This window comes from Coloeus monedula (genome assembly GCF_965178545.1).
Source record: "Coloeus monedula genome assembly, chromosome: 20".
Taxonomy (NCBI): Eukaryota; Metazoa; Chordata; class Aves; order Passeriformes; family Corvidae; genus Coloeus; species Coloeus monedula.
In genome coordinates, this window is record NC_138800.1 from 5,744,059 (window position 1) to 5,880,273 (window position 136,215).

General features: G+C 47.1%; 12 protein-coding genes across 15 annotated transcripts; 5 read left to right on the forward strand and 7 right to left on the reverse strand.

Moving 5' to 3' along the window:
* Positions 1–6,405: 6,405 nt before the first annotated feature.
* LOC309580460 (merlin-like) lies at positions 6,406–21,357 on the reverse strand (the record flags this gene model as incomplete). The annotated part of the gene is made up of 17 exons (XM_082294462.1): positions 6,406–6,441; positions 7,411–7,620; positions 8,302–8,452; positions 8,988–9,115; positions 9,776–9,878; positions 10,719–10,936; positions 11,460–11,582; positions 11,989–12,102; positions 12,453–12,527; positions 14,187–14,324; positions 14,738–14,813; positions 15,467–15,549; positions 15,781–15,849; positions 16,514–16,597; positions 19,032–19,154; positions 19,528–19,653; positions 21,268–21,357. The coding sequence occupies 17 exons, from the start codon at positions 21,355–21,357 to the stop codon at positions 6,406–6,408; spliced, it is 1,947 nt and encodes a 648-aa protein (XP_082150588.1).
* Positions 21,358–27,544: 6,187 nt separating this feature from the next.
* MRPS17 (mitochondrial ribosomal protein S17) lies at positions 27,545–30,765 on the forward strand. Of its 2 annotated transcripts, none has more exons than XM_082294590.1 (3): positions 27,545–27,616; positions 28,893–29,039; positions 30,031–30,765. In XM_082294590.1, the coding sequence occupies exons 2-3, from the start codon at positions 28,917–28,919 to the stop codon at positions 30,319–30,321; spliced, it is 414 nt and encodes a 137-aa protein (XP_082150716.1). In that variant the 5' UTR covers positions 27,545–27,616; positions 28,893–28,916; the 3' UTR covers positions 30,322–30,765. The 2 variants fall into 2 exon arrangements, with proteins under 2 accessions (XP_082150716.1, XP_082150717.1); XM_082294591.1 differs by lacking the exon at positions 27,545–27,616 and adding an exon at positions 28,383–28,535.
* Positions 30,766–32,982: 2,217 nt separating this feature from the next.
* NIPSNAP2 (nipsnap homolog 2) lies at positions 32,983–46,371 on the forward strand. The gene is made up of 10 exons (XM_082294589.1): positions 32,983–33,103; positions 36,597–36,736; positions 36,819–36,864; positions 39,550–39,644; positions 41,491–41,561; positions 41,904–42,044; positions 42,446–42,477; positions 43,583–43,677; positions 44,435–44,518; positions 45,224–46,371. The coding sequence occupies exons 1-10, from the start codon at positions 33,018–33,020 to the stop codon at positions 45,286–45,288; spliced, it is 855 nt and encodes a 284-aa protein (XP_082150715.1). The 5' UTR covers positions 32,983–33,017; the 3' UTR covers positions 45,289–46,371.
* Positions 46,372–50,137: 3,766 nt separating this feature from the next.
* Positions 50,138–59,114, reverse strand: PSPH (phosphoserine phosphatase). Its single transcript, XM_082294629.1, has 6 exons — positions 58,911–59,114; positions 54,415–54,573; positions 53,607–53,741; positions 51,954–52,099; positions 51,091–51,239; positions 50,138–50,324 (listed from the first exon to the last, which is right to left on the reverse strand). Exons 2-6 carry the CDS (start codon positions 54,552–54,554, stop codon positions 50,214–50,216), a joined length of 681 nt encoding a protein of 226 aa, XP_082150755.1. The 5' UTR covers positions 54,555–54,573; positions 58,911–59,114; the 3' UTR covers positions 50,138–50,213.
* A 3,912-nt stretch (positions 59,115–63,026) lies between these two features.
* Positions 63,027–69,163, forward strand: CCT6A (chaperonin containing TCP1 subunit 6A). The gene is made up of 14 exons (XM_082294813.1): positions 63,027–63,187; positions 63,468–63,531; positions 64,122–64,256; positions 64,823–64,996; positions 65,135–65,238; positions 65,868–65,978; positions 66,440–66,599; positions 66,849–66,931; positions 67,264–67,360; positions 67,553–67,700; positions 67,966–68,099; positions 68,216–68,318; positions 68,602–68,674; positions 68,823–69,163. Exons 1-14 carry the CDS (start codon positions 63,054–63,056, stop codon positions 68,893–68,895), a joined length of 1,593 nt encoding a protein of 530 aa, XP_082150939.1. The 5' UTR covers positions 63,027–63,053; the 3' UTR covers positions 68,896–69,163.
* A 698-nt stretch (positions 69,164–69,861) lies between these two features.
* Positions 69,862–73,873, forward strand: SUMF2 (sulfatase modifying factor 2; the record flags this gene model as incomplete). The annotated part of the gene is made up of 9 exons (XM_082294630.1): positions 69,862–69,919; positions 70,129–70,285; positions 70,945–71,059; positions 71,526–71,570; positions 71,772–71,922; positions 72,225–72,280; positions 72,662–72,746; positions 73,209–73,368; positions 73,746–73,873. The coding sequence occupies 9 exons, from the start codon at positions 69,862–69,864 to the stop codon at positions 73,849–73,851; spliced, it is 933 nt and encodes a 310-aa protein (XP_082150756.1). The 3' UTR covers positions 73,852–73,873.
* An 824-nt stretch (positions 73,874–74,697) lies between these two features.
* PHKG1 (phosphorylase kinase catalytic subunit gamma 1) lies at positions 74,698–81,685 on the reverse strand. Of its 2 annotated transcripts, none has more exons than XM_082294617.1 (10): positions 81,260–81,685; positions 79,391–79,524; positions 78,933–79,108; positions 78,600–78,654; positions 77,845–77,910; positions 77,507–77,670; positions 76,879–76,969; positions 75,970–76,123; positions 75,757–75,898; positions 74,698–75,005 (listed from the first exon to the last, which is right to left on the reverse strand). In XM_082294617.1, exons 2-10 carry the CDS (start codon positions 79,471–79,473, stop codon positions 74,809–74,811), a joined length of 1,128 nt encoding a protein of 375 aa, XP_082150743.1. In that variant the 5' UTR covers positions 79,474–79,524; positions 81,260–81,685; the 3' UTR covers positions 74,698–74,808. The 2 variants fall into 2 exon arrangements, with proteins under 2 accessions (XP_082150743.1, XP_082150742.1); XM_082294616.1 differs by having other exon boundaries at positions 75,757–75,882; positions 81,260–81,675.
* Positions 81,686–82,635: 950 nt separating this feature from the next.
* CHCHD2 (coiled-coil-helix-coiled-coil-helix domain containing 2) lies at positions 82,636–85,156 on the reverse strand. Its single transcript, XM_082294410.1, has 4 exons — positions 84,983–85,156; positions 84,162–84,408; positions 83,420–83,570; positions 82,636–82,955 (listed from the first exon to the last, which is right to left on the reverse strand). Exons 1-4 carry the CDS (start codon positions 85,030–85,032, stop codon positions 82,945–82,947), a joined length of 459 nt encoding a protein of 152 aa, XP_082150536.1. The 5' UTR covers positions 85,033–85,156; the 3' UTR covers positions 82,636–82,944.
* Positions 85,157–88,361: 3,205 nt separating this feature from the next.
* VKORC1L1 (vitamin K epoxide reductase complex subunit 1 like 1) lies at positions 88,362–101,675 on the forward strand. The gene is made up of 3 exons (XM_082294771.1): positions 88,362–88,567; positions 98,442–98,551; positions 99,215–101,675. The coding sequence occupies exons 1-3, from the start codon at positions 88,374–88,376 to the stop codon at positions 99,439–99,441; spliced, it is 531 nt and encodes a 176-aa protein (XP_082150897.1). The 5' UTR covers positions 88,362–88,373; the 3' UTR covers positions 99,442–101,675.
* A 3,804-nt stretch (positions 101,676–105,479) lies between these two features.
* GUSB (glucuronidase beta) lies at positions 105,480–115,809 on the reverse strand. 2 transcript variants are annotated; one of them, XM_082294770.1, is made up of 12 exons: positions 115,591–115,809; positions 113,800–113,988; positions 113,218–113,399; positions 112,630–112,772; positions 112,300–112,487; positions 111,428–111,580; positions 110,687–110,865; positions 110,163–110,309; positions 109,073–109,157; positions 107,421–107,597; positions 106,787–106,922; positions 105,480–105,654 (listed from the first exon to the last, which is right to left on the reverse strand). In XM_082294770.1, exons 1-12 carry the CDS (start codon positions 115,720–115,722, stop codon positions 105,497–105,499), a joined length of 1,869 nt encoding a protein of 622 aa, XP_082150896.1. In that variant the 5' UTR covers positions 115,723–115,809; the 3' UTR covers positions 105,480–105,496. The 2 variants fall into 2 exon arrangements, with proteins under 2 accessions (XP_082150896.1, XP_082150895.1); XM_082294769.1 differs by having other exon boundaries at positions 105,512–106,922.
* A 1,305-nt stretch (positions 115,810–117,114) lies between these two features.
* Positions 117,115–123,815, reverse strand: LOC309580508 (argininosuccinate lyase; the record flags this gene model as incomplete). The annotated part of the gene is made up of 16 exons (XM_082294525.1): positions 123,408–123,815; positions 121,897–122,091; positions 121,704–121,787; positions 121,342–121,398; positions 120,675–120,772; positions 120,425–120,502; positions 120,102–120,179; positions 119,667–119,719; positions 119,382–119,444; positions 119,101–119,215; positions 118,360–118,444; positions 118,124–118,183; positions 117,905–117,988; positions 117,559–117,639; positions 117,357–117,463; positions 117,115–117,265 (listed from the first exon to the last, which is right to left on the reverse strand). Exons 1-16 carry the CDS (start codon positions 123,420–123,422, stop codon positions 117,115–117,117), a joined length of 1,404 nt encoding a protein of 467 aa, XP_082150651.1. The 5' UTR covers positions 123,423–123,815.
* A 2,019-nt stretch (positions 123,816–125,834) lies between these two features.
* Positions 125,835–133,181, reverse strand: LOC309580716 (argininosuccinate lyase; the record flags this gene model as incomplete). Its single annotated transcript, XM_082294889.1, has 16 exons — positions 125,835–125,985; positions 126,366–126,472; positions 126,822–126,902; positions 127,093–127,176; positions 127,442–127,501; positions 127,679–127,763; positions 128,381–128,495; positions 128,662–128,724; positions 129,056–129,108; positions 129,252–129,329; positions 129,568–129,645; positions 130,291–130,388; positions 130,630–130,686; positions 130,993–131,076; positions 131,673–131,867; positions 133,170–133,181. The coding sequence occupies 16 exons, from the start codon at positions 133,179–133,181 to the stop codon at positions 125,835–125,837; spliced, it is 1,401 nt and encodes a 466-aa protein (XP_082151015.1).
* Positions 133,182–136,215: the final 3,034 nt, after the last annotated feature.

Sequence of the window (136,215 nt, forward strand, 5' to 3'; positions counted from 1 at the left end):
CCCCAGCTCCATTGCCCCACATCACTGGTGACACCACCAGCCAGGACATGGGCAGCTCCATCCCCAGACACAGGACATGAGGACACCGTGCCCCAACCCAAATTTCTGTATCACCCAACTCTTCATTAACAGGCATATTGCTGAAGTGGAAACTGTTTGGGTTTGAACTTAATATCCTGACATATTTTAAATACCACACCTCACAGCTGCCTCTTGTAAGCTCAGAGATATTTGTGGTGAAGGAAATGCAGTGGATCTCACTCATCTGGGCTTCAGGAAGACACTTGAATTAAGGCCAGAGAGTAAATTATGAGCAAAGGCAGAGAAGATGTGACTGGCATATGAAAAGTGAATTTGGTCAAGAGCTGCCTGAAAGGGGCACGGTAATTGCTTCAGCTGCAAGGGGCTGTGTCACACTGAGAGGGGGTTACCCACACAGTTCTTTGGGTTTCTGCCTCAAAAAATATCCTGCTTGACATTTGCATTAATGACCTTGGCACACAAAGCAGGGGAAGGCAGAGGAAATGTGCTGATGAGGCAAAACGAGATGGGATCATCAATCTGGAGCAGGCCAGGAAATCACACAAAAGGATTCTACTGACCTTGAGGGATGGAGAAAGGATCCAAGGCAGCGGTACAGAGTAGGATCCTGCTGGTGGGGACTGGGATAACAGGAACAGCCACTCCAGTCTGGGATCCTGTGAGCTGGGAATGTCTGGGGCAGGGAAAGACCCATGGCACACATCACAAGGCCGATGTTAAACAGCGTGAAAAGGGTTCGGTGCAAAAATCTTGGGTTGAAAAATGAGGGACTGATCCATGTGAAGGCATCAGAGGTTGGAAGGAGGTGCAGGGGGCACTGCTGGTGTGAGGACAGGCTGGAAACTGCCTGGGAATACCAACAAAGGGGAAATCAGCTTTCCACAGGGGAGCTGTGAGGATCTCATGCAGGTTTCTGACCCGAGATAAAAACCAAGCACTGCTCCCACAGACACCAGTCCTACCAGCAAATTCCACAAGCCATCCAGACTGGAGCTGAGATTTCCTTCCCAGTGTGAACTGGCTTGTCTTTACAAGGGTCACAGAGGCCTGTGAGAGCCCTGTTTTCCAAGGTGTCCCTAAAAGCAGCGTTGCTGTGGAATCCAGCACTCTCCAAGGCTGTCCAGCCACCAGCAGCCTGCTCTCATTCCCAGGAAAAGCACCAGATTCACTCGTTCCCCTGGAGGTGGTTTTGGTGGTTGTGGGGTTTTGGTGTGAGCTGCCTCACTCTGAAACCAGCTCAGCTCAAGCCTTCAGTCCGGAACCAGGGAATAACAGCACTTCTGCCCAGTTTCCTCCAGAATATCGTTTTTGGGCACTCCCATCTCTACCAGCCCCTCTTCCTGGGCCCTGAAGGAGCAGAGCTGAGTCTGGTTGTGCATGCCCCATTTCCTAAGCTGACCTCTTGCTGTTTCAGCTCCCCAGGGCTGAATTAATTTTGTCATTCCAACCTTTTACTCTCCACCTTCCCCGTGTGTGCCCATCCCAGCAGGAATGTGCCACTATCCCTGCAGTACTCAAGCACATCAAATCACCTCTGGGATCATCAGGGGTTTCTATTTCTTTATTTCCCTCCTTTCGGTTTCTTCCACATCCTCATCTCTGATTAAGTCCCTCAGAGCTTCCTGGGCCACCTCACTGCTGAGCTGAAAGGTTTTTATAGCACTACTTTAAATTTTCAGGCTCTGTCTATGGACTTCCTCTTTCTCTGGAATTTCTCTTTCAAATTTACTGGGACAAGACTAATTCTGGGGTCTGCTTGGATCCCTTTCCTGTTCAACCACAGGATGTGGCACTGACTCACGTTGTAGGGAGAATTACATAATGGTCCCTCACTTCTGTCCCCCCCAATCTGTGAATCCCAGCACCCACAGCATCCCTCCACTCCCAAATCCCAGCCAAAGCTGTCTCTCTGGACCCTCTCTCCTGCTTTTCTCTTGATTTTTCCTCCTGTGAACTCCCCAGCATGGGAGGCCCCAGCAGGACACGCTGTCAAACCTTTGCTTTGCTTTTAGGACCAAGCCAGGAGTAATGACAACCATCAACCCTTTCCCATCCTTTTAAGAGCCAGTTTTTTTCCCCTGCTGGGTGTAATTCAGCATGACAAAGCCTCCTCCTCTCAGGAGAGGCATCACTCCTGATTCAGAGTGCTTTTTGGTGTGAAAGCTGCTTTTTACCCTGGGCTAAACTCCTCAGTGCAGCCCCAGGGTGGGCTCTCCTGTGTGCCCAGGGCCTCTCCAAAGAGCTGACCCTGCTACCCCCCAAAAACGCCTTGCAGGAAGGTGGGAAAGAGTGCAGACAGTGCAGACAACCAGAAATAACAAAATATAACCAGGTTTTGCATCCGAGCCTGGCTTTTGCCCATCGAGCTGAGTGAAGAAACAGTGACTTTGCAACCAAGGGCTCACGACAGCTGTCCCCACACCAGGACTGTGCCCCCATCACCAGGAGCAGCAGGCTGGGAGCTCAGGTGACAATGACAAATTACAGGTGCCAGCCTAGAGCTCCATGCACACTCCTGAGGTTGTGCCACAAGTGCCAGGGATGCTCTGGGAGGGACACAGCCTCCAGCAAACACCTTGGGCACAAGAGGCAGCAGACCTTGGGGACAAGCAGAGGAAAAACACAGACACGGGGATGTCTGCAAGGAGAAAGAGGAAGGAGTTTGCTCTGTGTGTGATTCTGCAAGATGTGAACTCATCCTGCTGCTGGTAAATGGGCTCCAGAGCAGCAGCACGGGCAGGACAAGATCTGGATGACTCAGGGGTCAGCCACGTGTGTGGTGGTGCCCAAATTCCAGGGTCAGGTCAACCCTGGATCACCCAGGAGAGGTGAAAACAAATGGGGTTTTGAGAGATAGGTCCCAGCAGATGATGTGCTGTCTCCAAGGATTGAAGAGCATTTGCTGCCCCTTCCATGGCTCAGGAGCATCCTGAGGAGCTTCCCATCTACACAGTTCCCCATCCAAGGGTTTCATGAGGGAAGGGAGAGGCCCTTGGGGTTAGAGCAAGTGGTTTTTCAGAGAAAAGGAGAAAACAGGGCTTCGGAGAGTCAACTTCCACTCACTGAAATCTAGGAACAGATTTCCCCTCTCTCTCCTGGTGATCTCCCAGCACACTTTTCCTCACTGCTGCAGGATTCTTTCTCCCATGTTTTCGCTGTTTGAGATCAGAACATCATCTCCTTTCCAGCAGGAAAACAAAGGATGAAATTGTGCGGTGACCCCTGCGGACCGTTCTCAGGCCTCTCTCACCCTCTTTGCACTGCACACCACGATTCTTCCACGCTCTGCAAATTTAACAAATCCGTGCTTGTTTCGAGCAGCATTAATAAAAATATCACATAGCACCAGAGCTGTGGGGTCCCACATGCTCCTGGCAGCCAGGGGTGAAATGCACCCAGGCCATTTCCACAGGCTGACAATGCCAATGAGGTGTCAGAAGCATTAGGGGATTTTTTTGCCATTTGGGGAGCTGGCTCATCCCCACGGGACTGAGCTGCTCATGCAATAATCACTTCCCAGAGCACACTGCTCGCAGATTTTGAATCCCTGTCAAAAATGATGTCAGGTTAAACTCCAGGAAAAGAAAAGGAGCGAGTCCCTGCTAGTGTGGGAACACAGGACTTGGCAGAGATTCCCAAGGAGGGTTTCCCAGCCAGGTCTTCCCGGGCTGTTGCAGAGCAGCATTGCAGCACCATCTGCTGCCTGCTGCTCCCCAGCTCCTCAGCAGGCAGCTGATAAATACCTCACTCCTCAGGGCGACAAATCCTGCAATCACTGATTAGACAATGGATCTGTCTTCTCTTCTGGGGAGGAACCAGGGCTCAGGCTCCTCAGGCTTTCCTCAGCTGAAGGGCAGTCTCAGATGCTGCGGTCAGTACTGCAGGTGAGTGTGAGCAGCAGAAGCACCAACTCACAAAGTTTGATTGCTGCAAATATTTACTCAGGGTTTAAGCAAATTAACACTTCTCTTTGCAGTGGCCTCCCAGCAGGGGCACAGCACATCTGACTCCATGTGTGGCTGTGCATTTCTCGAGCTGATCCCAGCTCCTCTTGCCCCATCTGAAAGGCTCACATGAGATTCCAGCTCCTCTTGCCCCATCTCAATGGTTCACAGCAGATCCCAGATCCTCCTGCTCCATCTAGAAGATTCACAGCAGATCCCAGCTCCTCTTTCCCCACCTCAGTGGTTCACAGCAGATCCCACCTCCTTTTTCCCCATCTAAAAGGCTCACAGGAGATTCCAGCTCCTCCTGCCCCACCTCAAAGGTTCAAACACCCACCCCAGGCTGCAGGATCATGGTGCTGCACAGGAACAATGCACAGCCAGGGATGCTCTGGGAGGGACACAGCCTCCAGCAAACACCTTGAGCACAAGAGGCAGCAGACCTTGGGGACAAGCAGAGGAAAAACACAGACACGGGGATGTCTGCAAGGAGAAAGAGGAAGGAGTTTGCTCTGTGTGTGATTCTGCAAGATGTGAACTCATCCTGCTGCTGGTAAATGGGCTCCAGAGCAGCAGCACGGGCAGGACAAGATCTGGATCTTTACAAGCAGGCTGAGAACAGCTTGTAAAGGCTGTTTTTCTGTATTTGAGCTGGCAGGAGTGTGACCTTGTCCTTTTCTTCACTGGAATTTACAGGACTAAGTCCAAAGACATGAACCAGTGCTGCACATGGAGCAGTTGTCCTCCTCTGGGCCCTACTCCATGGTGCAGCTCAGACACAAGAGCAGAAGGAAGCCCCAGCACGTGTGAAGGATGAGGGCACAATCTCAGTTAGCTGTGGCAAGACACATGCCAAGAAAAAAGAGGGAACAGGAAAAGAAGAACCAGGGGAATCCCAGTATTTCTCCTCACCCTCAAATCCGAGAATGCCACATTCAAAGTTGTGCTGGAGCATTTTCCAGCTAATACAGGAGCTGGTTCACTGTCCCAAGTCCTGGCCAATGCTCCCTTTCCAGCCTTGACCACGACAGCAGCTGCCTCATCATTCTGGCATCTCCAACAGCTTCTCCCTCTCAGACACCAGGCTTCTGCAGACAGCTCAGAAATTGCGTGTAACAGCCAATATTGTGCAAACATCTCGTGCCAGATTGAGCTGGGAGACAATTAACACAGCCCAACCCATCCAGCCAAGTGCTCCCAGGGCTGGGAGCACAGTCAGGGCAGCCCTACAGAGCACTCCTGTCCCTCTCCACAGGCAGCTGCCATCCCACTCTGTGCTCAGCCTGCTGCACATGTGTACAGAGGAGATTTGGGTGTTTGTTCTCCAAACCTGCCTTGTTAATGCTGGAGGAATATTGACACAGCATTCCCTTCAAAGCAAATGGAAATTGAAGCTTTTTATTGAACCTATTTTTTTAAAAATTAGCTTTTAGAACAAGATATTTAACAACATTACCATTCATTTTTACATCACATGTCTCAAGTTCAGCTGGGTTCCTGCTTTAGCTGCAGCTGAATGTTGTCTGCTTCCCCAGAAGTTCTCAGAGTGAAGATTTAGGGAGAAGCAGACACTTAAACACATACAAACCAGGGAAATGCAAGTGGGTTTTACTAATGAGGCAGGCACTTTGCTGCATGCACCTCTCCACCAGAAACAAGTCCCACTTTAGCAGACACCAACAGCATCTTTTGTCTTTGTCTAATGTGGGAGCTGTGTTGCACAGAAGTGGGAAGCCAGTTAATGTATGCAAAGTTTGCTGGAGCAGAAAGTGCTTGATCTAGTCAGGGACTTGAAGAACAGAAGCTTTGCATTCCAAACAAAGGATTCCCCCAGGAATGGGAGGTATTTGAAGATGTCCACTTCTGCATCTGGAATTAAAAAGCTGAGATTTCTCACAGAGAAATGCAAATCAATTAAGTGAACCAAGAAATGTTTGGGGAGGAGAAGGAAAATATTTGGCAGGCAAACACTAAAACGTCAAGCAGCTCTGTGGGAGTCATGTCCCAGGGACTGGACCAAAAACATAATTAGTCTGTTGTGGAGATAAACACCAAGCTTATGTTCTGCTTTCTCATCCCAAACACCTCCTGGGCACTTGCTGCCTCACATCCTTCCTCCAGCAGCAGAGCTGTGAGTGTGTGAAACACCTGGGAGAGGAAGGGTTAGCAAAGTGTGAAGAGTTCCTTCCAAAGTGCACAAGTAGTAAACAACATTTCCTCTGGGTTTGCACTGCTCCCAGACACACCGGGGACCACTTGTGGCATTCCCAGCTGATGTCACCTGCCTGGGAGCTGGATGGCAGCTCTGGATCCACAGTGCCTTGTCTCTCACACCTGGCAGCAGCAAGAGCTGCCCACGTGTCCCCACAGAGGTAAAAAGGCCACCAGTCCCACCAGGCTGGCAAGGAAAAGAGGGGCTTCAAATGTAGATCACATCTGAGTCATGCTGCTGAACCTGCAGGCAAATCAAAGAGGGGGAATTAGTGCTGGCTTAAAGTAACTCCCTTTGCTCTGGGTCTTCCTTTGCCTCCAGCTCTGGAGCCTTTTGCAAGATGCTCTGCAAGAGCTTTTTCTTCTTTCTTTAAACAAATTCTTCGCCTCAGCCCTGAGTTTAGTCTTAAAAGTTGCTTCTGTAACTTGCCTCAGAAAGAGCTGATCCCTCAGCTGTTGCTGCACTCAGCTGTGTCCTTTGGTTCTAAGCACCCAAACCCTGAAGGAGATGTTGGATGTTATATTCTGGAGCTTTTAATTGATCCTAACCCCCCCTCCTGTTTTGTTCAGATAAACCACAGCAAATCCATCAGGCTTTCTTCATTCCCAACACCTTGCTCAATTAGCATTGCCTACAGACAGCTGATTTCCTTCCCACTGTTCCAGACCACATTGCCTCACAGCTCTTCTTGATTTCTCCAGTCCACTGACATTTCAAAGCAGGTTGTTCTTTCCTGACACCCAGCTCGTTGCTCTTCAGGCCTCTTTGACAGGGTGCACATGGAAGAGAACTGAACTGTTGGGAGCCTGGGTATTTATTGGTCTCTTCCTGCCTGCGTTTTAAAACCACAAGACAGGCACAGTGTGTTTTAAGCTCTCTACCTGGGAGCATATTTCTCATTTCCAAGTCTGGCTGGTACAAATAAAATTTAACACAGATCCTCCTACTGTGTACAGACATCTCTGCTTCATTTACCCAGGCTTACAGCTTTGCACTCCAGCTTAGATCAGAAGTGAGAAAAAAACAGGCAGCCTCGAGTTATAAACATTCCCAAATGATGTGCCAGCACCAGGGGCTCCAAAATCCTGCAAAAGCCTTGTCATCTGTGAGGCTGGGACAGAGCAGGACAAACCAGGTCCCTACAGGCAGCCACCATCTCTGAACTCTAAACTTTTAGTCAACATTTAGGAATTCACTCACAAATCTGATTACCTTTATCATCTGTTTTCTGGTTCCTGTGCCCACACTGTTGGCAGCCAAGGAATTTCCTTGGGAAGATGACTTTTCCACTGGCACCGTGTGTTGAATTTTGTTGGTACAGGGCCAGCTGCTTGCAGTGTTTAACAAGTAAGCAGGGAAAGGTCTTGGAAGATTTACATCCAACGAATCCCCAGTTTCGAAGGTTTTCATCCATGATGGGGCCTTTAAAAGAAAAGAGCACATGGAAATGGAATGCCCTCTCTGTAGCAACACTCAGCAAGCCAAAAAGAACATCAGATGAGCAGTCAGAAAATAAAGGCCATCTTTCCTCATCATTTCTCAAGCCTCCCCCTTCTGTCTCTAAAATCCATTGACTCAGAGCCATTTTTGCTGCATGAGCAACAACCTGCAGACAAAGCCAGCCCTACTCTTGCCCTGCTTCGGGAAGAAGTTGAAGAATTTATTTAAAACAAGCAACTCATGACAAAAATCTGGGCCTAGTTCCTCATTTCCTTAAAAAAAAAAAAATACAACAAAGGCTTTTATGACTTTCAGCAGCCACAAAACACATGAATGAGAATGTGATGCAAACTGTAAGAAACCACATTTAAACGTGTCAGTCACAACATTTTCGTTTGCTCCAAGACCTTAAACCCCTGATTGTGATTTCATAATCATAAAATGATTCTTTTTTTGCTTATGGGCCTGCTATTCAGCCCAGGAAAAAGGCCTTAAGATTTTGTTTTGACATGAATTTTCCTCCTCTGCGTTTATGCTTCTAATATTTTATCATCAAGGGTAGTGAAGGTTTGGACTGAAATACAGCAGCTCCCTCTGGCACACCCACACTGTTCCATTTTAGGGTTCATGCTGGAGAAAGGGGCAGGGATTTAGGGTACTTACAGCTCCTAAGGAGCGATCCAAGGAGCCCAGGACTTCATTCCAGTGACAGTAAAGCCCAGCCTGTTTTTCCTCCAGTTTCAGAGCATGAATTTCAGACTTCAGTTCTTTCAGTCGATCTTCGAATTTCCTGCTCTTTTCTAAGTAGTCCAGCCTGGGTCCACGCATCAGAGACAAAAAGCTTAGAGTGGCACAATTTAACTCCAGAACAGGTGTTTGTGGAAGGAGGAGAGCTGTTTTTCGTTTCATTTTATGTTTTATAGGTAGAATGAATTCTGCCAGTGCCAGCCTGGCTCCCCTGACCCAGTGACAAGGGGGTTCACATCTTTCTTTCTCATTCCTAACTTTTTACCAAGCATTTCCTTCCAGACTAAGGGATGCCCGATGGATTGGCTCCCAGCAATTCCACACTTTAGCACTAGAGGGAAACTTCTGTCCTCTCACACGCTGTTGGTTCAGCAAAGTGCTTTGTCCCTCCCCAAGACAGAAGGTTCTGGATTTATCACGGCTTGATGCCACCAAAAAAACCTTTCCTCTGTGTGAACAGCCAGTCTGACACAGAATCACCCACACCAGCTCAGTAAAAGGCCTCCAGCCACATGCATATCCCAAGTTAATAAAAGATGAACTGTGATTCCCAAAGATTTCAATTCCTCTCTCCTTCATTTGCACCCCAAGCATACTGATACCTCTCTCTCTCTATCTCAAAGGAGAGTCTCTTGAGGTCAATGTCCTTCAAATCCAGCTTTATGGATCCTTTGTCAAAGTTGGCATCTCTGCTGTCACCTGGAGAGTACTGGGGGTACTTGGCCATGTGCTGGAAGAGGCAACACAGCACTGTCAGTCAGATCTGAGGGACTGATCCGGGGTTTATCTCCCCAGCTCTGCAAGAATGCCATGCTGAGCCATTTTCTGAGACACACAGATGCTCCTGCAGCCCTTCCCTGCACCCAGCTGGAATCCACAACCCACAGATCCAAGAGCAGAGATTTATCCTGGCTGCAGTGTTTCTATTTCAGCAGAGAATAGAAATCCATCCTCAGCAGGGCTGGAGCAGAGGAGGGAGTTGGGGCACAGAACTTTAGCAGTGCTTTCGTGCTGGGGACAACTTCACTCCTTTGCCTGAAGGCACTCATGGATGTGCCAGGATGACAGAGCTGGCTCAGCACAACCAGCTCCACAAAAAAACTGCCTGGCTGCAATGCCACCACGAGTTAGTCAAGACCAAAGTTAAAACAAGAACTGGTGATGGACTTAGGGAGCAGAGGCTGTCTTGCCTCCATGCCTCTCTTATCATCCTGAGCAAACACAACTCCCATCCTCACTACACTGTTTTTACACACCAGTTTGTCCCACAGGTCTTTGTCCCCAGCTGGATGCAGCCGTGCCACTACTCAGCTTGCTGGGGGCTACAGAAATGTCATCAACACCTGACTATCCCTGAAGATGGAGTGGTTCCCAGTGGAGCAGAACTTACAGGATAATTAAGCCTGGTTATGTCTAAGAGCTTCTGCTTTGCTTTGCGTTCGGCCTCTCGGGCTTCGTGCAGGTCTTGTTTCAGGTGCTCTGCTTCCTTGGCTCTGGAAAATAAACATCCTGAGGGGAATGGCTGATGGTTTCCAACCAGCACATGGATTTCAGAGCTCACTAACTTCCAGAGAACAAGTTCACTACTGTGCTGTCTTTACACCAAGACACTCGTGGAAGGATGCTCTCATGGAGAGCTCACGGGACACAGCAGGGCAGAGACACTCCTGCACAAAGTGGCTGAATTAATGTGATTTTCCTACTCCTAACTTCCATGGGCTCAGTTACAACCTGCTGATACAGATTGTCTCCAGACCATCAGAGATCCTCCCTGAGGTGGGGAGAGGCTGCTCTTTATGTTGGCAAGTTTTTGGCAGTATCATAAAACAAGGAGAAGGATTTTTAAATAACAGGGTTAAAAATCCTCTGTCAACACCGGCCTGCTCTGCATCTTCAGGGAACATGCAAACACACCGAGTGGTTTATATTTCACATGAATTTACCTGGTTTTACACTGCTGGAAGATCTGAAAGGGAAAAAAGAGGCCATTCACTTGGTACTAACGAATGAAAACAGCCTCATATCTCACAGGGGATAAAGACTGGTAAATACAGTTAGGTAGCCAGTGCTCATTTGATAACACTAAATAGAAAATGCCTCTGCATTCTGGATCTTTCTTGCTAAACATCTCCACAGCTTTGCATCCAATCCTCTGTAAACCTGACCTGCAATACAACAACAGCTTCCAGGTGGAACAAACAAAGCACAAGGAGGCTTCGTCACTCTGAAGTGTCACTTCAGGAGCAGTTCCCCCTGCTGGGCTCGGCTCTGAGGAAAGCAGCACCCTCTGCAGCCCAGCTGGGAGCACGCAGTGCCAGGGAAGCAAACCCCACCTCCTGTCAGACTCCTTCACCAGCTTCACCGCGATCAGCTCCGCCTCCCGCATCTTCTGCTCCATCAGCCGCTTCTCCTCCTTGCTTTTCAGAGCTGTGATCTCCAGCCTCTGGCGCTCCTGCTCAGCTTCTGCAGCGTTCTGGGCCAGCAGTTTGGCCTCTTCTTCTGCAATCTGAGCCTTCTCAGCCAGCAGCTCTGCTGCTTCCTGGGATCGGAGCTGAAGAGAAAGAATTTTTCTTAGTTCCTTGTTTAGAGCCAGCAAAATCCCCCCTGCAGGCAGGCAAGCAGGCAGAAGACATCTTTTACCAAGAGATCAAGTGATAAAATACTGTTTCTTAAATAAAAACCAGACACAATTTCAGGGTCTAATGCTCCTCCTCTGCTCCAGAATTTCCTGTGTCTCACCTCTATAAAGCAAGGAGAAAAATTTTAGAGCTGGACAAAGTTGAAGCCAGCCCCTTTCTCCCCATTTCAGCTCCAAGGTTGCTTCCTTTCCCCCACTCTTTGCCTGAAGAGAGCCCTGTGAGCCAAATCCAGGGAGAGAATGGTTCACAGATTATGGCAGATCAGGGTTTTCCCGGGTATTCCTGGGAAAATGGGAAATGCCTTTTCCACCAGTGATTGGAAACTCTCCAGCCTTGCCTGAGCTACAATGTCTGGTTGTCTCCTGGTGTCAAAAAAGCATCCTACTTCCAAACCAAGAAAGCCCATCAAGCACAAGAATATTCAGCCTAACTCACCAGGGCCTCGTTGGCCTGCCTGGCTTCATCTTCCAGCTGGAAGAGGCGCCTTTCCAGCTCTTCTTTGGCTCTCTCAGCTTCTTCTCGGAGCTGCTTCTCCCTGGCCAGCCTCTGGTTCTCCATCTGGAAGTAGGATGAGCAAGAGTTTGTGGGGTTGCAGCAGAATCTCACCTGGGCCTGAGTGAAATGCATCAAATGAAGAAGGGGCTGCTCTCCAGCTGGGATGGTCACCACAGATGCTGGAGCTGCCTGAACTTTGCAGCACAGAGCTCCTCAGGCAGGCACTCCTGGTTATTTCAGACTGCTGGGAGAGCCCTTGGATTGATCTGTTGTGTGGCCCAAATCTTTGGGATCACCTCTCCACACAAACACCTCTGATATCCTCAGATGCCTCAGAGCTGTTCCCACATCCAATCCTGCTGCACTTCCTCACCTCCCACACACATATTGATGGAATACAGGGGCAGCAAGAGCACCAACTGGAATAATAATCAGTGTTTTCAACAACACAGGAGCAGGAAGAATCTACCTTTTTCCTAGCTTTTTCTTCCCTGGCTTGTGCTTTCATTTGCTGGATCTCTATGGAGTCCACTTTTCTCCTCCTCATAAATAGGTCGTGGTTTCCAATGCACAGCTGGAAAATCTGGAGAGGAAAGGCAAAGCAGATGTGATTTTGATGGACTTGTGCCCCTGCCAGAGGGACAAAGAGGCCCACACCGGCCTCAGAGGACAACTCTGACTTCAGCACAAGTACTGGCAGCTGCTTCCCTTCCAAGCAAATCAGCACCCAGGGCAGGCACACAACAGTTTAGGTAAGTTTGTAACAGGATGAGAGATTCCTTCTGTCCCTCATCTCCCTCTGATCCCATTTTCCTGAATTACACAGGCAACACATCTAGGCTGAGATGTCAAGATCATGATTTTGTTTACAAACAATATTTCTCAGTCAGTATCACCAGGTTCAGCTTCACAGAAGGAAAGCAGGGCACTTACCAGTTTATTCACTTTGAGCTGAGAGGAAAAGAACTTGAAGACTTCTGCTTTTTTGTCAAGGGGTTTAATAGTTAACTACACAGGCAAAAGAAAAAAAAAAAAGAAAGGAAGCACAGTGAGGAGGAAAATAAGTTGAAACTATTAAAACCAATACAAACTTTAGCCCATCTCCACGTCTCTCTGGGGAAGCAGTGATTCATGCCACAAATAGGGGGACAGTGATATAAAACTGTTTTTCTCCATAGAATCAGCCTGTGTGGGAGGATAAACCCCCAGGTCCACCCCAGTGCCAGTCTGGGTGGTTTTCCTGATGCCACCTGTGCACTGCACACTGTCCCCAGAGCTCTGGAACAAGCACTGGTTATCAGGAGAACAGGACACATCAGCAATCCCAAGGAGCAGGCATAGCCCTAAAGTCAGGGAAATGTCAAACACCTCTCAGGACAGCAACCATTGCAGGGATAAATAAATGGATCAAGGGCCTAAGGACTTGTTCTTCAGAGCAGCAGGTAAAAGTCCTGGAGACTTCCTCACTTTTTCCTTTTTCAGTCCACTTCCCAAGCTGTTCCCAGAGGCCAGGAAGGGTCTTCCTGCTCCACTCCCCACTTTGTGCTCTGTTTGGCTGCAGAACAAAATATGGCCCCTTTTTTTTTTTTTTTTTAAATAATTTAAGACCCTGTTTTCTGTGCCTCAGGGGTTCCTTGGTACTCAATTCCTCTAATCCCTTTGCAAGGTAATTCCTATATGATTCCAGGGCATCTGGATCACCAGGATCATGATGTCCTATAGCTTCTTTCACCCTATACGTAATGCCTGGCTGCCTTTTGAGGAGCCAGGCTGTGCTGTGGCACTGAATAAAGTGAAGTTTAAACACAGGGCTGCCCAATTTCCCCACAACAGGGAGTTAAAGCAGTTTATTCCCAGATCTCAGGGGAAGTTTGATGTTATCAGGTACCAAAAATGTTTTGGAGGCAGCAAATCCTGTAGGTTTGCTTGATTGAATGGGCATGAATCTAAAATCTCACCTTCATGTTTTCCAAAAAGCCCACAGAAAATGGAACAGGCTGTGCTGCCCTTTGGCTGAAAAATCCCAGGGATTCCAGTACCAATGGAGTTTTCCTGGGTTTGTTTTTCCTGCTTAGAGCCTTCCATGCAGCCTGTGATTTGCACTGAGAGTAAGTTTTCCCTGCTCCTTCACTTTCCAGAAGCAAAAGCTGGGCTTCCCAGTGAAATTGCAGCGGTGGGGTGGTGCTGAGGAGTGAAATCATGTCCCAGCAAACTGGCAGAGCTGAGGCAGAAAACCATTAATATCTCCCTGTATGTGTCCTCTTGCCACTGGGCTCCAAGCCTCAGCTACAAGGACGGCTCCTGCATGTGCAAACAGCATTAAGGTTTTATGGATTGTGGAATTCCTGCTGGGATAACTGAGGAAGCCAGGCACGGTGGCATTCATAATATCTGTCTTTTTCAGAGATCAACACACTTATTTTGCAAAGGCCAAGCAGCAGGGAAGGAGCCAGAATGGAGTCAGAGCTCAGAGCAGCCTCGGGGAACCGAGGTTTCGAGCTCATCTGCAAGGCAGGGCTGTTATTTTTAGTTTTGTAACAAAGCTCCCCAGGATTTCCCCCTTCTCCCCCAAAATTATTTCAACAGAGGAAGCTTTCAGCCTGTTCCAAGAATCCCAGTCCACACCCATGCCCATGTAAAAAGAATAATACATCAAAGCCAGCATACCTCTTTCTCACTACAGGAAATGTTTCTGATAGAGCTCCACTCAAAGGACTTATTTGGAGAGAACCTGTTATTAATGCTGTAGATATGAATACCTTTGGCATCAACTCCAAGCAGGAGATCTGTGTGGTTTTTATTTTGCTAAAATACAAGAGAGATCAGTAAATGGCATTTTTTTGGTGACATTAAACAACCACAGACAAGAAGCCCATATTTTAATATATTGATATTTATCTGTATTTTAGGAAATTGGTGTTTATATAAAATATTATGAATGCTGTCGCTGTTACTAATAAATTCAGTCCTCTAGGTTGTTTATAGCACCTCAAACTATTTCTCCTTCCTATTCCAAGGAAGCTGTCAAGTTGTAAAAATATTAATCTTAATTGTTTGATTCACCTGCTCATTTAGAAGGCAAGAGAACCAAGTCAGAACAAAACCAGCAGCAGGGAAAAGCAGGAGTCAGGAGTCCCAGTTCCAAACTCCCTGGAGGATTTTAAAAGGACAGCACCATCATCTGCAGCAACTGCAAACTGCTAAAATAAGGCACTTACAGCAATTGGGAAATAATTGACACCATACATTTCCAAGTCTTGGGCAATTTTCAGGTAGTTCATCTCAGCTTCATCCCTGGAGAATAAAGCCATGATTATGAAACTCCTTTCCAGCCTTTCTCTCCTGGCTGACTCTCCATTTCCCACTTAGAAAAGAACGGGTAATCTGGTCCTTTGTACAAACTTACTTTAATTTTGTCATCTTGCTCTCAATAATAGAAAAAAGGATAATAAAAACAGCATCTGGACAGAATAAAGGCAGTAAAGTCGCACCTATTTGAAAAGATGACTCATGGATAGTGTAATCTTCTTTAAAATGCATGAAAAGTCTCATCCTTGTGTTAGTTTTGCCACTCCATGTCTTGGAAACCCAACCTCCCATTGTTTTCCATGAATATATCTCCTTCAGGAAACAGAGTTCATTGAGAAATGAGTCTTGAACAGAGCTTTTGGCCAAGGCCAAAGAAGGGCGAGAATCTCTCCGCCCACTTTTCTCCTCCCTTCAAAGGTAAATCAGTACATCTTTAAGAAAATATTCAATAAAAATAATGCTAAGAAGCCTCTAGAACAGAGAGAAATGGAACCCAAATATTAGGAAAAGCTGCCTCTGGGTGCTAACAGATCCTATTTATTGCTTAATTGCATTTCCAGATAGGCTGAATCACACCGAAGACAACAAATCCCATAAAGAAACGTCTGGGATTTCTAAGAAATGCAAAGGTTTCCTACCTGGCAATCCCCCTGTGCTCAGCATACCAAGCAGTGATCTTCTCTTCCCACATCTCTGCTGTCAGCTGGTACTGCCTGAGAACCTGCAGGGGAAAGGAAGGAGGTTGAGTCCCTTTGAAGATCCAAATCCAAGTGCTGCCTCTCCCAAGCAAAGCAAATGCTCAGAGGTGCAGTTCACATCTTGGTCATTTTGCAGAGTTTTTAGTGCTCTGGTTAATCCCCAGCAATATCTGCACTGCAAAGGGGAGATTCAAAGATTCTGCACTGCAAAGAGCAGATTCAGAGATTTGGATTTGTATAAAATTAAGACTCACCCTTTTGGGTAACAGCTCGTCATGGGCTAGAAAGCCTGGCTCATGGAAATTTGGGTCATAGTCACCATACTGTCCCAAAAAAGAAAAGTTATATCAGTTTGTTAGAGGCAGAATGCTGAGGGAGTTGTTCCTTGCACATTTTGATGTGAAAACTTGAGGCAGATTTTATTTTGGTTTTGTTTTGGAAGGAACTTCCAGCCCTTGTGCCATGCAGGTGGCTCCAACACAGCCACTGAGCCACTTAGACTTCAATCCTAACCTGGAAACTGAAGGAATCTCCCAGGAATTCACCCTCTGGACTAGAGGAATGTGAGCTGCTGAGAAGTTGTGTTCACCTCCTGCCATTGTGTAAGTTGGGCTCTTGGTGGCAAGAAGGGAACAGAGCTCTAAGAGACACTAAAAAACTTCATGTCCTCCCATTCTGAGCTCTGTTTTGAGCACCTCCTGCATCCATGATCATTTTTTAAGACAACAGGAAATCATTCTAGCCTGGACAAAGATTATACTAAAATGTTAGGCCCAAATAAATGCCCTAAATTGCAGAAGCACAGTATAGAAAAAAATCCTTGTAGTAGCATTTGAGGCTTCTTTTTCTAGCTGTGCCTTTACATCCCAGGATGATCAACTTCTTTAACAGCAAATTTTAACCCTGCTGTGTTTACACACCACCAGGTAGATGTGTTGGTTAAACCAGAAAAAAGTCAATGAAAAAAGAGATTTTCTATGCACAAACCTTGGCCTGAACAGCATAAGAAGCCAGTAAAACTGTAGCTTCTGGTGAGCAATAGATCTCCTCATCCAGGATTTGTTTCTTAACCTAAACCAACAGAAAAAGGGAGCAAGTGAAAGAAGCTCAAAGTCAGGATTTCTGTCAGGCTTGAAATGAAAGCAGACATGCCCAGACTATAACTTGGCACCAAATATCACCTTTATGAGTTAATAACAGCAACAAGAAATTGGCATTCAGGAACACAGGAAGCCTTTAGTTAGCATTGCATTTAATGAGACCAAAAATGCCAGTCAGCTCTCTCCACACAGTTACATAAGGAGCCCTACGAAAGAATAGCTTATAAAACATCAGTTTTATTGTCTGCGCTTCATTTCTTTTAACAATCCTCCTTTTTTTCTGCCTGCTGTGTATCACATCAGACATCAAATTTTAGGTTGGAAGGGAGCTCTGGAGGTCAGGCTCAACCAGAGCACACTCAGGGTTGTGCAGCTGCTTGGTGCTGCCATATTAAAAACCCTAAGAGGTGTTCTCCAGCTTTCCAAAACGAGAGAATAAAGGAGAGCCCCAAAAGAGAAGCTGAATAATAAAGCACTTAATTTCTTCAGTTGCAATGGTCTAAGCACAATCACACAATGGGAAAGAGTCTTTCAACATTCGTCTCATTTTAATAACCTGTGGTGCTACCAAGACCAGAGGTGTAATGGTTTGGAATGTGTTGTATGATTTTAAATCAGTTGTGCAATTTCTGTTTGAAAACCTAAAGAGGGAAGGGGAAATCAATCTTCCCAAATCCTCCTCTCAGGTGGATTTAGCCCAGGAACAAACACAAGACAACAAAATTTTGCATAGCTCACAGTCTCAAACATTTCCAAAGAGAAAAAATGACTTGAGCAAGCACAAGTTCTGTTTACAAACACACCTCTGTAGGTGCTGGGAACTGAAATGAACCACCAAGAAAGTTTTTTCTTTTAAATTTAGTCCCTGGTGAGCACAATCTCTGAACCTGAGTTACAGCGCAGGGAACATTCTTTCTAGGCTGTTAAAATGGAAAGAATGAAAAGATTTTTCTTCCAATTTGGAAAGCTCCAGCTTTCATTCTCCAAGGTGTAAATCATGCTCCAGAATTCAGAACCATGTGGATAAATCCCCTGTAAGTGTTTGGGCTGTTTTGGGGTTTTTTTCCTAATCAGTTTTTACAAGGACTTTTTGTTAAACTTCATGAAGAAGCAATAAATGACCTCATCTTTCAGCAGACAATATTTAGCTTTAGTCATTGACATTTATTCAGGCATTTTGGAAAAAGCTGTTATGCCACATTAATTTGCAAAGTTCTGAAGAGTCAGGAGAGCTGAAATCTTCAGGCATCCAGATGTCTGTACATGTTTTTCCTATTAGCATCCAGGTGTGAGCTGAAGTTCTTAACAGTCAGGAAACTTTGCAAGTTCCAATTTGTTTCAGCCTTGTTTTCCTACGTTGGAATGAGAAGTATTTGCTAATTGCCTGTCTGCTAGTTAAGGCAGGTTCAAGCAGAAAAGAAAAAGAAGTGGAAGAATCAGGATTAAAAGAGTAGGAAAAGAGTTCTGCTGCTCTCATTCCTTTCCAAAATTAGCTGAAGAAATAAACTGCCAAAGTAGTTAAAGGTTCTGGATGAAGTTCTGGTGGGTTTCTTAACCATTTCCCCATTATTTCATTAGCACACCCTCCTCAGGGCACAGGGGAATTTACTGGGTTCATTTGCAGCTGCAGACTGAATTTCTCTCATACACCCCAGCTACCTGCACAGACACATCCTGCTGGAATAAAGCAACACTCCAGAGGCTGAAACTTTCAGAGGGACTCCACAACAACTCAGCAGAGAAGCTGGATGTCCCAGACATTGGAAGTGACCATCCCAAACTCAGTGCTTGTATCCTTTGCTGCAGCTATGGGGCTTTTCCTGGTTGATCCATCTTTTTTTTTTTTTGATAAGGCTCTAAGAATTTGCTCCTTCATCCACTTTTTGATGGAGTTCAAATGGTGTTTGCTGCTCTGCTCCTTTTAAACCTTGCCAGGTGAACATACCTGGATTTCAGAATGCCTGTCAAATTCCAGGATCTTTTACCCCTACAATCCAAAATGAAGGTTTAGGGAGTCCTTGTTTTCTAGAGGTTTTGCCCTCCAGCACAGTATCTCCCCAAAAGCCTCACAGTTCTTCCAACAGTTCCAGCTTTGCATGAAATTTTTATTTTTTTTAACGCACATTAAGGAGCAAAACAAGTCTGGAATATCCAGATTTGGAATCATCAGCCAAACTGCTGGGTGTTGTCACAAAAACCTGCAGAAGATGGAACATTCCAGCTTACCTGGACACAAACCCACAGCAGGCAGGAGAAATGTTTGTATTTCATAAAAGTAATATCTGTAAAGTTCTTGATACAGCTGAAGCAAGCAAAATTATCCTGAGCTGCCAACAAGATCAAAGACAATGCAAAAGGACTGGGGGAAATACAGAAGGAATTCATGGTTAAAAACTGTTCCTGACCTGAAGGAAGAATAAATGCTGGGTAATTTCCTGTAAAAGTTCCTCTTCTACCTTCTCTGGATAGAATTTAGCCAAAAAATGAAAGCTAATGGGATCTTCTTTGGGGATTTCTTGATCTAAAACCTGTTTAGAGATAAAATCAGCAGCAAAAAGGATACATGAGTGTCTCAAGATAATATTCCCGAGGAAAAGCAGAAAGCAGCAAATAATCCCCTTAAAGCAGCCTTCCCATATTTTAGAGGGAAGGATAATTCTGAGCTTTAATCTATAAGCAATTAGTGGTGATTAGTGAGGGATGTTCCAGGTCAAATGGGATAGAAGCAATCAGAGCAAAGAATCCAATTTTAGCCTTAAAAAAAAAGCTATCATGTAAAATTCTGAGTTGTCATGGAACACACCCCTTTAGCTCCTGTGCTCCAGAAAGTCAATACTTACAGAAATAAATAATTGCCACACAATAGAAGTAAATAATTGCCACACATTTTGTTCCCTGTACCTTTTTGTCCATCTTTAACCAGGTGCACATTCCTTTAATCGTGTACTGCAAGCCAAAGAACCAAGTCTCCCTTAAACCAAGGGCTCGGCACACCAGGTCAAACAAATCCTTTCCCTTCCACTTCATCTAAAAGGGAGAAAAATCAAGAAAAACATGGCTATCCTAAATGAATTTGCTCCATTTTAGCCCTTTCTCCTATGAAATCTTATTTCACTTTTAGGTTTTTAATGAAATAGTCTAAGAGTTGCTGTGTTCCACCTCCTCTCCTTCTCCAGACACATCCAGAGAGCAGCTGGAGTCATTTAATCACCAAGCAATTGAGGAGCACTGGGAATGAGGATTGTACTATTGATTTCCTGGGATGTGGCTTTATAATAAGTCTTTATTAATATTTGTCCAAAATTTTGACTCAATAGTTTATACAAATTGGAGAGACTGAGAGGAAAGCCTTGGGAAATCAAATCAGGACACGGGGTAGGAATGCTGAACAATGAGAGCAGATCCACCTTTCACACCCCTCAGGTATTTCTGTGGCACCAGGCCAAGCCTTTATCCTACTCTGATTTAAATGAGTCTTCTTAAATGTTTTCATTTCAACTCAGCAGCCAGAGAGAGCAAACTTTGATTAAAGGTCCCAAATTCACACACATCTGATGCTTTTTTTCACCAAAGAGGCTGCTCATCTCTTTCTTCTATTTGACCACATTTTAGAACGATGATTTTATCTAATTGCTAAAAACTAAAAACTGAATGGCAAAAAAACCAAAAATAAAGTGAACTTTTAGGCGGTATTTGAGTGGAAAGCTGGAAATCATCCCAGCAAAAGAGCAGTGTCTGGGGAGAAAGGAGAAGTAACAAAGGAAGGAACACATGATTTGTTAACAAGGACTCTGACCTCCAAATTGAATTTTCCAAATCCTTTATTTTCACAACTCTGCCTGCAAGCACTCCAGAGCAGTAAGTCACACAAGACTAATCTATTCTGTTTCTGCAGGACCTAATAAATGACATTAAATGTCTCACTAAAATTGCCAGTCCCATTGGAACTGAGTTTTCTAACTCCTCAGAATAACTGTGTCTTGCTGTGCTTTTGCTGGAGGATTAGGAATTAATTAATCAGGGACAGTTCTGTCCCTTCAATTGTGCAGCCCAATTTATTTAGCAATTGATCATTTATTTTTCTCCAGCCATGATTTCCCTAATCATTTTATCAGATAGTCATAATTAATGGAAGAACTGTCAGCTTTTTCATCAATCCTTTTTTTCTCTTCTGCCCAGAGATCCTAACACACATTGCAGTTAAAGAACTAGAGTTTATAAATGGCAAATTTAAACAGAATGTCCCAGATCAACAAAAGTACCAGTTTATAAATTATTTTAAAAGCAACATTTTAGCACCAGCTCTGACCAGTTTATCCAATCTGGAAGTGTCTTAAAGAGTTGTGGCAGTTCCAAAAAAAAGAATTTCATGGAGAAGTAGGAATACTTACAAACAATTGGAATGCTTATGAAGAAAGCAGGTTTAGTGTTAATTTAGCTGTGCCAGCCAAATGGATTTCATACAGACAGCTTTAAACTCTGAACAGAGCTAAGAATGCACCTGAGATGAAATAATTCATTCTTTATAAAAATAACAGATCAGTTTGAAGACTCTCCATGAGCTGACAACCTGATTTTTCCTAATTTCTTGCTAATACAAAGGTCAGTTCCCAAGTCCCCAGCATTTGCTGACACTCTCACCTCACAGCTGAACTCCATCTCAGCATCCACTGTTATAATTTTAACTTTAAAAGTCTTTGGTTGTTTCTTCTTCAGGCCTCGGATGGACATATTTTTCAGTTGATGAGGGCAGCCACACCTGAAATCACACATTGAGGGATGGAAATTCGGCAGCATTGTCTTGGTTAGATTCCAAAGTAGGATGAGTCCAAACATGCAGAATAAAGTCACCTTTAGAGATGCATTTTTTGTGTCTAAGACAATAAGGATGTTGAAAGAAAAACCTTGAAAATGAGCTTGCTTCTTAAAATAAGTTGCTCAGAAAATGTTATTGCTGTCTTTTCTCAGGTTTTGGCTATCACAAACAAAATTCTCTTTCTCAAGGGTCTCTGCAGCATCTCCACACAGTAGAACAGCAGAAAGTGCAGCTAAATTTTATGATGTCAAATCCAACACAATCCTTTTCCACCAGTTATGGCTCCTTCAGCAACTGAACTATTGGATTTCTTTATAACATGAGATCTTAACTCCCTGAAATTATACAAAAGCCAAGGAATATATGCAGTGAAATTAAGCTGAATTTACCACATTCTCTTGTGCTACTCATTCACGATGACAAAAGTTATTTAGAACAGAAATTTTCCCAGTGAAGTTTTTGTGAAATGAGTTTAATTCCTTCAGAAATCTTCTCTTCTAAATGTAATCACCTGCACACCATCCACAAAATTGAGGAGATGCTGCTTCCACAAGGGCTTTGTGGAAAGCAAATATTGAAAGCTGGAGTTAAATGATGGTGTGAATCTGCTCCAGGCAGTTCTCAGGCATTTCTTTCTGAGCACAGGAAATCAGCCTGTAAAGGTTTTTGCTTCTTTTTACTTTATAAAATTAACAGGTCAAACTTGTATAATGCAGTGAGTAACTGTGAACTATACAGGGCAAGAACTGAGGCATTCCTGGTTTCCTACAACCTAAGACTATTTACAGTGTGGCAGAATTCCAATCTGTCCTTGAGGAATTCCAAAGTAAAGCTCGAGTTTAAACTGAAAATTTCCATTTGCCTGCACCTTCCAGGATTTTATAAAGTATCTTGCTCCCATTTTTTGCTTCTGCTGAGCTCTAAATTGGCTTGGGAATGTATTGATTTTCCACTTACTTTGTTTGTGCCCCTCACCCACAGATTTTGAGCAGTTAAATAGGAGGTGAAATAGATAGGGAAGTTTTTCTTTTCAGATTATAGGGAAGCTGAGGCAGGGAAGAGATAAAATAGTTACCAAATCATAGGGACATCAGAGGCACAGTTGAGAGCAAGTTATTGAGGCAACTCAGAGTAGGGAAAACAAGCTCAGGAGGAAATTCATCCTTCTGATACCACTGGGACCAGTTGGGGAGGCCTCTCCCTCCAGTTGGCTCTGGTGGATCTTCTGCTGAAGTGTTTTTTGGGTTTGGGGCACCACTTCTGGAGCTGGGAAGGCAACTGGAGAGAGTCAAAAGGAGAGGTCCAAGGGCTAGAAAATCATCTGTGGTAAGATGAAAGCACTGGTTAGGACAGAGAAAGGCCGAGTGGTGAGACATTGTAATGGCTGCTCTTCATGACAAGGAATAGTGGGCTTAATTAAGCTGCAGGCAGGATGCAGACTGAGGGAAATTCAAGAATAATCAGGATGTTCTGGCGCTGGAAAAGCACAGGGTGGCATTTCTCTTTCTGAACTTCCCCACAAAACAATGTAACTGCATATCCTCGAGACTGGAGGGGCCTAAACCCTCAAAGGACTCCTCCCAAGCTGGTCCCTTCTGCCAGTGCCCACCACCAGCCCAGGAGAGGCCACACCACCAAAAACCAGTGAAATCCAAGGAACAGCATACCCAGAGCCCAAATCTCATCACCCCCAGCGCGCCCCTCTCTCCTCAGGGATTATTTTTTAAAGGAGTGAAAACCAGATCTGTCACAAACTTTCCTCTCAAATTTAGGCAGCTCAGTGCACCCAACTGAGCAGAGCTCAGGTCCTTTCTGCTTAGCACAGCAAAGTGTTTTCAATTAATGAAAAAGGGAATATTGAAAACCCCCAAAATGACCACAGCAATACTGACAGGGAGAGCATCATGTGCGGGCATCCAAACCAGCAGTGATTACCCCAGACATTTTTTGATCTCTAGTCTGCAAGCTGCAAAATTAAATTTTAACCTGTTGCATTCCAAAGCTCTTCTCCACCTGGCTTTCTTCCCAACTGTAAATAATTGTACCATTAGACACACCATTTATAGCCTGAGAACTACAGGCTTCTATACAATCCTGGAAATAGTTTTATTCGTTTCTAGAAGAAACATCAATGGCTGAAAACTAAGGAGAAAAAAAACTTCATCATTCATTTTTAATATGTAACCTGAAACAGCCAATTGAGTTAAACAGGAACTTGGAGTTAGGGCCAGTACAGAACATTCTCAGAGTTTCATATGGAAAATTCTGAACAGATAAAATTGAGCAGCTAGAGAAAAATGTACTAATTATCTCAAAATATGAGAAAAATACCAGAGCTTTTCATTTGGACTTTGAAGTTATTTCTTTTTTCTTATATAACCAGGTTGAAATGACAATATAATTTGTTCAACATTTCCAATAGCATATTTTTTTTGTTCTTTCCAGAACTTTTATTCCATGGAAAAGCACATTCTGACTCACAGTGAAAAGACATTTTTGAATATCAAATTTTCCCCAGAAAAGTAAACTGCATTTTAATCAATAGCACTGGTAAAGAAATTGGAAAGGGTTTTCACACTGAATAGCTGAAATGAATGTCAGATCCCGACAACAGAAGCAAAAGCACTTAGCAGACGAGATTTTAGAAAAAGAACTCTTTCAAATAAGAGAAATCTTGCTGAAAAAAAAAAAAAAAACAATCTGGGTTTGCCATCTCTTGTATAAATGCAAAAGCAATCCCTGCTAACAACAGCGTTTAACTGGGAATCAAGTGCTCCAAGGCAGAGTTCCTGACACCCAGCTCCAGTGATTTATTCCTGCAGGGATCCAGAAGCAGCAGAATGTGAACCCTACCAAAGAACTCATGAATGCAAAAGAGGGCACGGTGATCAAAGATTCCTGCCCAGCCAGAACCTGGGAACAGAGAGTTCAGGAGCTGGGAACAAGCACAGGGAGATGATAAAAGCTTGGTGTGGTGAGGGGAACAGAAAGGCAGCGATGGGGAATAAAATGTGAAGGAACAAAACAGCCCCAACTATCTGTTCACACCCAGGATGAAAGGAGGGACATCCAGCAGCTCTGGATTAGAGTGTTCTCCCTCGTGGACAATGAGAAACCAGGAGCAAAGCGTGGGGGTGCAGTAGAAACCGGGAACGGGGAAGAGCAGGAAGAACTGGCCAGGTGACTCTGGCAGCAGCGATGCTTATCTGTGTCACAGCAGAGGGTGGGCAGCGTGTTACAGCACAGCTCTGCCCTTTGATCCACGTGGGGAGTAAGCCACACATCAGATCCCACTCACAGCATCCACCGGCAACCAGAGAGAAAAATGTGAAAGCGGCATCACCGCACGCACACAAAGCTCAGTAAATCCACCAGAATTCAGCACCTTGTAGACAAATATCTCCAGGAACGAGCTGCCCAAGAGCGAGGGTGCAATTTATTCCCAGCTTAGCATTTCCAAGGTGGATGGATGGGGTTTTGCAGGGTATAAAAACTTCCCTTCACGCGGCACTGGCTCTCAGTGACACCTGGGTGGGAGCTGTCACCATCCATCACACTTGGGGCAGCCACACTGGGGTGAAAAATCATCTGTTTTCACACTCACACAGAAACCAGCAGCACTTCTTAAGCTGAGAACTCAGGTGCAGACAGGCAAAGAACTAACAGCACTTGAGACCCCTCTCTAACACCCCCAAAATGAATCTGTCCCATAGCAGCAAAGTCTTGACAGGAGCTGGAAATAGAAAACCTTTGGGAGAGCAGTGAGGATTCAAGAGACAAGGCTTGGGAATTACTTTTAAGAGCCACCAACAGAAGATGCTTGGAGCATCCACTGCAAAAGCACATTAACATAGACACTACCACAATATGAAAGACTGTCATCGCTGAAATATTTACTGCAACTCGGAGTGGCAAATTCCCCTGACTCATTATGTTTCTCCCAGTTCCTGAATTTCCATACTCCAGCTCAGGAATTAATGCAAGCAATTTGAATGCAGACGACACAGGCGAGCGTCGTGGGCTTTGTACAGTTGTTGACTCACACTCCTGTCTGTGCTCCCTGCCCGAGGAACAATTTAAGCAAAGAATTCACTGTTTTAAAATGGGTCAGCAAGATAAAGGATTTTCTCTACCCCTCACTCTAAAAAGAAGTTATCTAAAGTCACCAGTTGGAATCAAGACTTACCTCACAGATCCTTTTTTTGAATGACGATAAGAAGAAAAATAAAAAATCCCTTTTCATCCAAAAACTCCGTATTTTCCCCACAGACATCAATATCCAGCCCTCACAAGTTCTGCTACTGAGAATAAAATCCAAGAACAACTTTTCTACTTGATCCCCTTCCCTTTGTTTCCATGAACTGCAGCATGTTAGCGCCCTCTGAAAAATCAAAGGATTGCTTTCCCAGGTGATAGGAACGGCTCTTAACCATTTCCTGCCTGCACCAGGGCTCCTCCCAACTTCTCTGCTCTGTAACTCACGTAACCAGGCACTAAAATAAGAATTTTGGCTTGGATATTCGTAAGGATTGATAATAAACTTCCAAATAACTCCTTGGATGTGTATCTGATCAAACTATTTCAACAGTGTCTCCTGTTCTCCACATATCAGCCACCTGAAGAAGGGAAACTGCCCAGAGTTGTGCTGTTAATTAAATATGATTCCCTACCTGTCCTCTTCCTGTGGTGAGAGATGATGAGACACTGACACCAAAGAGAGAACAAGCCTCAAAAATGGGTAGCAGCCAAAATACCAGCAGAAAGTGGTAAGTGAGCACATTTAAATTTAAAAAAAAAAAAAAAAAAAAAAAAAAAAAAGGATGGCCTCAGTCTCAAGTCACGGGGAAAAACCAGGAGCACCTTACCTCAAAGCCAAATAATTTTGCCAATATTCAGTTTGTAAGTGGTCTGGGAGTTTTTTGCTAAACCTCCATTTTATGGACAGATTTACAGAAACTGAGTATCTGCCAGGTTATGGAGAGCAAGGACAACAGGCCAGCTCTCACTCCATATCTACTCTAACTATTCCAGATTTACATGGAAAACCTTCAAGAGTTGTCTCACGTCCATCACTTAACAGCAGGGGGAAGAGCACAACACTTGTTGCTGTGCAGAAACCTCAGCGCCACACGAAGAGGCTGCACTGAGAGTCACCTCCAAAATTCCACGTAATTCAGCACTTACACCCTGCATTTGTTCAGAAGAGGAGGCTCAGAGAGGAACCTCATCACTCCCCACAATCACCTGAAAGCAGGCTGTGGTGAGAGGACAAGAGGAAGTCTTTTCTGCTGTGCCTGTAGGGAGAGGACAAGAAAAAAATAGCCTTAAACTGAGATGGGAGATTCAGATTAGATACTAGAAAAAAATGTTTTCACTGTTTGGGTGGTCAGGCACAGGAGTAAGTTGGCCAGGGAGATGGTGGGGTTACCACCCCGGAGGTGTTCAAGAGTGTCTGGGTCTGGTGCTGGGTGATGTGGCTGAGGGGTCGCAGTGGCAGTGCCGGGTACACAGCTGGACTTAACATTCCAAGAATCACAGAATATCCTAAGTGGAAAGAGACCCCCTCAGGATTATAGAGTCCAACTCCTGACAGCACACACAACACCCCAAGAATCCCGCCATGTGCCTGAGTTCTTGAGCTCTGCCAGGTTTGCTGCTATGACCACTGCACTGAGGAGCCTGTTCCAGCACTTAACCACTCTGAGTGAAAAAAATTTTCCTGATTTCCTTATATCCAATATAAACCTCCCCTGGGCTCAGCTCCAGCCATTTCCTCGAGCCTTGTCACACACGACACAGAAGAGATCGGTACCTGGCCCTCCTCTTTCCCTCATGAGGATGTTGCAGACCCTCAAGTCTCCTCCAGGCTGAACAAATCAAGTTACTTCAGCCACTCATCTTAAGATTTCCCCTACAAGCCCTTCGCCATCCTTAAAAGATCTTTAAGGAGATCTTAGAGCGTTCTTCCCACTTTAAAGATGCTTAATGCGCACCACCCACACCCATTTTACCCGCGCCGCCTCTGAGGGGGCGGCCGCCGCCTGCGCCTTTAAATACCCCGGGAAGCCCCGCCCCTGGCCCCGCCCCTTCCCGCGCGCGGCGCTTCCGTGCTCGGCGCCGCCTGTTCCGGGCCCGTCCCTTTAAGGCCCCCGAGGCGCGGTGGCGGCAGCGGCGGTGAGAGGGACTGGGGTTCCTTGGGGCTGGGGGCTTGGCCGTGAGGGTTTCCTCCGTGCTGGGGCTGCGCTCTGGGTGCTGCATGAAGCGCCCGGCTGAACCCCGCCGCCTGCGCGGCCCTGCTGGTGCGGAGGCTCCGGGACAGGGCCTGACGTGGAGCGCTGTGGGGAGCCGCGGTGGGGGGGGGGGGGGACGGGCTGAGTGCTCCCTCTCTGCTTTAATTTCCTTTTTTATCCGTGTCTGCCAGTAGCCGCTGGTGCTCGGTGGGTGTTGCCCGTGCTGCACACGCCTGTCTGTGTGGGGTGTTTAGCCCTGGGGTACAGGAGGTTTCTGCACACTGACCTCTTCCAGCCCTGAGCGCCCACAGCTGAGTCAGGGGTGGGAAAAGCAGCCCCTGAGTATTTGCTGAAGCGTTTCATCCTATGGCTGTGTCCCTGTATCCCTAAACTCTTCTTTTGATGTGTTGCAACATCAAAGCAAGTCTAACAATTTGGGTAGATGGAGAATTCACAGGTGTTGGTAGTGCTTAACAACATATCAGAGTGGGAGAGAAAGTGGTCGTTAATCTCTTATCAGTCTTAATATTGATTCAAGTTTTCTATTGATTTTACCCCTGACTCTTGCAAGAGTGGTGCAGAAAGCTGTCCCTAATTAAACCAAACAAGGTGATGGAATATAATTACTTGCAGGGAAGGACTCAAAAGCAAATAGATGTACTGTAGATCAGACAGCTCTTTGATGTGTCATTTATGGCTTGAGAAGCTCATTACCTTTTTTTAGGTTTCATCAGCTCAGCTGATAATGAGAGGCACAGAAGCAAATGACTGAACAAAAGCTGCAGGCTGCTCCCTTGTTTGGGAGCACTCTGGTCATACACGGACCTGATGAACAGGTTTCCAGCCAAAACAGCTGCTGGAGCGTGAGTTAAATGAGTAATTTCCATAGCTACACTTTTCTCTATTGTGTTTGTGGCAGTTGGGGTGATTCAAAGGAGTTTTGTGGGATAAATCTCATCCTCGTGCTGTTGTGTCCAGTTTTACTGCTGTCCTGAGGTAACTTTTACTGATAGCAAGGACACGGTGACATCCCTTCTATATTGTCAAACAAGGCTGAGGTAGTGCAGTAAATGGAGTGTTGAACTGTTCTTCCCCATTTTTCCAACAAAATGACCTAATGCAGCTCTTAGTCTAAAATAAGGAAAACTTTGGTATTGATCAGAAAGCCCTTATATTTTTTTGCTCTGTTACAATAACACATCTGCTTTTTTTGCTGCCAGGCACTGCATGACCATAACTAAACAATGTCTGTCCCACGTGGAGCTGTCCATGCAAAATGGATAGTAGGGAAAGTAATTGGGACCAAAATGCAGAAAACTGCCAAAGTGAGAGTGACAAGGCTTGTGCTGGATCCTTACTTGCTAAAGGTAACACCAGTTAACAACTTGTCTTGCATGGTGGGTTTTGTATTGTGTGGAGAAATGTTCTCCTCATTCGACTCTTAGAAGTTTTGATGAGTCCTTACAAGTCAAACTCCTTAAGGAACTTAAGGTTTTAGCTGTGGGGATGACTGCAAAGGATGAAAAGCAGTGAGTGGTGAGGACTTACAAATTACCTACTAAATGTATTTCTTTGAAGTGCCTTGTTAATGCACTTCATTTGATCTTTTTGAGAAGGTAAGCTTTTGTTGTTTCACACTTAGATTTAACTTTTCACGTTGATGTGGCGCATGCTTTGGAGCCTTGACAGTGTATAAGTCACTTGTATGATTTTATAGCTGGTTTTTTCTGTATGCATAATTGTAACATTACTGTGATCTTGGATTTATTCCTTGTCAATGCACTTCAAACGGGAAGGTTAAAAATTGTATTTTCTCCATTTTAAATAGGGAAACAGTGGTACATGGAGGTAGAATAAGTTGCCTTTGGTGACCAGAAGGTTAAGGATAGAGTCAGGATGTGGAGCCCCTTTCAATATTTTATCCAGTAGAAGAATCTTTATTTATTTCTTAACCTAATATATTTCTTAAAGGATTCTGAATTCTGCTGTTCCAACAAGAAAAAAAAAATACTGACTTTTTCTATGAAAGAGAATTATTTCAGCAAGAAAACCCTCACATAAAAAACTTCAAAATACAGATTTCAGAGCTTTTTCTTCCCCATCTCCTTTCCTGTGGGCTCAGTTGGCAAAACTATCCTGACGAGATTGGGAAGGGCGGTGCTGTGCTTTCTGTGGAGAACCTGTAGAGTGCACAGTTGCATTTCTCTTCATGATCCCAACTGAATCTCACTTTAAAAGATACATAAGACTTGACTTAGCGAAATTTATTTATTTATTTGATACTAACTATATATTTACCCATTGAAATATAATGCCAAGGTTTCTCTTTTTTTTTTTTTCTTTTTGTTCCTTTTACAGTTCTTTAACAAAAGAAAAACCTATTTTGCCCATGACCCACTGCAGCAGTGTGTTGTTGGAGACATTGTTCTTCTGAAAGCTCTGCCCGAGCGAAGGAGCAAACACGTGAAACACGAACTGGCTGAAATTGTGTTCAAGGTTGGCAATGTCATAGATCCAATCACAGGAAAGCCCTGTGCAGGAACCAGATTCCTGGAAAACCTGTCAGATTCGGAAAATCTGACAGAGGCAGATACTACCTATCTAAGTGAGAAACTTCAGGAACTTAAAGTTTGTTCAACAGACAAATAGTGGGGGAAATACTTTAAGCAGAGGGCTTCCAGCTTTTGTCTCTCTCTGCCAGGGATGTTTGAGGCCCTGCTGTGACATGTTAAATGTTTCAGTGAAATCTGTAGTCAAAATAAATAGTAAATGTAGTTGCTTATGCAAAGAGATGTTGCAGAGTGATGGGCACCTGGAGCTTTGAATGAAAACACAGAGAAAAATGCAAGTTTAGTGTTGCCACTTCATTTTGTTGCCTGTAGTTTTGGCCCAGTGACAGTTCCCAAAGCCAGCTGCCCTCCTGGAATGACTCCTCTGTGTTAAGACAAGACTACAACTGTGTGATGTTTAATTTTGGTGGGAGGGTCATTACATTATTTGGTTGTTCTGTATTTCAGGCAGTCCTTTGTGGTTTGTAGGGTTACTGGAGATGATGCTATTAAAGCTTTTGAAAGGAAGTGTAGAATTTTAAAAGCAGCTGCATGCTTGTGTCCTTATTTCCTCTTGCAGGAACCTCCTGACTTCCAAACTCTCTAACAAAACACAGCCCTTTGCCTTTATAGTGACAGAAAGGTGAGAATCAAAGCTTTGGGCAGCTTAGTGTGGTTGGCTTTGTAACCTGTCCAAAGGCAGGATTTAATTCTGGGAGAGCTCAGTCTCTTTGAGCTGCCAGCAGCACAGGGGAGCTGATGAGCGTACAGAGCCAAAAAGTAAAAGCAAAGGTGATTAGATTTAGTCTCATCAGAAAAGCTAATTAAAATAACACGTTTTGGGGAGATGGAGGTGCTGCTTTGCTGCATGCTTTAATGTGGAGCTAAAGTTCAGAGCAGCTAATGATGAAAGATGACTTTATCCTGGTACAGCTCTGGGGATCTCATGTCCTCTCTTCCAGGACATAAAGCAAGCTGAGAGCCTGCAGCTGTTGCAGCAGCCTCATGTTCCTGACTTTAGATCTAAAAGGGCATCTGCCTCAAAATTTAGCAGTGTGGGAGGGGGGAGTAGGATATGAGAGCTGTGAGAAATCCTTTCCAAAGTGTCTGTTGGGCTTTAAGATCAGAAGCAAAACAAGGTGTATCAGACCTAAAATACCTTCCTTTAAGCAACTTGAGCCGTCTTGCACTGGTAGCTTCCAGTTGTGTTCTCTGCTGTTGTCAGAGTATTAAAGATCATTTGCCCTTTAACTTCCTGCACAAAATCAGTTCTGGCTCCCTAAAAAGCCTGACTGAACTCAGCAAATTATTTGGGCCAGCAGGAATGAGAAACTTAAAATTCCTTCAGTGCTTCAAAGCAAAAAACGCTGCACTTTGAATGCCAGTGCTCACGTGGGATGTCAAGAAGCCTTCACTGTGTATAAAATAATGTGGGCATGGGCTCTGAGTTTGAGGAAGCGCCTTAAGTATGTGGCTGTAGGGTTTTTCTTGTTTGTGGCAGGGGTTTAGGTTTATATAAATTCCTCAGATCAAAGCAAAGGGAAGGAAAAACCTGAGCTCAGACTCCTCCCCAGGTGAATGTAAAACATGAAACTTCATCCAAGCAAAGATTGGGAGAATTTGGGTATGGGGTAGAATTTGGCCCTGGGCTGTAGGAAATGCACTGAAGTTGTATCCAAGCAGAACTTGACCCTCAATATATGGGATATGAGTGGTCTAATAACTAGATAAATGTAAGAAATAGAAAAGGTTTCCTGCTTGCTTAATAGGTTGCGTCTACATCTAATTAGGAAAGTAAGTATTTTCTTGTATTTCTTGTGATTTCCTTTGAGTAGCAGTGAAAATGCCATATTTTTTTTCCTCTAAGATTGAGTCATCACAGAAGGTTATCATTTTTCCAGTGTAGGCTCTGGGAGGGTTGCTGAAGAATTTGCCATGCTGTCAGATCGAAATGTGACTAAAAACAAATTACACATCAGAGTGTGCTATTTAATAGAGTGATGGCAATTGAGATTGTACTTTTGTGATGTTAAAGCACATCATATGTGTTATCTTCGGGATTAGTCTCAGAGAGTGCTGATAGAAAAATCCTAAAATGGGAAGGGAAAGTTTATAGGGCCAAGATAGAATCATTATAGGTGTTATGTGAAATGATAAGGATTAGTCATTGACTGCTTTCTGTGTTTATTGGCTTGTTGCTTTTAGAACTACCCTTTAATTATTACCCTAATTATCACTTTATCCTTAATTTGAAGTTATTTAAGGATTCAATGCCAGCACACACCTCCTCCTCAGCCAAAATACCTCTGAGTATAGCGGAGCAGTGTGAGGAAAACCCTTCAGCTGGCAGCGAGTGAAAAATGTACTCAGAGAACAACAAACCAGGGCTGGGGGTCCCCTAAATCCAACTGTGTCCCCCAGAACCAGGGCTGGGATCCCCCTAAATCTGACCAGAGGCCTCCAAACTGGGGCTGGAATCCCTCAAAACCGGGGCTTGGGGATCCCCCTAAATCCAAGTGTGTCCCTCCCCAAAACTATGGCTGGGGTCCCCCCAAATGCAGCTGGGTCCCCAAAACCGGGGCTGGGGCCCCCCTTTGTCTGAGTAGCGGTCCCCAAAGCGGTCTGGGTCCCCCTAAACCTGCCTTGGTCCCCCAAAGCCGGGGCCGGGAGTCTCCCCTCAGCTGAGGGGCCCTGAAGGGGTCCCGGGGCCGCCCCAGCCGCGCATGCGCAGGCGGCGCTGCCCGCCAGGGGGCGTGGCCGCAGCCCCCGGCCCAGGAGGGAGGCGGCGGGAGCAAGATGGCGGCGCGAGTGCTGCTGCGGCGGAGCCTGGCGGGAGCGCCCGCCGTGCCGCGCCTGCCGCCCGGCGCCGGGCTGGCCCTCAGGTGAGCCCTGAGGGGGCGAGGCGGGCGGGACGGGGCCGCCGGGGGAGGCTGCACGCGGAGCCGGCGCCGCCCGAGCCACCCGGCGCCCCGCCGCGCAGAGCGTCCCCTTCTCAGGCTGGAAATGGCGCCCCGCTGGCGGGGCAGCGGCCGGGCCTGGGGCGGGGAGTGCGAGGCGGCGGGGTGTCCCTCAAGGTCACGGGCCGCTAGGCCGGCCCCTTCCTTCCCGAGTCCGAGTCCGCCCCTGGGTGGGAGGATGGCCGCGCTGCTGACCTGCCAGGACGAACCGGCCGCCGGGCTCGGGGGGCAGCGACACCTCATCCCCGCACGCACCCCCCGCCCCTGCATGGGCACCCCCGCATGTAACAGGACACCCCACAGCCACGGCTTTCGGGGTGCCCAGCCGCCCTGCTCACATGTATTCCTGGGATTTAAATACCTGGATGCTCCGCACCGCGCTATCCCTCCAGGATCAGGGCGTGCAACAGCTCACTATCCCAACTCCTCCAGGCAACAGGGTGCACAGCCCAAAAATCCATGTTTCCTCAGGGTCGGGGTGCGTGACTGCACACCCCGGCATCTTCCTGCCTTCACCATGCACAGCCACACATAGAAACCCCTTGGGAGTCAGGGCTGGTGTATCTGTGCTTCCCATGGGAGCTGGGATGTGCACGCACCCCTGTCCTGGTGCCAGGGCACAGAGAGAGGCACATCCATCAAGTTTTGGGGTGCAGAGATTTGCATCTCTGTGTGAAGGGCTGCCCGAGGTGCAGACACACACACGCAGCTCCTGGGGTACCTTCCAGCTGAAGGAAGCTGGCACAGGGTGCTGGAAACACAGGAATTCCCAAGCTGGGATGGATTTACACGGTTTTTCCTCCCTTTCTTTGAAACGGGGAAAGCTGCTGCTTCAAGCCTCAGAATAGGCAAGGCTAAAAGCATCCCTGCAAGCAGCTGTTCAAGGAGTATGTTGAGAGGTGCATGTTTTGGGGTTATTTTAGTTTCAAATAAACTTTGTTCGGACCACAGATCAAACACTGTCAAACGATAGACAAGTTGTTTTTCTTTCTCTTCCAGGCAGACATGGGTTATTAAAAAATCTAAATACTTCACCTGGTGTCTCCTACCCAGTTTATATTTTGTGCTAAAGTAGGAGCTAAGTGAAAAGAAGTATTTTCCCTGACATTTTTAATCTAATCTAAGCAAGCTATTCAGTGTTAGCCTTTTGCATTCACAGCCCAACCTTTGTAGCAAGAAAGCAAAGCTCACAGTTAATATTTGCAGGATGAGAACTTGCTACCAAAGACAAGTTGATGCTCACAGCTGTTTAAAGACATGAATTGGCTCCCTGCTCCTCCAGAGCTAATTTTGGGTACACACTGCCCACAAAATTGAACCAATGATCAGTTCAGGGCTTCTTGGTTTGTGGGAGTCTGGGATGACAGTGGTATTTTAGGATATGGATTAAAAAACAGGCCCTTGCATCTCAGTTTGGGTGCAGTGAACATCTGCTTTAATAAACTTAGCCTGTTACCTTTATTGTAAGTGAGGTGAATATTTAGTTGTGATTTGTTAGTCAGTGCTCATGAGGAGCTTTCCAGCTGCTGGGGAAAAGATTTTCCATAGCTGTGTAAAGTATTACTCCTGTCATTGTTTTGAAAATTAGCCATACCTCACTTTTAGGTGCAGTTTAACATTCAAGTCATGAGATTCTCCTAATAGCAAAGAAATTTGCTTTTCAGAGTTGTCCCTGTAGCTCCAGCTTATTCCCGCTGCTGCTGAAGTTCACAAAAATGATGATTAGGAAATTAATCATGATTATTTCTCTCTTTCATCTTCAAAGTTTGCTGCAAACAATGATCCTCGAAGAGTAGTTTTCTAAATACTGCTTTGCTAACTTTGTTTAAGTCTGAGTATTGCAGGGCTGGGGTTGAGTTCTGCCTCCTGGAGCCCAGTGAGGGTTTAATGTGGGGAGCTTTTTAAAACAAAACTTGGATTTCTGAGGTGGGGTTTAGCCCTGTGCTCTGAGCTCAGAGAAAACTCCACTCCAGGCCATTCCAGCAGCAGCCTTATCATGGAATGCCCTTCAAATGCCTGCACTCAGGAATAGCTGCTTGGCTTCCAGCACAGCCACATGTTTGTGTGTGTGCTCAGGGCCAGGCAGGGCACCATTTTCAATAAACTCACCAGTATTTACAAATTATTTCTTCATGCTTAAGGTCATCTCAGCTGCAGTTGTTGTTTCTCTGCTGTGAAGTACTTTCCTGCTCCTCCATCCTGCTCCCATGGGCAGAACCAGGTCATTATGTTCTTTTCAGACTAAAAGGTGGATTGTTGTAAAAAACTACTTTTGTGTGATACAGGTGTGTCCAGTGGGATATTTTTCTCAAATGACATTGAGATTTTCTTTCCCTGTTTTGTTTTTTTTTTTTTCCTGAAAGAAAGCTTTAGGCTGGAGATCCAGCTGTCTTCTGCATCTCCAAGTCAGTAATTAAGGGTGAAAAGTTGACATCTGAGGCAGGAAAAGGCTGAAATTTCCAGCTTACAAGTAAATATATGTGGTATAAATACCACATTTGATACTTTAGTATTTCACTAGAAGCTTGTGACAGAACTAATTTTCTTCACAGTGGCTACTATGGGGCTGTCAAAAAAAGGCAAATTGAAGGAAGTGATCTTAGGAGAAAGAAGCAAAAACATTTGAGCTTGTCAGACATTGTAGAGGATCAGTTAAATGTATCAGATTCCCTGTCCTGGTCATCTGGAAAAGAAGAATAATTCTTTTAATACATCACTTAAAAAAAAAAATCACAGTTATCACTTGGTTTGTGTGCTCTGATGTAAAGGGAGGTGGTATTATTTGGAAAGTGTACTTGGAGAAGCTGAATAAAGATGAGATAAGAAAAGACAGTGAAATTCATGTGTTTCGAGGCAAGGGAAACGTGGATGTTGTACAAAGAGCCTGGATCTGTGTCCCTACATGATGCAGTTGCCAGAATCTGGAATTGAAATATTTCTTGGCTGGTTGTTTCCTACTACTCATCTTTTTTCCCAAATTAGTCTTTCATGCTGTTTTTCCTCTTGAAAGACATTTCATTTTTCTGCACAGGAACACAGGGCAGTTCCTTTCCCTTTTACGCTGTATGCAGTTTTCCTTCTGCACGGTTTTCTTTCCTCTTTTCAGTCCTGACTGTTTACATGAGGGCAGACCCAGCCCTGGGCAAAGACAATGGGCTAAAAAGAGGATAAATAGGCAGCAAAAGTATCCATTGCACAGGGAATAACCATGGATAATGTGTGGTTAACTGTATCTAGTGAAATGATAAATCTCCCTGGGGAATGAGCCCCCTTTGCCTTGCTGGGAAAAGACTCAGTGGGAAGTTTTAGCAATATGTAACTGAATGTTGTGATACTATAATTTGCGTTAAACTCATGGCTGCCTTCCCTGCCTGGTGGGAATTCCAGAGGCTCAGTGCCCTGTCCTTGTTCCCTGCAGGGGGCTGGGCTCCTCGGCCCACAGAGCCCGTGAGGAGAGCTGGTTAAAATCCCTCTTCGTGCGCAAAGTCGATCCCAGGAAAGACGCCCACTCCAACCTCCTGGCCAAAAGAGAGACCAGCAGTCTGTACAAACTCCAGTGTGAGTGATGGCTTTGTGCTCAGCAGCACCGTTCCTCCCCTCTGTCCCTGCCTGTCTCACGTCCCTGTTGTTGTTGTTGCAGTTCACAATGTCAAACCTGAATGTCTAGAGGCCTACAACAAGCTCTGGTAAGTGTGTGAGTTCTCTTTTCACCTTTTAGGCATGTTGAGTTGATCTGTAAATTGGCAAATATCATAATTGTGTAGAGGGGAGGTGACAAAATTCTGCTTTTTTAGGATTTGGTATTAAATAGATGCTAATGAAAGAGCAAAAAATCCTTTACTCAGTTCACCCCACTCTCCTCTTGGAGGTGTCATTTTCTAAGCTGCAGTTGAGGAGGATTCCTGTTGTGAGAGCTTTGGGATATTTATTGGAACAGCTTTCCCCCTTCCCTTAGTGGTCTTAAAGTTGCTGATGCATGCAGGGAAAGGTGGAATGTTGGCATTCCCTCTGCAGCTGCCAGGTTGAGGATGGGTTTTGTCTGTGCACTGAAAGGAAAGAGAGATCACTGGTAAATAAAACTACACCAGTGTTAAACTCAAGTAGAACTTTGAGATGTTACAAACCCAGGGGATGATTTCCTCTCAGCTTTTTTATGTCCCTTTCACAACTCCTGTTGCTGAGCTGCTCCTAAGGAGTTACACAAACCCTTGGATGCGGTCTCTGCTTTGGGGTGATTCCCTCCAACGAGAGCAGCACTGTGACAGCTTTCTCAAAAAGTTCCAGCTTTAGAACATGTAGGAATTAATCCCATTTGAAATGGACTGCTTTAAGGGTGAAAGTGCAGAAATGCTACTCCTTTTCTGCCTGCACAATCCCCCCTCTGGAGCCCTGAAAGAACTGTGCGGTTAAATTTGGGGATGGAGTGAGCCTCGCACCCAGCAATGCTTTTCTCACTGACAGTGCCCAACTTGCCAGTGAAATAAAACATTCTCAGGATAACGACAACCAGCTTTGAAGTGTGAGCACAGCAGCTGGGCTGGAGGGAGGGGAAGAAGTCCCAGCTCCCAGTTCATGTCCTCAGCTGTTACTGGGTGGCTGCACAGCTCATCTGTCACCTTTGTGCCTTCTTGTGTTGGGCTGGATAACCCAGTTTTCCCTGCTGTACAAGCATAAAAAGCCACTAGAATAACATTCAATCAAGGTATTTTTAGCTTTTTTGTTGTTTAAAAAATAGATACACAGTAAAGGACAATTAGCATTCAGTCAGCTTGCTGTTTAAAAGCTGAATATAAACATGTCCAATTACTCAAGGCAGGGAACCACTTCTGTGCAGTATTTCATGAGCTGCCTAAACACTGAGTGAGAGCAGAGATTTCTATTTTCAAGGAAAGAGACAAACAGCAAAGAAAGAAACTGCTGACGGCAGTCGGATGAAATATGTGTGGTTGGATTGATTCTTTCCAAAGCAAATTGAAGTATTTCAGGGAAGGAGACAACTTGAGTAAAGTAATAAACAAAATTAAGCCTCTGAACATTCCTCCTGCCTCTTCCTAAATAAAAAACAAAAAAAAAGAACAGGTTAATTCTATATCAAATCAGAATGAGGATTAGTCATTAGTTATTAATAAATAATGTAATGAAGACAATTACAAGGGTATTTCAGAAATTACTGTGGTTAAGGAGCCCTTCTGAAGAATTAGGGACAGGTGTTTTTAAAAAGGTGTTCTGTGGGCATTTTTTCTCTTAATTTGCAACAATATATGGTAGAATTATGCAATAATTTACCATTCCTCTTCAAAGCTGCCTTTCCAGGACCTCATTCTGCTCTGCAGAAATGAACTGATGGTGAAACATCCTTGAGAATGTCCTTGGAGAGTCATTTATCATATTATTTACACTGGCTAGTGAGAAAACGTCGAGGTACAAATTGGTAATGAGATTTGCTCAAGGTTGTGTGGAAAGTCAGTGGCAGAATTGAGAGGAAAACTCATCTCTAATGACTCCCAACCCCAGCCCAGCCTACTTTTTATTTTTATTACTTGATACTGTGCAGAGACTCATTGCCTGTGAGCCAAACTGAGGAAGAAGGATAATTATTCAGGGAAAAATAGAAAAGGCAGAGTTCAACCAGACTAATTGACTTATTCATCAAGGCACAGTGCAGGGAAAGCTGTCTTGGCCAAGTCAGCAATCAGCAAAACCTAATTTCCTCCTGCTAATGTGGGCCACTTGTAAAGTTGGAAAGAGTGTTAGAAATCCTGGGAACAGTCAGCCAGAAATCGTGTGTTGGAGGTATTTTTAAGGCAGTTTCACTGTTGGTTAGTGGGTAAGTTGCCTCAAAGTAAGAGTGCTTTTTGAAATTAAAAAGCAATACTCTGAGGTACAGCCATTATTTCATTTATCACATTATTTTTATTCATTCAGCTCAGCAAGTGTAACTGGTTTAGAAGACTCTGCTTTCTTATTTCTGTGCATTCTCCCCCCCTTGAGGGGAGCTTTTCCTCAAGCAAAGAAAAGCTTTTCCTCAAGCAAATCACCCCTTTAAGCTGAATTTTCTGTGAGATATCATGATATTTGTTTTCCTGATGTGCTGGATAACCTTTTAGATAGACATAATTATTTAGATAAACCTAATTTACTTCATCCAAAGAATCCTTTGTTCAAGATTCTAAGAAAATGGTAACACTCACCTTAATTCTCCACGAGGGTGTAGCCACCTTCCTCCTGCGTAGCAGAATTTGATATTTCAGCTTTCTCCTGTGCAAAATAAACCTTGTGAATGTTCCTAGCATGATGCTGTGTTATTCATATATCGACTGTGGCCTCCCTGAAGGCAATGCAACCCAGTGTCTGTGTTCCTTGTTTTCAAGTCAAGAGGTGCTGCCAAAGATTCATGAAGAAAAACACTACCCTTGTGCTCTGGTGGGGACTTGGAACACGTGGTACGGAGAGCAAGATCAGGCTGGTAGGAGATAGAAGTACAACCCAATGTAAACCCATGTGCTTGGCAGGTTTCTTCTTTTAAATCATCTCTGTTGACACTCAAAGCCTTTTGGCAGTGTGTCCACTGAGGGGGTGTGTGCATCACTTCTCAGCTGTTTGTCTTGCTTTTGTTGTGCTGGGTTGGACAGCAAAGTGTTCATTCCTTCAATTTTGTCTCATTTTTAATATATTTTCATGTTTTCCAGGTGGTGATGGTTGTTAAAATTAACAGGTTTTGGGGAAATGCTTGTAAAATATAGTCCTGTGGACACAGTTCCTGAATATTTTAGGGTAACTCTTGCAAAGCCAGAGTTTATCCCTCCTTGGGCAGTATAAAAGCTTTGCTCAGGCTTTCAGACTGTAATTGCTGCATGGTAATGAAATGCAAATCATTCCAACCCATCTGCATTGTAAACTTAACATTAAACTTTACGGGGGGAAAGTAAAAATATTTCTGTTCATGTTCATACGAGGATACTGCCTAACTATGAAAACAAACTGGAACTAGGCATGACTGAAGAGCTGCTACAGAGGTAACTCCAAAGAGTCCAGTGTAGAGAGAAAACCTGGAAAACACCCTGGGAATTGGAAGGAATGGGAAGCCACAGATCCAAATCCATAGAGGTTCTGTTACAGTTGTGCCAGGATCGGTGCTGTTGCTTCCTACTTAAAAAATAAACTCCTGCACACATTAATTCTCCTTGCACTGCCAGCATATTGCAATATTGACACTGAACAAATGCAGAGAATTAACAGCAGATAAACCAAACAGTGTCTGAGAGCCAACCCTGCAAGCTGAAGGGGAATTGGGGAACGAGGACAATTGAAATGGGAATTCCTTAGGCAAGTCTCAGTGGCTGCTTTTGTAACAGATGAACACAGGCTGGATCTGTCACTGCATCCCCAGCCTGCCTTGGAAATGTTCTTGCAGCACTGGAATAAAGCAGATTATGGGGTTTGACTTGTTCAGTGCTGGGTTAATATCAGATGGATCCATCAAATCTGCCCTGCGGCTGAGGCAGCAGAAGCAGGAGGATAAATCTGCTCTCATGGGGAAGTGCCTCCCATCAGCCTTGTTTGCTCTCTTGGAAAAGGCACAGAGCTGCTTAAGAGGGGAGAAAATAGTTTTTTATGATTCTGTGAGGTGAAATTATTGCCTTGTTACGCTAAATGCTTGTAAATACATCTTTCTGTGATTTATTAAAGGGGTTGGTTCTGATTTTTTACAGAGGGAATGCTTTGAAAAAAATTTAGATACAAACATAAATACATGTCCTGAAGTTGTTTTTGTGGGGGAAATCCTGGCTAATGTTCAGTTATCTTCTGCTTTTATTAATGTTGAGCTCACAAATAACATTTGCATCGTTTTTCATGTCCTACAGAAAGTGTCTTGCTTTTGTGCTGGAGTAATTTACTGAACTGAAAATCTGCCCCTCCACTGCTCTTAGATGAAATTGGTATAAAGCACGTTTTTGGAACTAAGTCATCCTCTTCAACTGAACCTTAATTTCAATAACAGTCATGTCAAGTCATCACATCTTACTAGCATGGCAACAAAAAGTCCTTTCAGAAATTTCCCTGTTACCCTCAGAGTAAATTGCAGAATTTTCCAAGAGAACCCCTTTCAAAAAGCAGATGATGCCATTATCCTTAAATTATCCCAATGTGTAGTGCTTTCATGAATGAAAATCTTGTTTTCAAACCTGCTGCCTGGTTTCTGTTTTTGTATAATTCTGTAATGTGAAGAGCATTTTATAGCGTGATTTTTCCAGAAGATTTACCGCTGGTCTGGGACATCCCTCGAAAAAGTTTAATTTTCTCTGTTTCAGTTCATTTGTGGAGATATGAGGGAGGTTACCCAGCTCTCAATGAGGTCATGAGCAAACTTCGTCAAAATAAGGTAAAAAACACTGATTTTCTTACTCAGGAGAGAGCAAAGAACAGGCAGAGCAAAAAAAAAAAAAAATGCAGATTTAGATATTAAAGTGTCTCATCCCTTCCTGTACAAGCCCAGAAACCTCTTTGAGAAAGGATTTATTGTCACATTCAGGTTTAATTCCTGAACATGTCACGTGTAAATCCTTGGAATTCTCAGATTCACCAAGGAGAATCCAGATTCCTTTAAGGATTTCACTGTCCCACAAGCCTGATAGCATTAAAAAACCAGAAATCCAAGCCACCATATGGTGTCCTGCTGTTTGTTGTTGAAGAATTTGACCCAATTCCCACATTATTTTTTTAGGAATTCATAGAATTCCGTAAGGAAAGGGGTAACATGCTCCTCTCCCGTAAGAACCAGCTGCTGCTGGAGTTCAGCTTCTGGAATGAACCTGTTCCCAGAGATGGCCCTAATATTTATGAACTGAGATCTTATCAACTCAGAGTAAGTTTAAATTTTATTTCTTCTATTATTTTTGAAGCTCTGTGCTGTCCTAAAACCTTCCAAGGGTGTTTATGGCCAACTGAGCTTGTGTGAAAAATCTGCTTCTTATCAAAGCTGATCTCTGAGTCAGTGCTGCTCTCAAAGTGTGGGGTCTGAAGTGAAGGCAGGCTCCAGCAAGATCCTGATGTCTGCAGGGCTGAAACCCTGTGGTTGCTTTGAGGGATGCTTCAGAGATGACTAAGAGGTGGTAAACAGAACAATTAGAGATTATTTTTATATTCTTACCACCCAAAAGGAAGGCACTGTGTTAATGCAGAGTGGTTTCCATACAGAATCGGTGTGAAAATTGTATTTTGGGGTTTTTTTAACTGCAGTTTTAACATTGTGTGTTGTTTTTGCAGCCTGGAACAATGATTGAGTGGGGCAATTACTGGTAAGTGTTGCCTTCAGCCCTCGTGTGCTCCAGGTTGAGAGGTGCAGGTGTAGAAAAAGCACCAAAGCCACCAAATCCCCCAGTTAAGGGGCTGCTGCTGCACTTGCACCACTGGTCAGACAGTCCTGTGACCCTTTGAGGAAAGAAAAAGGAATTTTGTGCACAAACAACGCTCTGGTTTGGCTTTGCTTCCCAGAACCGTTTTAGTTTGCTGCAAAAACCATGGATTTTCAGCAGAAAGCTGCTTGGAAAGGGTGGCAGTTCCTCTGGGAGACTTGGGTCATCTTTCACAAGACCACTTTTAGCTTAAATCTTGGCTCTTCAAGCTTTTAAAGTCAAATTGCTGCTTGAAAAGCTGCTGAGCAGCACATTTGTTATTTTAATATATAGGTTAGAAGTATTTGAGACAGTTTTCTATTGATTATATGCTTCTGATTTTGTCTGATTTTTAACCTTATTTCAATTTACACTCACTGTGCTTGCAATTCTGCTGGTTGATAGTTAAACAATTTGGAGTATTTTCAATTATTTAGACAAAGGTGAGGACTTAGATTTTCAGATTTGTCATTGATACAATTTTTTCAATTACAATCATTTGAACAAATCGAATTTAGAATTTTTTTATGAAATAGGCACATCTCTACTGGTAAGAAGTCTGTTTTATAAGATCCAACAAGAGAAATATTTATCTTATTTATGCAAAGATCCACATGAATAAAAAGTCAGAATCTGTAGAAAATTAATGTGGCAAAGCTGATATGACTAAAACTTGAGGATTTAGTTATAAAGCCTGCTATGAAAAGGCCACTTGACACTGTTCCAGCAATTATCTTGATCCTGAATCTGGTTGAAAAATGATTCATGCCAAGTTTAGTGTAAACATAGCCTCCAATTTTAATGCATGCCTAACAAGTCAAGAGGTAAATCTTAATTACTTAGTGCTGAAAACAAAGGTGCTGCAGATTTTTTTCTTACCTTTAATTGCTGAAGTGTGCAGCAAATGCAATTTAACATTCCAGCCTCCCTTCCACTCTGGTTCCCTTCCAGTTTTCCCTGATTTCCTCCCCAGACCTGCAGGTTCTGATGTCTCTTTGCTCCTCTGCAGGGCTCGTGCAATTCGCTTCCGACAGGACAGTAATGAAGCAGTTGGGGGATTTTTCTCCCAGATTGGACAGCTCTACATGGTCCATCACCTTTGGGGTAAATTCCTGTTCTTTTCTGCTTTTTTCCTGCTTTTTTCTTTCACTGCTTCAGCCCAGGAGGAAACATTTTTACACAAGGCAAAGGGAATGTCTTACAAATTGGGTTTTAATATTTTTTTTTCTTTTCCTAATTTGTTGATTTTTTAATTTGTTGATTTTTTAAAAATTTTTGTGTAGGCAAATTTATTCTTCACCAAACAAGAAATAAACATTTCATGTTTTCTTCTGTTTCTGCCACAGTTTCTCCTGTCCCCTTCTGTTTGCTCTCAGTCCCACAGCCCTGACCCTGCCGTCCCAATTCATGCTGAAATCAGGTTTTTACAGTTCCATTTCAAGCCTCACATTTACCACAGCTGCAGAAAGGAAAGTCAGAAAAGTCAGGCATTTATTTCCATTCCTGCCTGGAGGTGTTCTGGCTTTCTGTGTGCATTCATGTTTATAAACACCTTAGGATTGTTTCAGCTTGAAAAATGTTAATTTGCTAGAAATCACTCCGTTTTTTCTAAATATCCCAACAATTCAGAATATTATGTACAGCTGTACCCCTGCTCTTATTATCTTACCTGTGTCCAGGAATTCTGTCTCTTCCCCAGCTCCTTCTGTTTGTCCTGCTCTGGGAGCTTTTCCTCCTGGCAGAGAACTCCTGCCTTTCTTCTTCCCGCTGTTCCCAGCCTCCTGATTCCTCCTTGGTATGCTTTTAAGGGATCTGTTCCTGTTCAGAAGGAAAAGGAGTCACTTTGTGCTTGTTTTCCCAGCTTACAAAGACCTGCAAACCAGGGAAGATATAAGGAATGCAGCGTGGCATAAACCGGGCTGGGATGAACTGGTCTATTACACAGGTAACCCATTAACTCCTCTGGAATGCTGGGGGCAGACTTTGGGCTGTGCCATCCTCTCTGCTCCTCAGCACATCCCACTGGGAGAAAAAGTTCTTTATCTCAGGGGGAATCGTGTTTGTGTGTCAGTTTTTAATTCTATGAGGGCACAGAGGGACGTTGCACTGAGCTGTAAAGTGAATTTTGCAGCTGGTTGTAGTTGGAGAAGTTGCCCAAGTGCTAAGAAATTGCTGCATTAATATTAGATTTTTATACCAGCGCTTCTGTGGAAGAACAGATTTATGTAAATGCTTGTCCAAAGATTTAGGGAGCCAAGAGTGAAATTTACCTTTATATTAAATGATTATTTCAAATATTTCATTAAATACAGGAGCCTTGTTCAATGCATTGCTGGGAAAAGGGAATTTAGACTTTGGAACTAAAAGCCAGGAGATGTTTGAGATCAAAGAAAACTGTCATAACAAAACTCCCAGAAGTGTGCCAAGAATGTCAGCTTTGGGTTCCACGGGGCACATTTCAAAGGAAGTTACACCAGAAAAATTTAGGATCACTTCCATTTTGGTTAAAAGAATGGAAATATTTGTCTTTAAACGAGCAGAGAGATGATATTAAAGTCATTTATTCCCAAAACTACCATGCTACAGGGATGATTACTGAACGTGCTGAACTCTGTCAGTGAAATAAAACCCTCTCTCCATTTTTTTTCAGTGCCCCTTATTCAGGAGATGGAGTCCAGAATCATGATACCCTTGAAGATTTCTCCACTTCAGTAAAGTCACTGATTTTCTTGTGCCTACATAGATAAAGTGACAAGTATTTGTCTTAATTTATGGTATACACTGTATATCATAGTCTGAAATATAAAAGTACTGTATTGAGCTTATAAAAGAGACCTCTTTTCTTCAGAACCCATGACCTTCTGCTCTGAGGGGGGGGAAAAAAACAATACAAGACTGTGATTAAAAGGTTGGTGAATTGAAAACAACTCCAGATCTGTGGGACAGCTCCCCAGGTAATGTGTGGCTTACAGGATTTCAAATCTCCTGCCACACAGGCACTGCCCAGAGCTCAGTAACAGCATTGCTGTGAGGCATTTAAGACTGCAGCTTTGAAAAACAAACAAAAAAATGGGAGTGAAATGAGAAGCTCTGGAGAAAGGAGAATTTCATTTCAAATTACGAATCGAGAAGCTCTGGGGTTGCTGTGAAATAACCCCTGGCTGGTGGAGCAGGCCTGAAATCAGCAAGTCTCTGTCTCCAGTCATTAATTGGGGATAATCCTGTGTGGCAGGAGATGGGTTATGGCCAGAAAGGGGCATTTGTAGGATTTCTGAGCACACATTTGCTTGGTACCTCCCCCTGGAATTAATCCCACGCAGGGTGACCCACTCTTTCCCCACAGACACTGCCAAGACGTGGTTGGCTGAACACCCTGCAGGGAATCGATTCACTCCAAAGCATTTCCCTCCCCAAACAGCTCTGAAATCTGGGAAAAGGGGTTGAATTTAATAAGCAGTGCTGATTCAGACTTGGAGGAGGGGGTGGCACTCCCTGTGGCTGGGTTGGTGTGTGAAGCTGGCGCATGTGGGGTCAGTGGGATTGGCATTTCCGTGTACCATGGTGTCCAGTTCTGTTTTGGTTTCACTTCTAGACTAGAATGTATCCACACTTTTTGGTGTCTGCAACGATGTGAACATCCTGTAAGTGACAGTAATATTCTCTCTCTCTCTCTCTCTCGTGGCTCCAAGAATCAGTGTAACATACTGAATGTACAAATCAGTTCTGAATGTCCAGTTTGTACATTTCAAGAAGTTTTCAGGAAGAACATATCAGTCAATAAAATCCTTTTAATTTTCACTTTTTGCTGGCACCTCCTATGTATTGCACCACCTGTGTTTTCTCTCCTCTTGCAATGTTTAGTATGGAAAATTTAGAATATTTCAGCAGTATCTCTGGTTCAGGGACAGCATTTCCCATGTTCTGCTCTCCTTCTCCAAAGGGAATTTACAATCTTTCCATTGCATCCCATTTTGCTGAGTGTTCCAGAGTTCCTGAGTGCTGTGGTGATAAATAACAAAACACTTCTCATTTTTCTCCACAAATTATGCTGCATTTTTCAGGTGTGGTTTCTGCTTTCATGAAATACACCGCACTCCTGCCTCCCCTCGAATTTCCTCTTGAACAAAGTCAATATTTGATCTGGTTCTTGTCTGGGTTTATATTTTCCTCCTGTTGTCAAGTGATGATGGGATTTTACTGAGTCAAATTCTGTGCTGTATCAGCTTAAAGTTGCTCAGTGAGCCAAGGAAATCATTTGAGCTGATCATTCTCACAAATGAGCCCTGAGCAGTGAGATCACCTGGGGCTGCCATTTTTCCAGACTTTTGGGGCTACTTTTCAGCTCCAGAAGGAAAAAAAAGATGCCAATATCAGCTTCCAGTCCATGTTACCTCTTCTAGCATCCTCCCAGATTTCTTTTCCCTGGAGAATTGTCCTTGTAACTCACACCCAGCAATCTCAGCCAGAGACAAACACCAAAAAGCATTTTTGGAGCAGCAGGATTTTGTGTGTTCTGATGCAATCCATGGGTTTTACCTTCACCAGGAATTACATTCTGCCTGGCACGGCTCTTGCTGTTCGAGGGCCACAAAGTTTTGGGGGAGACATCACAGAGTTGCAGGTCCCTCACCCACTCCCAGGCTCTGAACTCCCCCTGGAGCTGCCCTGATGTGTTCTGGATGTGCCTCCCCTCATTTTGAGCTTCCTGCTTGTACTCTGGCTGCCTTCAGGGTTAATTCCTGGTATTTTACCTGCAGATTAAATAGTTCCTGTTATTTTCCTTACAGATAGCAATGTAAACTCAAATGGAAATGGGTAATGCCAAGCTTTCCTTGCTTCCCTTTGCCTGAGCTTGGTTTTGCCTGGTTCTGTGAACACTGTTGGGATTTTCCCTCTTAATTCCATGGCTGAGTCTAAGTTTTCCTTGGACAAGCAATCCCTCAGCATTTCTTACAGCAGAACTGCTGGAGTTCAGAACTGAAGGGTTGAAAAGTGGGGGACAAGGCCTGGAAGGGTCTCTGGCAACTCTCAACTCTTGTCCCACTGCAACAACACAATTAAAACTCGGGTTTAGTTGTCCTGGAGAAGGCTGCAAACTGTCCCTTGTGCAAATCTATAGTTTAAAGCAATTCTGCCTCATTGAATAATCACATTAAGAGGCTTTATATGAAGGCAGGTGGTCAGGAGACCCACCTGGAGACCAGCTCCTCTCTGTGTGACCTGTGCTGCTCCCCAGACTTTGCCCTGCTGGGCTGGGATGTGTCCAGGCAAATCTGTAACACTGAAACTTTCCTCACCCTGCTTTATTCCCTGCTGGGTTTTTTCCACTATTTCACAGACAAAACAGCTGAGCCTCTCACTGAGCTCAGCAATCCTCCTGCTACCTCTTGGGCTAGAGGTCAGCCTTAGTATTTGCCCAGTGGAAGGGGAGGGGGGGATTTTTTTCTAAGCCAGTCTGACCTAAAGAGCTGTTGTGAAATCCCTGGCACGGCCCCACAGTTTCCATAGTGCCCCGACTGGCAGAAGCTCCTGCTGTGAATGTTAACATCCCTTCCAGAGCTCCTGGCTGGGGCACTGGGGGAATTTCAGAGCCCTGAGCCGTGTCCCAGTGCCTGGAGCTCCAGCTGATCAGCTCCATGTCAGATTTATTTCCTTTGTGGCCTTTGAATTCCATAAAAAACAGCAAACAAACTCCTTCACTTCCTAACTGGGGGATTGCACAGAGATATGGTGGGAGCAGAAGGACTTCAGACTTGCCCTGCTCATGCAGCCTTGCCTGAACAAAAGCAGGATTGTCCAGGAGCTGCCCTGGGAGCTGGCTGGGACTTTTCTCAGGAAGAATTTCAAAGAGCCCATCTTTAACACTCCCAGAAGTTCTGGGGAGTGCTGCCAGCCATTGTCTGCCTTGGCTTTTGTGGGGTTTGCCAAACTCTGACAGATCCTCTGTGGCTCTTGCATGTCTGCCTTGCTCCAAAAAGCATCACAAGTTTGGTTCTGGATTTGTTTTCTGGTTCTGGATTTGTTTTCTTTTAACCCTTCTACTTCTCTACTATTAAATGCTGTTGTAACTGCAAGCCAAAACCTTTTGAGAGCATCACTGAGAGCTGCACCCCTCACTCTGGGCTGTGTTAACTCCTCTTTCCCCCATATCCTCCCCAATGATGTCACAGAATGAACAAATCCAGTATTTGCTTTAATTGTTGGTGATGCTTTAACAATTGGGCAGCAGCTGTCTCATGACACCTTGATGTAATCATAATAAATTAAGCAAATTCAGTGCTAATTGTGAAAAGCAGTGATTATTATGAGACAATGTGACATTTGGGAAGGTGAGGGCATCACTTGTTTCTGTTCCACCCAGAAATATGTGGTGGGGTTAAAGAGAATTGCCAGACTTCAGTTTCTGGAAAAATACTGGGACTCTTTGTAAGCACTTAGAAGATAAAAACCTCTGCAGAGATTTTTTTTCCAGCACAAATCATGTCACGTTTACCCATCTTTCTCCTGTGTGTTGTGGGGATGGAAGGAAGTGGAAGGTGGGGTGTATTTTAACACTGGTAAAGATTTTCACATCCTCACAGGTGAGATTCTCACAAGTCAGGAAAATAAAAGTCCCACAATGTGAAAAACACACTCAGGAGAGTTGTCAGCATTTACCAGGTGTTTCTCTTGGATCAGACACTAAAGAGACTCCATAAGAAACCAGGATCCATCAGCAGGAGCTCAGAGGAATTCTCAGAACAGGTCAGGCTTAACTCTAGCAGAGTTTAAGGGTGGTTAATCCACGTTGGAGGCAGAGGAAGGGACTGAAGTTTCCCAGAATTTCCTTGACAGGTTGATGAATTCACTCCCTTCCATTTACAGCTGATGGGGGTGGGTTGGTAAATAAATAAAACAGTTCCACAAACAGTGGGACCACTTCACAAAATCACCAGTTTGGAGTTTGGTTGGAATGTTTTAATGAAGGATAGGAACCACTCTGTCCCTCACCTGAAGATGTTTCTTGGACAGGGATGAACGTTGGATCTGTCTCAGATTTCCATGCAACTCCTGTCCCAGACAGGTTGAGCAACTGAGGCAGCTCAGGTTCTCTGTAGCCATAATTTAATGAAATCAGAGATATTTAGTGATGTTTTCCACCTGTTCACTGATTAACCTGCTCCTGAGATTCTGTGCAGTGAAAGGTACTTGCCAAACTGTTCAGCTTTTAGCCTGAATTATTTGTTATTATTATTATTATTATTATTATTTAGGTAAAGTTTTTGTTTGTGGCCCTGTTCTTTTTTTGCCACACAAAATAAGTAAAGGCATTACAGATGAAACAACAGATGTGCAATATTGACCAGGAGATAATCCATTAAGGTATTCCTAATTTATTATTTTCTATGTCTGGACTTCACTTGGAAGTAAATAATCAATTTCCTTCTGCCACCATGGCAAAGCTGTATAAAAAATCTTAACCATTTTCATTACAACATATTTGAGTAGAACGGCGCCATTTGCCACACAAGCCAGAGTGGAAGGTGCCCAACTGCCAGAATCATCAAAAACTCCAGCCCACAAGTTTGCAAACAAATAAATGTTTAATGGCATTGAATAATGGATTTACAGGTGTTAAATAGATTATTTTACACGAGGATTTATCGCTCTTCCAGTTCCTTTAGCAATTCGTCGAAGTGGGTGATGTACCACTTTGCTTTCTCCTTTACTTGCTTTCTGACTACATTGCCTCCAAATCCAATGAAGCAATCCTGGAGAAACACAAGGAATGGCCACATTGATTAGTGCAGGCCCATGGAGCTTCTCAGTAATTAAAGTTTGCTTTTAAGATTGGATTTTAAAATCACGGCATTCCTCCCTGCCCTGTTTTCCTTTGCACGTTCACTTTTCAGATTTATTAACCATTAATTCTGCAGCACTTTGGTTACTGGAGTTTTTCTCAGTTCCTTATAGCTTCCAGATTGTTCAGAGGTGAGATTTTACTGAGAATCTGATGCAAATGTGATGCAATACCATCCAAGAGCAAGTAAACATTGGATCATGCACGAGCATCCCACAATTACCCCTCTGCTGTTTATCTTACCTCTGTTTACCTCATCTGAGAGATACCAAAAGCAAACATTAACCCTGTCCTCAATCATTAACCAGAGCAATCATCATTTCTACATCTCACAAAACCCCCTGCAGTGAAAGTGCAGGGTTTAAAATTTCCACTGCCAGCTTTTTTTTTTTTTTGCCTTTTTTTTTTTTTTTTTTTTTTTTTTTTTTTTTTTTTTTTTTTTTTTTTTTTTGCCTTGAGGTGGAAAGCATTCAACAAATCCTGAGCTGCTTTGGGGTATTTGGGGGACTTTTGTGTGGGGAAAGGAGCTGAAGGGGAAGATGGAATTAAAATCTCTCCCCGGAACATTTATAAAAGTTGTCTTTCTGTTATTTTTTGTATTAAAGAATCCAAACCTCACTCTTGTTTTTCCCCAAAGGATTTGCTCAGAAGGAATTCAGGATTTCTGCAATACTCACTCCAGGGGGGCAGGCTTCCATGTCTGTAGCTCCATCTCCAATCATAACCACTTTCTTGAAACGGAACTGTTCTTTCAGATGACTGATAACCTTTCCTTTCCCCCCTGATTCAGCTGTTGGTTGTGTTTCATCAAATCCTGCATATTCTCCTAGAAAACAATGGAAGGACAAGCTGGAAATACAGATATTTTCTTGGAAATGAAGAAATAGCTCTGCCTGTGGTCTTCACTTCATTGCATGCAGTCCTGTAAACCTCACAGCGTCCCAAATAAATAATTCCAAGGTAAGTTTAAGACTGGGATTTCACCCAAGTCTTCAGTGAAGGGATTTTCAAAGAAAAATAGAGACATTTTCAGAGAAAAACAGAAACCTGTCAGGGCAGTGGTACAGATCCATTCCCAGCCACTCTGGTGTGAACATCCCAAAAGCAGCATCCAGGATGATGCAGACACAGTGTAGGAAGCCCTGAGTAAGGAACGACCTCACTAACTACAGCTCTGCTTGGGCACTCTAGCTTAAAATCCAGAGCAGCTCTGCTACAAAAAGCCACTGAAAGGGAGGTTTGTGAGAGCAGCTCAGTGTAAGGAACTCTTTTAACTTGAAGGAGCCGGAGAAAATGAAACTCTGCTCTCAGCAGCTGTAACAAGTTTTACCTTTGGCACAACTTGCAATTAAAAAGTAACTGCAGCTCTATTTTTTACATTGAAAATTACCTGAGCTGCTTTTTCGTAAGGTTTTGTAATTTTCCTGCTTGCAATTAGCTGCATTAATAACAGCACAGTGCCTGCTACCCAATATCTGACAGTGGGAACCAAAAAAGTGCCATTAATGAGCAGAGAAAGGAGATTTGAGGGGACGCTCACCATTGAAGTAGAACTTGAGCCTGTTGGCAAAGACGTTTGCTGTGGGAATGTTCAGCTGCAAGGCCACGTGTTCCACAATGCTCTGAAACCCCCCAGAGACCAAGAACACCTGAACCCCTCGTTGGTGGAGTCTGCTCACCAGCTCCCTGAGAAGAGAGAGCACAAAGGTCAAATAAATCCTTCCTAAACCAGGCTTTGTGCTAGTCCAGCTTAGTTTGGGTGTGTGCTGCTTTCCAGCTCCATCCATCTCTGCTGCCCAAAGCTTTTCCTTCTTTCCCTCTGTTTGTGCACACACCTGGCTGCAAAGAGCTGGACAAAGCCATCATTTAATTCCTCAAAAACAAGCACTCCCTAAAAATATTTTCTTTCCACTTTCACATTAGTTCCCTTGAACAAGCGAGAGCAGATCCAGTTCAGACTTCTTTTCTGAAGTAAAACAACAGCAAGAAAATGAATCTGGAATGCAACAAAAAGCAGGGAATGTGAGATAAAGCCACTGCTCCAAAATGCAAAAAGTTGGCTGAAAAGTGCAAAGTGCAAATGTTTTCTAGCTGGGTTGGTTCACCAGATGCTGGACATCGATGCCATCTTTAGAAGAGGGCACCAGCTACAGAAAAGGAATCAAAAAGAGAAGTTTGTGGCCCCAGTTCATGTCAGCAGGACTTGAAGGCAGTGAAAAGTTTGGGGGATTTGGCTCTGGAGGCAGGAAGATCAGCCTGCAGCAAGGGGAGCAGGGAAGTGGTAGCAGCAAGAGCAGAAACACTAAAGACTGACAAGCAAAGCAGAGGCTCAAAGCAGGACACACAGAAAAGGAGGAAGAAAGGGAAGGCCTGAAAAGGAGGAAGAAAAGGGAAGGACTGAAAAGGAGGAAGAAAAGGAAGGACTGAAAAGGAAAATCACATGATCCTGAACAAGGAAACAATGTTCTCTTTGTCATTACCTCTTGCTCTGTCTTCTACAGAAAAAAGACAAAATACAAGCACAGTATCATCTTCAATTCCTGTTATATACTAAAAATATTTTAGACTTGAAGCTATGGTCAGATTTTGTAGTAAAGAAATTATTTTCAATTGTTGGAAACAATTTCAATAGGGGGAAAAAAATCACCAGAGCTTTTCAGTTTAAATAGTTAATGGTCATTCCAAACCTCAGGATGAATGAATACATGTATTTATGTGTGTTTGCTTAATACAAGAGTTTTTTAGTGTTTTTAGAGAGTTCAGAATGAGTAGCTCTGAGCAAAGGATGCCCTAAACTGAGGCAGGGGTGTGACTGCACTGAGGGGAGTCAGAGAGAGGTAAAAGAGCTGCAGACTAGACCAAATTTAAGGAGGTATTAAATCTCCTCCCAGTCCCATCACCCCTGAAAAACCAGTGATTGAACAGATTCTTTCCCACGCCCATTTAATCCTCAAGCCAGGATCTGAGCTTGCCAGCCAAGGTGCCAGGTGATATCTAAGACTTTTCTTTTTCCATGGGTTGTTAACCACTTGCCATTAAGTCAGGCTCCTGATCCAAGCTTGGTACACATCCAGCATGGAGATGGAGCAGGAAACCAGCTCTGTGATCTTACAGCATCATTGATGACACAGAATTTGGTTTATTTATTCTATCTGCTTCCTGAATACTTAAAAAAAAAAAAAAAAATTCTTACCTTATTCCTGGAGTTAGCTGAGGTGGGTTGTCAGATATTAATTTCTGCACTTGTTCATAGGAGGGCCGGATGAGACCTAATCGTGCTGTTAGAGCTGCCTTGAATGTCACAGTGCCACCCATGGCTCTGCGGGTCCTGAGGGGACAGCCAAAACACCAAATCAGTGACACTTCACAAGCTGAGGCTTCTCCCAGCAACAGAGCATTAACAAAGAATGACAAGGAACCAGGTAAGAGAGCAGAGGTTGGAGATTATACTGAGCTAAAAGATTGGTGGCGTCCACTGGAAGGAGATCTCCATGGATGGGAGAACCAGGGAGGCAAAGGAAAATGGCTCCATTCTTTCTGGGATGCCATACTGGGCCATATTCCTGAGCTGCAGCTCAGGTGCCCTTCTGTGAATTTAACAGAGCTTTTGCTACAAGCTTCAATTTGTGCTGTTTCCCAGCCTCAGCCTCAGAGATGGGTTGGGAGAGCTGTCCCCTCTCCTCCATCTCATGGTAAGGTTTGCTGGTCCATAACAGTGTTTGGTAGTGCTTAGCCAAGTTTAATGATGAGGGCTGCTCTCAGTCTATCAAAACTATCACTGGAGAATTTACGCCAGTACAGTTTTGTTGGGTGGCCTCACAATTCCCAAACAAGTTACTTCATCACGCACCAACTCCACTTATTACCCCAACCCCTTTTTCAACTGCAGTAACCTACGATCGAATCAAATGACCGGGAATGATAAATTCATTATCACAGATTAATCTTATCCGTGGCTATTTTTGCCTGCCCCTGTCCGAGCTCCCCCCAGCCATACGTACATCTCTGCCACGGCATCCCCGACCCCACAGAACTTGGCGAGCTCATCGATGCCCTCCTCCCTGATGACGGTGCTGTCCACGTCGAAGCACACGGCATCGGCGCTGCGGAAGATCTCCTTCAGCTCCATGAGGGACGCCATCCTTTTGGGAGCCTTCTTACTGTGAGGGGACAAGATGAAGTCTTTCTCTGAGTGGGAGTAGTGCACTGTTTCCTGAGCCATTGGTGCTGCTGCTCTGATGCGTGCAAGAAGGGACGAGCACAGCCTGGTCGCCAGCTTTTATCCCGGGGGGAATGGCGGTGGAGGTCTGGCTCAGCTGCTGATTTGCTCCCGGCTGTTGCTGCCTACTGATGGTCACCCTGTGCTCCAGGTGGGCCGTGGAGGCCTGGGCAGCTGCTGATTTGCTCCCTGCTGCCTCAGCCCATTGATGTTCGTGGGTTCAAGGTTGTAATCCTTGGCATTGGCTGAGACACCAGGCTGCCAAGTGCTGTGTGGGATTGCAGGGTTCTGTTTCATCTCAGGTGGGTCTTGATTTCTCATCTGTCCCAGGCTGGTGTGTCACAATGGTTGCTGCAGGACACCCAGGCCCTAAGGACTGATTGCAAACTATCCTAAACCTATCAATGAGTGGTTGTCCCTAAAGCATAAAGGGTTAGATCCTCTCCTACATCCTCATTAATAAAAGATCAGGCTATTAGCATTGGGGATTAGCCTTTCATAAAATCCATCAAACCCTTGGCCTTTGAGAACTTCACTCAACCCATCAAGACATCACATTTTCCGTAACAGTCCCTCTCAAAAGTTTATTTCCTTCCCTTTTAGATCTGTCCACTTCAATATGTTGAGCACTTGAGGAGTTAAGTATCTTCTTATTCACCCCTACTCACCTTGTGCTTCATCCTCTCATAGGGGAACTAATTCAGTGTGGATTTTACTATTTACTAATCTACATTTAGACACAAACAACAGCTTCCTTTTTATCTCACTTCCCAGATTTTTCTAAAAGTTTTTGTTTCTTCTAATCTCTCAGACATCTCTCAGAACATGTCCTGTATGATTGATCTGGGTTTCAGGTTCTTTTTCTGGGATGGGGGAAAAACACCATCAAACAGCACATTCTTAAGAATTATGGATGTCTTTATATCCTTTCATTTTTTTGTTTTCCTCTTACTAATGGTCAAAGCAGGAACAAGAACCTTTGGGTTCTTTCCCAGGACGTGGTGAATATTGGGATACAAAAGGCTTTATGAGAAATTACCATCAGCACTACAAACGTAGAACACACACCTCTCTCATCTGCTCTTGTGCGTGGAATAAAAGACAATGCTCCAGAAAGGTGGAAATCTGTCTAAACAAAACCACCCAGCCTGAGTGGTGAAACCTGTTGTGAAAGCCAGGAGCTGTGTCTGTAGGAGAGATTCTGTCTGACAAACAGGGAGATGTGAATGAGTAAGGAACAGAGACACAACGCGACGTGAAAGGCACAGGCAGCCATCAGACAGGACTTTTTTGTGGGGGCTTTTCTGCTGCCCTTGAGGGGAGTGTGTGGCAATAGAGGAGCTATCCCAGAAAAGGGCTTTTACAGAGCACCTCTGAACTGCAGTTTGGCAGAACTCTGCCACCAGTGCATGGACACACCATTAAACTCCAGTCTAGCCTTAGGATCACGACGAAAGGATTATTTGCTGCAGGCCATGTGGGGTTTTATTTTTTTCTACAAAGACTGCACTGGACATGTAAGAAAAATAGTCATAAGCCATCAGCACAGCACATCAAAGAAAAGTGGCCATGGACATCAAAACTTCCCTGTGCCAGAGCCCAGTTCTGAGGTAAGGCTTGGTGGACCGAGGCCAGTCCTGAGGTAAGGCTTGGCAGTGGCTGGGCAGGTGACACGTGAATTCCACGTTTACTTTGCTTTAGCCTTGACTTGCCATGGACTGCAGAGGGCTCTGTTTGTGTTTGCAGTGAAATATCCTGGTTTTCCAAGCAGCAGGGCTGTGATTCCAGGGCAGGCATCCCTGGGGCGTGACATTGGCGTCATGGTGGTCCAGCACCGAGCCCTTCTTATGCAAAGCCATCGTTGCCTCACCTGGGGCTGCACTGCAACACTGCCACACCATGAGGCAATGTCACCATGTGGGGACACTGCTCTGTGACGTGATTGCTCGGTGACAACCTGGAATTTAGGTCTGGATACAGGTCTTTAATCTCTCCCAGAGAAACGTTATTGCTCCAAACGCGCGTTGGGAGCAGGAATGATGAAATGTTAACATTTCCTTCTCTCTGATATCCACATTTCCCATGCTCCTTTCCTGCTGGATGGTCCTAACAATGATGACATGAAAGCTGTGGGGGACTTTGCACTCTGATGGACAAATAAAGAAGTTAGAGAAAGAATTATTGTGGAGTCATAGTTGGAATTAACCCAGTCCTCTCCTTATTCTGTGCAATAACTCTTTGAAAATAGCGTCAGATTGTGGCTTATGTTGTCTAAAAATGACAGGTTGGAAGGGAAGAATTGCAGAAATCATCAGTAGCTCATCAGAGCAAAAAAGAATTGAATTTGTGTAAAACCCTTCTATGGACAAATCTCAGCTGCAGTCAGGGAAGAGCAGTTTTTTATTCCAGAGTGGTCCAGGCCTGTGCAGTTGGCAGAGATTAATTACTCCAAAATACAAGGCATCTGATTGCTTAAAAGTGTAAATGATTTAATGAGATGGGAAGAAAAAAGAAATTCCCACAAATAATGGGTTCTGTCTCCATAGGAAAAACACTGATAGGGAATCTCTGATCTTGCTGCCACCGAATTTCAGGTAGGTAATCAATTCCTACCCTGTTATTTGCATGCTGGAGAAGCATCCAAGCAGCAAACATTTCAACAGGTCTGATAATAAAATATCATGGGGAAAAGCTGGAAAGAAGAATATGGGAAAGAGAAGAACAATGGGCAAGGAAGTGGCTGAAGAAGATAAAGAGTGACAGAGAGAGGTAGGGTGAAACTTGAGATAAAGATGGAGAAAAAAGGAAATCACAAGGGAAAAGTGGAATTCCCATGAGATCTCCTTGCCTCCAGACTATGAAGTATTTCATTAGGCTGCTCTGAAAAAAAAAGTAAAGACAATATTTTCACAAGAAATAATTCTCTTTCATAATAGACAGGGTGGAGTCACAGCAGCAAACACGGGAATTATGTAAGAGCACATGGGAAAGGAAAACAACTGAAACCCTCTCTGCTGTCCCTTCAAAGAAGGGCACTTGCCTCACTGAGAAAAACTGAACCATCCTCTGTAGCCACATGTAATGCAAATGGAAGCAGTAAGTGGTGCTCAGAACTGCAGGTGTTCTGGGGCTGCAAGGTTTTGATGAGATCTCAAACCCCTCATTGTGACTAGACCTCCCTCGTTGTCATATTTCAGCTTTCAGAAGTGCTGCCACGCTGCTACTTTGCATGATGTTCACATTTATTGCTGTTAAAAATGAAGATTAAGTGCATCTTAATGAAGTATTACCCAGCACTCAGGAATATCCTTGTTTGCAAACAATTTCTGATTCACTTCCCCATTTAACATTGTATTGAACACTAACAGAAGTTCAACCACATTAAACTGTTTCTGTTGCCTTGAAGGGAAACTGCTGCTCAGAGCAAAGGATTTGGAGAAAATAGTTCTTGAAACTTTTTTCAGGACCTTTTCCTCCTACAGCTTCTAAGAACATTCCCAGGAGTGTTTCCATGGTATGAGTTTAAACAAACCACTTAATCCTCATTGTTTCTAGCCCTGTGTCTGTGAAATGGGAATAATACAGTGCCACAGCTTTTCTGTGCTAAGCTTTCATCCTCAGAATTAGCAATATTTTGAAAGCTTTAGAGGAAAGCTGATACATTTAAGCAGATTAGTTATATTTAAGCAAATTGTGTTTGTGTTTTATATAAGTTTTAGTTCAACCCATCCACCCATAGCTTTTTGTGGTTTGCAGGGTGAGAATAGGAAGATTCAGTCCTTAATCTCCTGGCTTTTCTTCCTTTTTTTAGGTTTTTCGTCAACCTCCTGGGTTTTCTATTTCATTTCTGGTTTTTCTTTAGCCTTCTGTCCAGTTTGTAAAGGCAGAGGCACAAAGCTGTCTGCAAGTCAAGAGGTGAACTGCTTGCAGCTTCACACGATTATCTGCACAGCAGTGCCTCACAGTGAACTCATTTAAGCACCTCGTGAAAAGCAGGTGAAAAGGAGCAGAAGGAACCTGTTGGATGTTGACATCCACCTCCCAACTCTCCAATCCCCTCTCGCCTGTCCTGCCAAAATGCTGCTGCTCCCCCCGTGCCCGATTGCATCATTCATTCTCTGTTGCTGTTATAAAACAGGTACCACACTGCTGCCGGGCAGCACAGGCACAAGTTCCTCCTTATTTTCTGTGCTGGAAAAAACCCACGGTGTTATGGATCTGCGAGCCGAACGCCAACCCCTTCCGACCTGCGAGAAAAGCACGATCCCGGTGACTTACAGAACTGAACTGGCCGTGGCTGCTGCTGCCGCTGGGAACCTCTTGGCTGCGCCAGACAGGGAGGGATCAGCTGAGCCCTTCAGTCACACAAACCCCACACACGGGCTGCGCTGGACGAGAGCCGCATTTTGCCGCTCAGCCCCTGATAAAGCGCTGAGTAAGCCAGCCCGGGGGGTTTGTTTGAGGTGGTTGGACACATGGAGCAGAGCAGGGCAGCTGTTCGCTGCCAGGGAAGGCAGCAGAGGTGTGACCGCCCCACGTCAGGGGAGGAGCCGCCGGCCCGGCTCGGGGCGCTCCGGGCTGCGCAGGGAGCAGCGGGCGCGGGGAGCTCGCTCACCCCGCCGTGGGCACGGGGAACGCGGGGCCGAGCACGGGGATGAGCCCGGGGAAAGCTCCGGCAGGCAGCAGTCGGGAGTTTGTCCTCTCAGAAATCAGAGGCGAGGCAGGGACGCTGTTTTCGGGAGAGAAGGGAGGGTCTGTGAGTTGAGATTGCAATATCGCCTGTTGGCTCAAGCTGTTAACGCATCCCTGAGCAAAGTTACACAGGCAAATCACATCCAAAGCCGGCAAAAGCTCGGAAGCAAAGGGGAAACGGCGTGGGAAAAGGCTCTGTGTTGTTTCCCCAAAAGCAGTGTTGTCAAAAGCTATGGAAAAATTGCCAAACCTGCCCGTGCTTGTGTTTTGGCATCCCACGGAAGAGCTTCCCTCGCACACTGCTGTGGGTTAGAAAATGGAAGAGTGCCAGCCCAGAAGTTGTTTGGTTCAAGGTCAAGAAAACCTGATTTAGCTGATTTAGCTACTTCTGTTCACTTGTGCCAGGAGTCCTGTGACTGCTGCCCGTCTGTTCTGCACCGCTGGATGCTCCAGTCACATTCTGTGCATGACCTCTTTTGCCATCCTGGCAGTGTCACCCCTCAAAATTCCATTTATTAATTAAAACTGATCACCTTTTGTGCCCCTCCTCCCTTTATGTTTTTTCAGAATTTCTTAGTACACGACCAAATGTTCACAGGATCATCTCTCAGTAACTTCTTGAGTCAGGAAAAGATGGGACCAAGCCCCTCTGCTGCCAAATTGGTGCCAGGGATCAGCAGCCTGGTGCTGTTTGTCAGCTTTATCGTGGCAGGACAGGATGTTGGTTAAAGCAGATTTAGAAATCATTTCTGTGAATAAGGTTAAAGGAAAACCCATCTTGATAAAGATGAAAGAAAATGGCTTTTACTGAGAATCTCAGAGGGGTTTTTGCCAAGATAAGCAGTGCCTGGCTTGACTAAGAGAATTGCTGCTGAATATTTCATGAAGGATATTGCCTTTATTTGGCTTAGTTTAATGGACATGTTGGCTTTAATTTAGTTAAATATTTTGATTCTAACCTGGTGTAATCCATTGAATTCATAGGGCAATTTAAATCTGGTAAGGATTTACCCTTTATTTTTATTACACATAAAAAACAAATACACAGAACAATTCAACAGCTAAGACTGAAAAAGGAAGAAAAGCTTGTCTTGATGGCTGAAAAATGCTGCAAAACGGGAATTTAATGGGAAGATGCTCGTGAGAAATGTTCCTACAGCACAAAATAACTATCCTGAGGAATGTGAGCCAGCAAAGAAACACAGTGAGCTCTGCCTGGGAGCTGTAGGAGGATGCTCAGCAGTGAAAATACAAACTTGTTGATGCAAACACAGCGCCCAACTCTTGTACATCACTACAGAACCTCTCCATTTGTACCAAAAAAAAAAAAAAAAAAAAAGCAGAGACCACCTGCATGGGGGATTAGGATGTCTTTGAAAACAGCTTTTCCCTTATTTTTTTGTTTCCCTCCTAAAAAAAAAATCTAAAATTCAGATTAAATTTTCCCTGTATTTTCCTGCAGCAATAATTCCCCTCACAAACCCAAACCTGAACCACATCGCTGCCAGCCCCACACAACACAGGTGTTTGAGGATGGATAATTCCTGCCTTTCCATAGGCATCATCAAGGAAAACATAAAATATAACAAGCCTGCTGGTATGGGTTTGACAAGGCTGCCCTCTACTGAGAACAGCCCTGAGAGGAACAGGCAAAAAACCAACAAATCAGAGAATCAAGAGCAACCAAATATTTGTTTGTGAGCTGGGAGTTACTGAATCCAGGGCAGAGCTGGGGATCCAGATTATTTAACTGGACATTGCCTCTCAGATATTTGCACTGCAACCTCTGGGCCCAGGTTGGGTGTTTTGTTTTGTTATGGTTTCAGCATCCCAACAAAGTGAAGACAACATTTTAACTGAGTTCCAGAGCCAATATTGAAAGGCCAAGTGTGATTCCCTGCATTTTGCAATGTTTAATATTTATTCCTAATGACTGCAGTAACAAAGGAGAAAGCCCAGCCACTCCACTGGAGTCAGCATCAAAATACTTCACAAGACACTGCTCAGCTAAACAAAAGGGCTCCAAACTTGGGTTGTTATGGCCAAACACCAACTCCATCTAAAAGTTTAAAAACCAGAATCCCAAGGATAGCAGCAGCTGTCCCTTCCAGGGACAGGGAGTCCTCTTCTCATGCGCAGCGTGGCATTTTGCCCAGGAACATGAGATCCTCACCCAAAGCAGGTGCCACAGCCTGCAGCCAAACCCAGCCAGGCTGCCCTGACACCTGACACTGACTTTTTCCAGCAAGCTCCCCCAAAACTCCTGTGCAGCAAAACTGGACCCAACAGCAGGCTCAGACTTTACTCCCGGAGGTGGTGTGGAAACATGTCCAGCTCATTGCATTGCTGAAGCAATCCAGGGCTGCATCCAGAGCTCCCTGCTACAAAAAGCGGGATGGAGAGGGAGAGATTTCAAAAAATTCACAGGTTTGGGTTGGAAAGGAACTTAAAGATCATCTTGTTCCAGCCCCCTGCCATGGGGGGCACCTTCCACTATCCCAGGTTGCTCCAAGTCCCGTCCAACCTGACCTTGGACACTTTCGGCTTCTCTGGGCATCCTCACGCCTGGCGAGCGAGTGCTGAAGTCTTTGTCTTCCCTAGAAGGGTCTCTGCCTTCCCTGTACCAAATGCTGACAAAATCCTGGCCTCAGTGCCAGCTGTCCCTGTGGTCAGCACCCTCTGGAGCAGCTGGGCTGCAGAACCCCGGGAACTGCCTGGGGATTATTCTGGGGCTGGGCCCCTTCCTCATGCAATACTTGAAAGAAGAAGAGGGTTGTGTCACACCGGGTGTTGCCATGTGCTCCAATGGGTGTTTGAGGGTACAAGCCCAGATGGATTAATTTGGGATTCAAACCTGGTGCAACCAGTGCCCACAGGGATGTGAGGGACCATGGCAGGAACTTCTTCTCAAGCTCCTCTCCAGGGAAACTCACTTGACCTCTGTCTCAGAGTCCAAAGACACAAATATTCCAGTGTCTCCAGGAGTGAGCCCTGACAGGCCACACGTTTCAGCACCCATCAAGCTTGCCTTGACAATATTTCTGGTTTTATTCCACAGGGAAACCTCTGCACAGCCTTGGGAGGGATCATCCCCATCCTTAGAACCCCTGGGAGGGATTTAGTCCAGGAAAGTCCCAGGCAGAGGGTGTGCACTGGGGGCTATGGAGGCCCCAGTGTCCACACATCAGCTTGTATGTTATAAGAAGACGAGTTTTGATTAACCTCAACCCCGAATTTAACCAAGAACCATTGATTATTAATCCAGTCCACTTAACTATTAATTCTATCGGTCTAATGTGAAATCACCGGGTTTAATTATTATTCTCGCGGTTCTGCGAAGCTGCTGGGGGTGTCCGTGACACGAGAGAGCGGGTTAAGCATCCATCACCCCTGCCCGTTCACGGTCCTCCGCACCCGCCCCACGCTCCCCTCACGGCCCGCTCTGGGAGGGGCGCCGCGCACACGCCTTAGCGGCGGGGCGGGGCGGGACTAGGCGGAGGGACAGGCACTGCAGCCAATGGGAGCGCGGCTGGCGCGCCGGTGAGCCAATGAGAAGACAAGGCGCTTCAGCGGCTGGAGCATCCCGGATGAGCGACAGGCACGGTAGCCAATAGAAATGAGGTACCGCGCCGGAGGGCCAATGGGCGGGCCCGGAGCGTTCTAGAAGGGGCGGGCGGGAGGCGGGGCCGCAGTGCCCCCGCCCGGCGCGGCCCAGAGCGGAGCGCAGTCATGGCGGTCAAGGCGCTCAACCCCAAGGCCGAGGTGGCCCGTGCCCAGGCCGCGCTGGCCGTCAACATCAGCGCGGCCCGCGGGCTGCAGGACGTGCTAAGGACCAACCTGGGGCCTAAAGGCACCATGAAGATGTGAGGGAGCCCCCGCGCCTCTCGCCGCGGGTGGGGTTGGGGGGGGGAGCACGGCCTGAGGGGAGGCGGGGGGTGCCGGGACATGCGGAGGGAACAAAGGCGGAGGCGTGAGGGGTGAGTGGGTGAGGGATGGAGGGATGGGGAGGGAGGGGTCCGGGCCCGCGGCCGCGCACGTGTTTTGGGGCCGGGGATGGATGGATGGGTGGATGAATGGGGAAGGAGCGGGCCCCACACGTGTGTTGGGCCGGGGCGCTGCTCACCCGCCCGGTGCCGCCCGCAGGCTCGTGTCGGGGTCCGGAGACATCAAGCTGACCAAAGATGGCAACGTGCTGCTGCAGGAAATGGTGAGCTGGGGCTGATCCTCGCAGGGGGGATTTAGGGAGGGACGAGCGCCTTCGGGTGAGGGAGGATCGCGTCCCCCCACTGCCCCACCTTTATGCATTGAAAGCAAAATGTCTCTTGGGAGGAGGATAAAGAAGTAAGCGCAGCTTAAGGCAGTACTGTAAAGAAAATAATGGTAAAAATATAAATGGCACCATAAAATGAGTAAAATAACCAGCCAGAGGAGTAGCAAACCAGTTAGGTTATGTACAGCACTGATCATGCAGAGATAAATAAATTCACTCCAGACACAATAGATTTAGTGCCAGCCTGGTTGTGGTGGTGCATCCACTCTCTGTCAAGCTCACAGTGAGCTAAAGACTGGTTTGGCTTTGAGCACTCAATATTTTTGTGTATAGATGCATAATCTGAGGGGAAAACTGTTACATGGATTAATTCAGTCACTTTACTGTCAGAGTGATTGTTGGTTTTTATTCAAACCTGTTGAATTGCCATAAACCATTAAAACATCACCTCCAGTTTTTTCTTAGCTGATCTCAGATTTTTGTTTTGCAGTGAAACTTAACTGCTCAGCTTCTTATTTTTTGTCTAGCAAATCCAACACCCCACAGCCTCCTTGATAGCAAAAGTAGCAACAGCACAGGATGACATCACTGGAGATGGCACCACCTCAAATGTCCTCATCATTGGAGAGCTCCTAAAGCAGGCAGATCTTTATATTTCTGAGGTGTGTATGCAGTGTTCTTTTGTAGGTGTGCAAGTTAAAAGCTTCACTGAGACCCTTCAGCTTTTGTTTGTTTGTTTGTTTAATGTTTAATAGGAGTGAAACATAAATATATTGTTCTGCTTAAAATGAGAAGATGTAAAAAGGGGAAAAAGCTGGAGGAGAGGACTTAAAACTTGTTCAAAATCAACCCCACTTATTGTGGCTACTGTAGCTTTCAAGGTTTTGTGTGATAGCTGCTCTTACTTTGTTTTGTGTGAGTCAAAACCCTTCTTGTGTGTTAAAAAGGAGCTCCTTCCTGAGGGCAGGTGAACATTGATACTGCACAGCGAACACCCAAGTGTGCTTTGTAGTTCCCTTGGTTTCAGTTCTGTGCTATATTAATCTGTACTTTTCCTCTGCATTGGAAGGATTTGCATTCCTTTTATATGTATTCAGAAGGACAGAACACCTTGCCTGTGTAGCACGTTCCCTGTGCTTTGCCATTACGTGGAATGTTGCAGCCATGGGTGTGGAAAAAGGACTATTTTGTCTCCCACTGTCCAATAATTTCTCTTTCCTTACCTTAGGGTTTGCATCCTAGAATAGTTGCAGAAGGGTTTGAGATTGCCAAGGAAAAAGCACTTGAGGTTTTGGAGCAGGTCAAAGTGTCCAAGGAGATGGACAGGGAAACCCTCATAGATGTTGCCAGGACATCCCTCCGGACTAAAGTCCATGCTGAGCTTGCTGACATCCTGACAGAGGTGAGTGTCCCTGTCACCTCTGCCTCTTTGTGTGAAGAGATCCAGCTTTTAAAGCGCTGGGATGATGATTTGAAGTGTGAAAGATGTGAACTTGCACTAATGGTCATTTTGGGACATTTCCCCTCCCCTGTGTTGCAGGCTGTGGTAGATTCTGTTCTGACAGTCAGAAAACCAGGTGAGCCCATTGACCTGTACATGGTGGAAATCATGGAGATGAAGCACAAATCAGAAACAGACACAACGTAAGTCAGGAGGATCCTTGAGCTGAGGTTTGAGTAGCCTGGGGAGTTCTGGTTTCTCTTTAGGGTATCCTAAAGCTGCCACTGGAGGAGTTGCTGAAAAGAAAGGCAGAAATACAGATTTCAGCCATAAATACCTTGGCAGAAGTTGCTCAGTCACTGAACTTGATTCCTTGATGAAATTATTGAATAGCAAAAAGCAACACTGGCCTAACAATGTTGGCGAAATGCTCTTTTTTCTTAGTGTCTGGGGCTTGATGATGCTTTAGGTTGGCATCTGTTAAATACAAAGCAGCACTTACTAAATGGAAACTGAATTGTGGATTGGATATTCCATAGGCTTTCCATTTCCCTCAGTGCATGGGTGAATTCTGCACTAGCTTTCCTCAGTAGCTGATGCAGTCAGACACCATGCCAGAGCAAATTCCTTTTTTTCCACTGTGCCTGGTGTGCTTTTTTTATGGGAATGGGCATGCCCTTGGAAGGGGAATACATAAGCCTTGTTCACTGCCAGCACAGGCAGTGCCCAGGCAGTTTGGGTTGGACCAGGTCCATTCTCTGACCAGCCTGCACTCCATGAAATTACATATTTACATACATTCATTGACACAAAAATGGTTTTAATCTCACAGGCTGATCAGAGGGCTGGTTCTGGATCATGGAGCTCGCCACCCTGACATGAAGAAAAGAGTGGAAGATGCTTTTGTTCTTACCTGCAATGTGTCTCTGGAGTATGAGAAAACGTGAGTACACAGCAAATGCTCATGTGCTAAGGATTTTTATTTGAGTTGTGCTTAAATACCAACCAAAAGGTCTGTGAAGGTGAAAGGTCAAGCTCCTTCTGCAGCCCTCTTGGGAAAGGCGATGGGTGAAAAAATGGCTCTGAGAGGCAGAGCTTCACAGTGGTTTTTATTTTGTTGTGTGATCACAGAAAGGCTGAAAATCCCTGTTTTCTTGGGCATAATTTTATATTCTACAACAAACACATAAATACGCTTCAGAGTCCTCTCAGTTTCAAGTGTCTGCCTTATTTTTTGAAGTGGAAAAGCTCTGAACTAGAGAGCAGCAACAGCAGTGTGGGTTGGGGGGACTGGTTTGGGTTGGTTTCTTTAGAATGTTGCTGAAAGGCTCATTCCTTAAGTTTATTTCTACAGCAGAGAGGAAGTTTTCTCACTGCTTTTTTGTGGGTTTTTTCCCCCTTCAGAGAGGTGAGCTCTGGATTCTTCTACAAAAGTGCTGAAGAGAGGGAGAAGTTGGTGAAAGCAGAAAGAAAGTTCATTGAAGACAGAGTCAACAAAATCATAGAGTTGAAAAGAAAAGTCTGTGGTGACTCAGACAAAGGATTTGTTGTGATCAACCAGAAGGTGAGATGAAGAGAATAACTAAAATTCAATTTGGAAACTAATTTCCTTGGCAAACCAAGTGCTGTGTGACTCACCTGGTACAGTTATCGAGACAGAATTAGCTAAATTTAGGCTGGTATTTCTGAATGTAATGTACAGTTCCTACTTGAGATCTTCTTTAAGCCTCGAGGAAGAACTTATTAGTGTCACACTGAGAGAAGGTGTTTTTAGCTTTGTCCTTATGCTGATGGTCACTTTCTTTGTTTCCAGGGAATTGACCCATTTTCCTTGGATGCACTTGCCAAAGAAGGAATTGTAGCTTTGAGGAGAGCTAAAAGGAGGAACATGGAAAGGTCAGTTTTGGGGAGAGGAGAGGGTACAATAACTGAGACAGTGAGTCAAGCCTGGCTTAAATCCACCTTTGAGGGCTTGGACTAAGAATTCCACTTCAGTCTGGGCAGCTCTTCCTGGTGTAACTCAGGGCATTTTGAGCTCTCAGGATGCTTTCAATGCAGACACCTACAGAGGAGACTTAATCCTACAAGTTTATTTTTTAAAGAGCTCTTCCATGAACAAAACCAAACTGTTCCAAGCCTGGGATCTGCATGCTGAAATACTGCACTTATTGTCAGTGACTTTGGGGTTTATTGAACATAAAACTGAGCTTGTACCTGTTCTCTGTCAGATTGACCCTGGCCTGTGGTGGCACTGCCATGAATTCTGTGGAGGATCTCACTCCTGACTGCCTGGGACACGCAGGGCTTGTCTATGAGTACACCCTGGTGAGTGACCAAGTGTTTGGAGAGAGCGAATTTAAAAGAGTATTGAATTAAAACCTCATGGAAATAAAGTTCTGCTGCTTTTCCTAAGTGCTGTCAGTGCAAAACCAAGCCTGGAAGCATCCAGTTTATTGATTTGTGTCCACATTGCTGAAGCAAGTGGCTGACAGGTGAACATAACCCTGTTTTCCACAGGGAGAGGAGAAATACACCTTCATTGAGAAGTGTGAGAACCCCCGCTCCGTGACCCTGCTCATCAGGGGCCCCAACAAGCACACGCTCACCCAGATCAAGGATGCAGTGAGGGATGGGCTGCGGGCTGTGAAAAATGCCATCGAGGATGGTGAGTCCCCTCCCTGTTAATCCATGTTAAGGACCTGTAGAAAGCATCCCAAAATTAGGGAATTATCTATCAGCTTCCTTGGGTCCTGCTCCAATCCAAGCCCAAGCTAAATGTGAAGTGATTTTATAGTTCTGCAACCCTGTGTTTGCAAGTGGTTGATACCTGTGTAAGTACTCACCTGTTCAAGTGTAAGATGTGGAGGGAAGAGATCAAACTGCACTAAAAATGAGCTGTTTGAACTGAAATAGGTGCTTTTCCCTTGCAGGATGTGTGGTGCCAGGAGCAGGGGCACTGGAGGTGGCAGTAGCCAATGCTCTTGTGAAACACAAACCCAGCGTGAAAGGAAGAGCCCAGCTCGGAGTTCAGGCTTTTGCTGATGCTCTGCTCATCATTCCTAAGGTATAAGGAGTTCCTGGGTGATGAAGTGGCTTTAAAGCACACCCAGACTCACTGCTTTTTCTGCTGGAGAGCTCTGTAATTAGCAAAATGAAGCCAATCTCTCTGTTCGACGTCAGGTGCTTGCTCAGAACTCGGGATATGATCCCCAGGAGACGCTGGTGAAGGTCCAGGCTGAACACGTGGAGTCGGGGCAGCTCACTGGGGTTGATCTCAGCACTGGTAAGGACTCCCTCAGCCCCAGGGTGATGCTCCAGGTAGAACCTGGCTCAGCTCTGTGAAGAACAAAGTGCTCTGAATGCAGAAAGTTTGACCTTTATTCACAAAAAGCTGCCCAGAAGCCTTGGCAGTCAGGCTGTTGTAGTTCAGTGCATTGTGGTTTGGGGTTTTTAGAGGATAAAGCACATGGTAACACTGTTGGATACAGTGGCTGATGTCAGATGTCAGCCAGCAGAAAGTCTCTGTGTGAGCTGGTTATTTAAAGGCTAATTCACTTGTGTTGCAGGGGAGCCAATGGTGGCTGCAGCAGCTGGAATCTGGGATAATTACAATGTCAAAAAGCAGCTGCTTCATTCATGGTAAGGCTGACAGTATTTCACTTCAAACATTACTCTGTGTGTGTTTAAGTGATGTAAAACTGGGGATCCCATGTACAAGAAGATATCTCGAAACACGAAAATGAAGCTGAGTTTGGCAATTGTAACAATATTTCTTTCCTGTTTCTAGCACGGTGATTGCCAGCAACATTCTCTTGGTGGATGAAATCATGCGAGCTGGGATGTCCTCTCTGAAAGGCTGAGCTGGAGCTGCTCTTGGGCCAGAGGCAGCTCCAGCAGTGCCCTGTGGAATTTCTCCAAGGAATCCACCCCAGGGCCCTCACCTTGGCTGTGGTGGATGTCCCAGCACCAGAAGTCGCTCTGCCATGAGGGGCAGCCCCTTTGGTAACACGGCCACTCAAAATCTTAGCAACTCAATCAAAGATTTGGCTCTAAAAAGGAGTTACTTATTTTTATTTCACTGAACTGTGTGGCTTTCCATTTTTACCCAATAAACTGTTCTGTTCTGTGCTTTGGGTGTCTGTTCTTTAACCTTCACCCCCTCCTGAACATTTCTGCAGTGGGGGGCTGCATTCCTGAGTCGTGCTCTTGGGCATTTTGTGAAACCACTGCTCAAAAGTCTGCTGTGGGAACATGGTGGCATCAGGCCTGGAATCTGTTCAGTAAATAAACTTTTAAAAGATGGATTAAGGCAGTAAATTAATAGTTTTGTTCTTGTGGATAAAACTGAGTTCACTGACTGCAGAATGGTTTGAAGTGGGTTGAAGGACCCATTCAAGATTGTCACCCTTGTCTTGAGGACTTCTAAGCTGGATTTTTAACACTGGTGTTTCTGCATTAAAGTATTTATGGACAACGAGTGCCAGAGCAGGTCTAGACCCAGCTTTCGGTGGGTTTGTGGGAGGGGAACAGGCTCCTGCCAGCTGGAATGATTTTCCTAATCCCAGCGCTGCTTTGTGTTAAAAGGAGTCTCCTTCCTCTGTCACACGCGACTGCGGAATGACCATAAACGAAGCCTTAAAAAAACCCCACAAACACCAAAAAAAGCCCCCGTTGTGGGGAAGGGTTGGTGCCAGGCAGTTTTCACCCCCGTGTGCAGCCGGGGTGTGACAGAAATCCGCTTTCCCTACAGCGCGGATGTCCCGGAAGCGCTTCCCAAGTCCGCAGCACCTCCGGGTCGGGCCCCGCGGTTCCCCCGCGGCTCCGGGATGGGGACGGCGGCGGGGCTGCTCCTGCTGTGCTGCGGGGTGCTGGGGGCTCAGCGCGGTGAGAGCCCCCAAAATCCCCGCGGTATCCCCCTGCACCGAGCATCCTGATCATCCTTTCCCAGGGGACCCGCTCCCTTCCCGAAAATGCGACTTTAGATGCTTCGACCAGTCGCTGTCACCCCCTCCAGCACACGCAGGGACATCCCGGCAGTAGCTGCGCCTCACTCGTGTAAAAATGAAACTTGTACTGAATCTCTCCCTTTTTAGCGCTCGGAGGGGATGGGAGCATGGTGCAGCTGCCCGGAGGGACGTTCCAGATGGGATCCAGCTCCCTGGAGACGAGGAGCGAGGAGGGGCCCGTCAGGGAGGTGACAGTGAAGCCGTTTGCTCTCGACAAACACCCGGTCACCAACAGGGATTTCAGGTGAGCCCGCGGTTCCTCGGGTGACTGTGGGGAGGCGGCAGGGGTAGGTGTGGGTGCCAGGTGTTCCTGGGGTCTGAAAGCCAATGCTTGGGTGCTTATTAGAGAAAAAAACCGTGTCTGTCAATAGTAAATCATCCCTACAGGTGCAAGCTGAGCCATCTTAGCAGTGTAGCTTACAAGTATCCTTCATTTTATTTCCTTTTTTCTTCTTCTCTTTTTCATCTCCTCCTCCTCCTCCTTTTTCTTTTTCTCCTCCTCTTCCCCTCCTCCTCTCTTCTTCCTCTCTTTTCCTTCTTCTCCTCCTTTCCCTCTCCTCTCCCTATTTTTTCCCTCTCTTCTTCCACTTTTCTTCCTCTCTTCTCCTCTTCCACTAACAGCAGCCACAGGTTTTATTGACTTTTAAAGCGTTTTTTTAATCTCTGCAATTATGGAAGACCTGAGTGCAGGCTGAGTTTAGATGCACAGGTAACATAAAAATATCAAATCTTTGCAAAGGTGCACACTGGACTGTTTTATCTGTTAAATCTAAATCATCTGGAGCTGGGGGGGGGGTCTGTAAGTTTTGTGCCTTTTGCCTTGCTCTGAACTCGTTGCACGTGCAGATTTGTGGGGCAAAGAGTTGAAGAACTCTTACCCAGAGCATGTTGTATTTATACCAGGGAGTTTGTTAGAGAAAAGAAATACAAAACAGAAGCAGAAGCATTTGGCTGGAGCTTTGTCTTTGAGGATTTCGTATCTGAAGAGCTGAAAAAAAAAGTCACCCAAAAACTGGAGGTAAATCAGAATCCTGTGATGAGGTTGGTATTGCTTTTCCACTAAGGAGCAGCTGCCTCTTTGCAGAGCCTGGCTGTTCTCAGAGGTTTTTCTCTAGTCTGGGGTTGTTTTGCTTTTGAACCTCAGCAGGATTGAGCTGGGGTTGATTCATGTGCTCTTCTGTGAGCACTGTCAGCCCCTGGTTTGTCAGTCTGGACTCCGAGGAGCTGGGAGGAAGTAAAATGTCTTTCAAAGTACTTCAGCAATCCAGCTTTAAAATAAAAAAACTGAACAGCATGAGCCTCTTGATCTATTTTCACTTTTAAAAGCAGATGCCTCTGCTTTGTGGGAAAGCACCATCCAAATGTCTGTGATAACCCAGCTCAAGCTGCAGCATTTCCCAGACTAACACACCCTGCTGTGGGACGGTGTCACCAGGCCAGGTGTCACCAGCTCACCTTTAATCTGGTGTCATTTCTTTCCCCAGTCAGCCCCATGGTGGCTGCCCATCGAGAAGGCGTTTTGGAGACAGGTGAGTAAATCCTGATGTGGTAAAATCCTGGTGTGGTGACTCCTCCCCATGCTGGGAGCTTGTGTGTGTGGTGTGTGCTGAATCTTAATGACCAGAAATGGGTGAAAAAACATCTTCCATCCCCTCATCTCTTTTACCCCTTATTCCCTTTGTAAGGAAAATTTTATAAAATTAATTCAAATTTGCTTAAATCCCTCCCAGCCCTCAGGCCCTGGCTCCAGCATAAAGGACAGGCTGGATTACCCAGTGCTGCACGTGAGCTGGAACGATGCTCAGGCCTTCTGTGCCTGGAAAGGGAAGAGGCTCCCATCGGAGGAGGAGTGGGAATTTGCTGCCAGGGGAGGACTGGAGCGTATGTACCACAAGCCCTGAGCTTTTCCCAAACCAGGCATGGAGTGGTGTTAGTTCCACCAGATCCAAACTTCCATCCAGGCTTTCAGGGATTAATTTAGGGGGGTTTGAACCAGCTGTTTTGGCCTGAGAGTGTAATAATATTAATAATTAATAAAACTAATTATAATAAAATAAATATGATAATAAAATATATAATTATAATAAAATAAATCTCAAGCTGAGCAGAAAAGGACAATCATAAAAGCCTGGTTACAGATTGGAGTGACCCTTAGCTGACAGGTGTCTTTTCCTCCCTGGCAGAAAGGATGTATCCCTGGGGAAACAAGTTCCAGCCAAACCGTACAAACCTGTGGCAGGTAAGATCCTAAAAATCATCCCATCCACACTGGGCTCTCCTCAGGGTGGGGTTTCACTCAGCCACTGAGTGAGGGTGCCCTGGGAAACACTGTGGGTACTGAAACTGAGCTCCTGGTGGGTTGTAAAAATACCTTCAGAGGGAGCAGGCTCAGCCCATCTTCCCTGGGAAAGCAGGATTTTACTGCTTCTAAAAATTCATGCATAAATTTGTTTGAAAAGGGAACTTGGAACAACTTCAGGTAGTTGATCTCTCTTGACCAGCATCAATTTACACCAGAGAGTTATTTGCCTAATTTTAGTGCAGCACAGCCCTGTGAGGAGCAGGACTGGGTGTTGTTTGTGGGGTGGTTCTTTGCTGTGAGTGATCTCTGTTCCCCCAGGGTGACTTCCCTCGGGGCGACACAGCTGAGGACGGCTACCACGGCGTCTCCCCGGTGACAGCCTTCCCTGCCCAGAACAGCTACGGTACAGCAGCACCCTTCTCCTGCTTTGGGGATGGCATCTGCTTCCTAAAGTAACGTTAATTATCAAATCCTGGAGCTGGGGCAGAGTTTCAGATGTGTGGGATTGTGTCAGCATTTGGGTAGAGTGAGCCCAGGAGAAGCATTGATGGTTGGTGCTGGAGTTGGCTGAGGTGCAGCTGCTGCACTTCAGGGACCAAAACACCTCCTTTTAATTACAACTCAGCTGTTTTGCAACTCAGTGGGATGTAACAAAAATCCCAGGGACTTTGTTTGGCTGCTATGCCCTCATGCACATGCAAAATGATGAGACACACTGAAGTTTGAAACACAGTGAGGAATTTCCTCAGCCTCACCATTAAACCACGCTCTTGAACAATGCTTTGAATGCTGTGGCCCCTCCCATGCACCAAATTGGCAGCCTTTGCAAACCTGCTCTCCTAATTCTGACACAAAACCATCTCAGGGCTCTATGACCTGCTGGGAAACACCTGGGAATGGACGGCCTCGGAATTCCCAGCTCCGGGACGGGCATCCAGGGCTCAGAACATGCAGGTGCTGAGAGGGGCCTCGTGGATTGACACTGCAGATGGCTCTGCAAACCACAGAGCTTGTGTCACCACCAGGTAGGTCTGGCTGAAGCCCAGATGTCGCTGCACAAGGATTTTCTCTGGGTTGGTTTTATTTTAAAAGATGTTTGTTTGTTCCTACACAACTTTTTTGAGAAGCAGTTGGCAGAGCACACTACAAATATGGCTAAAAACTCCTCTGCTGTAAATCCATTCCTAATTGCTTCTCAAATCATGTGTGTTTTACAGCAGATATTTATAATTAAATGCTTTTCTCTAAGTTATTCAGGGGAAGTGGAAGATGTTTCTAGGCTGTTCTACCAGGTCACACTAGGGTTGTAAGCAACACATTAGGGTTGTGAGGGTTGTAATGTACTGGGGATACGTGTTAACTAGGAAAGATCCCTAATTTTGGGTCTCTTTTTCCCCGTGAGGATGGGGAACACACCAGACTCAGCCTCTGACAACCTCAGCTTCCGCTGCGCTGCCGACGTCCCGCCCGTCACAGCCTGGAAAAGCCACACCAAACCCGAGCTCTGAGGGCTCACTGTGAACACCTGAGGCATTTTCTCCTGTGGAGATGAACAGTAACCCCCAGCTGTCACTTCCATTAAACCCTGATTGTTTTTAAAATTCACAATAACTTTGAACCTTTTCAGTGCTGGGATGTCTGGGTGGGACCAGCAACTGGGATGGCAGGAAGTGAGGTTTGTCTCCTTTTGGTGTGGGAGATATTCCAGCTCTCCTTTTGTTGTCCATGTAAAGTAAGCAGAGGTGTGCATGTGTGGGACTGGGCCAGAGCTGCTCTGATCTCCAGCCCCAGTGAAGGGACACCCACAGGCCCCCATGACCACCAGTGCAGGGCTGCTAGGGGGGAGATCATGAGGGCACATCCCTGGAAGGGGGATTCATAATCAATCCCCATTCCCTCAGGAAGTTCCAGCTTCGTAGCACCTGCTGAGCCTTCCCAGAAGTAAAACAAAGCACCTTCACTGGCCTTTGAGCAGTGAAAAAATGATGTGTGTGACAGATGACACAAACCAGTGCCCCACCTCTCCCAGGACTTAAAACCAGCACAAACTCTCTGTGCACGAGCTCTGCACCAAACCTGATGGGATCAGGAGCCCTGAGGACAAGGGTGGGCAAGGACACTGCTCAGGGCACTCATGTCCACCTCTGACTGTCCCAAAACAGGCACTGGAGGTGCCTGAGGGCTGAGCCTTCCCCGTCGGGAGCTGCAGCTGGTTATGGCTCTGTTAAAAGGTGGCTTCCCCAAACCCATTCTTCCAGTGGGACATACCCCAGGAGCAAATTATTTGCTGGGTTTGCATTTGCACCAGTCCTGAGCCCGGTGAAAGAAAATTTAAAAACCCCAGAAATCACCAGTTTGTTTTCAAAGATTTTACTCGCCTACTGTGAGCCAGGGGCTGGGGTAGTGGTGATCAGAACAGCCCCTCATCGGCTGCCAGGGTGAGCAGGATGGCCTTGCAGGTGTTCTCAAAGAGGGCAGCTCTGTTCTGGGCCTCCCCCTTCTTCACCCAGTGGCGGTAGGTGCGGAAGGCGCAGGCGTCGATGAGCTTGCGGACGGGCTTGAGGGCGTAGGGGTCCCTGACCACCAGCTCCCTGGTCACTGACTTCACCAGCCGGTACTGGTAGTAGATCCTCACCGAGGCCAGGACTGTCAGGCAGATCACCTGTGGCACAGGGAACAGCCTGGCATTCAGGGGGATTCCCACAATGGGGCCGGAGCACCCCCAGCACATCCGCACTGCCCCACTCCCATGTGGGGGAGTCAGGCAGGAGCTCAGTGCCTGGCACAGTTTAGTTCCTGTGGGGCTGGCAAAGGGCTGGGGTTCATGCCAGGGAACCACAGAATCAAAGCATGGTTTGGGTTAGAAGGGAACTTAAAGCCCATTTTACTCCACCCCCTGCCATGGGCAGGGATGCCTTCCCCTATCCCAGGCTGCTCCAAGCCCCGTCCAACCTGGCCTTGGACACTTCCAGGAATGGGGCAGCCACAACTTCTCTGGGCACCCTGTGCCAGGGCCTCACCACCCTCACAGCCAAGAATTTCTTCCCAATATCCCATCTAACCCTGCCCTCTGGCACTGTGAAGCTGTTCCCCCTTGCCCTGTCACTCCATCCCTTGTCCAAAGTCCCTCTCCAGCTGTCTTGGAGCCTCTTTAGGCACTGGAAGGGGCTCCGAGGTCTCCCTGGAGCCTTATCTTCTCCAGGCTAAACACTCCAGCTCTTTGAATGTTTTTTTTTGGAGGTGAGAGGCAGTTTCTCCCTTCTCCCTTAAATCCTTCCTGTGAGCCTGCACCCAGGCTGCCGCACCCTCCCAAACCCCAGCCCCATCAGCCTTGCCCAACTCCCAGTTTCTCCCAGCTCAGCTGGAAAACCCATCCCACCGCTGGTTCCTGCAGCTCCCAGCCTCATCCCCACCTTGAATTTCCGGAAGGGGCTGAAGTGCCGGACCTCCTCCACGTCGTACTGCTGGAAGAAGGGGTGTGCCAGCGCCTGGCCCGCCGTGTACCGCTGCCGCGGGTCCACCACCAGGAACCGCGAGATCTGCACAGGCCACCGGCTCAATTTGGGATATCCCAGGGATCTGCAACACCCCCTCCACTCCCAAGTTTTCCCAACCCAAGCACCTACCAGGTCCTTGACGGTGTCAGAGCGGTCGTCCCACTCCGGGGAGCCGAACTGGTAATCGCCGTTCATGATCATGCGCAGCATCAGCATCTGCTTGCGGTGCCAGAAGGGCGGCGAGCCGGCCAGCAGGGTGTACATGATCACCCCAGTGCTCCACCTGTGGGCAGCCCACACAGACCCTCCAGCACCCCTGTGCCAGCCCAGGGGCACCCAGCTGCATCTGCACCCCAGGGGTGGCCACACCTGCCTTTGTACCCCTGGAAAACCAGCAGAGAACTGCCCTGCATGTGCCTGGGGATGGGGGCTGAGCTCGCTGCTGGAGGGAGGGATTGAGCTGAGCTGATGGGGAGTTGCTCTCTGGATGCTGTAGGAGGATGCCTTGAGATGGAGCATTTGACCCTTGCAGAGTTTTTTTAGGGAAGGGAGTGGGGCTTGGTGATGGCAGCCAGGCTGGATGCCCTAGGGCATATCTCAGGCCATGCAGGTGCCAGGTGTCCTGGCTCAAACTGAAAAGGGGATGTAATGCCCCAGTGTGTTTTGAGTGGTCGGTCACAGCTCTGACCACTGCAGACCCCTGAGCCTGAAGCCACCAGAGGTGGTGGGAAAAGCCCTGCAGAGCTCTGGTGGGCTGCCCTGAGCTGGCTGCTCTCTCAGGGGCTGCACAAGGTGTGTTTAAAAGCCCCATGTCTCGGAGCTCAGCCCAAGCTGACTTCTATGAATAGAAAGTGTTCCCTTCCCTCCCACAATGGGGCAAAGTGGGGAGATGGGCTTGTCCCCAGAGTGCTTCGCCCCCTGCTCTGTGCCAGAGCCCCCTGGTGACCCTGACAGCCCCTCACAACCACCAGTGAGGGGTATCCACCAAGCTTTTGGTGCATCATTTCATTCTTTCCAAACACTCAGCTTCTCACTCACATATCGACCTCCTTCCCGTAGCCTTGGTGCTCATCATCCATGGAACACTGCAGGATCTCGGGGGCCAGGTAGCCAGGAGTGCCACAGATCTCTGTGGGGACAGGGACACAGGGCAGAGCATCCCCTGAGCCATGCAGGTGCCATCCCTACCCGCCCCCAGGTGGGATCTTTGCAGGGATGGTGTCACAGGGAGGAATTGCAACTTGTGTGCATCTCAGTGGTGACTTTGGTGAATTATAGTGGCTAAAAAGTGAGTAAAGAAAATTATATGGATGCTTGTGGGAGGGGATATCTGTTGTTGGATGTGTGGCTCTTTGCATGTAGGAGTTGGGGGAAATAATGCTGGGCTGTAAGTGGATGGGGTAATGGGGATCAACTGGAGGAAAAAAGAAGTGGAATGACTAGGATGGTTTTCCTAAAGAGCAGCAGCTTTTTCATGGCAAGGAGAGAGAAGGCTGTGTGCAGGCAGAACTTGTCTGTGAGGACAGCAAAAGCAGCCAAACAGCACCGATTTGTACCCACAGGTAAGACAGGGAGAGAGTGGGGCTGGAAGAACTCGCCAGGGGCACTGCAACAGCGGGGTGACCAGGGGCCAGCCCAGCATCCTCCCACCTCGCCAGCCCCCTACCTTTGAGCTTCTCATTCTCGTGCAGCTGGCAGGAGAAGCCAAAATCTGTCAGCTTGATGTTCATGTCATCATCCAGCAGGATGTTCTCCGGCTTCAGGTCCCGATGGACAATGTTGATGGAGTGCAGGTACTGGATCACTTCCAGCAGTGCTCGCATGATCTTCCTGAGGATGGGGGACAGCTCATTCCCTATCCCAAATATCCACTGGCACCACAATCCCAGAGATGGGGACAGGGACAGTGCTCTCAGCCCTGAGCATAGGGACACAGCCCAGGGTGTCTCAAACACACGCTCTGCTCTTGCAAGGTGATTTTCACCCCTCTGCATCCGGCCTTACCTGGTTTCTTTCTCACTCAAGGTGACTTTCTCAGTGAGGTAGTCAAAGAGCTCCCCTCTCTTCATCCTGCACGAGGGAGGGGAAACAGAGTGAGGCAGAGGCTGAGCTGAAACAGCAAACCAGCTCTGAGTCCCTGGGGAGGATCACCCAGGGGTCTGTGCCCCTTAAAGGCCCCAAATAACTTTCAGAAAAAGGGGTAAAAATGCCTTTATATATTTCAGTAAAGTATCAGGCAGGAGGAGAAAAGGCTGTGCCTGAAACTTTCAGAAAAAGGGGTAAAAATGCCTTTATATATTTCAGTAAAGTATCAGGCAGGAGAAGAAAAGGCTGTCTGATAGAAACACAGAATTGTTAAGGTTGGAAAAGATCTTTAAGATCAGCAAGTCCAACCATCAAAGATGGGGCAGGGATGGGGGTCTCCCAGTGCCATCCCACTGCTCTGACATCCATTGCACTGCCCTGGCATTAGGAATTGTGGCTTTGCAGACAGCCTGGTCCCACTGAGCATATAAATAACCCTCAGGGATGCATGACAGCTCCCACCAAAGGTTATAGGGAAACCCGAGCAGCACTGAGCCGCTGACAGAGGGGAAACAGCGCTGGCAGTAGGACTGCAATGAGCTTGCAGTAGTTGAGGCTTGATTCTACCTTAAGAGCTGGTTGTCCCCCCACTTTGCCATTTTTGGGCCATAAAAAGCTGGGACCAATCTGCAGAGAGGGGGCGGGCCCAGAGTGCTGAGCCAGCTGGTACTTACAGGTCAAACACCAAGAAGAAGAAGGTGCTGGATTCATAGCTGTCCTTCAGCTGGACTGGAATAAAGCACAGGGGCTGTGAGCACAGCAATGGACCAAAAACCACTGATTAAACTGCTAATTGAGTTAATGAGGAGTTGATCTTCACTAGTGTTGTGGTTGGGAGACAACATGGGGGGCACTGCTGGGGTGCGTGTGGAGGGACAGCAAACAACGCTCTGAACAGGTGCCCTACATCACCCAGGGATTTCACCTCAAAAACCCTTCCTGGGGACACCCTGAGGAACAAACTGGGCAGAAACTCCCCTTGACTGGATGCTCAGGGCCTGACTTACTGACGTTGGGGTGGCCCGAGACCTTGCGGAGGATGTCGATCTCCTTGGTGGTGGCTTCCCGCAGCTCCTGCACCTCCTTGGGGGAGATGTTCCCTGCCGTGATGTCGATGATCTTCACGGCGTATTCCTGCCTCGTGGTTTTGTGGATGCACCGCCGGACCACGCTGCTCACCCCCCTGCCAGGGACAACAGGGAGAAAAGGGGGGTTCCATCCCTGCCTGCCCAGCCACCGGCACCTGGGCTGCCTGGGATTTTCATGCACGAGCGGGTCTCGCTCTGTCACCCTGTCTCGGTGGGACAGAAGGTTTTGAGCTGATGGAAAGTGCTGTTCCATGCTATTTTTAGCCCCATGCTGCTGTGGGCCCTGTTTGTATCAGATTCCCAGGGAGCACTGTTCCTATCTGGCACTGGAGGACGTGGAACCAAAACAAGCTGCCTGCCAAAAATAAAAGCTTTACCTGCCCAAAATCTCCTTCGGCTCATATTTTTCATAAAACTCCTTGGATGAGTTCCAGTCTGGTAGATCTTCTTCCTTGGTCATCTCTGGCTCCTGTCAGGCAGCACCCTGGGCTTGCCTGAGGGCAGAAAGGAGCTGCAAGGAAAAAAGAGTGAGGATGAGCTCTCACTGCTCCCAGGGCTGGGATCCTTGATCCCTTACAGAAGAAAAAACATTGAGGAGGAAGGAGGAGGATGATCCTGGACCAAAAACCAAAGTGGGTATTTTGCTGCTTGGAAAAGCCATGCTCTGTCCTTGGCATGCTGTGGAGATCCCACTGGGAACAGGAGAAATCCCACTGGATTTCCCCATAGCCTCACTGTCCCCAGGGGCAGAACCAGCCTGGCTGGGGCCAAGGCTTTGGGGAAAAACTGCTGCAGCACCTCAAAACCTCATCCCTTCCCTGCACCCAGCTCACAGCAGCCTCCAGAAACACCACCCCACACCAACACCACCTCGAGAGCTAGAACCTGCCTTTTCTTTTCTTTTTTTTTCCTTGTTATTTTTAACATGACAAAGTTGTCTTTGGCTGAGAATAAGGAGGGGAAAATCGTGTTTCAAGGGAATGGAAAGGGATTGAAGAGGAAAAAGAGGTGGTGAGGGTCAGTGAAGCAGCAAGAGGGGCTGGGTGGGTCAGGGTGCAGGTGGGGACAGAGGGACTGGGAACAGTGAGAGCTGAGCCAGCATGAGGACAGCAGCTGAAAGAGCTCCCTCAGCCACTCCTGTGCAGCTGCCAGCAGCCTCCACAACTCCTGAAAGGCTCTCATCCCATTTCTTTATCCTATTTCAGGCTTGGGGGGGGGGGGTTTCTACACCGCTTGGTTTGTGCCCATACACAGAGTCCAAGCACTTAGGGTGGAAAGCAGCTCTTACAAGCCCACGCAGCAAAATTGTCCCTTTGGAGTGACAGTTTGTTGCTGCAAGAAGGGACAGAGGTGGCCAGGAGATCCCCGGTTCTGTGGGCTTTCCTTTGCCCTCCTCTCAGTAACTCTGCCAGGGCACTGGCAGCTCTAAGTACACTTAAATCTCATTAGCAATGTGTATCTGTCCTGACCTAGTTTTAAGGACCAATGCGGTGTTTTGGCTGCTGCTGCCAGGGATGTTTAACACGGGCTGGAGCGTTTCTAAACAGCCATGAGTTTGTTTTAATTTACAAAATTTTAGCTGCTGGAAATACTGTGAGTAATGCCAAACCAAGCCGAAATAAACGAGAGGCAGGATCAGGAAGTGGGGAAAATAAAGTATCTTTGAGGTGGGGGGGTAACGAAAAACTTTGATTATTTTTGAAGCTGAAAATCCAGGTCCTGGGGGTTGGTGTTGTGGGGAAGGGCTGGAGACTGGGGAGCATCCACGGAGCACTGCCGGGAGAAGCCTGGAATCTGCGTGCTGCCTTCTCCCGGCAGGGAAGAGCCCGGGAGTTTGTTTAAAACACCCTGAATTATATAAGCAGCCGGTGCAGGGCTCTAAGGGGATACCCTGGGTTTATTATCAGTGTGCAAGGGGGGCACAGAGCGTCGTGAGGGGATTTTCTGCCTTAAGGAACACAGAGGGAGAGGCGCTGGGCATCGCCCCCCGCCCGCAGCTGCCAAGCGGGGGGGTCTTTGAGGAGGACGAAGAGTATTCCAATATCCATTGGGATAAACCCACAAAGCTCAAGCAAAAGCCAGCTTTTAGGCCGGCAGGGGAATGCGGCCCCTCTCCCTCTGCCCCGGGGTGCTCCTGCCCCGACCCTCCCGCCGCTGACCCGGAGACAAAGAACGCTGAGCACGGGAGTTTTCCGGGGCAGGACCCCCCCTCACACACCCTCCCCTCACCGCCGCCGGCTCCTCACCTCGCTGAGGGCAGCGCCGGGCTGGGCCCAGGCCTGGTGCCGGGAGCCGCCGGGAGCCGCCGGGAGCCGCCGGGAGCCGCCGGGAGCCGCCGGGAGCCGCCGGGAGCCGCCGGGAGCCGCCGGGAGCCGCCGGGAGCCGCCGGGAGCCGCCGGGAGCCGAGTGCTCAGGGCCGGCCGCCGCCGCCCGGCCCCGCAGAAAGCGCAGCGCGAGTTGGCAGCGGCGGGCGCCGGGCGGGCATGGCTGGGCAAGGGGCAAGGGGGGGCCGGGGGCCGCCCCGGAGCTGCGGGACTTCCCCGGTTTAACCCTTCCGCCGCCGAGCCCCGGCGAGGCCCCGGCCCCTCCTCCCCGGGGTGTCGCTGTGGGGCCGCCCGGAGCTGCGGCCGCCCGCCCGGCCGGGGCTGCCCCCGAGCACGGGACGGCTCGGCGGGGATGAGCCGCGGGACGGGCTGGGAGCAGAGAATCGTGGAATCGGGAAAGGTGGGAGAGAGCTTTAAGAGCAGCCGGTCCTAGCACTGCCACCACTGAGCCGCTCGGTCATCACTCAGCGCCAGGTCCGGACGCCTCTTGGACACCTCCAGGGATGGTGACTCCACAACTTCTCCGGGAAACCTGTTCCAGTGCCTGACCATACCAACAGTGAATTCGTTTTTTCTAGTATCTAACCGAATCTTAAGGCCATTTCCTCTTGTCACAGATTGGCCCAAACCCCGCACTGGTTTTATTTCAGTTTCACCAGGACGTTGAAACACCCCAGAAATGAGATGGGAGCTTCACCAGCAGAAGCAAAGCTGCTCGTGTGACCAGGACAGGCAGTTCTGCCCTCATCCCCCCTGTGTGAGGTGACTCTTCTCTATTTTGAACACTGATCTAATACTTTCATTTCCAGGAACTGCAGGCAAGAGATGAAGGACTTTAAGAACAGGCAGAACATCCAACAGCAGAACAGCACTTCAGGAAAAAATAGGTCAAGCTAGGAAAGCATTTTTAACAGGAATTGCGCTTTTCAGAGCAGGGTTATTCCCCACCACACTTCCTGGTGGGAGCACAGCTTATCTAGGCTTTTCCAGTGATGTCCAGGAGGGTGTTTACTCTATCAGCCCCAAGGATTTGAGCAAGGCACGATGTGGCTGCTCCCTCCGATGGAAAAAGGAGGGTTTGCACTTTGCATCACTTTTAAAATAGTGATTATTATTTTCATGTAGCAGCAGTGGCTTTGTCACTTGGCTGAGCCAGGAAGGAGGGAAAGGCCACAGGACCATCCTCTCAGGGTTCAGCCCCATCACAGGATGAAAGAGCTGCAAAACACCCTGCCAAAATCAATTCTCACCTCCTCACCCTTTAAGCTCAACTCCAGCACTCAACTAAAGCAAGGGACTTCTAGAGAGAGAAGTTTATTTATAGACCACATTACACACATTCAACACAACAATCAGCAAAACCCGTTAAACCCTCATTAGCTCATTCTGCTTTATTATTCACTCTTCCATTTTGTGCTAAATTAAATTGCGGCTGTGAAGTTGTACCACATTGGAGGCAGCTATGGCAGGAGTCAAGCCACAGGGATGAGAGTGTGAATATATGGACTAACAAGATACCAGATAGCTTTAAATTTTATTACTGAAGCTTTTTGTTTTCATTCGTAGGTCAGTTCTTGCAAGATGATCTTCAGCAGCCTCAAGCAGGCTTAGGCCAAACCTGAAAGGAAAGGAGTTATCTCAGTAAGTTCTGGATCCTTGAATGGAAAGGTGGCTTTCCTTGCCATAAGACAGATTTGTCAGGGTGTTCCCCCCTTCCCTCATGCATTTTCTGGGATATGCTGAGCTGCAGACATCAGCACTGGTGCACAGCCACCTCCTTCCTTCCAGGACAGGATGGTTTTGTTGTCCTTAGAGCTCTGCTAATTCCCCAAATGTGCTGCTGCCACTTTTCCAGTCATCTTCAATCCATGCACCAGCACAAAAGCATCAGGAGTTCACCCTCTCTCCACCCCATCACCTCCAGCATGAAGCCCAACAGAACAGCAGCTGCTTTACCTGACTTCAGAGCACCTTCATCACTCCCCACCCTTCACCAGATGGATCAAAACCCCAGGACATCATTCCATGATAATTTTACCAATTATCCCATGTAACAGTTGCCTGTCAGCACTGTGTACTTACCATTGGCAACCCTGCACTGCTTGAGCACCTCACTGAAGCCCTCGCACAGCTTGAGGTCAGTCTGGTTCTGAGCACACTCCAGGAATTGTTTGATCTCGTACTGGCAAGGAGCATACTGCTGCTGCTGGGCAGCCTGAGCAGCCTGGGGCTCCTGAAAAACCAAACAGCTCTGTAAGGACCCTTCCAATGAAGCCAAACCACCCCCACACTGCTTGCCAAGATGTCTTTCCTGCATTTTAGTCAAAATCTTCACAATTTTAAAACGGAAAACAAGTAAAGGGCTGAAAAACAAAGTAACTTTCCAGGAGTGGAATGCCACATTCCAAGCAGTTTTTGAAGTTACAAACACTTGAGTGGTTTTGATACACTCAGGTAACTCTGAGTGTATCAAAGGTCTCACCAACATCAGACCTGGAACATGGAAGTCTTGCCTGAATCAGAGGAATAACACCGTAGAAAATAACACTGATATCCTGCCATCAGCACGCATCACTCTTGAATCCCTCTGAACTCTTTTTAAGATTACTCATGGTGAGTTACCTTGGAGATTCAGTCTGTAGCTACAGACTATATATGGTTTTATTTATATATATATATAGTCTATAGACTATATAAAGACTTTAAGTACCCAGCTATGATTCATGTGGTGTTTAAGGCTCTAGCAACTCCCTTAGCCCACGTGGAGCTGATCTTCCAAATTAACTGTGCCCATCAGTCGGTGTCCAGCTGTGCTTCCCCTCACCTGGTAAGTGATATCAGGCCTGGCAGCTTCGGAGCTGCCCCCTCCACTGAATCCTCCAGTGATGGCGTGCCCGATGGTGTGTCCCACGGCCGAGCCCACGGCCACCCCGGCAGCAGTGGTGGCCATCTGGGCCATCAGTCCCGGCTGCTTCGGCGCTGGGGCCGCCACGGCAGAAGGCGGAGCCGCTGCGGGGACAGAGGCCCGAGGAGCCGGCGATGGAGACGCGGCTCTCATCGGGGGTGCCCGGCTGCAATGACACAAAGAAAAACCTCACTTCATCATCATCATCGTCAATCCAAACCACGCCGGGCAGGAGCCACGTGGCTGCAGGGCCAGGAGTTCACCGTTCCAGCACAGAATGTCCCGAGCTGGGAGGGACACACAGGGACCGCCAGTGCAACTCGTGGCCCCAAGGATCACGCTGGGATTACACACACCCCTGCTACACTCTGAATGCATGAGCTCCGTGTTCTGGTGAGCGGCTTATGCAAGACAGGGTCAGGATTACACGCTTCTTTCCGCCTGTTTTAAAGCCTGGTCATTCCCCAGCTCGCATAGGGCTGTATTATTTGGGGAAAAATAAAATACGACCCAAAAGCGGCTGATTAACAAGGCGTTGATGTCCAGGCCCTGCAGCCGAGCAGCCGCACTTCCGTCCTCCCCAGCCGTGCAACCAACCCAAAGCCACCTCAGTTCAAACCAGCCGGGCACTGCCACCACCCCAGTGCGTCACCCGCCCGCACAATGGCGGCCAGGCCGCCGCGGCCTGCGCGGGGGCGAGAGGAAGGAGAGGAAAGCAAGGGGGCTCCGGCGGCCCTCACCTGGCGGGGGGCGCCACGCGGGACGTGCGGCTGCGGCTGCCCCTGGGCATGGCGGCGGGGAGCGGAGCGGCGCAGACGGGAGCGGGAGGAATCAGCGAGCGGCGCGGAGAGAAGCGGAGGAAGCACCGAGAGGCACAGCCCGACCCCACACCCGCCCGCCGCCTCTGAAGGTCACCGCGCGCTGCGTCACTTCCGGGACGCCGCGCGCGGGGCGGGGCTTGTGCGGAGGCCCCGCCCCCCCTCCGCCCGCCTGAGGCGCCGCGGTGTGAATAAATAAAGACCTACAATAAATAAACGGTAAATAAATAAACACCTATAATAAATAAACTGTAAATAAATGAGCACCTACAATAAATAAACTGTAAGTAAATAAGCACCTAGAGTAAATAAACGGTAAATAAATAAGCACCTAAACTGCGGTTAAACCCGCGCCTGGGGAGCCATCGGTCACAATAAATAGCGCTCAACCTGCGTCTGCGGCACCTTCAGCCACGATAAACCCCTAAATTGGGATAAATATGCACGTGCAGGGTTCTCGGTCGCAATAAACACGTAAATCGCGATAAACCCTCCCTTGTAGGATCCTCAGTCACAATAAACACCCAAATGGCGATAGACTCCAGTCTGTGTGGGACTTTTCGTCAAAATAAACACCTAAATTGCAATGAAAGTGTTCCAGCCTTCAGAGAAATGTTCTCTGTGGAGAAGGAGCCTCCAGAAGCCCTTCGGAATTGAGCCTTTCAGCGGAGTTTCACATTTTAGATTTCAGTCTGGGGCAGAAAGGGCTGAGGGGGGATCCCATCATTCCATAGAAATATCTCCAAGAGGTGCCAGAGGACCATCCCAGATTCTTTTTGGTGATGCCCAGCAACAGGACGAGGAGTAATGGCCATAAACTAAAACACAACAAGTTTCACCTCAACATGAGAAAGAACTTTACGTTGAGGAGAAAGAGCTCTGGAACCGGCAGTGTCCCTCTCTGGAGACATTCCAAACCCACCTGAATGTGTTCCTGTGCCACGTGCTCCAGGTGACCCTGCCTTGGATGATCTCCAAAAGTCCCTTCTAACCCCAACCATTCTGTGATTCTGCAATTTTCACCCCAAAAAAGAAGCAAGGGTCCCTCCTGCCCCCTCATCCCCACCCAGGGGCTGAGTCTCCTTGCTTTAGAGACACTGTCTACTTGGAGAAATGAATTTATTAACTCTTGTATTAATCAAGCTGTTTCTATACACAGCAGCAATAATATGGGATACCGCAGTCAACAGTTGTGATAATTCATGACAAAAAAAATTGCTTGTTCACAGTTTCTTCACTCACAAAGGAGGTGAAAGACCAGGCATTTCAACATCTTTTACATCAGGGGATGTAACTGTTGTGAAAGAAGTGCTAATATTGTGAGTTTATAGAGCAGAAGTACAGCTCAGAAAAGCAGTTGCTGATGTGAGAGTTGTTAGGAGATAAATATAAATGATAAATCACGTTCTGTGTCAGCTCACACTGCTGGTCTTGCTGCAGGAGCTCGTCCCTCAGAGCTTCTTCTCCCTGGTTCTTGGCCTCTCTCCATCTTGGCCGCTCCCCCGGTTTGGGTTTGGGGTTTTTGCGAAGCTTTATGAGTGGAGCACTCCAGACAGGCAGTAATTCACTGCAGAGCTGGCACCTTCTCCCCTGCGGTTGGCCCGGGATGCCCACAGATGGCTCCGGAGTTTGGCAGGGCAGAGCTCAGCCCCGCTCCTCCACCGCTGCTGCTTCCAGGGACACACATCCCACGTGTCCATTCGCTTTATCAAAAAGAAAAGCTTTGACTAAACCTCATCTTATTTAAGGGCCAGGCTATAAACGTATGGGAGAGGGTGATTTCTTTTCCTCGTGCTTTAGTACATCTGTTATTTCTTTTTTGGTCACCCTCTTCCATCTCGGTCATCTCCACTCCTTTCCCATTGTCCCTTGTTCCCACTGAAAGCAAATCACGGCATAGAAAGCAGAAGTTATAATTTCGCTTTTCTAGAGTTCAAGCAACTCGTTTCTTAATGAGTGCTTTTCTCAATGCTTTTTAATTAATAGTTTTCAATTTTCCCTTTTCTCTTTTTTCTGTTTTTTTTTTTTTCTTTTGCTGGCAGAGGGATTCTTGACGCTTGAAGTCATTTTGCCGCCGCGTCCCTCTTGGATTTGTTTTGTCTTTCAGAACAATGAGGGCAGGATGGCACTGCCGGCGGGATGAATGCTGCCATTGTGCTTTGTTCTCTCGCTTTCCTTGGGAAGACTCCAGAGCTCCCTTTTGTACCGGCTCACCCTCGCATCTGCTGATGCCCACAACGCACAAGGATTTTGGGAAGGGCAAGAGAACGAGTAGCCGGTGGCCATCCCGAAAATCAGCAATAACGGTGGTTGTGGTGATGTTTACAGCGAACAAAGTTTGTTTTTTCCAGCTGCCATGACTTTTGTGTGGGTACACCACAGGGATTAAGTGATTCTTTAAGCACCAGGCAGGTGTCGATGCTTCTTTTGTGAAAGAGAGAAGATCCAGCCCTGATTTTGGGTTGTGTCCGTTTTTATTGTGACCCAGAGTGACGGAATGCGATCCCAGATCTGGGAAACAAGTAATGAAATCCCATTGCTCAAGTGCAAGGCGTAATCTCCCGAGCCCTGGGGGAATCCATCAGCAGCTGTTCCCGAGCCAAGTGGAGCACCAGGCTGTGGTGTGCGCTAGGAAAAACAAACTTCTGATACTTGTCTTGTATCGTTTATCCAAATTGCACACCCCAGGAAATCTCGTGCTGAACTTTGGGGAGTGTAACAGGCCCTCTGCACACCAGATGGGCTCTCTGTGTCTGCAGGATGCGGGAGTTCGGCTCATTCTGTCCAAAAATCACGGAAAAACACCTGGAGAACGGGGCTGAGGCTCACATCACCTTAGCTCCGGTGAAGTGACACATCATCCCCGAGGCTCAGGTCAGCCGCTAAGATTTTTTTTTTTTTTTTTTTTTTTTTTTTCCGCATTTTCCGGAACTGCCCAGTTTCTCCCGCGTCCCAGATCTGAGGGAAAAAAAAACCGTGAGGAAAAGCCCATTTTCCGGCTGGAATCAGGCGGGGCGGGGGCGTGAGGGGACTCTGCCGGGCCTCCCGGCGGCCGCCAGGGGGCGCTACGCCCCGCCCCTCCCCCGCCCAGGCCTGACGTGACGTTGTCGCGAGGCGCCACGTCCGGCGCGAGCGGCCGGGGAGGCGGGGCCATGGCGGGGGGGAGGGGGGAGGGGGCTGTGGCGCGCCCGCCCGCCCGGCCAATGAGGGGCGCGCGCGCGTGCGCGGCGGGCCAATGAGGGGAGCGCGCGCGTGCGCGGGGCGGGCCGGCGCTGGGCGCGCGTCGCGGGCTGAGGCGGAGGGACGGGGCAAGATGGCGGCGCCCGTCCTGCTGCGGGTGTCGGTGCCGCGCTGGGAGCGGGTGGCGCGGTCCGCCGTGTGCGCCGCCGGCATCCTGCTCTCCCTGTACGCCTGCCACCTGGAGCGCGAAAAGGGCCGCGACAGCCACTACCAGGCCCTGTGCGACCTCAGCGAGCGGGTGCGCTGCTCCGCCGCCATCACCTCCAGGTGAGGCGCGGGTGGGAGCCGCCGCCGCCCCCGCGGGGGGAAGGGGCTGAGGGCTGCGGGAGCGGTGGGGACGGGAGCCGGAGCGCTGCCTCCGGTTCTCGGGGCGTGCTGAGGGCCCGGGGCGGTGCTCGAAGGGGCTGCGGGCCGGGCGGGGGCACGGAGGGGTCGGGGCAGTCTGGGGCGGGGGTCAGCGCTCCCGGTTTGGGGCAGCCCCATCGCTGCAGGGCCGCTGTGGGAGCGGGGTTTTTCGGGATCACTGCGGGCTGGAGGGTGAGGCACCCGCAATTGCTGTGTTGTAATCAATGGTAATTAGGTGGAGTGACAGGCGTTTTAGTAGTAAAGGCTCCTTAGAGTGAAGTGCTGTCGCTGTGAGTAGTGGTTATGGATAACATAAACAAGTCCAGTTGCAGGTGGTGTGCTTTGTTAGTTTTAATTGCAGTATTTGTATTGCGTTTTCATTGGGATGTCTCCTGGCAGCACAGGAGATGCTTTTGTGATACAGAGGAAGTGCTTCATTCAAGGGAGGCTTGGATGCCTCTGCAGCAAAAGCCCAGTCCAAATCCTGACTTACTTTGCAGACATCCAGCCAGTTTAGCAGTTGTTTTCTAAAGGCCAAGGGCTCTTATTTCTGTTAGGAGAGTCAGTGTATAAATTTGGTTATTGAGCAAGTCTATGTATTGAATACTTTCTTTTTTTTTTAAGGAGAATTTTGTTATTATCATGTTAGTGTCTTCAGCTGAAAGAGTACTTGAGATTTACTTTTTCCCCCTCTCACTGCAACCTGTGCAAAAGCTGTAACAGTTTTTATACAGGTACTTGCTGTATCATCATAACAAGCCAGTTTGAGAGAATGTTCCCATACTCTGGCTGTGAAATTGTTGAGGCAAAACATCCAGGGAACTCTTATTCTTAAAACCTCTTCTGTGCTGATAGAAGTGGGATTATGTGACAGAGATCTGTATCTCTGGCCACCTGATATTGTGATTGAGTGAAGGCTTTAACTCTGCTTTTCTGTCTGTCTCAGGTCATCTTTAGTTTGTGAAGGTGCTTGTTCATATCTCTGGTTGGGGAGTGTCCTGAAATGCAAAGTTTGGATCTAACTAGGGAGGAGACTTCAATAAACTCACCAGATAAATTAAAATGATATAAATTAAATTATACTTAGACTATTGAAATTAAACCATGTGAGTCTTATGAGTAATTTAACTTTGATTACACATACAGGGGTAAAAAGATAATAACAGAGATTTAAGTATTGAGTAGCCTGGTTTTGTATAGAATTGGTCCTCCAACAGCTTTTTGATGTTGCACAGATGCTGCTGTTGTGACAGGGAATTTGATGTCACAGTTTCGACCTGTGTTTACTGAAGGCTGGGGAGAAGGAAATTACCTAAAGATATAATTGGACTTATTTCTAATTATGGAATCATGCTCAGTAATTACAGCATTCATTAGCAATGCTGCAGCTGACACGTTGAGTAAGACCTGGAAATCCTTTACTGTAGGAATTCTATATGATAATGTGAAGAGTTAGGGATAAAATGCACTAAAATCTCCTAGCAGTTGCTAGGAGAATCATGCCTGGAGTGAAGCATTGCAAATGCCAGGAGAGCTCGTGATCATTGGAGCAGGTGGTAAAAGGAGTTTGTGGAAAAGGAACGTGCAAGTTCTGTTCAGTGAAGCCATATTTGGAGAAGAATTTGCTTTCCAGGCTGTGCAGGACACAGAGGGGGAGTTTTGCTTTAAAAGTAAGGCCGGAGGGCAAGGCATTAAACTTGGAAATAAATTAATCTTATTTTCCATGTTGCCACAGCTCCCCATCTGTCATTCTCTTTCACTTTCTCCAAATGAATGTTCTTTGTTCCCACATCTCCAAAGTTTCTCAGGAACTTGATTTCTGAAAGGAACTTTTAACCACACTTTAGATTCCACTGGGGTAGTAGAGTTTCAATCTTGTGTTCCAGCTTTTTCAGATTTAACTTTCACTTTTCTTTGCTCATTAAGCTGTCACACTGACAATCAGAAATTAATTGATTAGCTAATATTACAGTTAACTCTGCAGAGTTAACTGGGTGAGAAACTTCTGTTTCTACCTTGGCTTTTAGATGGTTTATTGGGTTGTGTGACTTTTTATTTAAGCTGGATTTGCTGATGGAATTGGAATGTTACAATCTTCACATCTTGAGTTTCGACTCCGAGAGTGGGCTGAACTTTAAAAAGCACTTAATGCTGGTAGGATTGATTTTAAATGCATAGAATAATTAGAATAAATCCATTTATTCCTTCCTGAGCTGACTTTCTGGTATTTTGGGCGGAGTTTTTTTCACCAGCTGTTGGTATTTCCAAGTCTTGCTTTTAAGCCAGATCTGGGATTGGCACAAAAAGAAGAACAGAAATGTAAAGACTGCCAGCATGCAGAGGGAGGAGCACAGAAAATCTCCTATCAGAGCCTGACTCATGCAGAAGATTATGTTGGAGAGATGCCTTCCCAGTATCCCTTACCCAAAACATGAATGGTCAGCATATTTCAAGTTTTTATCGAGGAGAAAGTTCATGAAATAGTTTAAAAATAAAAACTGTTAAGGAGTGGCTAAAAAGGGCAGGTGTTAGGGCAATACCTAACATTTCCTTTGGCAGTGGCTGCATTTATTTGAAATTAATTGCTGTCTTATATTTGAGAATAATTAAGTGGCAAGAATGGCTTTATTTATGATGAAACAGACTAATAGCAGTTCCTGAAAAATATTTTTGGTCTTGCTGTAGTTTCACAGAGGGAATTAAAGTAATAAAACACATTTTAAGTCATACAGGTCATGCTACAGCTTGAAATAAAATGTGACCTTTAAGTAGTAATGCAGAGACCCAGAGCCTTTGGCTTTGGTCTTTTGCATGCTCTGAGAGCTTTTGGGGTCTTCTAATACATTTCTGCTTTCTGTCTTGGTGAATTGGAGGTTCCTGCAGGGCAAATTAGTGGTTTTGAAGGAGGTTTTGTAGCCTGGCATGCATTTATTAATGCTGTACCCACTGTGACAGAGCCTCAAGACAGCAGCACAGACGAGCAAAGGGCACGTGTCGTGTATATCTGTAGCAATATTTGCAGCTGCGTCAGTGAAGAGGTTTGGCAATAGTCAATATTGATCTTTAGCTGATTGTTGAAGTAGTTCTAGAGTCAAAATAGCATTTTGAGAATCTGGATGGAATTGATATTTTAGGAATTCCCTGTTGTGAACTTTATGCTCATGGGCAAGGTCTTGGATTGGTGTCTTGTGTTTGAGGCACTCTGAAAAGTTCTGAAGAAGTCTGATGTGACAGAATGGTTTGGGTTGGAAGGGACCTTCAAGTTCATCTTGTTCCAGCTCCCGTGCCATGGGCAGGGACACCTTCCTCAAGACCAAGCTGCCTGTCCACCTTGTGTTTTCTAGTGGATGCACCAAAATACTCACCTGGTAGTTCCTGAAAATGCCTGTTACATTTGATGTGTGTTGTGGGCAGGTCTGAAAGGGTGGCCTGTGACAGGTGTAGCATTATTGTGTGGTTCTGCTCACATTCAGGAATCACTTTAAACAGTGAATTTACACCTCTCGTGTTCTGTTTGCTTGCTTTGCCGTCAGAGCTGGGGAGATTGTGCTGGTGTAGAGCTCATTCCTCTGCAGAGTGGGTGTGAATTGCTCTAAGAACTGCGGGTAAAACTGCCCCGTGCTGGTTTTTCACAGAACACACCTTGCTAGAACTGTTCTGGTGCATCTTTATCAAGTTGACAAGAACAACCCCATTGTCCAAGGAAATGGCACATGGAGAAAACTTCCCAGACCTCCCTAACCTGATGTTTAACCAGGTTCCCACTGAGCTCTGTTGTGGAGCAGTTCTGTAAACTTGTCTGTCAAGTTTGCTTAATTCCAGGTGAAGAACACTATGTAGCAGTTATCATTTATATTAATAATAATAAATTCCTGATATCCCAGGATTTTTTTTATTGCTGTACCTGCAGATAAATATTCAGATATGTTGAGGTTTTCAGCTGCCAGTGTTAGTGACTGATACAAGGTGTTAGGAGGTGTAACAGGGCTTCTTCAGTGATTCTGGATTCACTGGGTTTGCTGTCTGAGGGAAGCTTGGAAGATCTCTGGTTTGGAATTGGGCAGGGAGAAATTGGAGGAGACAAATTCAGCGCCACAGGGGAAGGGAGGGAGACCCACAGTCACTCCTCTGCTGAAGGGAAACCCTGCCCTGGGAGCCAAGGTTCTCTGTCCCTTGTCCCCAGCTGGGCTGGCACTGTGCAAACAGGAGCCAGGACTGGCACAGCATGGGGAGGCAGGGAGCAGAGGCTTAGGGTGTGGGCAGGGAGGATCCAGAGCTTATTCCATGTGCAGCAGAGGGAAGGTGTTTCAGGAATGCTGGTAGAAACCAGCTTTGAGTTTTAAAGTTGCTCTTAAAGCGGCAGAAGCTGATAACTCAAGTGGGTTTTTTTCCCCCATCTTTCTAGTAGAAATTGGATGATTTAATACTGGTACAACCCTTAGGGACTGAGGCACATCTTTTACAATACACAGCAGTGCCCTTGCTATGGGAATCTTATTTTCCATCCTTACAGTGCTCACACAAACATGTTTATTTTTGCTTTTCATATATATATAATTTCCAGCTTGTCTGGAATTTGCAATAGGGCTAAGAATTCTTTTGCCTGGTGCAAAGTAAATTTAACAAAGTGCCTTTAATTCAAACTTGGGCTTCCTTTATGGTAGCTTAATAGAAAAGATTATGTAGAAGGAATCAGTGCTGTTGGCTTGTAGCTTGAATAGCCAGTGCCTCTGTAAATGCTGCTATAAAATAATTATCCACTGTCTGCTTAAGATTTTGCTGATCTAGACACAGATTTTTCACAGACTGTTTCTGAAGTAGAGCTGGAGGATATATAGAACAAAATCTCATTTGGTTATGCTAAATACTGCTAATAGATTTCAACATGAAATTAAGTGTATCAACATTTTGGAGCACTCCTGGCAGATTTACAAATGGCAATTTTTAATCTTCTTTCTTGTGGCTTCTAATTGAAGGCTTTTACTTCATTTATTAAAACTGTTTGAATGGCCTTGAAACCATGAATTAGGTTTAATCCAAAATCCTCTAGTGAAGCTGGAAAGAAGTTGCAACCAAAGTTTCTTAACATGCTCCAGATCCTTTGACCTTTATATGAGCTTTTCACTGAAAGCAGGGTGTGAGCTCTGCTCCCCTCTGAGAACTTTCACTCTGGACCAGAACTTATCTCAGGAGTCCAGTGGTGCTTAAGGAAATGTGCACATCGCTTGTCAAGTGAAGCCTTTTTTTTCTTTTTAGAAAATCAGATTTATTGTTTCCTTGGGGTTACAAAGTGGTAAGGGGTTCTTGCTGTTGATAACAAAATAATGTTCATGGGATGATAAATAATCCTGAAATGAGAGGCTTTTAGTAACCTCCTGCTACCCAAAAAAACCCCCTAACTTGAGTTCTTTTCTTGCAGTTTTCTGAGTACAGAATTTTAAAAATTGTTTGCCCTTTTCATTGCACCAAACCCAACACCTGAGAGAGAGAATTGTGTTGGCAAAGCTGCTGCTGCACAAATGCAGAGATGTTGGATCAGACATGCCTTGGAATAATCTGGTTCCCTGAAGGATTTGATTGAATTTTCTAACATTCCTTAAGGACACTGGAATGTGACCTGGGAATTGTGTGCTTTTGTTCAAGGCATCTGCTGCTGTACTCATCCAGTACAGTTCTTTCCATGTTCAAATGAATTTCCAGGGGTTAGTTCAGTTCTGGGCATAAAAACTAAGGGTGTTACCAGGTGAAATTGAGGGGATGTGGTTCTGGTCATCACCAGGGGTGGTTGTTGAGGTCAAAAGTGCTCACAAAGCGTCTGGTCCATCCTGGAAGGCTTCAGGTGAGGCTGCCAAGTGTTGGTGCAGGTGAAACCCCAGTTCAGAAGTTTAAGCTGATCCTTAGTGGGAGGCCAAGGAAAGCATCTCGGGGAATGATGTCTATGGCAAAACTGTTTAAAACATCTGCAGGTAACTGTCAGAGCTGGGGCTTGGCTACAAAAACACTCCAGCATTTCTTACTGGGACTGCATGGGACACTAATCCAGCTCCTGGCTAAATAGACACTTTTTGTTTTGTTTGTTTGACTTGGTGTGTTTGGCAGGCTTGGAATTCTGCTGCTTTTTGAGCCAATGCTGATAACTCATAGCTTTTAACTTGTTAAACTGGAAGGTTGTTTGCTTGTCTTCTAAAATACTTGAGATGCTGGGGGACTAAATGAGGTTCTTGGGTTCCCTTTTAGCATTTTCTCTGCTAAATTATGCTAAAATGTTTCAAGTGTGTCCCCTAATATGCTGCTCTGGAACACAGAGGATGTTCATAATTGTGCAAAAGAGTTTTAAATTATTTAAAAGTGTAAGATTTTATTGGAGGTCTGTCACTTGTGGATTACAGTGACCTCAGTTCTTTTATTCTTCCTGTTAAGAAGTAGCAATTGCACACAAATACTGCTTTAAACTTCTAAAAATGCAACAGTGCTGAACTTTGAGAAGTACCTCAAACCAAAAAGGGCATTGTTTAGAGGGTGGATAATAACGTTCAATAAGATAGTGCACATTGGACTGAAAATCACTGTAGTGCTCCATTTTAGATGTTGGGAAAGTAGATGAAACACTTTATTTCTTGAATCATTATTTAACTTTTTAAAGAACATTCAGAGTTGTACATGCAGATAGGGAGGGAAATTAAGTTACAAAGATGTCTTAAAGGTCTGTTCCTTGTAGTTAGTTCAGATTGCTTTTTATTTTTTAATAGGAGTGAAACTTGGGTGTGGTGAAAGTGGGTTTGGCTCGTGTGTTTGTCAGAGTGCTCTGAGTCACCTCGAGTGACTTCGACCTGGATCTCAGCAGGGAACTCCTGATCCTCAGGGATGGGAGCCACCAGTCAGTACCAGGAAAAACTTGGTGAAATTAGGCTGTGCTTTTATCTTGCTGTGCAAGCAGCTCTGTAATTACTGCAGGTCGTTTTGTTTGGCATTCTGTATCCAAAAAAAAATTGATGCGAGTTAATAACACTTCTTGTAAATTAGGTTTTTTTGTAAAAGGCAGATTACATGAAAGACTTCTGTGTTTATTTTTTGAAGCTTATCGTGCTGTTAGGACTTTATTCTTGCTATTTGTTTGCCATATTATTTTAGACTTTCAAAGTTCTCATAAATCAGGCAATTCACACCTGAGTTGGGTGTGAAAAGGAACATTATCTACTCAGTGTTTATCCTTCCTCCACTTGCTGGCAAAAGTTCCTGGTTCATTGTGGATTTTACAACCTTAATAAAATTAGGACACGATTTAGACTTTTCAGTAGGGAAATGAGATGGGAAAGGGAGTATACAAAGTAAATATATCAAGTTTAAATACTTTGCTTTTCAGTTTGATGCAGAACACTTGCTCCCACTCCAAACCTTGTAAGGCTGGGAAGAGTGCTCCATGTTAAACCCCAAGCTGCTTAGCTGTCTCCAAGTGTGTGGAATAAGATGTGAGATTAGACCTGGACTCCATGGGCTGAAATTTAATACTTGATGTCCTCAAAGCTGCTACAAGGCCAACAAGACACTTAATGAACTCTTGCATGTGGAAAAAGCTTTCCCTCTGCTCTGACCTTGCAGCTCTGCACAGATCACTCCGGGACTCTGACTCTCAGGAAGGGCTGGAACTCATTATCCTTCCACCAGCGACATTTTATTCTCTTGCAGAATAACTGCAGGGTCAGCTTCTGTAAAAGGAAATTTCTGATATTTTAAGCTTGAGTTTGCTCTCAGACACCACAGGATGTGCTGAGCATCAGAGGTGGGAGCACTCACACAGGGGAGGGATTCAGCATCCCGCAGTTATTTGGAGTTAGGATGATGCTGAACCTTTGCACAGTTTGGGTTGTGCAGGAAAGCCTGAGTGTGTTCAAATCACTTTAATGTCACCCTGCAAAGAATTCTCACTTGGAGACCAGAACAAGAAACTGAACCTGTGGATGGCAAGCTGAAGCATCTATAAATGTAGTAATACAGAAAAATAAATACAGACTATTAAATGTAAAAATGATAATTCCTTTAATATATCTGTGGGGCTCTTTAATTTGGCCTTTGCAAATTGGACAGCACAAGACAATTGTTGCATGTGCTGTGACCATCTTATCAAAGGAAGGCTAAAATATTAACAGTTCTCACTAAAAATCCAGATAGCATTCAAGGTGTGGGAGGAAAATTTGTCATAACTGAGATTCTTTGTAATTCTTTGTAATTCCATAGCCTCAGAGTTGTCCTGGGATGAGAGCAGGGAGCCAGGCAGTTCTGCACTGCTCTTCCCTGCAACTCCATGTCTGGCAGCTCTGGGATGCTGAGACTCTGTCCCTTGGAAAAGCACTGTCTGTGCTGCCTTGAAGCTTAATTTTGTCACAGAAGTTCCACTTTTAAAAGATTTGATACCAAACTAGCTGAAAGCATGTTTAATTTTTGACTGTTTATACAGTAAATCTGCTTTCTAGGAATTGGGACCTGCTGGGTTTCTTGGGGAGAAGAGCACAAGAGTATTAATAGTGAATTCAGACTTAGTCTGCAATTAAAATTATGAGTTTAAATGCGTTTAGCACAGATGGCTGTGAGACTAGAAAGTATTTTGGAGATGATATTAAATTGTCCTTATTGCAGTACCTCTTTCTGTGAGAAAACTGCTTGGGATGTGGTGGTGGCAGGTCCCAGGTGTAGTGAGTTACATCAGCAACCTTCCTGCCACGTGCAGGGACAAACCTGAGCAGTATCTTGGTCCAGCAGGGCCACTGCCTCTAGGACAAGAAACTTCCTGAAAACTCCGTTTTCCTTGGAGTTTTCTGCTGCAGCAGAATGAGGAATGGCACTTTTTTACCTTGCTCAGTTAACCTGGTAATGTGAAGCATTTGAGTGGTGCTTGGCTTGGTGCTCCAAAAATCTGCTGGCAGATATTCCAATATGCTCTTGTGAGTTGAATTACCTGTTAACTGGAGTAGTAAAATAACTTCATCTTTTCAAGTAACACTAATAAATAGGGTCCTCACTTTGCTTTTACAAATAATGGCATGATCTGCCTTGGGGCATCGAATTAATGGTTTCTGGCACAAATACATTTGCTAATTTAATCTTTCATCCTCCTTCCTGCAGCAGCAGTTTTGTAGGGCTTGTGCTGCTTTCTGCCTTATCACTAGAAAGTTGAAAGTCACTTTGTGGTGGATTCAGGTGTTGGTTCAAAGTGTCACAGTGTGCAAGAGCTCCAACAAACGAGGGCTGGGGATCTTGTGATGGTGCCATCCTCAGCTTGTGTGCTTGACAGATTTGGGTTCCTCCTGAGCTGTTAGACTGAGGAGCAGCTGAGATACAAATTTATGTCCTGATTCTCCTGCTCTGATCCAGCGAGGTGAGCTCTGGCAGAGCTGGAACAAATCCTTACCACTTGTACCATCTTCCCTTGGCTTTGTAGTGACCTTGTGTCCAATTTACTGTGATGCAGAGAGCTGCTAAAGCTGTCAGTGGGGGAAGGAGGTGTTTATTTGACAAAACAGCTCCAAACTACAGCCCTGGGAAGCAGAGGTGCTGTTCAGTGAAATTGCAGCTGTGTGAACTCGGTAGTTCCTGGTGCGTCAAACAGCTTTATTCAGCAAGGTGTGGGATAAAGCTGTGCCCAGTGCTCCCCCTGTTGCAAGCTGCTTGGTTTTCCAGAATTCCACACAGCTCATGGCAGGATGCGTGTCCTTTGCTTTTCCCAACAGCCCTGAACTGAAAATCTTGTGTAAAACAATAGGTGCCCAAATAAGAGTTAATGAGTTTCCCTGTTTTACAGATGGGGTCGAGGATTCGGTCTCTTGGGTTCCATCTTTGGAAAGGACAGTGCAATAAATCAGTCAAACAGTGTTTTTGGCCTCGTGTTTTATATACTACAAATGCTACTTGGTAAGTATTCTTTCACTTCAGAGCCTAAAGTGTAAAACAGGGCTGTGGTGATGAAGGAGAGCAACATGCACTGCACAATCTGCAAGAAAGCAGATAAATGCTTCCGATTTTATATCTTGGGTTTTTTTAGCACCACTCTAATGATACATGAGTCCAAAGGGCTTAAAAACCCAACTGATATTAAGAGTAATTGCATTTTCTCCTGATATGCTATTAATAATACAAGTGTGAAGACAGTTTCTGTGCTGGTATTTTCACTCCAGGATATTTGGCATTGGATTGCATGGTGGAAAAGAGAGGGAATAAAAATGGAATGAGCAGGTTTTGCAGGAGTAATGGAGAGAGCAGGCAAAAAAGTGCATGAAATGTAATGTATATCTATTTATTGGTGACTCTCTGGTTTGCTATAAAGTTGTTAATCTCGACAGAAATAACTTGACCAATAATTTTCCTATAACTCAGGAATATGAGGATGGTTCGTACTACACACACTCCTTATCACAGGGCTGTCAGACAGAGCCTTAGATGCTCCCCTCCAAATATCCACTTCTCAACTGTGGTGTTTTAAACAGAGTTCTGTGTAACTGTTGCTGAGTGGCTGAGTTTGAATTCAGTTTTGCTCTGTGTGGAGAGGCATGAGTAACTTTCTCTCTCTTGTTGCAGGTATGACAGCAAGTGCAGTAGCAGCTCTAATCCTCATGACATCCTCCATAGTGTCTGTAGTAGGGTCACTGTACTTGGCATACATTCTGTACTTCGTGCTGAAGGAATTTTGCATTGTCTGCGTGCTCACATATTTGCTGAACTTCATTCTCTTTATCATCAACTACAAACGACTAGTTTATTTGAACGAGGCCTGGAAGAGGCAACTCCAACCCAAACAGGAATAACCCCTGTTGGAACTTTTGACTGACAGTCTGAAGACCCAACTTCCATTAAGTTTATTTTGCAGTAATTTTTTTATTCTCCATATCAGACACTTCCCCCTCCCCCCCACCCCCCCCGAGAATCATAACGGAAATTTTGAATTATAAATTTCAAGGGGCCCCCAGATAATTTCTCTGTGCTAATCTTCAGTTTAAATGTGGTTATGAAAGAAAGCTCTATAACAATCAAAGACAAGCTTTAACTTTACTTTGAAGGAGTTTTAGCCACAGCAAAACCTAGACTCTCTCTCTCTCTCTTCCCCTTCCACTTGTGAAGTGGGTAACACTTGCTATAAAATATCCTGTATATAAATTCAGGTATAACAAGATGTGATCATGAAATGAAATACTCTAGACTAGCATCACCATATTTAATGTTGCCATGTTTACAGTATGTGTATTTTTTTTCTTTTTTTCTTTTTTTTCTTTTTTTCTTTTTTTTTAGCTGATGGACTTAGATTTGACTAGGACTTATGCTGTAAATAAAATTAGAACTCTTGGTTTCATCCCTGGAGAACTCACTGTCCCATGGGTTTGGTTAGGAGCTGTCAGAGGGTTCAGCTCAGAGTCGACTGACACGAGGGAAGAAGTGACCTCTAAAGAACATGGAGTTGCTGCTCTCACTGTTGTGCTTTCACAAGAATGATGCTTGGGGTTGGTTCCATTTTTTCTTCTTTTCTTTTTCCTTTTTTTTTTCTTTTTTTTTTTTTTTTCGTCTCCAGTAACAAAAATGGAATTAAAGCTGAAACCTGAAGTATTTTGATTAAACGACAACCTCATTAATTTCTGTACAGAACGAAAATAGCTTCATGTGGTCAATGAAAAGCTGATTTGCAGATTGGGGGTTGGTGTATTAAGTGTTCTTTGAAAGGACTCCATTTCCATGCAGAGCTGTTTCATTTTAAGCTGTGGTCAGCCAGCCAGTGTTACTAATGTTTGATGTTCTATGAATGCTGCAGTAATTGCAATTTGCAGTGGAAACCACTGAGTGAGCAGGATAACCAAGCAGTGCACTGAAAAAGCAGTTCCTTAATTGATCTTGGTCAGGATCTTTGGTTTGTGCTATATTGGGAAATGAACTTTAGGCCTGACACACACACATAAGATCTCTTGGAAGGGCAACCTGTTTAATGGGATAAGTAAGTCAATGTGCTCCTGAAAATGAAATGTGATATAGTGCTATCATTGCTCTTTCTAAGAACTAATTGGGGGGAAAAAAAAATTAAATTGCAGATTTAAACAAAAGGAACAAAATTGTACATGTTGTTTCTGCACTCAGTATTCTAAGGCTGAATGTTAAAAGTGCCTTCTGTCTTCAAATCTTAAACCAAATCCTTTGTGTTGAACTTGGCAGGCAGAAGTGTCCTTGCTTTAAAAATGAACAAACAAAATTCCCAGCAAACTTGCTGGGGATAGAAGAGTATTAAGAGATCTGGTTTTAGTTTTTAGACTGAGAAGTGGTAGCAGTATTGTTTTCAGTTTAATTTAAAAGGTTGATGTGATTTGGAAAATGAAATACTTGTGTTTCAGACTGTGTGACACTGAGATGTGTGGGTTCAGCTACTTTCTGTAATTGGTGCTGTGCTGCTTCTTGCCCTTGTCAGTTCGAAATATGAAGAATTCCAACTGCATACCCATTTATTTAAAGAACTAATTTAACTACTTTTAGCATTTTCTTTCTCAAACATGAATGTCAGAGAGACACTTCCATTGTAAGTGGATTTTAAACACTAAGGAGAAACTCGACTGTGAAACGAGCAGTGTTTCCGTTGAGCAAAGCGAGTTTTGAGATTGAATTCACAAAAATAATATTTCAATTACTACTGAAGCAATTCTCTGGTTTGTACCAAGGATGTAGGTGGAAACTGCTTTTCTGTATAGAGTTCTGTGGTATGAGTAACATCTGTTGCATGTAACACTAAATGATTTGTCCCTCGTCTGACAGTTTTAGCCAACAATTCATTAAATGAGTTTTGTATTGACCAGAGTATAGTTAAAGCTTGTCTTGCTGTTTAGTTCTGTCTCTCAAATGCCTTCTGCTTTGATATCAAGGGGAATGAATGATGTTGAATTGGTCCCTCAAGGCTTGGCTTTGTTCTCTCCCAAGCCTTGAGGCAGTATCAGTGTTTAATGTGTTGTATAGATTTTATTTTGATGCATTCCTGTGATCTACACTAAAGGCATCTTTTTTTTCATCTGAGGAAGAGGTGAACATGTGCTGCCTGAAAGTTGCTCCTATCTCAGAGCAAGCAGCCATGGAGACAAGTCTAATCCGTGAGTACTTGGTCCAATTTTTGGGAAAAAAAGAGGAAAAAAAGCCCCATCAGCTGAAAGTATTGGTGTTGACTTAACTTCACTGTGTCTTGTGCTTGTTTGTGTGGGCATAGTCTGTTCATTCAGTTTTAGTAAAAATGTTTAGGGCCAGATTTTCAGCAGTGGTGTCTGCAGTCCTTGTTTGTGTGCACGTAGGGATCAAATGGAGCTGGAGTTCGGGCTCTGGGAGAATTTGCAGCTGCACTTGTGCACGAACTTGCAAATCTGATCCTTAATGGCAAATTCTCTTGTCTCGTGTGCTTTCCTTGCAGTTACTTTTTACTGGAAGTGATTTGCTAGAAATGGCCCTGATTTCTTCTATTTCTCTCTTGTGCTTCAGAAATGCAGTTGGCCTGAATAAAGGGCAGAATAATCTTAGCAGGAGAAATTTGGACCTTTCTGCTTCCAGTTCTTTGGACTCTTTCCTTGTTGCTCCCAATGATAGAAACAGCATCTTTCTTCCAGTAAAATGGGTTGTGATGTAAATCAGGAGTGCAGCTGTGCCCCTCTGCCTACCCCAGCCAAAACGTGGTGGCAAATGTGTGCTTGATCCTGGTTTCACCCTTTCAAATCCAAAGGCAAATCCTAAAAATTCTCAAGGATGCAGGAGTTTGGGTCAAGGCAGGTAAATGGTACTTGGGCTGGCAGTGGACAGTTGGGGCGTTACAGAGATCCTCCTTGTGGTTTCAACACTCATGAGAATGGAGGGGATAAAATTCACAGTATCCAAACAGTGGTTCTGAATTTGGGCTCTTCCTGCCCCTCTTTGGCTCTCTCAGAATCCCAGAATTCCTTTGGGATCACAGAATATTCTGAGTTGGAAGTTCCATGGCAAGGGGCAGACTGGAAAGGCAAAAAAACCCTCATCCCAAAACCTGCTTAGGAATTAAACATTCCTGAAATCCTCTTACTGTAAGGTACTTGCTACTCTTTAAGGCCAACAAAGCATTTGAGTCTCATGGAGGAAATGAGTACTCTTGGAAGTTTCTTCCTGTAAAACATTAGTGACCCTGAGGCCAATGAAACATTCCTGACCACCTTTGAGATCTGAAGTGACAACAAATCTCTGGTGAGGAGGTTTCTGAATGCTGTAGTTTGCATTTATCTGCTGCTGTACAGTCTCTCAGTTGTTCCAGGAGGTTGGTGAGGTGCTTCAGGCAGCACTCTGCTCCTAATTTATGTGGGCTAAAGTCAGAGATTGGCTGGCTTTGGTTCTGCCAATGTTGTTTAAACTGGTCTAGAAAAGATGAAGTATTCTGTTACCATACAACTGTATTAAGCATGGCCTAAATATTAGGTGTTTGTTCTGTATAGTATGTTCCATCAACTATTTATTCCCAGTGCTTTAAACTCCAAACACCCATTTAAAATGCAGTCATTGGGCAGATGCTCCTTTTCTCAATACAGGCTGAGAGATTCTCTGTTGGAGGTTTAGGATACAATTTTGCTAACAGGTAAAAAAACCATGTAAATATGTACGAATTCTATTTGTTGCACATAACTTTTTTGGTATAAAAAACAAAACAAAACAACAAAAATAAATGTAGGAATTACCTGTGGATGTCTTGCTGCAATCATTCTTATGCTGCATTCATGCAGTCCAAACATAAGAGCTTGAATGAACCCAACCAGAGGCCTTTTTGGACTCAGTCTGAGCCTTAGAAACTGTTTTTAATGTCAGTACTGTAATTCTGTTTCTAGAAATCGTACTAAGTCGTGTGTTTTTTTTCCCCAAGACATTGTGTGTGCTTAGCAGTAGAACAGTTAAAGCACTTGATCCCCCCCCCAGATCCCAGTTTTCCCAGTAGAATTCCTGCAGCTTTGTGTCTGGCTGAGCGTTGTGTGTAAAGGCTGAGCAGCATTGACTTGAGGCTTTCACTGTTTACAGTTCTTTAAGCAAAAAAGATCCCCCAGCATTGTGATTTTTATCACTTTCTGCTTTATTGGGTCTGTGGGGCCACTCAAAGCCAGTCCCACAGACCACAAAATACCTGGGAACTGCTGGATGTGTCCCTGGATTTGGGGAGGGAGCTGCTGGGCAGGGTTGGGTTTGTGATTGCATTGAGCTGTTGAGAACAAGCAGGAATTAACCCTCCAATGTGTGCTCAGATTTTGGGGGGCTGAGCTGAGCCCTGGTTTGTAAGGAGTGAACGATGTCAAATCCTCATCTGCGTTTTGGTCAGGTCTGTTGAAATTGGGGAAGAAAATGAGTTTTTAAAGGATGATGTCTAGAGATGGAGAAGTTGAAATGACTTTCAAACACTGCTAGTGGGCTTAAATATGGTAATTGTTTACACCATGGTGTGTTTGAACAAGTGTCTTTTTACTGTGCATAGAGTTTTATATTCTGGGGGTTTAGTTCTAGAGAAAATCTAGGCCTAGCACGGTGTGAGGAATGCTGTAGTGTGTTCTTTCTTTTCCCTTCAAAAGACAAGAAAAATTGTTGTGGAGTCTGCAGTGAACATCTGTGTCCTTATTCTGCTGGGGCAGGGTGGAAGGTGGTGTTGGTTCCTTGGTCTACCACCTCTAAAGGGAACAGAATTTGGCCACCACACAACAGAAAAGCAAATATTTTCTTTATATGGTCAGATTTTGGTCAGTTCCCTAAGACACTCACACCAGAGCCAGCTGCACAACAGGGAGTCATGGCAACAGTTTCACCCAGAATCTGTGAATTCCAGTAATCAAACTCCATGATTTTAACTTGCCAAATGCATTGGGCAGCCTCTGATTTTGTTGCTCTGCTCCTCGAGATGGCTGCTTTTGGGACATCACTGGCAAGTTTGCAGACTAAATATTCTGAGTTTTTCTGTGTGGTGGTGTGATCCCTGACAGTCTAAAGCCTGTTTTTTAGCCTGGCCTGAGGCTGGTGTGCAGCCCTAAAGGGACATCACTGAAGCAGCACCTGAATCTACACCTGGCCCTACCCCAGAGGGCTTCAGGCCACTCTCTGAAAGGTTCAGAGCAGAATTTCCCTCTGGGCTGCTCTTCCTGTGGTGACATTTAATATGAAGGAAGCTCTTCCACGCTGGAAGGGCTCTGACAGTGGCACTGTTAGGCACAGTTCATGTCTAATAGTGGCAGTTTTGGTACTGTAAAATAAACAGATTTAAAGCTGAGTTGATGTAGTCCCTCCCTCTCTAACATATCCCACCTTGCTGCTGGAATAGGAATTCCAAACTGTGTGTTGGAGTATGTTGGGTGGTTCATGCCCTTCCTGCCTGCTGGGAATGCTCAGGATTTCTCACACACCCATCCTGTCAGGCCAGAGCAGCTGCACAAACTGTGCTCCTCTGCAATCCTGTGGACAGTTTGCTGTGATCTCAGTAGTGTTAACTGTTAGGGGAGTTTAACTGGAAAACCTCATCTGCATTAGTGGGATGTGATGTTCATTTAGAGTAACTTAGATTTTTAAGTTCAGTATTGATTTGTATCATGTAATATTTGTAATTTTTTTGCCATAAACAGATACCTCAGTCAGGATCTCTTAACTTCAGCTCCTTGAAAGTGAATATTTGTTTTCCTACCTGGAAACAGGAAGCCTACAGACGTGGCTGAGCAGAGGGAACAAAAGTTTCTGATCTGCTTTGCATCACAGTAACTTCTTCAGGTGGACTAGAAATCGCATTGGACTTGCAAGACTTGAGTCAGGCATAAAACTTATTTAAACAGAAATTTAATAACAAGTTCAACATAATCCTTGTTTTCATTTTAGAAAGAGGGAATGTGATGTTATTACAGGAGGAAGACAGCTTGATTCATTTGCAATCTTCCAGTATCTGTCTCTAAGAACAAATGCAGCTGCTTTGGGCTGGCGTTGGCGGGTGAAGATTCCTTTCTTGTTCCCCAAAACTCGTGTGGTCCCTGCAGAGAGGTTATAAAATAAAGCAAATATATAAAATGAGCTCTTTCAGGCCCTGCTCTGAGCTGTTACAATGTAGGTACTAAATCAGGCCAGGTGGGAGAGACCTATGCACTTTCTTTCCACACAGTCAGGTACAACAGGGAGCCTTGGCAGGATTCATGGATGTGACAGAGCAATCCAGCTGCAATTCCTTGTATTTACAGCTGGTGAGCTGTGACACTTAACTGGGGTGTGCCCATTGATCAGTATTGTATCTACAATAGATTGGCTCCACCTTCAGATTGGATGGAGGAAATGGTGATGACTATTTACTGTCCTTTGTCGTATCTAGATCCTTTTCCTGCCTGTTTTGATTTTCATAGGAGAGTAGAAAAAAGGATTGCAACAAGTAGAGAGACTGGAACTGCATCTGTGTGTGACCTTGTCTACATTTTCTCAGTCCTGTTTGAAGCTGATGCTGCTTTTCTGACCACTGCCATCACTGAGCTTTCTAATACCTGTCCTGGTGCTCTGCAGAGTATTTTAGTGGTGTTGCTTCCTAACACTGCTCACCACCCCAACTCACTGCAGGTGGCACAAATAGAACAGGTTCCTTCCCAGATCTGAGTTGGGATTGTAGAATTTCTGTGTGACTGCACTGTAAATTAAGGAATTTCCCTTCCTTTGTGACTGCACTTAGCTATTAATAATGGGTGGAGTGTCATGGTAAGACAGCTGTGTGCCAGTGTGGCATCTGCTCCTCTACCAAGTTAATTTAGGTTATTTAAGGTGCTCTGTTCCCAGGGCAGTTGTAGGTGACACGAGAAGCAAGTGAGATGTCCCTAACCACTGACTGAAGCTCTGAATTGAGGGTGGCAATCTGGGTCTCTCACAAGCTTCCCTTGTGCATTGTCTCATGTTCCTGGGAGCATCTCTGAGGTGGGACAGGCAGGAGAAAAGGATGAACTCAGTACAGACAGGACCTTCTCTCTTGGCTCTGGTCATGCTGGATTTTGTGACAAAACCAGCTGTGCTCTGTCCTGGTAAACAGAGGGCCTTTTATCCTACCCTCCAGCACAATATTTGTGTGGCATAAACCACTAAACTCCCAGGGAGGATGGAGAGTTGTGTAGAATATAAATAAAAGCTTACCTTGACTGGTCATGAAATCAGCAAAATTCCAGATGAGCTCCCCAATCACATACTCCTTCCTCTTCTTGTCAAACACTGCGTGGTACTCCCTGAGCATGGCCTTCTGGTACTCCTCAGTGAACATCAGGGGGGGATCCTACAGCCAGGGACAACAGGATGAGGGGACAGTTAATCCCAGCAAAGGCATTCCCACTTACTGAGAAACTATTCCCAAAGAGAAACTCTGTGGTTGCTTGGTCTTCTGATTGCTGCTGCATTAACAGAGGCTGATGTGACAATTAGCAAACACAAAATTCCAGGTATTCCCAGGGGGAATTCCTGTGGTGGCCTTTGCCACAAAGGGACAGGAGTGCCACCCCCTCCTGCACGGGACAGCACCACAAACATCCATTCTCCAGGGTTTGCTTTCATTGAAGCATCTCCTACCACTGCCAAAGGACAGATTTTGGAGTCCTCTTTAGGTAGGCAAAGCTCACTGATTTTGGTGGAGCAGGGTCACAATCCTGGAGCCTTTTGGACACTCCCAGCTGAAGCATCTCACAACAAAGCCAGGCCCAGTGGTGCCACCCTCTCTCACTTAAATTTTGTTGCCCTCTAAGAGCTTTTTCCATCTGGGGAACACCACAACACTCACACTATGAAGTCCAGGCACTGAGTCTGCTCCATATTCACTCTGGATAATGGGTTTTTGGTAGGTTTTATACCAGTTCTCAAACTGGGCTGTGAGTTGGAGTGGAATCACTTCCAGGTGGCCTGGGTCGTGATACCAAGAGAAGTAGCTGTTCACACAAATCACATCCACGTAGGGAGCCTGCAGGACACAAGGTGAGAGTGTTTTGGCATAGACTTCAACCTTCTCTTGCAAACTTAAATCCTCCTTTGGGTTCATTTAATGGAATCCAGGTTTATTACACGTAGAGTGAAGTGTTTCCCCCATCACTCAGACCCTCCAAACATCATATCTTCCCCAGAAAAAAAAAAAGCAGGATAAATTTAATAAGCTAACAACATTAAGATGGCATTTTCCTTACAGATTAGGAAGTCACAGCAAAGAGTTAGACAAGATCAACACATTTCATTCTCAGGTTTGTTAGAAGTTTTTTTGTTTCCAAGATGTCTCTGGCTTGCTGGTACATTTAGATGTACTTTTTTTTTTTTTTTTTTTTTTTTTTTGAGTATTGGAATGTGATTATCAAGTGAGTGGTCAAATATTTTGACTAGCAACTAAATTTTGTGCATCAATGGTGCAATACTAAGACTAAAGCATTCTGCAAGTTATTTGCCATTTCTACCACATGGACAGTGTGATAAAAGGGCACAAAGCCCCCTCAAGACAAAGTGATGTTGTATGTAACTTGTTCAATGTTCTCTTAACATGTTTTGTAATAAAAAGAAAAAAAAAAGTTCTAATATCACATCAGTGTATGAGACATCTGTTCTTTGGGTTGGTTTGCCTGTGCTGCTCGAGTTGGGCAGAGTGGGAACGGGGTATCCAAAAGCAGATTCCTGCTGGGCTCCTTCAAATTTAAGGCCATCAGAGGTTTTGGGGGAGGAAAAACCTCAAGAGTTGCAGCCATTCCTGCTAATTAGAGGACAGTTTAGAAGAAATCCAAAGTATAACCTGGAGCAGGGATGTGTGGTAGCACCAACTCACCTCCTAGAAGTGATTATTGTACAGTAGTGCCCAGGATCTACCCTGGAAACAAATACAGGTGTTAAAAATCCTTGGTCCAGGCTATGAAAGGCCCAGAAATCCAAGGAAAGTGCCTTTTGGTTATTTATACAGCTCTAAGGCTTTTAATTATGGAGCTGGAGGAGCTTTTAGATTATTGGACACAAACAGACATCTGCCAAAGAAGATCTACAGCAGTTTAAGGCAGGAATTAAAGCAAAGTTTCCTTCCTTTAGACTTCCACAAGGGTTGTGAGCATTTTAAAGAGGTTTAAGCTTTGGCTTAATTGCAAGTGAAAATTCTGAGCATTAGTAAACACAATCAATGGCATAACAAAGCATGGCAATATTAATGGAATCCAGGGGCATAATCCTGCACACAAAGAATTGTTCTCTCTTACAGACCCTTTTTGTTTTTTCAGCTGGACTACAACTACAGGATAAGGTGATTTTTACTAGAAACAAAAATGTAACTTTTCTTTTGTCTTTCCCTGCTAAATATCTCCAGTAAATTTAGGGAGGTGCAGGGAAAGGAATATAAAACAAGTGACAAGAGGAGGAAATTTAATGTATGAGTTTTAAAAAAGAAAAAGCTAGAAAATAAAGCAAACTTACACCATGATCAAGAGCGTAATTAGCATCTGTCACAAAGGTGACTGGTCTGGAGGGGTCGAGAGCTTTAGTGTGAGCTATCACTGTCCTGTTTGCAAACAGTAAAGCAAGAGTTCAACAACAGCATGGAGAAGCACAGCCCCCTCTCCCCAGGCTCTCTGTCCTTCCACTCCCCCAGACAGAGCTGGTTTTGATTTAGCAGTGTTTGAATTAAATAAAGAGAGTATCTGTCACCAAGTGGTTGCTATGCCACCTGATAAAAGAGCAGAGTGGAAGCACACCAAGCACAGGCACATCCGTTTGTTGGTGGTGCCAGCAGCTTAGAAGTTGAAGGGACAGTTTGACAAAACTCTGAAATGGACAATAGGAAGTTTCTGAACAACTCCTGGGATGCATTCTGCATTCCTGAGGCCCTGTGGCACAGCAGGCAGAGGTTGGATGGTTTTGAGGAAGCCCTGAGTGAGAGAGATGGGACAGAATGGGAGAGTCAAGCTCTTGACATTACAGGAGGGTGCTGGAACATTCTGAAGAATGAAACTTCACAGTTGTCAATGCACCTACAGCTCCCAGGGACAGCCTGCTGCCCGTTACAGAGCTGCCTCTGGGCTATCCAAAGCTTAAATCTCTTGAGAAACAAAACCAAGGGGTCTGCAGGGACTCAAAGCAGTGGCTTTGAAGTGAGGAGCCACAGAACAAATAAGCAGCTTTAACTGCAGAACCTTGTCTTCAGAATGAAAGGCCAGTTATTTTACAGCTGTGATTCTCAAAGGATTCAGCACTCATCTTCCAGTGGTAACAAGGAATATCCTGTTCCCACCAGGTCTGATTTTGCTTAGCTCAAGAAGAGCTGCTCAAACCAGGTGGACTCCTGGTCATTTTTTGGAGTCTTAATGTTCAAAACCAACAGGTCTGAGACAGTTGAGCAGTTCTGAGCATCAGTTCGACACATGCAGGAGTTACATTTCAGTTTGCATCTGCAGGTACAGTGCCAGGGTTCCCAAAAAATGCCTTCCCCCCCTTTATTACTTCTCTGTGCCATCCCAAAGGAAGAAGAGGAATCATGTGCCACGAGATGACGAGCAGATGCCCTTACTTGAAATAGTGAGCGGCTGGGGGCAGCTCCGACGCCGGCTCATTGGCCACTGACCACATCACCACTGAGGGCCTGTTCTTATCCCTGCGGATCAGCTCCTCCATCACAGCCAGGTGATGCTGCAGGGACTTGTTCCCAAAGCTCTCACTGGAAGACAGAAGGAGGTGAGGGTGTAAAATCCATCCCATCTGCCTTGCCCTGTGCAAACTCAGCCTCTGGGCAGAGCAGAGCCTTGATGCTGAAGATGGCTTCTGCCCTATTTCCCCAAAGTTTGCTGCACAGTTCAGGGCCGTGGTTTGGGCTCGTTAATGGAGCCATGTGGCAAAATGCCCTCTGGTTGCCCAACATCACAAGGCACTGGTGGCGCAACTGGGAGATTTCCAAACAGAGCAAAGTACTCTCATTATCGGGACAACGGGTGGGACACTCTGGGGACAAAAGTGTAAAAAGGGTAATGGGACACTTGGAAACAGCTCAGAGAGGAGCAGATGAGCGAGGGGCAGGGTGTGCTGGGCAGTTCTTACGGCAGTTTGATGCCCACCCCCGGGCTCTCGTCGATGACCACGATGCCGTAGGTGTCGCACAGGTCCATGATCTCCTCGGCGTAGGGGTAGTGGCTGGTGCGGAATGAGTTGGCCCCCAGCCAGCGCAGCAAGTTGAAGTCCTTTACAATCAGGGGCCAGTCAAGGCCTTTGCCACGGATCTGGGGGGAGAGAGGAATCACCCTTTGTGAACACGGCTTCCCTGCTTGATCCAGCCCCAGCCCCGGAGCTGCCTGAGGCCGGTGCTGCCCAGGGTGGGGAACCCAACAGCCACTGTCACAGTCAGAGGGGTTTGGGTTGGAGGGGACCTTAAAGCTCATCTCATTCCACCCCCTGGCATGGGCAAGGACACCTTCCACTGTCCCAGGTTGCTCCAAGCCCCGTCCAACCTGGCCTTGGACACTTCCAGGGACGGGGCAGCCACAGCTGCTTTGGGTGACCTGTGCCAGGGCCACCCCACCCTCACAGCAGACTGACTGTCAGCATGTCTGGCTGGAAGCTGTGGCTGGGAGATGCTTCAGTGTCTCCACCAGCACACCCATGTACCCTGAGGGATGTCAGGACCATGGCAGCACTGGGCATGGAATCCCCTTAGTGCTTAGCCTGGGAGGAGAGTGTGAGGGAACAACCCCTCGGAGAGGGGAGGGGAGGCAGTGCAGGTGCCACCTCAGCAGTGTGAGCTGAGGTGTCACTGGGTGTCCCTGCCATGGGTGCCACACTTACATCTGCATCCTCGTGCTTGTTGACCCCATGGAAGTAGAAGGGCCTGCCATTGATGAGGAACTGGGTGCTGGTGACGTGGACGGTGCGGATGCCGACCGGGAGCGTGTACACGTCCTCCAGCAGCACCTCACCCACCTGTGCCTGCATCTTCACCTGCATGTCCAGGGAGGAATGGAAGGGATCCTCATGAGGATGCCCAGTGCTCCCTCCCCTGTCTGTGAGGGAGATTTTGGCCCCACATCCCCTTCCCAGCCCTGCCTCAGCACACAGCCTGTCCCTCACTGCTGCTGCTCAGCAGGGAGCCAGGTATGACTAAACAAAAAAACAGAAATCCAAGCTGTGGAAGTTGAAGGATGAAGAATGAGCCCTTGCATGACCCTTTTGGCACTTGCTCATCCCAGGAGTTTCAGTGTCTTTTCCCCATGGCATCACCACAGACCATTTCTGTGCCCTGCACCTTGATGCCAGGCAATGACTGACATATCACCTGCTCCCAGGTGTGAACCTGAGCCCCTGGAAACTCCGAGCAGCTCATCCTCCCTGATTCCTGCACCTGAACATTGCTACTGATCCTTAACTCTCAAAGAATCTCCAGCTGTCGAACTCATCATCTCCTCAGAGGGGATGGATTGGACCCTCAGTGTGAAGGGCCAGCACCTCAGAGCACACTCCAGGAATGCCCTTCTCTCTGCCAGACCCTTCAGTTCAGCAGCCAGGAAGCTGCCAAAGCTTGATTTGATTACTGCCTAATTAGCGGTGCCACTCTGGCCACACGCACAGGACCCGTGAGAGGAGAGGACAGAGGATGGGCCATATGGCAGTGCCTTAACCCTATTAAACACACACCCACAGAGGAGGAAATGCCACTTTACCTCTAAGGAGTACAGGTATCCAGGGTTCTCGTGCATCAGGTAGGGCCACCAGAGGTTTGGGTTGAGGACTTTGAGCTCTCCCACTGGGCCATCACCTGTAGCAACCACTTTCCCCTCTTGGTCACGCAAACTCAGCGACAAGGAATTGGCTGTGCTGCCAACCACTGACACCTGATACTGCACCATGGCTGGCTCAAAGGAAACCAAAGACAATCAGGCTCAAGAAAAAGCCACTAGAAAACAAACTCAATCAAACTTGTGCAGGATTTTTCCCCCCTTGTCACCTCCATCTGGAGTCTGAGGGAGCTGCTGTAATTGCTCTGGACCTACCAACACTGTCTGATGAAGTGGTTGTCACAGTGATGTCATCTATGTAGGCAGCAGGAGTGGTGTAAAGCACAACTGGGCGGTGGATTCCGGCATAATTAAAGAAATCAAACCTGATGTTCTGCACAAAATAGTTCTTGGGGTACCTGAGTGAGTGAGACAGGAGAAATGGCTGCATTACACTTCACTGCACAGCTGAAGGCAGCATGTGGAAGCTGGCAGTGCAAAATAATCATGTAAAATAGTCTTTACGACAGGCTGGATCTGTCTCTCAGCTGCTACACTGAAGGGTTCTGCAGCTGACAAACATCTGATGCCCCAAGATTTTGATCCTTCAGGAGAGCTGGTGCTTGCAGCTTCCAGCTGAATCCAAATTCCTCAAACCTGCCCTTCATTCAACTTGACAGATCACCCAACCTGAGCTCCCTGTGCACAAAACAGATGCAATTCCTCACCACACCAAAGCTTAAACTCCTCGTTGCTCTTTTCACCACACAGTAAACCCCATGAAGAGTTTTATGAACCAGCAGCTGAATAAACTCCTCTCCCACCCCTGGGATCAGCCCAGCAGTAAAATACCCAGCAGCTCACCTTGTTTTGTCAGTCATGTACTGGATGGAGCCTGGGGGCAGCGTGTGGGGGGTCAGGGTGTTGTTGAGGGCGACAGTGATGCGGCAGAGGGTTCCTGGGCTGCCCTGCACCACGCTGCTGATGTCAGCCTCAAAGGGCAGGTGCCCCCCTTCGTGCTCCACCACCTGCACCCCATTCACCCACTGCAAGGAAAGACCCCAAAAAATGGTTTATTGGGATTTTGTGGCGAGCAGAGCACAGAGAAGGGAAGCCCAGTTACAAGGAACACCCGGGCTCTTGATCCTCAAGGGGTCTTTGAGGGATCTCCCTTTGCTGGGAGCTAGGTCTGGCTCACATAAAGTGTCACTGAGGGACACAGTTTGGGGCAGATCCATTAATCAGGAAATGTTCAGTTACTAATCCCGAAATTGCAGGATCAGAGAAGAGAAATTGGAATTCATTCTTGCTGGGGGAAAACAGGTTAAGAAAACAGCAAAGAGCTGCAAAATCGAGGCAGGGACGCATTTGCTGAACAAACCATAAAACTGACTTTAGTCCAGCCTAATTTTGGAAGCACGGGGCCAATCCCCCCCAGGCACCTACCACGATGGAGTAGTAATGGGCACTTCCAAAGCGCAGCACCACCCTGGGGGCGGGATCGCCCTGCAGCCAGCGCAGGGGGAGCAGCACCTCCTTCTCGTACCACACCCAGCCGATGTAATTCTCCAGGCTGGGGTCCTGGGTGATGTCGTTGAAGCTGGCAGGCACTGGCATGTCAATCACAGGGCCGCTCTGGCAGGAGTTGCACGGAAAAGGAAGGAACAGAGCGTTTAAAAAGAAGATTTTTACTGCTGGAGGTGTCCCCTTCCAGTGACAGCTTTACAATCCCTTTGCCAAGGGGAAATACGTGGGAAAAGCTGTTTAAAAACTGGTGGCATCTCCCAGAGCTCCTATACAAGCCCTAATTAGCACCAGGCACAGGAACCTGCCTGCTCCTACAGGAGGGAGCTGCTCCTTTCTTTTCCTCTCCTGCTGTGCAATGAAATGCTTTCATTAATGGCTCTGGCATCATGGAATCAGAGAAGTGAGGGGAAAAAACCCCAAGCCCAGGTTGTTGTTTCAGCCTGGGGCTTCCCAAAGCTGGGAATTTTCTCCTGAGCAATGTGGGGTTTGTGGTGCTGTTTGCTAAGAGCTGTAGTAAAAGGGTAGCAACAGTAGTGGATATTTTGGGCAGGAATGGATATTTTAGGATGTTTTTCTCCCTGTGGAGACTGTTTAGGATGAGTTCAGCCTTTCTCACCACCTGAAAGCAAGAAATTCCTTGGGATTACAACAGAATCCATTCAGTTGCTTATTCCAATATAAAGATTAGAGGGAGGTAGTGTCACAGGACATTGAATATTGAGGAATCCAGATGCTGTTGCCAAACAGAGCTGTTCATTTTCAGCACTTTCTGCACTCGGGATATTGCACAAAGGAGTTCTGCAGCTTCTCCTTTCCTGAGGAGGCCTCAGGAAACAGAATGAGGAAGGTCTGGGCACCCAGGGTGGGCATCATGTGCATGGCTGACTCAGCACTGGCACTGCAGAGAGCTCAGTGCCCTTGTCACAAGATCCTAGTGGGGAAATCCTTGGATTGGGAAAAGGATTTTCTAGTATCTGATGCAGGACAACCCTTGCCTAGGCTGGCCAGGAGCTGGGTCCCCTTCAGGGAGATTCTCTGAGGTCTAAAGCAGGTTGAGCACACTCATCTAAGTTTCCCTTTGGTATTTCAGGATTTCGCTCATCTGGCAAAACTTCCAGCAGCACAGTGACCTTCAGCTCTTCTCTCCTTCCACAGTTCAGCAACAAAATCGGCCAAAAGGCTAAAAATAGAAATAATGAACGACTTATCCATTTTATGCATAAAATTCATAACTCTTTTCTCTCAGGTAATGTAGCTAATTTCCAGGCAGCTCTCAGTCACACCAAAACTTTTCAGCCAGCACTCTGAAACTTTGGAATAAACAGTTCCCAGTGCCTTTTCCAGGCACGTTTTTGCTGATTCTGTGCTGCTGGAAGCTCCGCGCTGTGCAAGGCTCCGGCAGCACCTGGAGGTGAACGGGGTTCACTCAAACGCTGTCTGCCTTTGGAGCAGCACCGGGGGGATCATCAGGAGCTGCTAATTAGGAACTGCCTCAAGAATAACCTGGGCACAGCCATCACCATGGGGCAAAGGGCAGCGGCCCCGCCAGCCCGGTGGGGAAGGGAGGCAGGGACAGAGGGAGGGAGGGAGGGAGGGAGGGAGAGAGGAAGAAAGGAGCGGTGCCTCCGCAGCGGGCCGGAGCCCGGTTCGGAGGGGGAAAAGCGCACCCTGTGCCCGGCGATGGGCAGCGCCCGCCCCGCTCCCCGCTACCTGCCGGAGCGGCCGCCGGTACCAGCGCTGCGCGAAGCCGGCGTCCCTGCCCGGAGACAGATCGGCGCGGAAGCTCCAGAGGCCGCCGAGCTCCCTGCGCTCGCGGGAGGGGGTGTCCCGGGGCTGCAGCATCCCGGCGGGACCCGCCGCCAGCCCCGGGAGGAACAGCAGCAGCGGCAGCAGCAGCGGCAGCAGCAGCGGGCACGGCCCGGCCCCGCGGCTCCCACACGCCGCCACCGCCATCTTGGCTGTGGGCAGGGCCCGCTGAGGGCGGGGAGGGGCCGGGGCCGCGGCTGAGGGGCGGGACCGGAGCTGAGGAGGGGGAACCCCGGCTGAGGGGCGGGACCGGAGCTGAGGAGGGGGAACCCCGGCTGAGGGGCGGGACCGGAGCTGAGGGGCGGGACCGGAGCTGAGGAGGGAGAACCGCGGCTGAGGGGCGGGACCGGAGCTGAGGAGGGGGGACCGGAGCTGGGGAGGGGGAACCGCGGCTGAGGAGGAGGAACCGCGGCTGAGGGGCGGGACCGGAGCTGAGGGGCGGGACCGGAGCTGAGGAGCGGGGTCAGAGGTAGAGCCCGATCCCGGTGCAGGTCCCGATCCCTGTCACGGTCCCGGTCCCCGTCCCGCCCGGGCGGGATGAGCTGCCGCAGAGGGTGTCAGGGATCAGGTTCTGTCCCACGGTCACCTCCGGACAAAGCTACGATTGTCCTGCCGTAAAGGCGCCTCCACGAGTCAGGGGGACTGGTGAATTTACTCAGGTGGCGAGTGATTTCCCCTTTCCCCTTTCCTTTCCCCTTTCCTTTCCCCTTTCCTTTCCCCTTTCCTTTCCCCTTTCCTTTCCCCTTTCCTTTCCCCTTCTCCTCTCCCCTTCTCCTCTCCCCTTCTCCTCTCCCCTTCTCCTCTCTCCTCCGTATTTATTACTTAGGGGTTTTAATATATTTATTGCCTACTTTTACTTATTTCTCATTTACTGAGTTGCTTGTTTACATATTTATTTATTTATTTATTTTATCAATCAATCACAGAATCATTTAGGTTGTAAAAGACCTACGAGGTCACCGAGTCCAACCTGTGACCCAATGCCACTCTTATCACCCAGACCAGGGCACTGAGTGCCACATCCACTCTTCCCTTAAACACATCCAGGGACAGTGATTCCACTTCCCTGCACAGCCTGTTCTGATGTTTATCGCCTTTTCTGTGGGGGAATTCCTCCTGATGTCCAACCTAAACCTCCCCTGGCACAGCTTATTATTATTGCTTACTTACTTCTGGTTATTTATTTGTTGCCTGCTTACTTACTTCTATTTATTTTCAGAGTCACTCTTTGAAGTGTGAGGGTAAAAAGTTACTGGAAATGGCAAAAAGGTGGCCAGGTGCCTTCCTGGGGATAGGAAGGAGGATGAGCTGTTGAAGTATCAAGACACAAGGGAGGAATTTCAGTGAACTACAGACACCCCAGTGTTTATTAACTCCAGACCAGTGGCACAGGCACAACGCTGCAGGCACGGGATCTCTCCCCACACTCTAAGCCTGTTCCTTGAGCCTCTTGAGCAGCTCCCGCAGCTGCTCGATCTGGGCGGACACGCTGCTCTTGGCGGTGCCGCCCGCGGCCGTGTACTGCTCCACGCTGCTCACCACGCTGAACACCTGCGCCACGTCGCTGCCAAACAGGGGGCTGGGGGCACAGGGAGGGCTGTCAGGGGGCTCTGGGCTGCTGCAGAGGGTTTTGGGGCACTTTGGGGAGCTGAAATAACAGAGATACAAACCTGATGTTCTGCAGGTCCTCCAGGCTGAGGTGGTTGATGGTGATGCCTTTGGTCTCAGCCAGCTGGACGGCTTTGCCAGAGGCCACGTGGGCTTGTCTGAAGGGCATCTGCAGTGGGAAGGGGACACAGCAGAGGGGACTCAGCTCAGTTCCTCCTCTGCATCCAAAGAAATCCCAGCTCCAGGTCTCCCTCTGGCACTTACTCCCTTCCGAACCAGGTAAAGAGCCAGGTCAGTAGCCAACATCTCCGGGCTCAGTGCCCTCTCCATGTTCTCCTTGTTGATCTGCAGGAGGAGGATCGCAGGGACACATTACCATCAGCTCCTCCTTGGGGCATGTTAGTGCTCAGAGTGAGGGGAATTCATCTGGAGCTCTAAAAGGATGCTCTGACCCCCTGAGCAGCTGACAGAGGGGACCAAAATGAGCAATGTGGGTGAGGCACCGAAGTAATTTTATTTGGGAACAGTCTGGAGCTCTGCTCCCTGAGTTACTCACAGAATGTGCACCACAATCATGTTCAATACTGAGAGGATGAAGAAAAAGCCTTACCTGGAGGGTGGAAATCACTCCAGTGGCAACCTGGAGCACAGCATTCAGGGTGTCTACGACATCAAAGACGGCCTCCTTGTCCTCCTGTGTTGGAACAGTGAAGGAAATGGCTCTGAGTCAAGCTGGTACAGCACAAAAACCCACCAGGCTCAGCAGCCCAGCTCTCCTGACTCTTGCAGCCAGCAGGAGAGATGGTGTGGAAAGGAACAAAGGCTTTACCTGCAGGTCCTTGTTGTAGGTGCTCGGGAGTCCTTTGAGGACCATGAGCATTGCAGCCAGCTGCAGAGGGGAACAGGAGAGGCAGGGAGTGAGGAACAGAGCAAAGCACAGCCCCAGGGCAGGCTTAGAGCACACAGCTCTTTACAATAAAAAAAAAAAAAAGGCAAGAAAAAGGAGGATTCTCCAGCCCCAATATGAGCAATTTTCCCTCCCTCTTCCTCCTTTTTGGGGCTCACCCGTCCGAACACTCGGCCGGCTTTGCTGCGGATCAGCTCCAGACTGTCAGGATTCTTCTTCTGAGGCATCAGGCTGCTGCCAGTGCTGGATGGGAGATGAGTGGAGTGCACTGGTGAGCAAAACTCCCATCCATACACACAAATCATCACTGACCCAGCCCTCCAAAAGCAACATGTAGGTCCCCCTTCATCATAGTCCTATTTCAGGTGTAGGAAATCAGTGAACTGCTGAGTTTCTCTTTGATTTTGCAACTTGTCTGGAGCTGCCACACAGTCCCACCCCTCAAAGAGAGAGTTAAAAGGAGGCTCTCCCTCCAAGCCCCTCCAGGGTGGTATCAGCAGGCCAGATTAAGCATTGATGTGACTTCAGGGAGGGAGGGCTGTGGTTGTGCCACCCTGCAGACAAGGAGTCTGTTGGGATTGCAAACCCAGCCAGGCAAGGAAGGGCTTTGGCAGCATTCCCAGCACAGCAGGAAGTTCTCTCTGCCAGCAGTTGCTGGACAGGAGCTGCTGATGAATGCAAATGTGGTTAAGTTACCAGAATGACAAATAAATGAGCATTTCTGAGGAATATTCACCCTGAGGATGAATAGGCACCTGAGGGTGCCTTTGTGCAAAGCTCTTGATGCTGGGTCAGCCTCATGCACAGAGAGACCCCAACCACTGCCTCACCCTCCCAGGGTGGGAGAGCTGAGGAGGAGAGGCTGAGGGAGGAGCTCTCTGCCCAGGGTTGAGACCTACCTGTAGGCATCAGAGAGGGTCAGGAAGCCAAACTCGCTGGTGCTGTAGATGATGAGATCCTCGGCCATCTTGCTGAGGTGGATCATCAGCAGGGTGGCAACTGAGAGGAATTCCACTGCAGGGAAGGCAGGAAATGAGGAGGGGGAAAAGGTGCTTGGAAAACTCAGAGAGCCCTGACTGGGCCTTTGCTCCTAGTGCTGGATTTCAGCCCCTTGTTAAGTTAACTGGAAAGGTGTCAGGAGCTGCTTCCCACAGTGCTGGGAAGATTTGCCTGTGCTTACCCACAAAGTCCCTCTCGCTGACGGCATCCATGCTGTTCAGGCTGATGGAAGCAAATTCCAGCTCTGCAAGGAAGGGGATGGACACAGGAGGTCACACTGGCCCTGACAGGAGCCTGAATGCACCAGGCTGCCTCAGTGCAAGTGACTTTTTATATTCATTACCCTCCACCCCCTTGTCTAAGTGCTGCAACACATCCAAAATAACATCAGGACAATGTCCTGATGCTTCCCAGAGGCCCAGATATTTTGAGTATGCCTGTTCCTCAACACCAGGATAACATTTACCACTGCAGAGCAGCTCTCTGTCGATTCCCAAGGGGTTCCCAGCCAGAGCTCCACTGCCAGGGAAGAAAGAACCAGAAGTCATCCATGATATCCAAACTGCTATCCAACCAAAACTGAGCTCTAGTGGTGACACCTCTCTGAAGATTTCCCTCCCCCAGTTCACTTTGGTGTCACAGTGTGCTCTGAGACTCATCAGATTCTGAACTCTGGAGTAAACCAGAATTTCTCTTCAAGGAGGAAGGTTTGCTTGATGGAAGCCTTGTAATCCTTGATTTCCAAGGGATAGAACAATATATTTATGGTGAGAACCTTTGGAGAGGGAAGCTGGGCTGCAGTGTCTATGGAATAGAAGCCTCAGTGTTTCAGGGGATGGACAGATGGCCTTATCTCAGAGCAAAACGAGGACTGAGGATCACAATAAAAAATAAATTTTACCTTCCCAAAGGCAAGACATTGATCCTCCTCTTCACCTCTCCCAGGCGCTCGGAATCCCGGGTCAGAGCAACAGCATGGCTGGGGAAGGACAGGAGAGATGAAACTGGGAGATGAAGCTGGACAATGTCGCACCTCAGGAGGTGAGAATGGCCAAAGGATGGAGAATGGGGAGTTGCCCAATCCATGCTTAGATTCCTAGCTGGTCAGAGCCACACAGGGAATTCCTGTTCCAGTTTGTGAGGTTCCCTCTGCTTTGTCACCACCCCTGGCTGCCCCCTCAGCAGAGCAGGGCCCCGAGGGTGGAGAGGGTGGGAGGTGCTCACCTGAGCAAGAACTGGCTCCATCGGATGGGCTGAGCTTTCTGCAGGTGGGTGTAGCCAGGCAGGATCACATCGATTTCTCTGGGAGGGAAAGGAGGGAGAGGTGAGCAGCAGGGACAGGAGGGCAGAGACAGGTCTGTAACTCCCTGCACAGGAGACCCTGCTGCTGCACTGTCAAAGGACAAGCCTAAAAATCTCCTGCTCCCAAAAAGGTCAAAGTTATGGAAAACAGGGACTGTGGAAAAGGACTCACGTGGCAGCGCGTTCCACCAGCGTCTCAGTGAGCCGCAGGAGGTGCGTGGAGATGATGGAGAGGGAATTCTTCATGAACAGCTTCAGGTCAGTCACAACCTGTGGGAGATTGGCCACAGTTAGGCCAAGCATAATGGGACAGATTTAGTGACCAAATAATGCTCAGCAGAACTCCCTGGCACTGTTATCCCCTCCTAGTTCTGGGTGATGGGAAGGGAAATCCTCCTCATATGGAATGCATCCCTGGTCACTGAATTGTGAAAACTGCTGTTGCTTTCCACAGACAATACCAAAATCCATTTTTTTCAGTGGACTTCTCAGGTATTGTCAAGTTTGAAGCAGAAAATTCCCAACCAACAAAAGTTGATCATCCTGAGGAGGACTGATCCTGAATGATGTGTGGCTCCCAGCCAGCAGAATCAGTGGTTCTGGAGCTTTTCAGAGATGTCAGTGGAATTTTGTGGCCTTTTACCACCAGGAAGCAGCCCTGCACATCCCACTCCCCTGGATGGATGAGCCACTGCAGCATCATTAGTTTAAAGCCATCATTAATTTAAAGGGAATACAGGCTAGAGTGTGCCAGGGCATGAGAAGGATGGCATAAAAATATTCAATTAAAGAACTGAGGAGGAGGAATACAGAGGGAGAAAAAAAGGTTCTGTCTGTACCTGATCATTCCTGCTTCTGCCAGTGTGCAACTTCCCAGCTACGTCTCCAATCAGCTCCTGAGGACAAGAGCAGGATTGCTGTCAGGATCTCTGTGCTCTAAGCAGGACAATCCACATGAGCAGATCTCCCTGCCTGGGAGGGACTCAGCTCCAGGATCCAGGGAGTAACCATGGGATGTGTTCTGGGGAGGGCAGGTTTGGGTGCTGGGCTTGTACAGTGCCACAAAAGGGGCTTGGGGACCCTTGGCTGTGCCCCAGGGGGTTCAGTGCCACGAGCTCTAAAGGAATTTCACAGAGGGACAGAGGCACAAGCCCTCAATGTCAGGCAGAGGATCAGGACCAAGAGGTTAGAGGAGCCAAACCTTTAGTCTGCGCTCGTTGGCAGTGTGGATATCCTCATCAGTTTGTTTCAGCACAAACACTCCTTTGGACCATTCCTCAGAGATCTGCAAACACCAGAAGAACCAGTCAGCCACGATGGTGATTAAATCCAAGGAGGCTTCTCTCATGTCAGGAGAGAATCATTCACCTGACAGTTTGAAAAGGAAAAAATACCTTTTCCAGGCCACTCAGGATCTTCTCCAGCTCAGTTTTAGACAGGATCCCAGACTTCTCCAAGGCTTTGGCATAAGCCATGCTCCCCTGGATGTCAACTTCAGACAGTCTCTGGTCATAGCTAATGGAAGCATTGAGCATCTCCATGATTGGATCTGTGCTTCCACTGAATCTTCCACCCCAAAGTTTATTCCCCTGAGAGAGAAAACAGTGAATTAAAGTGGCCTAATAACTTCAGATAAATCCTATGCAGGATATAACATCCAGTGATGCATTTATGGGGGCCAGCACAGAAACAAAAGTGGGGTTTTCCCACCCAAACCAGGATTCCTGTGGTGATCTCACCCCCTGGAATGTGTCACCCATTTCAGTGGGTGACCAAAGGCTTGTGCAGGGCTCCAGCTGTGCCCCACAGTAGGGCGTGTGTCGTGTGGGAGCTTCTCCAGCAGTGACTCAGAGCCTGGGTGGCCTCACCTGAGCTGTGTCACCTGCTCAAGAGCTTTTTGCTTGCCCAGGTAAAACAACCCCTGAAGTTTTAATTCTGCCAGACTTACACTGAAACCCAAGATTTCAAAAGCAACTCTCCAGTGCTACCAGGCACAGAAAGGAATTGGAGGACTCCTGAAGGAAGGGACAAAATAGAGCAGCACTGCAGAGTGGATAATAATTACTAATCTACTTTTTAAACACCCCAACAAGTTTCTTCTCATGCTGGTCACTATAACTACCATGGACAGCAAGAGCTGGCAGGATAGCTGGAAGCTGATCTGTGCCAGGGCTTTACCAGTCAGACAAAACACTGTTGAGTAACCTTAAAGATGTTTTCCCTGGTGACTGTCTCCATGTCCCTGAGCCTAAAAGGACAACAGGAGAGTGCCTGCAGAGATAAGGGTGCAGCCATGTGTGGAAGTCAGCTTTGTTAGAAAGCTGAAGGAAGGCAGAGAGAGGAATCAGAATCTAAAAAGAAGTGTTAGAGCTCCTCAGCACTCATTTTGTGCCCCCAGGAGCAAAATTAATGCTAAATTAAAGGCCATTCCAGAGGCTCAGCACTTGAGTGGGGAACAGGAATATCCAGGTACAACTTCAGTACTTAAAGCTTTCCATCAAAGCAAGAAGTGTCAGCAAAAACACTGCAAATATACATTTACAATCGGGAAATCAAAGCTGCAAGATTAATTTTAGGATGCTCCAGGACTGTTTGGAGCAGTGGCTTCCAGCCTGGCAGTGATGGGCACTGCCTGGAACGTGGAGCACCGACTTGGAAAGCAGAAAGTGAGACTCGCCAGGATGCCTGGTCACGTCTCGGCAGGGAAGGAAACTGAAAACGCAGCTTTTGTGCCGAGCAGTGTTTACACAAGCTGCTGGGAGGTGCCTGTGCCTGAGCCCGAGTCCCAGGCACGGGGCATCGGCCTTTCCCAGGGAGCCAGAGGCAAGAACGCGGAGGCTCCGAGACAGCTCCGCTCGGCTGAGCACCCCCGGACACCCCCCGGGGAAGCAAAGTCCGCGCTCACCTCGGCTGCTGCCATCGCGGCCGCTGCCGGCTCCGTGTGCGCAGCGGGGCCACCGACGGGGCAGCTCTAGTCCCGGTCCCGATCCCGGTCACAGTCCCGGTCCCGATCCCAATCCTGGTCACAGTCACGATCCCAGCTCCAATCCCGGTGCCAATCCCAGCTCCGGTCCGGACCCCGATCCCAGCTCCGGTCCCGATCCCAATCCCAGCTCCGGTCTCGATCCCCGCTCCACTCCCGGTGCCGGTCCCAGCTCCGGTTCCGATCCCAGCTGTGTTCCGATCCTGATCCCAGCTCCAATCCCTATCCCAGCTCCGGTCCCGATTCCAGCTCCAAACCCGGTTCCAATTCCAGCTCCAGTCGCTGTCCCGATCTCAGCTCCAATCCCTATCCCAGCTCCGCTGCCGATCCGAGCTCCAGTCCCGGTCCTGATTCCAGCTCCGATCCCGGTGCCGATCCCGGCCCGCTCCCGGCGCACCCCGGCCGCGCTCCCGGCGCTCCCGCAGCTCGTCCCGCCCGCCGGGGCGGGGAGTGCCCGGCCCGGCCCCGCTCCCGGTCCTGATGTGCAGTGGCACGGTTTGTCCCTGCGCTTTACAGGACGCTCAGGAGTGGCATCCCCGTTTTCTTGTCCCCTTCGGGGTTTTCTGTCCTTTAACCAGCCCCGTTGTCATAATTCAGGTGGGAAGGAGCCTAATCCAGGTCCTTGGGATTGCACGGCTGTGCATGGGGGTGCTCCAGGACACTGCCAGTGACATCCAGCTGCCTCTGGCTGCCCCGCAAGGTCCTTTTGCAGCTGGATTTCCAGGGTAGTGCCTTCAGTATCTATCCGGAGCAAGGCTCAGACTCTGTAGGTAGCCAACAATTAATTCACCGCTTCTCAAACATTTCCAATTATGATTATTTCTTTTTCAGGCTTTCAGGTTTGAGGATGCACAGAGCATCACGTCTACCCTGAGAAAACCTCTTTGAACCCTTTTGTTGCCAGATTCCTTCCTCTTCTGAAGTCCCTCACTTTTAATGTTTTTTTTCCACGTTCATCCTTTATGGATGTCCATACTCCAGGCTTTGACAGGAGGTTGCTGAGGGTTTGGAAGAATGGTGAGCACTAGATTTACATCCAGAGAGACCCAGCTGATAATCAGCCTGAGTGAATTCCTGGCTCAGGTGCCTTCCTGTGGCCTGTAATGAGCCGGGGTTTGAGACCAAAACCTAAATCCCAACGAGTCAGAGAAGAGTGATGGTGAAAGTCTGGAGACACCATGGACCACACTCTGAAATGTCTGTGGAGCTCCAGACACCTCCACGGGCCCCTCCAATCTCAATTATTTCACAATTCTAAGAAAAGGGGTGGATGGGTGGAAAGTACCAGTGACTGTAAACTACTTATTTAAGTAAGAGACTAAAATGTGGTAATGTGCTACTTCCCTTTTCCTTTCATTTTGGCCTCGTGTCACCCAGCACTAGCCGTGAGGGACAATGCCAGACATTTGCTGCTGGGAGCAAGAAAAAATCTGTTCAGCTGAGGCTCTGAAGGGAGAGGAAGATACAAATAGGAAAAATAAGGGGAGTGGCACAGATCGGGAAAGTTTATGGGAGAAAAAACAACTGTGAGGTGGAGATGAGGAAATTTCTGTTCTTCTGACTCTGCAGGTGTTGACTATTGGTGTTACCTGTGGCTTTCCTGTTCCTTTAGCCTGGCAGCTGAGTGCGCGTAGGTGATTTCCTGGCTACAGGTGACCAGTCTGGAGAGCAAGACATGAGCCAAAACAGGAACACAGCAGGAAGGAAAGGAGCAAACACAAAGGAGGGTTGTGGAAAGGTAACTGAAATGTGCTGTTTAAATGCCAGGAAAATGGATTTGGTTTAGGGCCAGAATAAGGAGAGACTGAGAGCAGTGAGAAGTGTTGAAAAAAGGGAATTTTGCTGTTGCTGATCCTTCTTCCACATGTTAAAAGCACAAATGCTCCAGAGGTGCAAGAACTCTGTGTCTCCTGGGGTACTTTGGCTGGAGATTTAGCTGCTGGCAGTGTGTCCTGTCTGTGCTGCAGCCCTTGCCCTAAACTTGGTGAGGCAACACCTTTGTTACTTCTACTCCCTGTGTGTGTTCCAGACCTGCAGCTCTGAGTCAACAACGTGCTGCTGCCTCAGCACGGGGAGAAGGGGCTGAGCAAAACTCCAGCTTCACAAGGCTGGGCTGGAAAAGGAGCTTTGCTGAGTGAAAAGGGACAATCCCAGTCTGCCAGCCTCCCCTCCAAGAGACACATACCCAGAAGGAAGGAAGAGCCCACATTCTGAGCTCAGCCCAACCGTGCCCCAAAGAATCAAGACACAAGGGAGGAATTTCAGTGAACTACAGACACCCCAGTGTTTATTAACTCCAGACCAGTGGCACAGGCACAACGCTGCAGGCACGGGATCTCTCCCCACACTCTAAGCCTGTTCCTTGAGCCTCTTGAGCAGCTCCCGCAGCTGCTCGATCTGGGCGGACACGCTGCTCTTGGCGGTGCCGCCCGCGGCCGTGTACTGCTCCACGCTGCTCACCACGCTGAACACCTGCGCCACGTCGCTGCCAAACAGGGGGCTGGGGGCACAGGGAGGGCTGTCAGGGGGCTCTGGGCTGTCCCACATGCCCAGTGTCTGTGGAGAGGCTGAGGGAGTGAGGACAGGGCATCCTCCTGCCCTTCTGCTGATAGTCCAAGGGGACTCCAAGGAACTTCAGAGCCAAACCCCTCTGGGGGCTTCCTGCTTAGGGCAGGAGTGTCTCCCAGCCCCTCCCAATAACTCTTGCCCATGCCCTGCTGGAGTGGAATGGAGCTGATATTGTCCCCCTCCAGTGTTTTCAGCCCCAAGAGGAGCAGCCTTGATATTCAGGCCAGGAGGATTTTGAGGCACTTTTGGGAAGGCTGCTCGGGGAGGCTGCTCCCTGCCTGTGCAGGGAAGTGAAATAACAGAGATCCAAACCTGATGCTCTTCAGGTCCTCCAGGCTGAGATTGTTGATGGTGATGCCTTTGGTCTCGGCGAGGTGGACGGCCTTGCCAGCAGCAATGTGGGCTTGTCTGAAGGGCATCTGCCGGGGGAAGCAGAGGTGGCAGTCAGTGACCAGGCAGCTGGGCTGCTTTTCCATGAGAAAAATGGATGTGCTGCCTTTTTTGGCTGGCCTGTTTTCCCTTTAGGGCAATGCAAGCTGAATCTGGGGTTGCTGGGGTGGATTTAGGAATAAATTATGATCAAGTAATTTGGGGGTAAATTACTATGAAGTCCCTTGAGATGCATGTAAAGGATGTGTTTTCAGCTTTTGTGGTTGTTGACTGCTCATCACCCTGGGACAGAACAGAGGGGCCTTATCCCAGCTCCTCACTGAGCAGCTCCTCTGTATCCAAAGAAATCCCAGCTCCAGCTCTCCCTCTGGTACTTACTCCTTTATGAACCAAGTAGAGAGCCAGGTCAGATGACAGGATCTCAGGGCTCAGTGCCTTCTCCATGTTCTCCTTGTTGATCTGCAGAAAGGAGGGACAGAGGGAGATGTTATCTATAATCAGCTCTTCCTTGGAGCACTTCAGCTCTAAGAGGGACCAAATTGAGCAGTGTGGGTGAAGTGCTGAAGAGTTTTCACTTTAGAACCAGCCTGGAGCTCTGTCCCCCGTGTTACTCACAGAATGGGCTCCATGTTCCATAGTGAATCCTTACCTGGAGGGTGGAAATCACTCCAGTGGCAACCTGGAGCACAGCATTCAGGGTGTCTACAACATCAAAGACGGCCTCCTTGTCCTCCTGTGTTGGAACAATGATGGAAATGGCTCTGAGCCAGCCTGGTGCAGCACAAGAGGCTGAGCAGCCCAGGCAGCAGAGCAGGGATGTGATCCCAGAGGCTCCTGCCATGGCATTCAGGGTGTCTCCTGCAGCATCCCCTGCCTCAGCCCCTTTCCCAGCACCCAGCCAGGGGCTGTGCAGAGAAATGGAGTGGTGGGACAGCTCAAGAGTAGGAGACAGCTGTGTCTGCTCAGAGAGATGGTGTGGAAAGGAACAAAGGCTTCACCTGCAGGTCCTTGTTGTAGGTGCTCGGGAGTCCTTTGAGGACCATGAGAATTGCAGCCAGCTGCAGAGGGAAACAGGAGAGGCAGGGAGTGAGGAACAGAGCAAAGCACAGCCCCAGGGCAGGTCCAGAACCCACACTGGGCACAGCTCTTTAGGAAAGAAAAGGCAAGAAAAAGGAGGATTCTCCAGCCCCAATATGAGCAATTTTCCCTCCCTCTTCCTCCTTTTTGGGGCTCACCCGTCCGAACACTCGGCCGGCTTTGCTGCGGATCAGCTCCAGACTGTCAGGATTCTTCTTCTGAGGCATCACACTGCTGCCAGAGCTGAAGGGAAAGTGTGTGGAGTGCAATGGTGAGCAAGACCCTCTGGCTGAAATCCCTGATCCAGCCCTCCAAAATAAACCTCTAAATCCCCTTTCCTTGTACTCCTGTTTCGGGTGTAGGAAATCTATGAATGAAGTGTGCCAAGATTCTCGTGTTTCCCACAGCAAAGCCTTTGCTTTTGCAACTTGTCTGGAGCTGCCACACAGTCCCACCCCTCAAAGAGAGAGCTAAAAGGAGGCTCTCCCTCCAAGCCCCTCCAGGGTGGTATCAGCAGGCCAGACTAAGCATTGATGTGACTTCATGGAGGGAGGGCTGTGGTTGTGCCACCCTGCAGACAAGGAGTCTGTTGGGATTGCAAACCCAGCCAGGCAAGGAAGGGCTTTGGCAGCATTCCCAGCACAGCAGGAAGTTCTCTCTGCCAGCAGTTGCTGAACACAGACCTCGTTGACTTATCAGAAATAAGTGAGCATTTCTGAGGAATATTCACCCTGAGAGTGCCTTTGTGCCAAGGTCTTGATGCTGGGTCAGCCTCATGCACAGAGAGACCCCAACCTCTGCCTCACCCTCCCAGGGTGGGAGAGCTGAGGAGAATCCCCCAGCAGAGACCAAAAACCTACCAGTAGGTATCAGAGAGGGTCAGGAAGCCAAACTCGCTGGTGCTGTAGATGATGAGATCCTCGGCCATCTTGCTGAGGTGGATCATCAGCAGGGTGGCAACTGAGAGGAATTCCACTGCAGGGAAGGCAGGAAATGAGGAGGGGGAAAAGGTGCTTGGAAAACTCAGAGAGCCCTGACTGGGCCTTTGCTCCTAGTGCTGGATTTCAGCCCCTTGTTAAGTTAACTGGAAAGGTGTCAGGAGCTGCTTCCCACAGTGCTGGGAAGATTTGCCTGTGCTTACCCACAAAGTCCCTCTCGCTGACGGCATCCATGCTGTTCAGGCTGATGGAAGCAAATTCCAGCTCTGCAAGGAAGGGGATGGACACAGGAGGTCACACTGGCCCTGACAGGAGCCTGAATGCACCAGGCTGCCCCAGAGGAGGTGACTGAGAGCCCTTGAGCAGTCCCAGGAACACAAACATGTTTAGTTTTGTTTTTCTTATGAACCCAGACAGCCAGAGTGCAGCAGGGGTGGCTCTTCCTCCTCCCACCTCACAGGCACTGCCTGTCTCTCTGCAGCAAAAATCCTGGAAAATTAAAGGCTCTGGCTCCAGGATGGGGCATTATGGTGCCATTCCCTCCCTCCCAGGTGTGACAGGTACTCCCATGCCCCTCAGTCCCAGGATAACATTTACCGCTGCGCAGCATCTCTCTATCGATTTCCACAGGGTTTCCAGCCAGAGCTCCACTGCCAGGGAAGAAAGAAACAGAAATCATGCAATATGCCTTTCCTGTCCATCCAAAGTTGAGCTCTGGGAAGCAGGGAAGGCACCCCTGAAGACTTTGCAGAGCAAAGCAAGGCCCAGTGATCACCAAAAGGGTAGATCTTACCTTCCCAAAGGCAAGACATTGATCCTCTTCTTTATCTCTCCCAGGCGCTCAGAATCCCGGGTCAGAGCAACAGCATGGCTGGGGAAGGACAATAGGGAGAAAGCACATGAAATTAGGGAATGTCTCTCTTTTTTTTTCCAATCCCTGTGCTGCCATGCCTGGAGCCTGGGATCTACCCTTAAACATGAGGTTGGAGTGGAAGGGACACAGGGAATTCCTGTTCCAGTTTGTGAGGTTCCCTCTGGTTTGTCACCACCCCTGGCTGCCCCCTCAGCAGAGCAGGGCCCCGAGGGTGGAAAGGGTGGGAGGTGCTCACCTGAGCAAGAACTGGCTCCATCGGATGGGCTGAGCTTTCTGCAGGTGGGTGTAGCCAGGCAGGATCACATCGATTTCTCTGGGAGGGAAAGGAGGGAGAGGTGAGCAGCAGGGACAGGAGGGCAGGGACAGGAACACCCCAGGGCTCCTGGCAGGGTCACAAACTGAGCGTTTTCAGCCTATGAGATGCTGAAGGGTCGACCTCTTCTTCTCCCTGTCATCTTTCAAGCCAAGCACACTGGGTTTAGCTATTCCAGTGTGGTGAATCTGCCCTGGGCTGCCTGGAAAATTGCCTGGAGCAGCAATCCCTCTGTGGCAGGCAAGGATTCCCCAGTCCACCACAGGTTTGGAGTGCCAGGAGCAGAGCTAGACAGGGAGATAACACAGCTGAGCTTTTTCTCAGCCAGAAAAACCTGAAACGTGTTCCCCACTCCTTCAGATGGGTTTGGTGCCTTCTAAAACCTTGTGTGGACCTCCCACCTCAACTCCTTTGCCAGGGATGAAGGAAGGTTTCTCTGAGGGATGAGGAGAGTTTCTGTGAAGTGAATTCTGGAGAAAAAGGGGCTGTTGTGCTCCCTGGGCTACCCCAAACTGCCTGGCTGTAACTCCCTGCACAGGAGACCTTGCTGCTGCCCAGTGGGGTCAGACAAAGGACAAACCCAGGAGTCTCCTGCCCCAAAAAGGCCAAAGTTATGGAAAACAGGGACTGTGGAAAAGGACTCACATGGCAGCGCGTTCCACCAGCGTCTTAATGAGCTGCAGGAGGTGCGTGGAGATGATGGAGAGGGAATTCTTCATGAACAGCTTCAGGTCAGTCACAACCTGTGGGAGATTGGCCACAGTCAGGCCACACAGAATGTGACAAATGCAGTGACTGCAAGGTAAACCCCTCCTTGTCCTGTGTGATGGGAAGGGAAATCATCTCATCATTTGGTTGTATTTATGTGGCAATGTCACCATTTCTTGCCCTCCAGGAAGAGTTCCAGAGGCCACTCTGGTCTGAGGTCTCCTGAAGTGAAGTGGGGGAGGAATACAGAAGGAGAAAAAAAGGTTCTGTCTGTACCTGATCATTCCTGCTTCTGCCAGTGTGCAACTTCCCAGCTACGTCTCCAATCAGCTCCTGAGGACAAGAGCAGGATTGCTGTCAGGATCTCTGTGCTCTAAGCAGGACAATCCACATGAGCAGATCTCCCTGCCTGGGAGGGACTCAGCTCCAGGATCCAGGGAGTAACCATGGGATGTGTTCTGGGGAGGGCAGGTTTGGGTGCTGGGCTTGTACAGTGCCACAAAAGGGGGCTTGGGGACCCTTGGCTGTGCCCCAGGGGGTTCAGTGCCACGAGCTCTAAAGGAATTTCACAGAGGGACAGAGGCACAAGCCCTCAATGTCAGGCAGAGGATCAGGACCAAGAGGTTAGAGGAGCCAAACCTTTAGTCTGCGCTCGTTGGCAGTGTGGATATCCTCATCAGTCTGGATCACACCAAAGACTCCTTTGGACCATTCCTCAGAGATCTGCAAACACCAGAAGCACCAGTCAGCCACCACAGCTACCCTGGTGTGTGGGGCTGTGAGTGTCCCCAGCAAATCCCAGCTCCTGCCATTCCCACACGTGTTAAGTCTCTGGCATTCAGGCTGCTTGCTGTATCCTGGTATTCCATACTGTTGCTGGGATTCATCTCTCTATCCATGATAATCCTGCAGTGTTATGGAGGATTTAAGCATTACAAGGAAAAAATTGAGCCTAAATGTCAGTGATTTCTTCAGCATCATCCACAAAGGTTTTCCTATAAAACATTGCACAGACCCACTGTTGTCCAGGGTGGGTGAGCAACAACAATGGATATTTCATAAAAGCCCTTCTCTGCTGACTCTTCTTCCCCCCCTACACCTGCTATGCATTGTCTCCCACCAAGCTGGGCAGCAAAATTCCACGTGCCAGCAGGAAAAGGATGTTCTTACTTCCCACTGAAATGCTTCCTAGTGACTGCTCAGTCTGAAGAGGATGGGACACAAGGACATTTAAAGATGCTCTTTAAAACAGCAAGATACTGTCAGGTAAGGAAAGATTCATTCCAGCACACATGGGAGTTTGTGAAGGGAAAAAATACCTTTTCCAGGCCACTCAGGATCTTCTCCAGCTCAGTTTTAGACAGGATTCCAGCCTTCTCCAAGGCTTTGGCATAAGCCATGCTCCCCTGGATGTCGACTTCAGACAGTCTCTGATCAACAGTAATGGAAGCGCTGAGCATCTCCATGATGGGATCTGTGCTCCCTACAAACCTTCCTGCCATCATTTTGTCCCCCTGCAAGTAAAGAAGGTAAGAGACACAGATTTATGGATATATCCCCTAAAAATCAGTTTGTGTCCATCTCCATCCTTATCAAACTAAAACTGAGGACAACCTCAGGAATGGTTTTATTCAGTCTATACCAGCAAAACCCTGGACTTTAGGGCATGTCACTGTCACTAGAATTTAGCCCTTGAGGTTACAGGTCTGGCTTGGGGATCCTCCAAGATATCTGACTCCTGCAGGACTCTCTGAAAATGAATATCAGGGCACGTGGTGCATGATCAGCATGGAACTCTCTTTTAAGGCAGTTGCTGATCTCTGACCCTTTGATGGACTCCTGACAAAAAAAAAAAAAAAAAAAAAAAGGTAAAGGAGTCAGGGATATAGTGAGAGCTGGTTGAAATATTAAATAATCCCACTCTTTTAGGGAGAGTAGAAGAAAACGTTCCTCTGACAAAGAGCTGTGGGCCAGCACAAGCCACATGCTCTAAACCACTCCTGCGACTATCAAGTGTTTGCAGTTACCGTTTGAAGCAGCTCCAGATTCCATGTTCTCGCAAGCTTTGGTGTAAAATTAGGATAAAACCGGCAAAGGCGCAGGTTGCAGAAAGGGAGGTCTGGGTGCCTTTTAGTGTTACAAATGTTCCCGTGAGATGAAAAGGAAAGAGAAAACCCCAAAACACCCCCAGAATGGCTCGACAAGTACGCGGCGCCGGGCGGCCGGCGGAGCTACCATGGACAGCGGGCAGGGACCGGGACATCAGCAGCCCTTTTCCCAAAGGATTAGCGGAGGGAAGAGCAGGAGGGAGCCTGCGGAGGCAGGATGCAGGCTCGGGGTGCGGGAGCTCTGCGTTTGAAGCGGGTTTGTCCGCAGGAGATGCCGCGGGGAGGGGGGGAAATAGGGGAAAACCCCAAAGTTTTGCAGCTCCTCGCTGGGCACCCCGTGATGGGCAGAGGGGACAGGGAATGAATGGTGCTGCTGGGATGGGGAAGAGGTGTCCAGGTACGTTTTTGCTGCCAGGATCCGAGGTGGGACGGTTGATTATTGCAGCAAAGTTGTTCGCTATCCCCTTCTCCATTTAAAACCCGGGAAAACCAATCCCAGAATCATTAAAGTTGGAAAAGACCTCCAAGATCAGCGAGTCCAACACTGCCAGGAGCACCCCTAACCCACATCCCTAAGGACCACACGGACACCTTTCCTGAACCCTTCCAGGGATGCTGATCCCACCACGTCCTTGCACAACCCGTTCCAAACGGAGCAGAGCAGGACCCGGAGCAGCACCCCACCAGCAAAGCCAAGCTCCCCCTCACCTCGGCTGCCATTTCGGACGACGTTTTGCTCGTTTGTGCAGCGATCCTGGCACCTGGTGCAACCTGCGGGACAGTGCGGAGATGCTCAGCTGCCCCGGTGCCCGCTCCCTGTCCCATTCCCTGGGCGCTCCCGGTGCCCGGTGCGCTCCCAACTCCCCGGGCGCCGCTCCCGATGCGCTCCCGGTTCCCCGGGCGCCGCTCACCTGCTCCGCACGCAGCCCCGGCCGCTCTGTGGCTCGCTGCTCCTCGGCCCCGCTGCCCCGCTTTTACAGCCCTGGGCTCGGGGCTGGCGGCTCGTCCCGCCCCGCCGGGGCGGGGTGTGCCCGGGGCCGGCCCCGCTCGGGTCCCCCCCGTATCCCTCTTGTCCCTTCCCAGCCCTGCGCTGCGGCTCGGGGCCAGGGGGTGCTTTGGAGAGGAGGAGGCTTAGGAGGGATGCTCGAGTATTGCTTCTTACCTGGCGTAGCTCCTGCGCTGTGGGCAGGTCAGGAATATCCTTGGAATGCTCCCCTGGGAATATCGCTGGGTTGAAGGAGTCTCATCGCTCTGTGTCACACCCCTCTAATGAGCAATCTTTAATATAAATATAACTGATACGCTGCTCTGTCCCCATTGCCACCCCAATAAACACAAAAAATAGATGGGAGCTTCTTGTTCTTTCCCATCTCTGCATGGGTGAGACTTTTCATCCCACCTGTAAGGATGCTACAGCCCCAGATTTGGGGGTTCCCTGCTGTCCCAAGGTTGTGGGGGCACCTGAGAGCCTCAGGCAGTGGCTGTGGGGCTTGAAGTTATACTTATGGCAATAACGTGTATCTTAAACTCATCACACCCTAAATATCTTGGAATTAAGTAACTGATTTAAAGCACAAGAGAGCTTTCAGAGCAGTGAAGCTGTGGCTCAGCACGGATTTCTCATTAACTCCTCAGACAGTATTTTCTGCAGCCCCTCTACAGAAAGCTGAATATTTGCTGCTTTCTCTTACCAAGTGAGCTCCTGCAGTGTAATATTTTTCCATCTGCATTGTCCAAACCTCTCACAGAGCTCAGGAAACATATTCCAACTTTCTCATCCACGTTTCTGTTGGATTTTCCTCTCGTTCTTTTCTGCTGTTCTCTCAGTTCTACAACTTATCCCCTTCCCCTTTTTCCACTAGGACACCGAAACAGCGCTCGATCCTTTTGCAGTCCTGTTCCTTCCTACTGTGAAATCCCTCATTTTTACCACTTTTCTTGTCTTCTTCACCTTTTCAAAGCGTCCTTGTCCTTACTCGGGGCTTTGACAGGAGATTGCCAACATGTTGTGAAAACATTAAGCACTGAATTTATAACTGGAGTGAATCTTATAAATAAGATTTTGCTAACCCATGTCTGATATTACATGTGACAGGGGATATTAAACCCACATGGGACCTGTCAGCAGTGCCACTGTGTATTTAGCAAACTTCACAGGGATTAATTGGCTTGGAGTGCACTGCTCAGCTCCTGCCCCAGTTTGTATCTAGGAAATGATGAATTCTCTCTTTATTTTTAGACCAAGCAGTCAATAACCATCTTTATAATAAGCAATGTAGAATGTAGACTAATATTTTTATAATAAAACTGGAAGTAAAACTAAATGCAAGCAGAATTCCTCAACTTAAAAACAAACATTGAAGAAAGAAGATTTCATAAAGATGCTTGGAGCTGGAGAGTTGAACTTTTTTGAGGGGAAAGCAGTGAAATAGCAATGCAAAATATACTTTTTAATGCAAACTGAAGTGCATTCTCATTGCTATCTTCTCCATTTGTTCTGGTTTGGATGTCTCTCCACTGCCCATCATCTCCTTTCAGTATTTTATCTGAAATAGAAAGATTAACCTCAAAATTCTCACCCCACAGTTAAAACTGAGGAAATTCTGAGGGAAAAGCCTCCCACTTATTTTCATTTCTGGCAGAGAGGATGGCAAATCATTCCTACATTAATATTCCCAGCTACACCCTTTTCGAGGTGACAATGAGTACTAGAGAGTAAATTGCCAATTCTGTAGTACAGAGAAGTTTAATGAAATATATTTTAATGTTCTCAAAGAATCTGAACTTTATTTGTACTTTTGTAATCCATCAGAGTCCTTCTCTACGATTTCATTTTTTTGCTGGAAGGGTGCAATGCTGAGGGAGTGCAGCACCGAAGGAGCTTTGGTGGCTCTGGAAGTTCACTTTTCAGAATAGGACTGCGAAGGAAAAGGGTGGCAGAAACTGCTACAGTGCACCTTCTTTTAAAAATATCCCTTTTTTTAGCTGTCTTTTTGCTTTGGAGAAAGAAAACAGCTCCGTGGGCTGAACGTGCCGGGCAAACGCACCGTCAGCTCGGTTGATGCGGAACCGTGCTGACATTTTTTGTTCAAAAAACCCCCCAACTTTGTTTTTAATGAATTTTTGAATGTAAAAGGCAAAAAAAAAAAAAAAGAAAGAAAAGAAATAGACACCATAGGGTGCTGAGCGAAATGCTGAACACAGTAAACATCTTTCATGACAAAGAACACAAATACCCTGCAGATCTGCTGTCAATAGCAAGTCCTAGGCCCCCTGCTTTCAATAGTTAATACCGAGGCCCCTCTCTCCCCAAGCCTTAGTGGTAACAATCACAAGCCAATGCTTAAAATGTTGACATGCTAAGCACATTTGGAAAAACCCATGTCTGCATTCCCTATGGATGGTGTAGCATAACTGTCTAACACCTAAAGAGCAGCAGTTAAAGCTGAAGTGACCTCCTCACCTCACCTCCTGCCCAGCTGGTTCTCTCTTGATATTCCCTCTCTGCCTTGCATGATGTCAGTGGATGTGGAGCTGACCCATATTTGTATTTACAGCCTTACCAGGCTTCCTGGCTCCACTGGGAAATGTTTAGGAGGAGTATCTCTATTAGGAAAAAAAAGCTGTTTGAAAGAGGTGTCTGTGTTATGTTCATTCATCCCCAGCTGTGTCTTCATTGTGGATTGGAAAAAGCAGCATTGATTGGAAAAACGTGTCAGGAAAGTGAAATTTTGGGGAAAGGGTGAAAATAATT

Excerpts from the sequence above, each read along its gene's own strand:
- MRPS17 (XM_082294590.1), top strand. The coding sequence starts at position 28,917 with ATGTCTGTCCCACGTGGAGCTGTCCATGCAAAATGGATAGTAGGGAAA. Across the intron at positions 29,040-30,030 it reads TGGATCCTTACTTGCTAAAG|TTCTTTAACAAAAGAAAAAC; the intron begins GTAACACCAGTT and ends TTCCTTTTACAG.
- NIPSNAP2 (XM_082294589.1), top strand. The coding sequence starts at position 33,018 with ATGGCGGCGCGAGTGCTGCTGCGGCGGAGCCTGGCGGGAGCGCCCGCC. Across the intron at positions 36,737-36,818 it reads CAGTCTGTACAAACTCCAGT|TTCACAATGTCAAACCTGAA; the intron begins GTGAGTGATGGC and ends TTGTTGTTGCAG. Across the intron at positions 42,478-43,582 it reads ATTGAGTGGGGCAATTACTG|GGCTCGTGCAATTCGCTTCC; the intron begins GTAAGTGTTGCC and ends GCTCCTCTGCAG.
- PSPH (XM_082294629.1), bottom strand. The coding sequence starts at position 54,554 with ATGGCGTCCCTCATGGAGCTGAAGGAGATCTTCCGCAGCGCCGATGCC. Across the intron at positions 51,240-51,953 it reads GCTCAAGTTCTACTTCAATG|GAGAATATGCAGGATTTGAT; the intron begins GTGAGCGTCCCC and ends ATTGTTTTCTAG. Across the intron at positions 50,325-51,090 it reads TGGAAGCCTGCCCCCCTGGA|GATTGCTTCATTGGATTTGG; the intron begins GTGAGTATTGCA and ends GTGTTTCTCCAG.
- CCT6A (XM_082294813.1), top strand. The coding sequence starts at position 63,054 with ATGGCGGTCAAGGCGCTCAACCCCAAGGCCGAGGTGGCCCGTGCCCAG. Across the intron at positions 63,532-64,121 it reads ACGTGCTGCTGCAGGAAATG|CAAATCCAACACCCCACAGC; the intron begins GTGAGCTGGGGC and ends TTTTTTGTCTAG. Across the intron at positions 65,239-65,867 it reads AAATCAGAAACAGACACAAC|GCTGATCAGAGGGCTGGTTC; the intron begins GTAAGTCAGGAG and ends TTAATCTCACAG.
- PHKG1 (XM_082294616.1), bottom strand. The coding sequence starts at position 79,473 with ATGACCAAGGAAGAAGATCTACCAGACTGGAACTCATCCAAGGAGTTT. Across the intron at positions 78,655-78,932 it reads CTCGGGCCACCCCAACGTCA|TCCAGCTGAAGGACAGCTAT; the intron begins GTAAGTCAGGCC and ends GCTTTATTCCAG. Across the intron at positions 77,911-78,599 it reads TTCTTCTTGGTGTTTGACCT|GATGAAGAGAGGGGAGCTCT; the intron begins GTAAGTACCAGC and ends TCCCTCGTGCAG.
- CHCHD2 (XM_082294410.1), bottom strand. The coding sequence starts at position 85,032 with ATGCCCAGGGGCAGCCGCAGCCGCACGTCCCGCGTGGCGCCCCCCGCC. Across the intron at positions 84,409-84,982 it reads CGCGTGGCGCCCCCCGCCAG|CCGGGCACCCCCGATGAGAG; the intron begins GTGAGGGCCGCC and ends GTGTCATTGCAG. Across the intron at positions 83,571-84,161 it reads GGCCTGATATCACTTACCAG|GAGCCCCAGGCTGCTCAGGC; the intron begins GTGAGGGGAAGC and ends TTGGTTTTTCAG.
- VKORC1L1 (XM_082294771.1), top strand. The coding sequence starts at position 88,374 with ATGGCGGCGCCCGTCCTGCTGCGGGTGTCGGTGCCGCGCTGGGAGCGG. Across the intron at positions 88,568-98,441 it reads TCCGCCGCCATCACCTCCAG|ATGGGGTCGAGGATTCGGTC; the intron begins GTGAGGCGCGGG and ends CCTGTTTTACAG. Across the intron at positions 98,552-99,214 it reads TATACTACAAATGCTACTTG|GTATGACAGCAAGTGCAGTA; the intron begins GTAAGTATTCTT and ends CTCTTGTTGCAG.
- GUSB (XM_082294769.1), bottom strand. The coding sequence starts at position 115,722 with ATGCTGCAGCCCCGGGACACCCCCTCCCGCGAGCGCAGGGAGCTCGGC. Across the intron at positions 109,158-110,162 it reads CCAGCCGCTCACTATTTCAA|GACAGTGATAGCTCACACTA; the intron begins GTAAGGGCATCT and ends GTTTGCAAACAG. Across the intron at positions 106,923-107,420 it reads CAGTGCCTGGACTTCATAGT|GATCCCCCCCTGATGTTCAC; the intron begins GTGAGTGTTGTG and ends CCCTGGCTGTAG.